The sequence below is a fragment of the Lithobates pipiens genome, unplaced genomic scaffold (genome assembly GCF_037356315.1).
Source record: "Lithobates pipiens isolate NorthernLeopardFrog02 unplaced genomic scaffold, aLitPip1_a1.2 Scaffold_8, whole genome shotgun sequence".
Taxonomy (NCBI): domain Eukaryota; kingdom Metazoa; phylum Chordata; class Amphibia; order Anura; family Ranidae; genus Lithobates; species Lithobates pipiens.
The window spans coordinates 589,415,364-589,559,542 of record NW_027507903.1 but is presented as its reverse complement, the minus strand read 5'-3'; the positions used below and the strand labels follow the sequence as shown (position 1 = coordinate 589,559,542).

General features: G+C 42.7%; 1 pseudogene; it reads right to left on the bottom strand.

Annotated features, from left to right (window-relative positions):
• Positions 1–53,171: 53,171 nt before the first annotated feature.
• LOC143962282 (uncharacterized) lies at positions 53,172–128,252 on the bottom strand (annotated as a pseudogene).
• Between the last annotated feature and the right edge of the window lie 15,927 nt (positions 128,253–144,179).

Genomic DNA, 144,179 nt, shown 5'->3' with positions numbered 1-144,179 from the left:
CTTACACTGAACTTCTGCTATGATCACTAACATCCAGTCAAAACCCAGAAAAGTCCCCACATGACTTCAGCCTGCCAAATCATGCTGAGGTGTGGAACAGCCAATCCTTGCAGAGCAGCAGAAGAAAGGAGTGGGAGGGAATTAAAAAATAATGCATATCTCTAAGGCCTCTTTCACGTGGCCGATCCGTTCAGGCCTCCATAGAGGTCTATGGAGCATCGGATGTTAGCGGTGACATGTCCGCTGACATCCGATCCGAAAAAGTGTGACGGTGGAAAAACCTACTTTTCCATTAGTCATCGGATCGGGTAATGACGGACACTGCAGTCCGTTATCATCCGATCTCCCATAGGGGAGAGCAGCGCTCTGTCAGAGCGTTGCTCTCAATGGAGCGATCCCCACTGAGCATGCGGATATCCACGGGCGGATCATCACTGATCCGCCCCATGTGAAAGATATGTAAATTACCTGTCACTCACAGCAAGGGGGAGGATCTGACAAAGTTTTTCTCTGTTTGTCAAGATTTATCTCACTGAACAATAAAAGAGGATTGCTCAAAGCTTGATTAACTCTTTGTGGCAAGACTGGGCACAAATGATAACAAATCTTATACTCTACATTATGACATAAAAATATTATTTTGGGTTTACATCCACTTTAAGCAAAGGCAAGCTGTATAGAGTCTAATCAAGAAAAAGATTATGTAATAGATAATAAAATATATATATTCACTTAATGAGAAAGTGTTGCATGAGCATACTGGAAACTATCAGGGACATGGGACAAACATGGTACTCACATTTTTATATCCCGATTACATTAGTGCACAAGCCAGATTGAAGAGCGACGGAGCCTCGAGTCTCCCAAATTATCACATAAGCAATATTGGATCAATGAGGAATAAACTAGACTGGGGAATAGCCAATGATATATTGTGGTCTCCGTGGTCTCAAATCTCGCAAGGAATGTCCATAAAGCCGAGAGAAAGGCCAATCTACCAAAAAACAAATATATAGTATAAAGACTAGAGTAAGAGAAAAAGAGAAAATTGCATGGATAATCTATATATGTATATATCTATCCCTTACCACTGGTAAGTCTGCCACACATGCCCAGAAAAAAGCATGAGGGATATCTTGAGTACGACAATAAATAAATAAAAAATCTATAAAGATCTCAGACCTTTCCATATAGGAAGGCATAGGAGAAACCTTTGATGTAAAGGGCAGGTATAACAGAATCACTATGAAAAGTGGACAAAAGGACTTTATCTATAAATCAATTTCTCACCTGGTTTAGCATACTAAGCCATTGTACACATGGTCAGAGATTCCAACAACCAAATCCGTCAGATATTGTCCATCGGATTTTGTCCGAAACTGTTGCATACATACACATGGTCGGACAAAGTTGTCGAAAAATCCGACATGATGATGTTATTTCATTACGACAGGACTATGTTCACGCTAGTAGCTAATAGCTTTGGTGTAGGAATTTGATCCGAGCATGTGTGGCATTTTGTCCGATCGGAATTCTCTACACATGATCGGAGTATGTCCGATCGGAGCATTTTGTGGGAAAATTTTACCAACAAGTTTGAAAACTTGGTCCAATGTAGACCACACACAGTCGCAATATCCAACAAAATGGTCCAATCGGACACATTCCGTCGGAATCTCCGACCGTGTGTACAACGGCTAAATGTATGACTCAGTCCTGGCTGTGCAGCAGAAAACTGCCAGGAAAACACGGGGGTAATTGATAGATCTATTATAATAAGCTGAGATCAAGCAAACATTCAGGCATAAATAAAGTGATCAGTTAATAAAATCAACTCATCAGCTGGATGTAGGGCGTGTGTAGCTCAACTCAAGGACACTCTCTCGGCCAGTGCAGCATCCGGTGTCACCAAGCAAAAGTGTGGTGACGTCGACATGGCCACCGGCACAGAAAAAGGGCATACAGGTACTGGCAAGATGGAAGAGCCAGACCACGCATGCACTGCAGGGACATCATCCAAGTGGCCAGATGGTGTACTGCAGCTGATTTGGATGGAGTTGAAGCAGATAGAAAAATGCATACTGAAAGACCTGCAGGAATGCAATGTACCGCAGCCCTTACAGAGAGGGCCTGATGAAGTGGTAGCTCCAGAGGGCCCCCCATGTGCCAGGGAGCCTCAATGAGCCACTGACAGCCAGCAGCCCACCACAATATATATGAAGTTACTGAAGCCATCCCTCATTGATCCAATATTGCTTATGTGATAAATTTGGAGACTCGAGGCTCCGTCGCTCTTCAATCTGGCTTGTGCACTAATGTAATTGGGATATAAAAATGTGAGTACCATGCTTGTCCCATGTCCCTGATGGTTTCCGCTATGCTTATGCAACACTTTCTCATTAAGTGAATATGTATATTTTATTATCTATTTACATAATCTTTTTCTTTATTAGACTCTATACAGCTTGCTTTTGCTTAAACCCCTAAGGAAGGAAGTGAATACTGTTACCCCCATTTTGCCGAACTATGTTGCGATTTTGTACAATCACATCAAGTATATGACCCCTTTTGGAGTCCATGAGCGATTCAACAAACAAAGCAAATGTAAAAGCAAGTGTATTTGTAATTTATATCCTATGTTTTTATGAACATTTAACACTGTAATCTGTATAACATGATGTTGTAATAATAAAACTTTTACTTTTACATACTCTGATACTTTTTTCCCTCAGCTATACCGTCACCCGTACAATCCCCCGCAGGGCATTCTTTTCTTTATGAATAAGAGTAGAAACTGCAAGCCTGGCCTCACAAATGCACTTCTGGACGAATGGTTAAACATTTCCATAGATGCACTAAACCTTGTGGACAGGCTTCCTGGAAGCGGTTTTAGCTGCAAAGTGTGGGCCAAATCAAATTTTAACCCTATGGACTAAGACTGGGCTGCCATTAAAGGTCATGTGTGTGTAAATGCAGGTGTCCCAATACTTTTGGCTAGATAATGTATCTGGCAAGATTTACAATGGTGGTGGAACCCTCCTACACATAAATACTACAGTTAGACATAGTTTTAGGAACTGGGAGATGAGACAACTTCTCTACATGAAGCAGCATGTTTGGGAATGGAACGCACACACTCAGGGATGCTAAGCAGAAGTTCTAACTTCTAAGGCCCCTTTCACACTGGTGCAATGTGTGTGTTGGTGGTAAAATGCTAGCGGTGCTTTATCGCTAATTTCACTGCACTATTCGGCCGCTAGCAGGGCACCTTTACCCCCCGCTAGTGGCCGAGGAAGGGTTAAAACCACCACAAAGCACTGCTGCAGCATTCCCGTTGATTTTAATGGGAAGGAGCGGTGTATACAACGCTCCAAAGATGCTGCTAGCAGGATTTTTTTTAGCATCCTGCCAGCGCACCGCTCCAGAGTAAGAGGCCTTGGACACAGCAGCGGCTCCTTCAGGGCACTTTGCAGGCACTATTTTTAGCATTGTAGCACCTGCAAAGCGCCCCAGTGTGAAAAGGGTCTAAGCCATGGAGCTGCCACATGTGAAAATCTCCTACACAAATACTGCTTTTTTTTGGACAGGTGATGAAATTACATTACACAAGAGTTATTTTTCTTGATTTATTCTGTGATATTTGGTGATTCTTTGTGGATGAGTGTGTAGTGAATATTGATATTAACCCTCAAATTTTGGGGAATTACATTTTGATTTCTGATTTTGGTACACATATCACATTTTTGGGCTCGAATTGTGAATATATGGAAATAATAAAAAAAGCCCAAAAAATTGTGGCTCATTTTAAATTTGCATCAGCAATGGTATTGTTTGTGCTTTGTGAAGACACCTTTGTGAGTTTGGGTAAAGATTGTTATGAGATGGAGAGTAGCAAGTGAAAGTGACAGAAAAAAAAATAATTTTATCAAAACATTCCACATTCTAGCATTCTTAAAAACAAAATATTTGAAGTAGAAGAAACAATGTTGCAAAGGAAAATGTATTTCAGAAAAAGATACATTTCATCTCAACATTAAAAGGATTTATTTATTGTTCCATTAGAATCAATGGCTGAAACTTGCATTGGATTATAATAACATTGATTTTCATTCTCAAACGCATTTTAGCCTAGCGCTAATTTTGGCATTTACTATATAGCGCCTGGTAAAAAAAAAAAAAAAAAGACACTGGAGCTAAAATGAGAGCTATTTGCAGGTCTGAGCGGGCTCAGTTGTGTTGGCACCTAGTTGTACAGAGAAAGGGAATTTATCTCTTTTGAGACTTTTAAAGATATTTCAGTGTAGAAATCACTTTTGCACACACTTTAAAAGCAGATTATCTTTAAATAATATACCGCCTATTTCAGTACCATTTAGGCCAGCCTTAGTTCTCCGGTCTCATGGAACCACTGCTAAAAATTAGAAATATACAACTCATGATACATTAGTGTGATGGTCAGTGGGAAAAATGGTCCTTACACTTGTGGTCATTGGGAAGAATTATCTCCTTACAGATAGCTAAAAAGATCAAATGGTGTCAGTGGGAACTTATCTGAGAGGCAGAAATTGCCCAATGCTGAAGGAACCCCTAGCAACCTATGGAAGAACCCTTGGGTTCCACAGAACCATGGTTGAGGATCACTGATTTAGGCAATTATATCATGCTCTAAATATTATTTCCATGTGCAATTCTCCAACTTCTGGCAGAGTAAGGATTTGGAAACTATTTCGTTTCAGGGAACTATAGTAAATTCTATTTTGGGAGTATTTTCTCACCAGCGCTATAGTGAATACCGTTTCAGTGCTAATTTGCAGAAATTAGTGCCGCTATAGTAAATGACCCCCTATATGCATGTGGGGGTAGAGACCTTCGACTGTGAAGCAGGGATTGGTATGATAGTACAATATACAGTATAAAGTACAATACTCTAAGCATGATATAAATACATGCAATAATAATTACAGGTAATTTGATGAATAGATTTGGGAATTAACGCCTGCTGGAAGCTTCATTTACCCTTAAGTTGTGCCCGCAAAGAACATTTTGAAAAATAAACAACTTCCTGTTAGTAATCCAAATTCAACATTTCTAATCTGGCCTCTCCCCAGCCCTCAATGGAGGAAGGTTGGTGTAAATTAATAAATAGAGTGTAGTTCAAAAGAGACTTTAAAGAATAGACAGACAATCTCTTACAGTAACATATCTGATACATTATAGAACACAGTTGCTTGGTTGACAGAACATTTCTCTAACCTTGATATAATAAATTGATACATTTATGGACCTCTATATTTTATATACAGTTCATATTGGCCACTGTTAATTTGCCATGTTCATCAGATATCATCCAATGTGGTTCAGTTATGGCTGCAAGCATAACTGAGCTTGCACAATATCAGAAGCGCACCCATTGGATATTACTGTTTTAAAAAGCAAACGTATAATTACATTATACACTTCACATAAAATAAAATTGTTTACATCAATAAAAGGAAATGGTCTTTTTTTTTTTTTTTCTTTAGATTTAACAAGTACTACTTTCTGGATAAAGAATCAGATTCTTAACTCAATCAAGTGATGTAAAGCTTCAGCAAAGATCCCATGATTTCAAGTTACCAACAACACAGATTTTGCTTTACATCATTAGACACTTCAAAAGTGCATACTGTTATCAATCTGACAGAGCTTGTCTTGTACACCTCCAAAAACAAAAGGATCAGCAAGGCATATCCTTTGTGCAGCACTAATAAGGAAGCAGAGTTTAGCTGTGTAATGCTTTATTATGACTGACAGTACACGTGTTGTTGCAAAGTATACATTAAAAAGAGGTATTTAAAATGTTACTACAAGCGGACACTATATAGTAAACAAGGGTGAATACTTCAAAAAACAAATCTATAGGTTTCTGAAGATTTTAACCACCTAATATTTCTTCGTGTAGACTGATGGAGAGATGTATGCATATCGTTCAAGGTGTATCATTCTATACACCTACTGTTCTTTGTATATAGCATTTCTTCTCTCCATATTGTTTTTTTAATTTTGTATTATGCAGAATACAACAAGAAATGTTGGCACACATAAAGGTTAGGGAGGATCTAACATTGCCAGAGTATCCAAGAAATTCAAATCAGGAAAATTCTTCAGCCCAAGATAAATTACAAGGATCAAAATTAAGACTTTTATACTAAGCTTAAAATCATGATTTATACATTTACGCTATTTATTTTGTAGACACTTTTGGGTACATTTACACAATTTAATCATGGTATTCTTTTTATTAATTTGCAATTTAATGGTTCTCTAAAACCTTATCAAGCAAATCCAATTGTTTTCATGGCTGCAATACTCAAAATTTTATGTGTAAAAGGAATATTAAAAATGTTTAATATGTGTATGAAAAGGAAATTCTTTAATTTAATACAGCAATAAGCAATCAGTTATATCTTTGAGACTATGATCCCCTAATGAGTCCTGTATGGCTTTTCCAGAGATCATTGCTTGTCTGCTATAGTCTCCTTTGTGCAATGGCTTATCTCCTCTGGTAAACCCTTTAAAGCTAGATAAATTTAGTTTTACGTGTAAAATATTCATCACATTCGAGAATATGGCTTCCATCTGCGTAGATAACTTCCTGTAGATTAGCATTTGGCTTCTATGAGAAATCCTTGTTACATTTTCCACATGGCTTCTCTTCTATGTGAATTTTCTGGTGCTGAGCAAGGTCTCCCCCTTGTCATATTTTGAACATCTAAATGGCTTTTTTCCTATATGGATCCTCTAGTGTTGTGTGAGGCAGGAACTGTGTGAGAAGCACTTGCCACATTTTGAACATTTAAATAATATCCTCTACTGTGAATCCTCTAATGTATATTAAAAGAAAATAACCTCATGAGAAGCACTTGACATATTCAAAACATTTAAATAGTTTTGGTGTTGAGTAAGACAAGCACACTTGCCACATCCTTAACATGTATATGGTTTCTCTTCTGTGTGAATCTTCTGGTGTTGAGTAAGATGAGCATTTCGCGAGAAGCATTTGTCACATTCTGAACATTTAAATGGCTTTGCTACTGTGTGAGTCTTCTGGTGGCGAGTTAGATTAGAAGGGTGTGTGAAACACTTGCCACATTCTGAACATTGAAGTGATTTCACTCCAATGTGAATCCTCCGATGAATTGAGAGTCGTGACTTTGATGGAAAAATCTTCTGGCACTCAGGGCATGGATATAAATTTTCTCCTATTTGACTCATCTCGTGTTATCAGAGATCTGTTTAGCTGTGTTATTTCTTTTTTCAGCAGTTGGTGTTGAGTTAACAACTGAGCTGATTGATTTACCTATATGAAATATAAAAATAGATGGTTATGCAAATTCATAATATACAGAATGACAAGTACAGATATATAACTTTATACACTTTAAATGTATTATCTAAAAATCAGTACTTATAATTTCTCATTATGGAGACCATTAGACATGTGCATGACAAAAAATGTTTTTTTGTTTAGATTTGTTAACCTAGTGATTTTGTTTCTTTTGGTTGATTTGTTCAAAAAAATTTCTGAATATGAATTGAATTTACCGATTTTTGTTTCGATTGAAGACATTCAAATCTATACATTTTGAATCAGTCAAAATTAAAATGTTATTTTTCTTTTCGATTTGAATGAGGCAAAGTGAACAAGATGGTAATCAAGCGATTACAATGACTCTTAAAATCACCTTTGTCTTAACAAAAACAGCATTTATTCTAAAATGATACTCTAATAACACACACACACAGTCTTTGATTTCAGAAATATGTTTACAGTTCAAATTCAAATGGAATTTGATGTAAAATTCTATTTGAAATTTCAATTTGAATTATGAAAATTCTGACGAATTTTGTTTAGTTTTTCAAAGCATTGGTAAACTTGTGTGTCTGAATATTAATTTGGAACGTAACTAACTGCACATGTCTAAAGATCATAGCAGGTTGTCTTTTAATAATAATTACTACTTTAACTCCAATTATTGTTCAATCCAAAAAATTCATTTCTTTCTATAGTGCAAAAGGTCAATAAATTCTTGGTGTCTGATCTGTTAACATCCAGTTACGTTTAAAGCTTGTTACAACTCAGTTTCAACTGGGAAGCTGAACAAAAAAGATGAACCGATTCCTTCCATCCACACAAATTGAGGTGGATAAAAGGAATTCTTCCCACTGCAACATTGCATTCTGATACCAAGGATTCTCCACTGTCAGAAAACATCAATCAGCACCTGCAACCAATTGGCTGAATGGTATGCTTGATGAACATTTTCCAGCATGGCAATTTGACAGAAGTCAATCTACGGATTGAATTTTGTCAAACAAGAAGTGTCAAACACAAGTTAAAATTTGTGAGGTCCCTGTTGAACCATCCGAGCTTCAATCTGTGTGTACTCTCCATTTTTCTTCTGAGGAATTGGAAGCCTCTCTAAACTCACTTACTGAATAATTTGTACAGTAAATTAGGTTTGAAAGGAAATAATGCGGCTGATTTTCTAAAGCATTTGAGAATTTTTACTTAAAAAAAATGTATGTATATACTCATTTTAAATACCCAATCAAGGAAAAAAGCAAAGTCATGCATATTTTGAATATCCAATGAAGTGTCAATAAAATAAGTAAACATGATAATTGAAGTGAATATTTATTTGATTTAACTACTTGCTAACCACCCACTACAGATATACTGTGGCAAGGTGGCTCAACTGCGTGAACCAACATCCCAGGAGGTCGGCCCATGCATGGGATCATGTGGGTGCACACAGGCCACCAGCAGCTTGATGTCCACGGCCACTCATGTTCGCTCCTCACAGAGGTAGAACAGGGATCTGCCAATGTAAACAAGGCAGATCCATGTTCTGACAGGGGAGGAGACGGAGAGATTTGCTGTTCCTATTGATCTGGAACAGCGATCTCCCTCTACTCCCTGTTAGTCCACTCCCCCCACAGTAAAAAAGCACCTCCCTAGGGAACACTTAACCCCTTGATCACCCCTTAGCGTTAACCCCTTCCCTGCCAGGGCCATTTATACAGTGATCAGTGCATTTTTATAGCACCAAAAAGTGTCACTTAGGGTTAGATTTGTCCACCGCAATGTCACAATCCTGCTAAAAATCACAAATTGCCGCCATTCCAGTAAAAACAAAAATTAAAAGTCCCTAAAATTGATGCCCTATTTTGTAGACGCAATAACTTTTGTGCATACCCTTCAATATATATGCTTAGTGTTTTTTTTGTTTTGTTTTACCAAAAACATTGCAGAATACATATTGGCCTAAATTGATGAATAAATGTGTTTAAAAAAAATGTAAAAAAACTTCTTTTTTTTTGCTCTTTTTTTCTGTTTTGTTTTGGACCTTTTTTTGTGGTCACGCTTTCTCACTGTTTGGAGAAAAGTTTTGGGAACAAGCTGCGTGCATAGGTTGTTTTGGTTTCTTAACCCTGCAGCAGGGAATTACATGGGACTTATTTTCAAGGAACGTGCAATGTTTCATACTGGGCCCTTGGTGACATATGAGCTCTGATACACTTGCAATATATGAAAAGCTCTTGGTCTCATTTACTCATACTGGCGGTATACAGTTATTTATATCTTCTGCTAATATAGGTTTATGGTGGGGTCAATTGTCAAAGTGGTGTCTCCGAACGTCTGAGGCTTAAACGATAAGTTCCGCCGAGCCTTGATGTTCCAATACTTTAAACTGATCAAGCCACAGGTGGTGTTTTTGCAGGAGACGCACTTGGATGGGAACAGAGTGCTGACCATGCGCAGATCCTGGATCCAGCGTGCATTGCATGCAACATACTCCACCTATGCCAGAGGAGTTGCTATTTTAATCAACAAGGTGGTTCCCTGTGCAATCCATCAGGTCATATCTGACCCTGGAGGTCGGTTCCTTATTGTTGTTGCTCCCCCTCCTGATAGCAGACGACTTCAACGCCATCTTGTGTGCCACCTTGGATTCGTCCAACGTGTCCAGGGCAACATCAGTGAATCTTGCCGCCTGGGCAGACACAGCTTCTTTGACAGAGCTGTGGAGATGGAAAAAATCCTACCACCAGGAGCTTCTCCTATCTATCTAAAACCCATAGATCTTCCTCACGAATAGATCTGGCATTTGCTAATGACCCCATGCTACAAATTATTTTGCTGATGTCCTGTCAGACCATACACCCTTATCTGTGCACGTTGGTCTCCCCCTGTTGCTTGGGGGGGGGGGAGCATGGACGTTGAATCCGGGTTGGTTGGAGGTAGAGTCAGTGTCCTCTCAGGTGGCACCACATTTTTCTGGCTACTGGGAGGACAATCTTGAGTCGGCTGACCTACCTGTTGTGTGGGATGCCTTCAAGGCATGTATGTGGGGACAGTATATAATCGGCCATTAAACAAGCACATAAAGTATACAATAGTAAAACCCAGGAATTACAAGATGAGGAAAGGGCGCGCAAACTAGCTCATGCAAATAAGTCCAATGTCACCTACATAGAGCTACTGGAGGCTTGCCGTCTTTTGGAGCTGCACTTCACAGAGCTGACGCATACTTCTTGGACAAAGAGGGCATCTTTTAACAAGGTGATAAAAATGGGAAGTTACTGGCTATTCTAGTGACAGAACAGAGAATGCAGACAAACATAACTCATTAAAAATGCCCAAGGGGTCCGACTTACGGATCCAACTGCTATCCTGGATACGTTTGTAGAATATTACAAAGCACTATATGCTCCTATCCTAGCTTATAATGCACAGGAATTGGAGGCACTGTTGTCTTCTCTAGATATTCCTGTTCTGTCGGAGACAGATAGGAACAATCTGGAGGCTGAGATAATGGAGAAGGAGATTGAAACGGCTATCAGATCCTTCCCCCCTCACAAATCCCCAGGCCCTATGGGTTTTGTATAAAGTGGTGTAGATCACATCTGGAGGCTCTGGTCCCATGGCATAGGTCTCTTTTCCTTTTTTGTTTAGAAAATAAGCTTCTCCCAGACTCGCTATTGGAGGCCCAGGTGATCTTTCTGCCCAAATCGGGTAAGGATCCGTTGTTCTGCTCCTCTTATAGACCTATAGGATTTTTGAATCAGGACCTTAAAATCTTAACAAAGATACTGGCCACAAGGCTGTCGAGGGTTATCACTACCCTGGGGGCCATAGATCAGACAGGCTTTATTCCTCAGAAGTCTACGGACACTAACCCTCGCCGACTGTCCGCACATCTACAGATTGACCATGCCAATCATGGGGCTGGGGGGGTGGTATCCCTTGACATAACTAAAGCTTTAGATTCCGTGGACTGGAATTGCATGTCTGTGGTTCTAAAACATAGGATATCTCTGCTCTACAATCAGACAATAAGCTAGGTATGTCAGTCTCCCCTCAGTTTGTGGTGGGTAGGGGTACGCGTCAGGGATGGCCATAGCTCTCAGGAAATCGGCTAATGTGAAGGCGTTAGAAATGGGAGGCATTCAAGAGTGTATCGATGTGTATGCAGATGACATGCTTCTCTTCCTACAAGACCCAGGACCATCTTTAGAGGCAGTCTTTGAGATCTTAGAGGAATTCTCCCGGTTCTCAGGGCTATGTGTGAACTGGGAGAAATCAAATGCAATGGCCATTGACATGGGTGTTCAGGCTCTGGCGACGAAAGTTGTCCCCACTGCCTGGGTATCTCAGTTTAAATAACTAGGTATTCATATATCTCCCAAAGTAAGCGATTTCATGTCATTGAATCTCCTCCCACTCCTGGCCAAGGTAAAAATACAGCTGGATGCTTGGAGACACCTGCCACTTTCTCTTATTGGAAGGGTAAACCTTTTGAAAATGAAAATTTTGCTGGTCTTCTTACAAAATTCCCCAATTTGGGCTCCCTTCTTGTTCTTTAGGTGTATGAACAGTCTGTTCGGTTCTTTCCTATGGTCCACAGCATACCCCAGGATTAGTCTCCGTACACTACAAGAACCCCTGGGACAGGGTTGACTAGCCCTTCCGGACCTATTCAAATATTTTATAGCGGGCAAATGGTGGTTGCTAGATGCTTGTTGTTACGAGATGACGGGGATGCAGCCAATGTGTTGGAAGCAGCTTGTATGGGGTCATACGAGAGTCTGATTTTTCGTATGTCCATGATATGTGGGATCACTCGTTTGGGGCTCTAGTGGCAAGGGACAGGCTCATTCAATTTCAATTGTGCACAGGGTATATTAAACCCCAGCAATGATAGCCAGCATATATGGCACTAGCGCAGCTGAGTGCTGGCGATGCATCACCAAGCCTGCAAACTTTGACCATATATTCTGGCATTGCCGGCCGATACAGGAGTTTTGGATGGGGGTCTCGTGTACCATTCAAGGTTTACTGACTATACCTATCCCACCTACAGTCTCAGTATGTTTACTGGGCCTGGTGGAGGAGGTATCACCACGTAGGGCCCAAAGGACTATGATCTCTCTTTCATTGTTCTACGCATGTAAGCCACCTTACTATGCTGGAAAAGCCCAAACCCCCTACAATGTCATACTGGAAACAAGGTGTGGCAGAGCTGGGTTAATGCCAATGACACTCTAATATAGGAACTGCAGTGGTTTAGACCCATTTGAAACCATAGTTAAACTGCAACTCAATTGTGACCTAGTAGAGGACTGTTTCCTTGAGAAGATGGTGTAATACATAAGATTCTAGAATAACAATTGTTTTTGTCAGCAAGGTTGTCGACTTCGATTATGCTCCTGCACTATATGGAATATTGCACAGATTACGGGGTGGGTGGGGTTAAAGGGGGCTTGGTATACAAGTTTTTTATGTCTTTATGTCGTATGCCGCATACACACGATCGGACTATCCGGCAGACTAAGTACGGTGGACCTAGTCTGGCGGAACGCCCGCCGGACTTTGCACCTGAGGTCTGCCGGACTTTCCGAATGAGTGGATCTGCCCACACACACACACACACACACACACACACACGACTGGACTTTTCCGGTGGACAAACCGGACTATGGCGGGAGTCCGCCGGACTTTTGAAATGAACGGACTTGCCCACACACGGAGAAAAACCAGAACATGTGATATGCGATTTGGACTGGAATACAGTGGCTATAGTTGGATAATTACTTATTATAATGGACTAAATGAAAAGAAGCATCAGTGTGGGATAGTTTACTTCCTCTTCAAGGAGAAGGATACGGCAGCCACCCACTTCTTAACAACCAACTACATTCACAATGTTATCAAATGTTGAATTCAAATGTTATCAACATATAAAAAAAAAAATGCATGTCATCTGAATGACACAAATAAAATGCATTTTTGAGATTCGTTGCCATTCATCAATGTCCATTCGTTAATGCTGATCTATCCAAATCTCATAAAATAAAATGTTCGTCCAAAAAACAAATGCCAATGAACTGAATCACACATGTCTAGTTCCACATCTCAGCTCTCATAATTCGGAGACCCCTTACAAAGTTTAAAAGTTGAACAGCTTCTACTCCAATTTTATTGAGTGGCTGTGTCTTCTTAAGCTCCCTGAACCTGAAACTCCATAACATTGCAAAAGTCAAATACATGCATTCACAACAAAAAAAAAATACAACAAACGAGGCATCACATAACTTGGCTGATAAATGCAAGTATGACAAGGTTCCGTGGACCCACAAAACACCAAATAACTGGCCAAAATGTATCTTGTCTATGCACCAGGTCAAGTCTTCCCTCCCTTTTAGGTATATGTACATGCAGAAGGGGGAATGTGTTGAACCCCAAGTCAGTAAGAGAAAGAAATGGGAAGTTGATATAAGGGGGGAAAGGGCAGGGGGGTGGGAAGGATAGAGGAGGGAGGAGGATAATTCGAGAGTACCTCCCACCCAACAGGCCCTGTACCTACACAATGAGGGTCCGCCAGAGCCAATAGGTCCCAGTTTATTACCGTTGGAAGGCAAGATGTGTTTGATCCTTATAAAGTAGTAAGGAGAGTTTTCAATATTTCTCCTCCTGTTCTTTTAGTATAATATTTAGATTCTCTATTTGCTGGATCTCTGATATCCAGGCAACCCATTGAGCTACAGGGTTAGGGCTGTTCCATAATGCAGGAATACATGCCTTTGCTGTGTTGAGAAGACGTTTACAGTAAGTAAAGAGTTTTTATAATGCTTAATAGAAAGTGGTGAGTCAGCCCATTACAGATCGGGATATGGGTGCTGTGATTTGCCCTCCCAATCACATCCAATCTTTAGAGAGACACATGTCTCTGTCTCCACAGTCAGAGAGGGGGGAGGGAAACGGGGGGGGGGGTCTGTACCATACATAAGTCACAATTTATGTGTCTCATCAACATCTGTACCAGTGCAAAAAAAAAACATCTGCAATATTATTCCATTGCAACATCAACATCTGCCATTGGCCACCGGTGGGCGTTCAACATCTGTCATATTGTACAAGTGCACAAAAACAAATGTAAAGTGCCCCCGTGCATGCGTGCAAAGGCGAACACACACGTTGGTCCCATACATATATGTAAATGGCAATCGCACCACACATTAGGTATAGTCCAAAAAAAAAAAATGTGGGGATTATATTGTCTTTGTGTGTACATTAAAATTCATCAAAGTGTATTTATGCATTAGCATGTAAAATTGCATTTGAAAAACTGCAGCGCAAAGAACTTGTGGCATAAAAATTTGCAAAACCACCATTTTATTCTCCAGGGCCTCTGCTACAAAAATATATAATGTTTGGGGGTTTTAAGTAATTTTCTAGTAAAAACACAGATTTTTTACTTGTAAACAAAAAGCGTCAGAAGAAGGCCTGGTTTTAGAGTTTATCATGGCTGTAGGTACTCCTTAGATGTTGCGCCTCTCTACTTGCCTAGGCTGTGAAAAAGTCTCACACATGTGGTATCGCCATAGTCAGGACTAGAGATGGGCTTGGGCATGTTGAAACCCCATATGCCAGATCCCTCCAGGAAGCTGACATTGCACACAGCTATTTACAGGCAGTGAGCCATTTCCCAGTCTCTGCAGCTACGGATCGGAAAATGTCTCACTGCCTGTGATTAGGCCTGTGCAGTGTTGGCTTCAAGGCAGGTTTAGGCATGTGGGGTTTCAAACACGCACAGACCCATCTCTACTCAGAAGTAGGGATGAGCCCGATGTTCGAGTCGAACGTAAGCTCAACCCGAACATCGGATGTTAGCCTGTTCACCGAATAGTGAACAATTTGTGCTGTGATCGTGGCAAATTCGAAAGCCGCGGAACACCAATTAAAAGTCAATGGGATTAACATGAAAAATCAAAAGTGCTAATTTGAAAGGCTTATATGTATGGTAGTGTCATAAAAAGTGTTTGGGGACCTGGGTCCTGCCCCAGTGGACATGTATCAATGCAAAAAAAGTTTTAAAAATGGCAGTTTTTTCAGGAGCAGTGATTTTAATAATTTTTAAGGTGAAACAATAAAAGTGAAATATTCCTTTAAATTTCGTACCTAGGTGGTGTCTATAGTATGCCTGTAAAATGGCAAATTTTCCCCGTGTTTAAAACAGTCCCACAGCAAAATTACATTTCTAAAGGAAAAAAGTCATTTAAAAATGATCGCGGCTGTAATGAATTGTCGTGTCTCGGCAATACAGATAAAACTCATTGAAAAAAAAAAAAAGAGGCAAGGGTTCCCCCACAGTCCATTACCAGGCCTTTTGGGGCTGGTATGAATATTAAGGGGAACCCCGAACCAAAATTTAAAAAAATTAATTGAGTGGGGGTCCCCCAAATTCCATACCAGGCCCTTCAGGTCTGGTATGGATATTAAGGGGAACCCAGTGGCAGATTAAAAAAAATAATTAAAAATGTCATAGGGGTCCCCCAAAAATCCATACTAGACCCTTATCCGAGTACACAACCTGGCTGGCTGCAGTAAGAGAGGGGGGGTCAAGAGAGTACCCCCTCCTGAACCATATCAGGCCACATGTCCTCAACATGGGGAGGATGCTTTGGGGGTCTGGACCCCAAAGCACCTTGTCCCCATGTTGATGGAGACAAGGGCCTCATCTCCACAACCCTTGCCGATGGTTGTGGGGGCCTGCGGGCAGGGGGCATATTGGAATCTGGAAGCCCCCTTTAACAAAGGGACCCCCAGATCTCTCCCCCCTTTGTGAATTGGTAACGGGGTACATTGTACCCCTACCATTTCACCCAAAAAGTGTCAAAAATGGTAAAAAAAAAAAAAACACACAAGAGACAGCTTGGGACAATCCTTTATTAAAAAAAGAAAAAAGTCCAGTGATGTAGAGCCATCTCGTGCCAATGATGAAAAATAATAATTAAAAAAAGCCACAACTGATGCGCCTCCATAGGAGACTGCTGCCGAATGACGCTTCTCTCGCTCTGACAGCTCTTATATAGCTATGGGGGCCACCTGGTGACATACAGGGGTGACCGCGCCCCCTCTGACACCACAGGGCTTTCCCACACCTCCGAGGCATCAGAGGGGGTGGGGTCACCCGTGTAAGTCACCAGGTGGCAATGCCCTCAGCTAAATAAGAGCTGTCAGAGAGTGAAGCATCATTTGGCAGGAGCCTCCTATCGAGGCACATCTGTTGTGGCCTTGTTTGTTTTTTCGGTTGTTGGTGCGAAATGGATCTACATCGCTGGACTTTTTCCTTTATTAATAAAGGACTTGTCCCTGTCTCATTTTTTTTTACCTATTTTGACACTTTTTTTTCATGAAATTATATGTACCCCATTACCAATTCACATGGGGGGACTGGAATCTGGGGGTCCCCTTGTTAAAGGGGGCTTCCATATTCCGATAAGCCCCCTGCCCGCAGACCCCCACAACCACTGATCAAGGGTTGTGGGAGAGAGGCCCTTGTGCCCATCAACATGAGGACAAGGTGCTTTGGGGTCCAGACCCCAAAGCATCCTCCCCATGTTGAGGGGAATGGGGTCTGGTATGGTTCGGGGGGCACTTTCTCACCCTCCCTCTTTTCCTGTGGCCTGCCAGGTTGTATGCTCAGATAAGGGTCTAGTATGAATTTGTGGAGGACCCCTAAGCCATTTTGTTTTTAAATTTTGGTGCAGGGTTCCCCTTAATATCCATACATGACCCAAAGGGCCTGGTATGAAATTTGGGGGGAACCCACACAATTTTATTTAAATTTTGGTTCGGGGTTCCCCTTAATATTATATAAAATACCAAGAAAAGAAAGCTCTATTTGTGGGGGGAAAAAGCCAGTGACAGTCTCCTGACTATGAATGAGCTCAAGCATGTTCGCATGGTCCACGCGCAGAGCCTGCCAGGAAGTCGGCGCAGCACTGTGCTAATCACAGGCAGAGAGACATTGCCCGATCTCTGCAGCAGCGCATCGGAGCAATGTCTCACTGCCTGTGATTAGAGCAGCGCTGCGCCAACTTCCTGGCAGGCTCTGCACATGGACCATGCGAACACACCTGAGCTCATCCTTACTCCTGACATGCAAATTGGACGTGAGGAAATCCACACTAGTGTTGCGCAATTACTTTTCATTTGTTTCAAAAATCATTAAGTATTCTGATTGACCAGATACTAAGGATTAGCTCCGGTGTGTTCGCACAGCCCACGCTGGACACTGCACTAATCACAGGCAGTGAGACATTTCCCGATCGGCGGCTGCAGAGATCAGGAAATGTCTCATTGCCTGTGATTAGCGCAGCACAGTACCGACATCCTGGTGGGCTCTGCGAATGCGCCGGAGCTCATCCTTACCAGATACTATCCCCACAAAACATATGTAGGTTTGCCAATCATTCCTCATGATCTCTGATATCTGTGTTTAAATACAAAAACAGCCTCTGGCTGTATGCTTAAATGCAAAAAAAATATATATATAGCCCTCTCTATATGCAATCTTTTTTTCAGCATACAGTAAGTGGCTACTGTCATTCAGTTGCAAAAATAAAGTCAGCATTAAAATATGGAACCATAAAAAAAGGAGAAAGTTTATCTCACAGCTTCTGCTTGTAGTTTGTTACTCCTGTGTCTCTCCTCTCATTCTGTCTCCCAATTATTTCCAGGTTGTTTCTCAGTGAAGGTGAAAACACCCTTTCCTGTCCAGATACTTTTTGTCTACTCTGAGTTCTCAACACTCCTCCACACTTTCTGTGATATGATTTTCAAAAAAGTCCATCCAGAGAGTTCAATAAAGCATATCTACATATAAAAAAAAGCAAAAAAAAGCTTAATTTTTAACAACACGGCACTGCAAATATTGCGCAGTTGTGTGGCACTGTACCCAAATAAAATGTATGGCCTTTTTTCCTACAAATAGAGCTTTCCTTTGGTGGTATTTGATCACCTCTGTGTGTGTTTTTTTTTTGTGCTCTGAACAAAAAAAGACAGACAATATTTTTTTAAATAAATATTTTTTACTTTCTGCTATAAAACATATCCAATAAAAAAATGTAAAATATCTAATTTCTTCATCAACTTAGGCCAATGTGTATTCTGCTACATATTTTTGGTTACAAAAAAATCCCAATAAGTATATATTGATTGGTTTGCATAATGCCGCGTACACACGATCAAACAATCCGGTGGAAAAGTCCGGCAAACTCAAGTCCGCCCCAAACAATCCCCCCGTGCGTAGCCTCCGGCATACTTTTTTGACCCGAAAGTACGGCGGACTTAGAATGCCGTGTTGCACACCAATCTTCCTGCCGGACTCGCATTTCGGCGGACAATCCGGCCGTGTGTATGCCAGTCCACCGTACTTTTGAAATGAGCGGACTTTTCCCGCCCGGAGAAAAGTCCACTCATTTCGAGTGGGTCTCCAGGTAGGCGGGGCCCGCGAAGGAGACGTCGCTGGCCCCGCCGCCTGGTATGGACTTAAAGGGGAAACCCAACGCCGAAAAAAATCGGGCATGGGGGTCCCCCCCAAGTCCACAACAGACCCTTGTCCGAGCACGCTACCTGGCCGGACAGGAAAGGGGGGGCGAGCGAGCGCCCCCCTCCTGAGCGCGGCCCCCTCACCTGAGCGTGGCCCCCCACCCCAAAGCACCTTGTCCCCATGGTGATGAGGACAAGGGCCTCTTCCCGACAACCCTGGCCGTTGGTTGTCAGGGTCTGCGGGCGGGGGGCTTATCGGAATCCGGGAGCCCCCTTTAATAATGGGGCCCCCGGATACCGGCCCCCCACCCTATGTGAATGAGTATGGGGTACAATGTACCCCTACCCATTCACCTGTAAAATAAAAGTACAAAAAAAACACAACACACGAGATAAAATACTTTATTGCACAGCTCCGGGGGTCTTCCGTCTTCGGAGGTCTTCTCGCCGGACTCCTCCGCTATCTTCTTGTAGCTCTTTTTCTAGCGGAGGAGTCCGGCTTTCTTCCTCGCCGCCAGCCTCTTCTTCTGACTTCGGGGGTCTTGTCCCCCTCTTCGGTTCTTCTGCCGGGCCACCGTGCCTTCTTATAGCTCTTTTACCGGTCTTCTGTCGCCGCCGCCGCCTTCCGTTCTTCTTCTTATTATTATTAAAGGGGGCTCCCGGATTCCGATAAGCCCCCCGCCCGCAGACCCTGACAACCAACGGCCAGGGTTGTCGGGAAGAGGCCCTTGTCCTCATCAACATGGGAACAAGGTGCTTTGGGGTGGGGGGGCCGCGTGGCCCCCCCTTTCCCCAAGGCACCCCCCATGTTGATGGCACACGGCCTGGTACGGCTCAGGAGGGGGGTAGCGTGCTCGGACAAGGGTCTGTTGTGGACTTGGGGGGGGGCCCCACGCCGATTTTTTTCGGCGTTGGGGTTCCCCTTTAAGTCCATACCAGGCGGCGGGGCCAGCGACGTCTCCTTCGCGGGCCCCGCCTACCTGGAGACCCGCTCGAAATGAGCGGACTTTCCTCCACGTGTGTGGGCGAGTCCGTTCATTTCAAAAGTAGGGCGGATAGTACGGCGGACTTAGTACGCCGTATTAGTCCTCTGAAAAAGTGCCGTGTGTGGGCAAGTAGCCCGTTCGGAAAGTCCGACGGACAGTCTGGCGGGAAGTCCGCCAGACTAAGTACGTCGGACATACCGCTACGTGTGTACGCGGCTTTAAGCTTATGGCTTCTACAAGCTATTGGATTTTTTTAATTTATCTATTTTACTAGCAATGGTGGTGATCAGCAACTTATAGCGGCACTGCGATATTGCAGCAGATATTTGGACACTAACTGACACTTTTGAAACTTTTTTGGGAACCAGTGACACTAATACAGTGTAGACATGTGCAAAAGGAAAAAATTTGTTTAGTTTTGTTTCGTTTTAATTCGTTAATTAATTAATTTCATTTAGTTATATTAGTTAAATTTGTTAAATTCGTTTTCGTATTTCATTTAGTTTTCTACCGAATTTGAAAAATTGGTCACATTCGAAAATATTTCTACCGAATTCGAAATGATTTCAACATGATTCGAAATTATTTCAACCGCATTCAAAACTATTTCTACCGGATTCGAAAATATTTTGCGACCCGAATTTAGGGCCATGTATCTCGGGGTTACTTGGCGCTAGAAACCCCAAATTTGTATATGTTATAGTGCTAGTTCTATTGTGTTTGCATACCAAATTTGATGTTTCTAGCTTTAAGTGACTCCGAGATATGTGGCCCCAAATTCGGGTCGCAAAATGTAATTCTCTGCTGCAGAAAAGTAATATAAATGAAATAGGATGTGTGTGTTGTTTTGCACTGGTACACTGCAAGTATGAGAAGTTGATGTGACAGATGTAACCATCTTCCAAAATTTCTAATTCAAATAGAAAAGATTAGAAAAAATATAATTTAATAGAATAAAATAGAAAGAATATACAACCATCTTCTGAAATTCAAATTTCAAATATAATAAATTTGAATTTCGAATAGTATGAATTCAAAATTTTTAATTAATTAATTTAAAATTTGGATAGAAAAGATTATAATAAAATAGAAAATAGACTAGAAAAATGATAGAACAGAACAGAATAGAATATATTATATTTTATTCTGTTCTGTTCTATTGTCTCTACAACATATCCAAATTTGGGGTTTCTAGCTCCAAGTGATCCCGAGTTATGGGGCCCCAAAGTCGGGTTGCAAAATATCAAGCACTTTTCTGCAGCAGAGAATGACATTTTGTGACCTGACTTTGGGGCCCCGTAACTCGGGGTCACTTGGTGCTAGAAACCCCAAACTGTGTTTGCATACCAAATTTGGGGTTCCTAGCTATAAGTGGCCCCGAGATACATGGCCCCAAAGTCGGGTCGCAAAATGTCATTTTTCAAATTTGATTAGAATTTGAATTCGTTAGCATTGTAATTCGGTTATTCGGATGCATCCGAATGTCCGAATAATGAAAATTCGTCCGAATTTCGTTTCGGAATGCACATGTCTAATACAGTGATCAGTGCTAAAAAATATGCACTGTTACTGTACTAATGACAAAGGTTGGGCAAGGGTTTAATATCGGGGATGATCAAATGGTCAACTGGGTGCCTAGCCTGTGTTTTTTTACTCTCTGGTAGGATATTTTACTAGGGGAAGATGAGAATCCTTGTCACTGCTTTGCAGAGACACAGGATCCAGGTCGGCCTTCCTGACAAATCGGCAATCTGTCTTATTTTGACCCAAAGTATCTTGGTGTTCCACTCAGGCTCAGTTTATGTGTGTGTATATGTAGGTTGTACCGCATCCACTACTGGAAGTGATAGAGCTCAGCTTTTGCTGTAGCTCAAGGAGAAGAAAGGAACTCTCCGTGATAGTTTTAAAACAAAAAGAATGTTGGCAAGTAAATTACAGCAATATTTTTTTATTGTAGTTTTTTAGTAAATCCTACAGCAAGAATGACAAAAAAGCTGAAAAAATTGCCCACCAGAAAATGAATAGAAGAATCCTAATTGTTAATTAAGCTTTGTTATGGATTCCAAGAGGGGATTCCTTTTAAGTAAAGAACAAAAATAGAGAAAAACGTTGTGGTGTCCCTCCAAAGTCCATTCCACACCCTTCAACACAAAAAATGAAGTACATGTACATCGCTCTATGGCTCCTTTCACACATGCGGACCGTATGTCCATATTTCATCCATCCATTTGCGGATGAAATATGGACATACATGCATCCCTATGGGATAGCGGTTGTCTGTGGATGAACATCCGCAGGCACCCGATATCATCCGCCTCCGCTATTGTCCGATTCTGCAGACGGAGGAAAATCCTATTTTTCTATCCATCTGCAGAGCGGATCGGATGAACACGGACTGACGGTCCGTGTTCATCCGATCCCCATAGAGGAGAGCGGAGAGTGTGCCGGGACCGCCCTGTTATCCGCCGGCTCAGCGGGGACAACGGAGCGATCACGGCTGAGCAAGCGGATCATTACTGATCCGTCCCGTGTGAAAGGGGCCTAAGGCAGTTTCTCTTACCCTGCTGCTCCAAAAAGCCTTTATCCCACATGGAGGATGCAAGTGCTGTATGCAAACAGATACTTACAAGAAAAGAAGGCTGGATGGCCACACTCCTGTGCAATTTCTTTATTCAAGTTCCCGGTTACAAAGGTGAACTACAGGTATCAGCTTATATGTTTCACACCAAGGTCGGGGGCTTACTCATAGCTCATAGCTCATGTAAGCCTTCTCCTCTTTGACTCATCTTGTGTTAAAGTCAATCAGCTTAGCTGTGATTTTTTTTTTCAACAATAGATGTTCGATTTAAAGCTGAGCTTAGTAATTTACCTATCTGAAAAATAAAAAGAGATTTTTTTTACTTTGGATTCTGCCACTTGCAAACTTTGCAAAGGTGAAAAAACTCCACACACTGTATCATATCTATAAATGTGCAGTGTTGTCCCCCTAGATTGTATACTTTTGATTTGGAATATTGCACACATTCCCCCCTGTTTATCTCTTTCTATAATATATGCATTATAAGATCAACGGAAAGTAAAAATGAAAAAAAACAAATTAACCACTTGAGATCCGCGCTATATTAAATTGTCGGCTACAGCGCGGATCTCCTTTTCCGGGACGACGTCTATTGACGTCGTCCCGTGTACGAGCGCGCGCCTCGCGCTCTGTGATCGGCGAGTCCATGAGACTCGCCTGATCACCGATCCGTGCAAGGGGTCGATCCCAACCCCTTATCACGTGATCAGCTGTCAGCCAATGACAGCTGATCATGTGATATAACGGAGCCGGTAATCGGCTATTATTCCTCCTCGCGCTGACAGCGCGAGGAGAAAAAAAAAAGCAGATCACCGGCGGCCGTGATCGGGACATCAGTCCCGATCACGGCCAGCCCTGCTAGCGACCACCTGCCCCCTGACAGTGCCCACCTGCCCCCTGCAGCGCCCCACTTAATAAAAGTAAGTGCCCCCCGTCAGTGCCACCCAGCAGTGCCCATAGTGCCACCCAGCAGTGCCCACAGTGCCACCCAGCAGTGCCACCCACAGTGCCACCCACAGTGCCACCCACAGTGCCCACAATCTGCCTCAAAGGTGCTGCACCCCAGTGCCGCCCATCAGTGCCCAGCAGTGCCGCCCATCAGTGCCCAGCAGTGCCGCCCATCAGTGCCCAGCAGTGCCACCTATCAGAGCCACCTATCAGTGCCACCTATCAGTGCCCATCAGTCCTGTCTATCAGTGGTGCCCATCCGTACCCATCCGTGCCACCCATCTGTGCCACCCATCCTTGCCACCCATCCATGCCATCTTATCTGTGCCCATCTTTGCCCATCAGTGCCGCCTTATCTGTGCCCATCGGTGCCACCTTATCTGTGCCTATTAGTGCCGCCTTAACTATGCCTATCAGTGCCCACCAGTGCAGCCTATCAGTGCCCACAAGTGCAGCCTATCAGTGCAGCCTATCCCCTATTAAAAAATGTAATTCTCCAGAGATACATTTTGAACATTAAATAACAAAACAAACAATAACCAAATTCAAATGCAAACGGTGAACAAAGTTAATGTACACAAGTTTTTTAATGAAGTTTTGGGCTATAGTAACCTTACAACCAATATAAAAAAAACTTTTATATTTATGAACATCCCTAATAGCATTTGTTCTTTTTTATTCATTTATATTGACTTTATCTGTTACAATACGTAAACATTCTGGCTCCCCTTATTGGACCGCTTAATTTATGACCTTTGTGAGTAATATATGAGTGAGGAAATATGCAGCTTCAATTGAATCTCTAGAATAGATAAGAATAGTATTAATAAATCAATGTTTATAGGATTTTATTTAGGCTGACATACAGTACATTCTCTGCAGTGCCCCACAAGCTATCCCATAGTTGTAGCAGGCTCATGGTGAAGCCTATTCCATTCTAGTGGCATTTCTTTGATGTGGATTTGGTTGTGGATGCTCTACATGTTGGTGGGTTTTTTATCTCTCCATCTGATGCATCTATTCCAATTAATAATGTTTTGTATTTTATATGTATAGCTTTGTGTTTTTTGTTAGTATCTCATATGCATACCTCCTGAAGAGGCCATGTAGTGAAACATGTAGAAGAAAATGCATAGATGGCTTTGTTAAAACCATCACAACATATACAGAGGATGTTAACCAAAATATTTTTGTAAAACTTACTATGCTTTGTTATGTCTGGCTAATTGAAGTCACATCCTGTGTGGTCATGTCCTTATTTGGTCATTTCCTATGATGTCATTTTGTATTTAGGAAGCGATTGGCTAATGCAGCCATCTCTTCCTGTTTGTCATAGCTTTTGTGATGTTGGAAATAAAAGCAAGTGGGACTGCTCCGGAAGGCAGTGATGCTGATGGAGCTGAGAATGTAAGCTATGGTGGTGATGTATGTTTACTGGGGAATAGGGGAGACATGGAGCAGAAGGCTGCATTATACCATTATGGTGAAGGGGGCGCAAATAGCACAGGGGAGATTGGTTATGTATAGCCAATCTCTCCATGACAATGTAACACCTAATTATAAAAGATAACCATTATTATTTTTAATTAAATGGTAATTAGACATGTGATTTTTCATGTAAATGTTGTATAGTGAAACAACAGAGCCTGCATCTACTATGGAGCTATACATCATTCATATATTTAAAAAATAAATATATCTTAAAAAGTAGGGATGAGCCAAACACCCCCTTGTTCGGTTCGCAGCAGAACATGCAAACAGACTGAAAGTTCATGCAAACCTTTGAACACCGTTAAAGTCTGCAGGACCCGAACATGAAAAATCAAAAGTGCCCATTTCAAAGGCTAATATGCAAGTTATTGTCCTAAAAATTGTTTGGGGACATGGGTCCTGTCCCAGGGGACATTTATCAATGCAAAAAAAGTTTTTAAAATTGCATTTTTTTCAGGAGCAGTGATTTTAATAATGCTTAAAGTGAAAAATTAAAAGTGAAATATTCCTTTAAATATCATACCTGGGGGGTGATTATAGCATACTATAGTATGCTTTTAAAGTGGTACGTGTTTCCCGTGTTTAGAAGTCCCTGCACAAAATGACATTTCTAAAGGAATAAAAGTAATTTAAAACTGCTTGCAGCTGTAATGTAATGTCTGGTCCCAGCAGTATTGATGACAATTATTGAGAAAAATGGCATGGGTACCCCCCAGCCCATTACCAGGCCCTTTGAGTCTTGTAGGATATTAACCAGTTGCCGACCGCCGCACGACGATGTACGTCGACAGAATGGCACGGGCAGGCATATGGTCGTGCCCCCCAGGTGCCAGCGGCGGTCGTAATCCGTTCAGGAGCGATGATGAGGAGGATGAGGGGGCGGCCATTCATTCATGGCCACCCCATCGCGATCGCTCCTGACGAATGGAAGTGCAGCATGACATCACTTCCTCTCCTGTAATGTAAACACAGGCAGAGGAAGTGATGTAATCTCTCCTCCGTGTCGGTATTTTTCGTTCCGGCACCGAGGAGAGAGGATCGGTGAGTTGCACCAACACTACACTACACAGTAGAACATGCCAGGCACACTCTCACCCCCCCCCCCCCCCTTCACCAATTGCATTTTTTTTTTATTGCATTGGTGTCATTTGTGACTGTAATAACTGTTAGGGCAGTTAGGGTTAGCCCCCTTTAGTTCTAGGGTACCCCCCTAACCCCCCCAATAAAGGTTTAACCCCGTGATCACCCCCCATCGCCAGTGTCACTAAGGCTGGGTTCACATTGCAGCGGTTTATGAGAACGGATGTGATTCACACCGCACTGCAGTGCAAATCACATACGGCGGCGACAGAAGACCGGGCCAACGCCTGTAAAAGAGCTATAAGAAGGCGTGGTGGCCCGGCAGAAGAACCGAAGAGGGGGACAAGACCCCCGAAGTCGGGAGAAGAGGCCGGCGGCGAGGAAGAAAGCCGGACTCCTCCGCTAGCAAAAGAGCTACAAGAAGATAGCGGAGGAGTCCGGCGAGAAGATCCTCGAAGACGGAAGACCCCCGGAGCTGTGCAATAAAGTATTTTATCTCGTGTGTTGTGTTTTTTTTTTTGTACTTTTATTTTACAGGTGAATGGGTAGGGGTACATTGTACCCCATACTCATTCACATAGGGTGGGGGGCCGGTATCCGGGGGCCCCCTTATTAAAGGGGGCTCCCGGATTCCGATAAGCCCCCCGACCAGGGTTGTCGGGAAGAGGCCCTTGTCCTCATCAACATGGGGACAAGGTGCTTTGGGGTGGGGGGGCCGCGCGGCCCCCCCTTCCCCAAGGCACCCCCCCATGTTGAGGGCACGCGGCCTGGTACGGCTCAGGAGGGGGGCGCTCGCTCGCCCCCCTTTCCTGGCCGGCCGGGTAGCGTGCTCGGACAAGGGTCTGTTGTGGACTTGGGGGGACCCCACGCTGATTTTTTTTGGCGTTGGGGTTCCCCTTTAAGTCCATACCAGGCGGCGGGGCCAGCGACGTCTCCTTCGCAGGCCCCGCCTACCTGGATACCCGCTCGAAATGAGCGGACTTTTCTCCGGGCGGGAAAAGTCCGCTCATTTCAAAAGTACGGCGGACTGGCATACACACGGCCGGATTGTCCGCCGAAATGCGAGTACGACAGACAGAATTTCGAAAAAAACGAAATTCTTAGTACGCCGGACTGCACGCTGAAAAAGTCCACTGAAGCCCACACACGAGCGGACTGTCCGCTGAAATATGTTTCGGCGGACTAAGTAGGCCATACAGTCCGCTCGTGTGTACGCGGCATTAGTTTGTAGATGTGACAACTTTTACGCAAACCAATAAATATACAGTTATTGACTTTTTTTTTTACCAAAGACATGTGGCTGAATACATTTTGGCCTAAATGTATGACTAAAATTGAGTTTATTGGATTTTTCTAATAACAAAAAGTAGAAAATATCATTTTTTTTTTTAAATTTGCGGTCTTTTTACGTTTATATCGCAAAAAATAAAAATCGCAGAGTCAGTCAAATACCTTTAAAAGAGAGCTCTATTTGTGGGAAAAAAAGGACGCAAATTTTGTTTGGGTACAACATTGCATGACCGCGCAATTACCAGTTAAAGCAGCGCAGTGCCAAATTGTAAAAAGACCTCTGGTCATTGACCAGCAAAATGGTCCGGTCTGAAAGTGGTTAAAGGGAACCCCCACACCCAAATTTAAAAAAGAAAAGGTGTGGGGCCCCCAGGCCCTATATACTGTGAACAGCAGTATACAGACAATTAAAACAAGACAGAGACTGTAGGTTTGTTCTTAAGTTGAATCTGTTTGTAATTTGGAACAAGAACATTTTGTAAGTGTAGCTCCAGCCAAAAAATCTATTTTTAGAACTGGTTCCCCCATATGCGGGGTTTTTAGGCAGCAAGAGACAGTAATAGAAGCCAAAAGAAGTAGTAGAAAAGGTATTTTAATAATAATTGGTAAAAACAAACATGAGCTTCACCTGAACACTTGGATAGCAGACAAAATCATGTATATAAAGTACATATAATGTCACATGGAAGTAAAATAACAGACACAACTATGTTACACTGTATGAGTAGATAGCAGTGAGAGCATAGAGCTAACGCGTTTCGACCCCAGAGGGGGTCTTCTTCAGAGATGGTGGTCTGTTAAAAGGAAAACAAGATTACACTGAATAAATAAATCCGGTGTTGTACATATTAGGGATTTCCCAATATCAATTTAAAAATGGTTTACCCAATAATGTACTTCCAGGTAGGTGAGATGGATTGTAGTGCTTCAGAAGAAAGGTTCTCCCATAAGGCAATATCTCAATTTCCTTTACACATCTTGAGTGGTGCTTGGTCCGTGTATATTGCCAAGATGCCAGACGGAAGAAGAGGCAGTGTCATACACCCACTGACGTGACTCACGGGAGGTCACACTATTGCCTTGCCCCCCAGAGGAGGAAACTCCGGGGGGGTAGGTGCGAGTAAGGGTACACCGAAGATATGGCGGGTCACACCTGCAGCACAATCCCAACAGTGGCAAAAAATTAATTAATTAAATAAAATAATTGAAAGCAAGGATTATTTAGTATTGGAGACATGGAGTGCATACATACTATGGGGATAATAGTATCATATCCCCGTTATGTATGCCAAGGGTTGTGCAAATGTGCACATATACATATACACACTTGCACCCCCAATTGTCCAAATGTCCACATAACATGCTTTCTAAAACCCAGATAGAGAGAGAAAGAAGAGGGGGGGGAAAAGAAAAACCACGCCTAGGAGTCCAAGAAGCCTAAGAAAGAGGGGAACAAAGGAAAAAAGGAAAAAATGGCCTGGGATGAGTGGGTGTGCAGATGTGTGTCAGTGTGTGAGCTCTAATATGCAGAAAAAGGGGGGACGGGGAAAAGGAGAAAATTAGAGAAGAAAAAGAAAAATAAAGGTGATGGGAAGTGGACTATGTGAGAACGGTATGAATATGCGCTTAAACAGAGAGAGAAAAAGTGCACAAAGGAGTGGTGAAAAAGTGAAAACATGTGTGAATGATGATATATGCGGGTCATACAACAAACAAACAAAAGGACACCGCATGTGAAAGTGTGCAAAAACAAGATGCGCTAAACTAGGTGACATTGGTGAGGGACATGGAAAAAAAAAAAAAAAAAAGGGCGGGTGGTGAGGTTATTACCTGAATTGTAAGGCCTAATAGGAAACTGTTCCAGAAGGTAAAGATGAGGGACGGCGACTTAGGCGTTAAACCACGAGTGGTAACTGGCGCAGCCCCTACAACGTATTTCCTGAAGTCCGATCTGTAAATTAGTTTAGATCAGTCCTCATATTAAACAGCCAATAAAAAGGGCTTGTTTTGGTGCAGTATATCACCAAATATAGGTCAAGTACAAAGGGGAAATAAGTGCTCACCTAACCACGGGTACAGGTTTCTCTCCTCCTGGATGAATATACACCTCCTATGGATGAAGGTTCGTATATAAAGCCTGGAGATTGGCTGCAGGTGCAAACGCCCACCAATCAGTCGGCGTATCCAAACGTGTTGGCTGCCTAAATAGGATCAGCCTCGTGTGGCCACCCCGGCGTCCTGGAAGGCCGGAAACCGGCCCCGAAATTTCGTCACTTCCGTCGCAAAAACGTGGTGTCACGGCATCGCGCACGTCCGTTCGATCGAACGGACGCGCGCGAAGTGTATATCACGCACGTTCGCCCAAACGAGCGGACGCGCCCGAGGTACGCGCCCGGAAGTGTCCGAGGATGCCACCGGCAAGGGAATGTGTTTCCACCATCCCTCCACAAGGGGGGAGGGGGAACCAATGGAGAGGCCTGTCCGTAGACTACAGGCAGAGACCCCTCCTGCCCTTGCCGGGGAGTCAGAGCAGGGGGCAGACACATTAGCCCCTCCCTCCCTCTGCAACCTGGCAAAGGACCATTGGAGATTTCGAGGGAAGAGAGACATATTCTCACCGGAAGAAAAAAAGTTGTTATAAAATAAAAGTTAATGTTAAGCGATGTCAAAAAGCCGAGACTAGCCAGGTACCCCCTAAGTACCCACCCAGGATCTTCTAGAGGATAAGAAAAAAAAAAAAATTATATAATACATGAAATTAAAAGGAGGTTGTGCTCGTGAAGGGGAAGAAGATCCAAGGGTGGGGAAGAAAGAGGTAGATGGCAGGTCGGGGCATACCATCACAACAAACCAAGTGGAATTCACCAATCAAGTTGTATAATTCCATAATACTCTTCAAAGTTTAATGGCATCTATTGTCATATAAATATAAGTCTCTATCAAGAGCCTGAACGGAGCAAGTATGCAAACTATAGTAAAATGTACATCAATTGAAACGCATGACAGTTAAACAAATGGTTTTTCTGGGTAATTATTGGTATAAGGATACATTGCATATACAAAACAATCCAGAATAGTCTGTTGACGGATACAGAAAAAGAGCCTGAGATGTAATGATGAAGGGAAAAAGGAGAGGCCCGGGTAGGGGAAAGGTAAGGCCCCCACTATATTTTTATTGTAGATAGATAAGTCATCCCGGAGTTTGGTCCGGGTTTCTACAGCTAGGGTATGTGACGCATAGGGTTGTACAGCCATTTCCAAGGTGTGAATCTCCTTGTCAAGGAGTTCAATCTGCCTGGTGCACTCCCCGACAAGGATAGTCATCATTTGCTGAGAGCAAGCATTTAGGTTGGCCTCCCATTCTGTTTTACATTCATTGCTAATTAGATCAATATTTGGAAAAATTTTGGACCCTGAGACCCAATGGGTTAATCTTTTCAATCTTATATCTTTCGAACGATTTGATATGCCAAAATAGTGCTGATTTTCTTTCAAGTGTTCTCATTAGTTTGAGAGTCAAAATAGTAATCTCAGTATCAACCCGATCATTTTTCTCAAATTCTGTTTCATACCCTAACATCAACAGATCCCAATCATTACCTTGAAACATATTCTTATTTACCATAACAATGTTTGCATAGAAATATACATATAAGGACAAATCAATTCCTCAATGTTAGTTATGCTAGGCCAAGCTCATGTTTAACCCTCCTGTGTTCAATTCGGGGGAGAGAAAAGGAAAGGGATCATAAGAAGAGAAAAGAAAAGAAAAAAAGAAAGAGAAAGGAGGAAAAGGAAAAGGGTGTTTATCCACCCAGTCTGATAAACAATCAAATAAGAACACAGTGCTATAAAAAGCTAGGAGGGTGCTGCTCACCCCAAGTAGATACAAATAGAACTGGTTCCCCCATATGCGGGGTTTTTAGGCAGCAAGAGACAGTAATAGAAGCCAAAAGAAGTAGTATAAAAGGTATTTTAATAATAATTGGTAAAAACAAACATGAGCTTCACCTGAACACTTGGATAGCAGACAAAATCATGTATATAAAGTACATATAATGTCACATGGAAGTAAAATAACAGACACAACTATGTTACACTGTATGAGTAGATAGCAGTGAGAGCATAGAGCTAACGCATTTCGACCCCAGAGGGGGTCTTCTTCAGAGATGGTGGTCTGTTAAAAGGAAAACAAGATTACACTGAATAAATAAATCCGGTGTTGTACATATTAGGGATTTCCCAATATCAATTTAAAAATGGTTTACCCAATAATGTACTTCCAGGTAGGTGAGATGGATTGTAGTGCTTCAGAAGAAAGATTCTCCCATAAGGCAATATCTCAATTTCCTTTACACATCTTGAGTGGTGCTTGGTCCGTGTATATTGCCAAGATGCCAGACGGAAGAAGAGGCAGTGTCATACACCCACTGACGTGACTCACGGGAGGTCACACTATTGCCTTGCCCCCCAGAGGAGGAAACTCCGGGGGGGTAGGTGCGAGTAAGGGTACACCGAAGATATGGCGGGTCACACCTGCAGCACAATCCCAACAGTGGCAAAAAATTAATTAATTAAATAAAATAATTGAAAGCAAGGATTATTTAGTATTGGAGACATGGAGTGCATACATACTATGGGGATAATAGTATCATATCCCCGTTATGTATGCCAAGGGTTGTGCAAATGTGCACATATACATATACACACTTGCACCCCCAATTGTCCAAATGTCCACATAACATGCTTTCTAAAACCCAGATAGAGAGAGAAAGAAGAGGGGGGGAAAAAAGAAAAACCACGCCTAGGAGTCCAAGAAGCCTAAGAAAGAGGGGAACAAAGGAAAAAAGGAAAAAATGGCCTGGGATGAGTGGGTGTGCAGATGTGTGTGAGTGTGTGAGCTCTAATATGCAGAAAAAGGGGGGACGGGGAAAAGGAGAAAAATAGAGAAGAAAAAGAAAAATAAAGGTGATGGGAAGTGGACTATGTGAGAACGGTATGAATATGCGCTTAAACAGAGAGAGAAAAAGTGCACAAAGGAGTGGTGAAAAAGTGAAAACATGTGTGAATGATGATATATGCGGGTCATACAACAAACAAACAAAAGGACACCGCATGTGAAAGTGTGCAAAAACAAGATGCGCTAAACTAGGTGACATTGGTGAGGGACATGGAAAAAAAAAAAAAAAAAAAAGGCGGGTGGTGAGGTTATTACCTGAATTGTAAGGCCTAATAGGAAACTGTTCCAGAAGGTAAAGATGAGGGACGGCGACTTAGGCGTTAAACCACGAGTGGTAACTGGCGCAGCCCCTACAACGTATTTCCTGAAGTCCGATCTGTAAATTAGTTTAGATCAGTCCTCATATTAAACAGCCAATAAAAAGGGCTTGTTTTGGTGCAGTATATCACCAAATATAGGTCAAGTACAAAGGGGAAATAAGTGCTCACCTAACCACGGGTACAGGTTTCTCTCCTCCTGGATGAATATACACCTCCTATGGATGAAGGTTCGTATATAAAGCCTGGAGATTGGCTGCAGGTGCAAACGCCCACCAATCAGTCGGCGTATCCAAACGTGTTGGCTGCCTAAATAGGATCAGCCTCGTGTGGCCACCCCGGCGTCCTGGAAGGCCGGAAACCGGCCCCGAAATTTCGTCACTTCCATCGCAAAAACGTGGCGTCACGGCGTCGCGCACGTCCGTTCGATCGAACGGACGCGCGCGAAGTGTATATCACGCACGTTCGCCCAAACGAGCGGACTCGCCCGAGGTACGCGCCCGGAAGTGTCCGAGGATGCCACCGGCAAGGGAATGTGTTTCCACCATCCCTCCACAAGGGGGGAGGGGGAACCAATGGAGAGGCCTGTCCATAGACTACAGGCAGAGACCCCTCCTGCCCTTGCCGGGGAGTCAGAGCAGGGGGCAGACACATTAGCCCCTCCCTCCCTCTGCAACCTGGCAAAGGACCATTGGAGATTTTGAGGGAAGAGAGACATATTCTCACCGGAAGAAAAAAAGTTGTTATAAAATAAAAGTTAATGTTAAGCGATGTCAAAAAGCCGAGACTAGCCAGGTACCCCCTAAGTACCCACCCAGGATCTTCTAGAGGATAAGAAAAAAAAAAAAATTATATAATACATGAAATTAAAAGGAGGTTGTGCTCGTGAAGGGGAAGAAGATCCAAGGGTGGGGAAGAAAGAGGTAGATGGCAGGTCGGGGCATACCATCACAACAAACCAAGTGGAATTCACCAATCAAGTTGTATAATTCCATAATACTCTTCAAAGTTTAATGGCATCTATTGTCATATAAATATAAGTCTCTATCAAGAGCCTGAACGGAGCAAGTATGCAAACTATAGTAAAATGTACATCAATTGAAACGCATGACAGTTAAACAAATGGTTTTTCTGGGTAATTATTGGTATAAGGATACATTGCATATACAAAACAATCCAGAATAGTCTGTTGACGGATACAGAAAAAGAGCCTGAGATGTAATGATGAAGGGAAAAAGGAGAGGCCCGGGTAGGGGAAAGGTAAGGCCCCCACTATATTTTTATTGTAGATAGATAAGTCATCCCGGAGTTTGGTCCGGGTTTCTACAGCTAGGGTATGTGACGCATAGGGTTGTACAGCCATTTCCAAGGTGTGAATCTCCTTGTCAAGGAGTTCAATCTGCCTGGTGCACTCCCCGACAAGGATAGTCATCATTTGCTGAGAGCAAGCATTTAGGTTGGCCTCCCATTCTGTTTTACATTCATTGCTAATTAGATCAATATTTTTAAAAATTTTGGACCCTGAGACCCAATGGGTTAATCTTTTCAATCTTATATCTTTCGAACGATTTGATATGCCAAAATAGTGCTGATTTTCTTTCAAGTGTTCTCATTAGTTTGAGAGTCAAAATAGTAATCTCAGTATTAACCCGATCATTTTTCTCAAATTCTGTTTCATACCCTAACATCAACAGATCCCAATCATTACCTTGAAACATATTCTTATTTACCATAACAATGTTTGCATAGAAATATACATATAAGGACAAATCAATTCCTCAATGTTAGTTATGCTAGGCCAAGCTCATGTTTAACCCTCCTGTGTTCAATTCGGGGGAGAGAAAAGGAAAGGGATCATAAGAAGAGAAAAGAAAAGAGAAAAAGAAAGAGAAAGGAGGAAAAGGAAAAGGGTGTTTATCCACCCAGTCTGATAAACAATCAAATAAGAACACAGTGCTATAAAAAGCTAGGAGGGTGCTGCTCACCCCAAGTAGATACAAATAGAACTGGTTCCCCCATATGCGGGGTTTTTAGGCAGCAAGAGACAGTAATAGAAGCCAAAAGAAGTAGTATAAAAGGTATTTTAATAATAATTGGTAAAAACAAACATGAGCTTCACCTGAACACTTGGATAGCAGACAAAATCATGTATATAAAGTACATATAATGTCACATGGAAGTAAAATAACAGACACAACTATGTTACACTGTATGAGTAGATAGCAGTGAGAGCATAGAGCTAACGCATTTCGACCCCAGAGGGGGTCTTCTTCAGAGATGGTGGTCTGTTAAAAGGAAAACAAGATTACACTGAATAAATAAATCCGGTGTTGTACATATTAGGGATTTCCCAATATCAATTTAAAAATGGTTTACCCAATAATGTACTTCCAGGTAGGTGAGATGGATTGTAGTGCTTCAGAAGAAAGGTTCTCCCATAAGGCAATATCTCAATTTCCTTTACACATCTTGAGTGGTGCTTGGTCCGTGTATATTGCCAAGATGCCAGACGGAAGAAGAGGCAGTGTCATACACCCACTGACGTGACTCACGGGAGGTCACACTATTGCCTTGCCCCCCAGAGGAGGAAACTCCGGGGGGGTAGGTGCGAGTAAGGGTACACCGAAGATATGGCGGGTCACACCTGCAGCACAATCCCAACAGTGGCAAAAAATTAATTAATTAAATAAAATAATTGAAAGCAAGGATTATTTAGTATTGGAGACATGGAGTGCATACATACTATGGGGATAATAGTATCATATCCCCGTTATGTATGCCAAGGGTTGTGCAAATGTGCACATATACATATACACACTTGCACCCCCAATTGTCCAAATGTCCACATAACATGCTTTCTAAAACCCAGATAGAGAGAGAAAGAAGAGGGGGGGAAAAAAGAAAAACCACGCCTAGGAGTCCAAGAAGCCTAAGAAAGAGGGGAACAAAGGAAAAAAGGAAAAAATGGCCTGGGATGAGTGGGTGTGCAGATGTGTGTCAGTGTGTGAGCTCTAATATGCAGAAAAAGGGGGGACGGGGAAAAGGAGAAAAATAGAGAAGAAAAAGAAAAATAAAGGTGATGGGAAGTGGACTATGTGAGAACGGTATGAATATGCGCTTAAACAGAGAGAGAAAAAGTGCACAAAGGAGTGGTGAAAAAGTGAAAACATGTGTGAATGATGATATATGCGGGTCATACAACAAACAAACAAAAGGACACCGCATGTGAAAGTGTGCAAAAACAAGATGCGCTAAACTAGGTGACATTGGTGAGGGACATGGAAAAAAAAAAAAAAAAAAAAGGCGGGTGGTGAGGTTATTACCTGAATTGTAAGGCCTAATAGGAAACTGTTCCAGAAGGTAAAGATGAGGGACGGCGACTTAGGCGTTAAACCACGAGTGGTAACTGGCGCAGCCCCTACAACGTATTTCCTGAAGTCCGATCTGTAAATTAGTTTAGATCAGTCCTCATATTAAACAGCCAATAAAAAGGGCTTGTTTTGGTGCAGTATATCACCAAATATAGGTCAAGTACAAAGGGGAAATAAGTGCTCACCTAACCACGGGTACAGGTTTCTCTCCTCCTGGATGAATATACACCTCCTATGGATGAAGGTTCGTATATAAAGCCTGGAGATTGGCTGCAGGTGCAAACGCCCACCAATCAGTCGGCGTGTCCAAACGTGTTGGCTGCCTAAATAGGATCAGCCTCGTGTGGCCACCCCGGCGTCCTGGAAGGCCGGAAACCGGCCCCGAAATTTCGTCACTTCCGTCGCAAAAACGTGGCGTCACGGCGTCGCGCACGTCCGTTCGATCGAACGGACGCGCGCGAAGTGTATATCACGCACGTTCGCCCAAACGAGCGGACGCGCCCGAGGTACGCGCCCGGAAGTGTCCGAGGATGCCACCGGCAAGGGAATGTGTTTCCACCATCCCTCCACAAGGGGGGAGGGGGAACCAATAGAGAGGCCTGTCCGTAGACTACAGGCAGAGACCCCTCCTGCCCTTGCCGGGGAGTCAGAGCAGGGGGCAGACACATTAGCCCCTCCCTCCCTCTGCAACCTGGCAAAGGACCATTGGAGATTTCGAGGGAAGAGAGACATATTCTCACCGGAAGAAAAAAAGTTGTTATAAAATAAAAGTTAATGTTAAGCGATGTCAAAAAGCCGAGACTAGCCAGGTACCCCCTAAGTACCCACCCAGGATCTTCTAGAGGATAAGAAAAAAAAAAAAAATTATATAATACATGAAATTAAAAGGAGGTTGTGCTCGTGAAGGGGAAGAAGATCCAAGGGTGGGGAAGAAAGAGGTAGATGGCAGGTCGGGGCATACCATCACAACAAACCAAGTGGAATTCACCAATCAAGTTGTATAATTCCATAATACTCTTCAAAGTTTAATGGCATCTATTGTCATATAAATATAAGTCTCTATCAAGAGCCTGAACGGAGCAAGTATGCAAACTATAGTAAAATGTACATCAATTGAAACGCATGACAGTTAAACAAATGGTTTTTCTGGGTAATTATTGGTATAAGGATACATTGCATATACAAAACAATCCAGAATAGTCTGTTGACGGATACAGAAAAAGAGCCTGAGATGTAATGATGAAGGGAAAAAGGAGAGGCCCGGGTAGGGGAAAGGTAAGGCCCCCAAGTAGATACATTTGTATCTACTTGGGGTGAGCAGCACCCTCCTAGCTTTTTATAGCACTGTGTTCTTATTTGATTAAAAATCTATTTTTAAGCTTTTTGGATAACATAGAGAAGGGTTATCATCAACCCTGTAACATTTGTTTTGCTGTCTGTTCACCTGTTCAGAAGATTTCACCTCACTTTCTTTCCCAATTACAATTGGATTTTGAAAATTTGGGTTTTTTAGGGAAACAAGGATTGGAGATAAAGCATCAATGGAGACACCTTTTTCCCATATTAACTCTTACAGGAGAGAATTTGCCTTCCTAGGCATAGATTTCCTCTCACTTCCTGTTTTCTCCCTCCATTTGTAAGTAGGAGTCGACTCGTTTGTAAGTTAGGTGTTTGAAAGTAGGGGACCACCTGTATATATTATATGGCCTGCCCTATATACTCTGCAGAAATGTGTGCCTTAGGTGCTGGTGGGGCCACAACACTGTAAGCCCTCCCAGTTACTCTTGGTGGGTGCAGGAATGGGCCCTGCTGTGAAATATTAGATCAAAAATTGTAATTACACGCCCTGTTAAATGGGGGCAAAAAAAATTGGTCTTGGCGGTGGCGGTGGTGCTACAACACTGTAACCCCTCACAGATTCTGTTGTTGAACACAGTAACAAGCTCCACTATGAAATATTACAGCAAAAATTGTAATTAAATGCCCCTGTTAAACAGGGGCAGAAAAATTGGGCCTTAGGCACTGGTGCTGGTGCCACAATACTACAACCCCTCACAGATACACTAGTTGAGTGCAGGAACGAGCCCTGATGTGAAATATTACAGAAAAAATTGTAATTACATGCCCCTCTTAAACAGGGGCAGAAAAATTGGGCTTCAGGCACTGTTGAAAGCAGTTACATCACCATCAGGTGTTTGGTGGCTGGTGATCCAAGACTGATTCATTTTTATGAAGATAAGCCAATCAACTGAGTCTGTGGACAGACGCACTCTGTGATCAGTTGCAAAGCACTGAATGTGTGTTCAGATAGAATGCTGGATGCAGGACAGTCCAGTAGCTCAATTGCATACTGTGCAAGCTCTGGCCAGTGAGCCATCCTCAAGATTAGGGATGAGCCGAACACCCCCCGGTTCGGTTTGCACCAGAACTTTCGAACGGACCCCAAATTCGTACGAACTTTAGAACCCCATTGAAGTCTATGGGACTCGAACGTTCAAAATTAAAAGTGCTAATTTTAACGGCTAATATGCAAGATGCTGTCCTAAAAAGGGTTTGGGAACCTGGCTCCTGCCCCAGGGGACATGGGTCAATGCCTAAAATCTTTTTAAAAATGGCCGTTTTGGTGGGAGCACTGATTTTAATGACGATTACAGTGAAAAAAAGTGAAATATTCCTTTAAATATTGTGCCTGGGGGGTGTCTGTAGTATGCCTGTGAAGTGCCACGTGTTTCCCGTGTTTAGAACAGTCCCTGCACAAAATGACATTTAACGGAAATAATATCATTTAAAACTGCTTGCGGTTTTAATGTTATATCTGGTTCCTGCAATATGGTTGAAAATTATTGAGACAAATGGCATGGCTTTGGGTCTTGTATGCATATTAAGGGGAACCCCGTACCCATATTAAAAAAAGGAAATATGTGTGGCCCCCCAGGCCCTATATACTCAGAACAGCAGTATACAGGCGGTGCAAACAAGACAGGGACTGTGTAGGTTTGTTGTGTTAAGTTGAATCTGTTTGTAATTTTCAACTGGTACATTTTTAAAGTGTAGCTCCAGTCAAAAAAACTATTTTTTAGCTTTTTGGAAAACATAGGGAAGGGTTATCACCCCTGTATAATTTGTTTTGCTGTCCGTCTTTTTTCATCTCACTTGCTGTTGTCTCTTTCCGTTTGCAAGTAGGAGATGTTTGTAAGTTGGATGTTTGAAAGTAGGGGCCTGCCCTATATGCTCTGCAGAAATTGCAGAACAAGGTGTTGGTTTTGACACAACATTGTAAGCCCTCAAAGTGACTCTTGGTGGGCGCTGGAGCGCCCTGCTGTGAACGATTATATCATGAATTGTAATTACATGCCATTGTTGAACAGTGGTAGAAAAATTGACCTTTGGTGGTTGTGGTGCTGGTGCCACAACACTATAAGTCCTCACAGTTACTCTGGGTGGGCACAGGAACGGGCCCTCCTGTGAAATATTATATCAAGAATTGTAATTACATGTCCCTGTTAAACAGGAGCAGAAAAATTGGGCTGATGGCATCACCCAGAACCAGAAATGTTCTTCCAACATATCAGCGGAGGAGGAAGAGGATAGACAATCAACATAACAGGACAGTCACTCAGCATCAGTATAGGCAGTTTTGAAGGGATGTGATAGGATGTGAAGGTCAGTCGATCAACTGATTCGGTGGACAGGCGCACCCTGTGATCAGTAACAAAGCCACCAGCAGCACTGAAGGTGCGTTCCGAAAGAACGCTGGATGCAGGACAGGCCAGTAGCTCAATTGCATACTTTGCTAGCTCTGGCCAGTGATCCATCCTCAAGACCCAGTAAGCCAGAGGATTTTCGGTGGGAAAGGTGTCCAAGTCTGACCTTGCCCCTAGGTATTCCTGCACCATGTAAATCAGACGCTGGCGATTAGTGATGGCCGAACGGTTCGCCCGGCGGTCGTTTCGCGGCGAATTTCCGACTTTCGCCGTCCGCGGGTTCGAACGCCTTTTTCCGTCGTTCGCCCCGGCGGACTTACGTGTTTAATGTATACAAGAACTTTAACCTTTCGTGACACGTTTATCATGTGTTACAGGACAACCAATTGAGACATGACAGCTCATGGACACTTGGACATTCCCCCTAACCTATAAATACACCCGATCCGGTGGCCATTTTACATTCTTTCTTCTGTCACTGTAGGGAAAGGATCCTGTGTGGAGTAGGGACAGAGAAAACGCTAGCTATTTGGTACACAAAAGTTCTTTTCAGGACTGGTATAGGTGTTAGGTCAGCAGCCTGAGTTTCTTTTGTCAGTTTAGATAAAGGGACAGAGCGCTGTATGCTGCTATTTTAGGGACAGCTCAGCCAGATTAGTCTTTCTTCATCATCATCATCATCATCATCATTAGCTGTTACTATCAGGTCCACAAAAGAGCTGTTCCAGCTAATCGTTCCAGCCTACTCTTTTTTGCCAATTTGTATAGGGACAGGCAGGAAGCAGTGTGTCAGGCAGTGAGGATAATTTTAAAGACTTGCTGTTACTATTAGTTCCACAAAGGTTCTTTTCAGGACTGGTATCAGTGGTACGGTAATAGGCTTGTACACGTATAATATTCTTTCTTCCAAATATAGAAAGAATATTATACTTGACTGCTGCCCTTCTGCTGCAGTCTGCTAATCATTCACAACTCACTTGTTCCACAAAGCTCTTTATCAGGACTGGTAACTTGGTCTGTCTAGGGTGCTACGGTACATAGGCTTGGGTGCGGTACAGTCTGCTGTTCTGTAAGGACCGCTATCGGTCCACAATAGATAGGGTTGCCGTGCACTACTGCTGACCGCTGCCCTATACTGCAGCAGTCCTTCAGCGGTATAGGGACTGACGCACAGTCTGCTAAACACTAATACACAACCTGCTTGGTCCACAAAAGTTCTTATAAGGACTGGTAACTTGGTATAGGGTGCTACGGTACATAGGCCTGAGTGCGTTACAGTCTGCTGTTCTGTAAGGACCGCTATCGGTCCACAATACATAGGGTTGCCGTGCACTACTGCTGACCGCTGCCCTATACTGCAGCAGTCCTTCATTGGTATAGGGACTGACGTACAGTCTGCTAATCACTAACACACAACCTGCTTGGTCCACAAAAGTTCTTATAAGGACTGGTAACTTGGTATAGGGTGCTACGGTACATAGGCCTGAGTGCAGTACAGTCTGCTGTTCTGTAAGGACCGCTATCGGTCCACAATACATAGGGTTGCCGTGCACTACTGCTGACCGCTGCCCTATACTGCAGCAGTCCTTCAGCGGTATAGGGACTGACGCACAGTCTGCTAAACACTAATACACAACCTGCTTGGTCCACAAAAGTTCTTATAAGGACTGGTAACTTGGTATAGGGTGCTACGGTACATAGGCCTGAGTGCAGTACAGTCTGCTGTTCTGTAAGGACCGCTATCGGTCCACAATACATAGGGTTGCCGTGCACTACTGCTGACCGCTGCCCTATACTGCAGCAGTCCTTCATTGGTATAGGGACTGACGTACAGTCTGCTAATCACTAACACACAACCTGCTTGGTCCACAAAAGTTCTTATAAGGACTGGTAACTTGGTATAGGGTGCTACGGTACATAGGCCTGAGTGCGTTACAGTCTGCTGTTCTGTAAGGACCGCTATCGGTCCACAATACATAGGGTTGCCGTGCACTACTGCTGACCGCTGCCCTATACTGCAGCAGTCCTTCATTGGTATAGGGACTGACGTACAGTCTGCTAATCACTAACACACAACCTGCTTGGTCCACAAAAGTTCTTATAAGGACTGGTAACTTGGTATAGGGTGCTACGGTACATAGGCCTGAGTGCAGTACAGTCTGCTGTTCTGTAAGGACCGCTATCGGTCCACAATACATAGGGTTGCCGTGCACTACTGCTGACCGCTGCCCTATACTGCAGCAGTCCTTCATTGGTATAGGGACTGACGTACAGTCTGCTAATCACTAACACACAACCTGCTTGGTCCACAAAAGTTCTTATAAGGACTGGTAACTTGGTATAGGGTGCTACGGTACATAGGCCTGAGTGCAGTACAGTCTGCTGTTCTGTAAGGACCGCTATCGGTCCACAATACATAGGGTTGCCGTGCACTACTGCTGACCGCTGCCCTATACTGCAGCAGTCCTTCAGCGGTATAGGGACTGACGCACAGTCTGCTAAACACTAATACACAACCTGCTTGGTCCACAAAAGTTCTTATAAGGACTGGTAACTTGGTATAGGGTGCTACGGTACATAGGCCTGAGTGCAGTACAGTCTGCTGTTCTGTAAGGACCGCTATCGGTCCACAATACATAGGGTTGCCGTGCACTACTGCTGACCGCTGCCCTATACTGCAGCAGTCCTTCATTGGTATAGGGACTGACGTACAGTCTGCTAATCACTAACACACAACCTGCTTGGTCCACAAAAGTTCTTATAAGGACTGGTAACTTGGTATAGGGTGCTACGGTACATAGGCCTGAGTGCAGTACAGTCTGCTGTTCTGTAAGGACCGCTATCGGTCCACAATACATAGGGTTGCCGTGCACTACTGCTGACCGCTGCCCTATACTGCAGCAGTCCTTCATTGGTATAGGGACTGACGTACAGTCTGCTAATCACTAACACACAACCTGCTTGGTCCACAAAAGTTCTTATAAGGACTGGTAACTTGGTATAGGGTGCTACGGTACATAGGCCTGAGTGCAGTACAGTCTGCTGTTCTGTAAGGACCGCTATCGGTCCACAATACATAGGGTTGCCGTGCACTACTGCTGACCGCTGCCCTATACTGCAGCAGTCCTTCAGCGGTATAGGGACTGACGCACAGTCTGCTAAACACTAACACACAACCTGCTTGGTCCACAAAAGTTCTTATAAGGACTGGTAACTTGGTATAGGGTGCTACGGTACATAGGCCTGAGTGCAGTACAGTCTGCTGTTCTGTAAGGACCGCTATCGGTCCACAATACATAGGGTTGCCGTGCACTACTGCTGACCGCTGCCCTATACTGCAGCAGTCCTTCATTGGTATAGGGACTGACGTACAGTCTGCTAATCACTAACACACAACCTGCTTGGTCCACAAAAGTTTTTATAAGGACTGGTAACTTGGTATAGGGTGCTACGGTACATAGGCCTGAGTGCAGTACAGTCTGCTGTTCTGTAAGGACCGCTATCGGTCCACAATACATAGGGTTGCCGTGCACTACTGCTGACCGCTGCCCTATACTGCAGCAGTCCTTCATTGGTATAGGGACTGACGTACAGTCTGCTAATCACTAACACACAACCTGCTTGGTCCACAAAAGTTCTTATAAGGACTGGTAACTTGGTATAGGGTGCTACGGTACATAGGCCTGAGTGCGTTACAGTCTGCTGTTCTGTAAGGACCGCTATCGGTCCACAATACATAGGGTTGACGTGCACTACTGCTGACCGCTGCCCTATACTGCAGCAGTCCTTCAGCGGTATAGGGACTAAGAGTTTTGTCACAGGGTGATTTAAAAAATGACAGGCAGAGGAAGAGGCAGGCCCTTCCGCAGGGGTGGTAGGGGTAGGGCAGGAGCAACAGCCTTGAGCCAAAGTGGGAAGTTGCAGAAGGTGCGTTCAATTACTTTAAAGGACGCACCAGACTTGGTTGAGTGGCTCACTCAGCCTTATTCTTCTGCACCCTCCTCATCCTCTCGATCTGCACCCTCTTCTTCACTCTCTGCTATGTGCACCCCCAAAGACACTACCACCAACAACACCACCACCACCACATACCTTCCGCTTGAGTGCAAATGGGGGCCTTCATGCTCCAGTGTTTTAATAGGGACCCCCGTATAAAAAGCATGAGGGTCAAGGACCAGTACTGGGTGGCAACGTACTTAGATCCCCGGTACAAACACAAAATGGCGGAAATGTTACCGCCGTCGCAGAGGGCTGTCAGAATGCAGCACTTCCAGGCCTTGCTTCGAGAAATGCTGCATTCTGCTTTTGCGTGCGCTGGCAGAGGAGCAATTCCCACTCCCAGAGAAGGATTTGCGGGTACCAATCCAACAGCGCCTGCAAGAAGAGGCCGGTTTGAAGATGTGTTGGTGACTTCGGATATGAGGTCATTCTTTCAGCCGACCCATCGACAGGTGTCATCCGGATCCAGCATCAGGGAACGCCTAGACCGTCAGGTGTCCGACTACATTGGGTTAACGGCCGATGTGGACGCTCTGAGGAGTGATGAACCCCTAGACTACTGGGTGGGCAGGCTTGACCTCTGGCCAGAGCTTGCCCAATTTGCAATCGAACTGTTGGCTTGCCCCTCATCCAGTGTCCTGTCCGAAAGGACGTTCAGCGCAGCAGGGGGGATTGTGACCGATAAGCGTACTCGCCTAGCTCACGACAGTGTTAACTACCTCACATTTCTAAAAATGAATGAGGCATGGATCTCGGAGGAATTCAACACATGTGATCAGTAGACCATGTATATGTCTATAAACAATTTTTGGAATCAAGCACACAGACCTTCTTAATTCATTTGGCTCACTTCCCTGACCCAAAAAAGCACACCGTACTATATGCCCCTACCCTCCTCTTTGAAGAGGTTGAGCGGTGTCATATTTCTACTGGGGCTGCTTATTATGAGGGGTTCCCACCATCCCTGTGCTGTGCTGACTTCCTCCTGGGTGTTCTTATTATGAGGGGCTCCCACCATCCCTGTGCTGTGCTGACTTCCTCCTGGGGGTTCTTATTATGAGGGGCTCCCACCATCCCTGTGCTGTGCTGACTTCCTCCTGGGGGTTCTTATTATGAGGGGATCACACCATCCCTGTGCTGTGCTGACTTCCTCCTGGGGCTGCTTACGGTGCTGCTGTCAGCGCTGTATGTCACGGAGCTGCTGTCAGCGCTGTATGTCACGGAGCTGCTGTCAGCGCTGTATGTCACGGAGCTGCTGTCAGCGCTGTATGTCACGGAGCTGCTGTCAGCGCTGTATGTCACGGAGCTGCTGTCAGCGCTGTATGTCACGGAGCTGCTGTCAGCGCTGTATGTCACGGAGCTGCTGTCAGCGCTGTATGTCACGGAGCTGCTGTCAGCGCTGTATGTCACGGAGCTGCTGTCAGCGCTGTATGTCACGGTGCTGCTGTCAGCGCTGTATGTCACGGAGCTGCTGTCAGCGCTGTATGTCACGGAGCTGCTGTCAGTGCTGTATGTCACGGAGCTGCTGTCAGCGCTGTATGTCACGGAGCTGCTGTCAGCGCTGTATGTCACGGAGCTGCTGTCAGCGCTGTATGTCACGGTGCTGCTGTCAGCGCTGTATGTCACGGAGCTGCTGTCAGCGCTGTATGTCACGGAGCTGCTGTCAGTGCTGTATGTCACGGAGCTGCTGTCAGCGCTGTATGTCACGGAGCTGCTGTCAGCGCTGTATGTCACGGAGCTGCTGTCAGCGCTGTATGTCACGGTGCTGCTGTCAGCGCTGTATGTCACGGAGCTGCTGTCAGCGCTGTATGTCACGGAGCTGCTGTCAGCGCTGTATGTCACGGAGCTGCTGTCAGCGCTGTATGTCACGGAGCTGCTGTCAGCGCTGTATGTCACGGAGCTGCTGTCAGCGCTGTATGTCACGGTGCTGATGTCAGTGCTCTGTATTACGGTGCTGCTGTCAGTGCTCTGTATCTCCTGCACCCTCTTGTTTGCCTACCCTGGTCCCTGACCTTCCCTCTCCTCCATTGCCTTCATTAGCTCCATAGTCCTGAATTGTCAGAACAATTTCCCAAATAAAAAAAAAATGCTTGTAGTTATCGATCCCAAATTCACCTCATACATGTATTATGCTATTGTCCAGGTGGTGGGACTACGTGCTACCCCCTAATAATTACCCCGTGGCCGCAAATTCGACCTAAAGGTTTGCGAAATTCGCCTCCCATTGAAGTCAATGGAGCCCGCGGCGAACGGTCGTTTTCGCGAACGTTTGTGTCCGTTCGCGTTTCGCGTTCGCGAAACGTCCCGTCGGAAGTTCGTCCATCACTACTGGCGATGGTTGCTGGAACCGATCATACCTTGGGGCTGCGGACTAAAAAATTGTCTGAAAGCATCAGTCAGACGGCCACCTTCTTCACCGCTCCTTCTGACCGATGCATCAGAAACACGTTGTCCAGGACCAGGAGTTTGTAACCTCCCGGTCTCTGGGAACGCGTTGCACAGACCTTTCTGCAAGGCCTCCCGGAGATGTCTCATGCTCTGCTCCCGCTGCGATGGCAAGATAAGGTCGGCAACCTTACCCTTGTACCGTGGATCAAGGAGAGTGGCCAGCCAGTAATGGTCCCTCTCCTTGATCCGAAGAATACGAGGATCCTTCCGCAGGCTTTGCAGGATCAGGGAGGCCATGCAGCGTAGGTTAGCTGAGGCATTCGGTCCGGAGTCCTCTGGGTCACTAAGGACAACATGATCCGCAGCTACCTCCTCCCAGCCACGTACAAGTCCACGGGTTTCTTGGGACTGTAAATCATCCCTACAAGACTGCTGCTGCTGCTGATGCTGAGTGCCAACCTCCACCTCCATGCTGACACAATCATCCTCCTCCTCCTCCTCCTCATCCTCTTCCTGTGTGATGGGTGGCACAGCAGGAACACTGTCTGGATAAAGGGGGCCTTGAGAGGCAAGGAAGTCCTCCTCTTCCTGCCTCTGTTCTGCCTCAAGTGCCCTGTCCATTATTCCACACAGCGTATGCTCCAAGAGGTGGACAAGAGGTACAGTGACACTGATGCATGCACTGTCACTGCTCACCATCCTTGTGGCCTCCTCAAATGGTGACAGGACAGTGCATGCATCCCTGATCATGCCCCACTGGCGTGGTGAGAAAAAAACGAGCTCCCCTGACCCTGTCCTGGTGCCGTAGTCGCACAGGTACTCATTGATGTCCCTCTACTGCGTGTGCAGCCGCTGCAGCATGGCCAATGTTGAGTTCCACCTGGTGGGCATGTCACATATAAGGCAGTTCTTGGGCAGGTTCAACTCCTTTTGGAGCTCAGCCAGCCGAGCACAGGCATTAAATGATTGGTGGAAATGCACACAGACTTTCCTGGCCTGCTTCAGGACATCCTGTATGCCCGGGTACCTGCCCAAGAACCGCTGCACCACCAGGTTAAGGACGTGAGCTACACAGGGCACATGGGTCAGTTGTCCCTGTCGGAGGGCGGAGAGGAGGTTGGTGCCATTGTCACAAACCACCATTCCTGGCTTAAGCTGGTGTGGTGTCAACCATCTCTCGGTCTGCCCCGCAGAGCTGACAAAACATCCACTCCAGTGTGGCTCCTGTCCCCCAAACAAACCAGCGCAAGCACGGCATGCATAATTTTGCCTGCATATTTGCGTAGCCCCTGGAACGCCTACGGAGCACCGCTGGTTCTGAGGACAGAGCACTGGAAGAGGCCATGGAGGAAGAAGAAGAGGAGGGGGTGGAGGAGAGACGTGTTTCACAACCAATAGTAGCATTTTGGAGGCGTGGTGGTGGAACAACCTCCAACATTACTGCACCTTGTCCTGCATCCTTCCCAGCTGCCAGAAGAGTGACCCAATGGGCGGTGAAAGACAGGTAACATCCCTGTCCATGCCTGCCGGACCATGAGTCAGCGGTAATATGCACCTTACCGCTGACCGCCCTGTCCAGCGAGGCAAGGACATTGCCTTCCACATGCCGGTAGAGAGCCGGAAGCGCCTTCCGTGAGAAAAAGTGGCGTTTGGGGACCTGCCACTGAGGAACCGTACAAACTCACGGAAGGGGGCCGAGTCTACCAACTGCAAAGGCAGCAGTTGAAGTGCTAGCAATTTAGCCAAGCTAGCATTCAACCGCTGGGCATGTGCATGGGTGGGAGTGAAATTCTTTTGCCGGTCCAGCAGCTGGGGCAGAGACATTTGCCTGCTATAATCGGACGTGGGTGCACTGCTAGCAGAGTGCCCGGAAGCACTTGGCTGTGACACACCTAATTCTACACCTTCATTCCTCTCAGAGCAGGTTTCAGAGAGGACTGAAGGTCTAGTGGGGTTGGAGATCCCAGCTGATGAGGAGCAAGGAGAGGTCCGCTCTGTTCTTTGGTGTGGGTCTTTGAGGTACGCTTGCCAACGAGCTGCATGGCAGGTCAACATATGTCTGGTCATGGTGTGGCATGTCTGGTGTGATGCCCAAGCGGCTGATGTTTTGGCTACGCGAGATACGCTTGAGACATATGTTGCAAATAGCAGTGGTGCGATCTGATGCACTCATCTCAAAAAAGGCCCACACCAAAGAACTTTTAGAATAACGGGCCTTGTTGGCCTTACAGACATGGTAATGGCCTGAAGGGAGATGGGAAAACCAGCAATTGGGTAGTGTATATTGTGCTGGAGGCACACAACACCCACTAACTCCTGAAGATGCCTTTATTATAGAAAAACAGGAATTAAAGGGTAGATACCAGTGTATACTGTGCTGTGCTGGAGGCACACAACACCAACTAACTCCTGCAGATGGCAGATGGCTCAATTAGAGAAGAGCTATATAGGTGGATAATAGTGTATACTGCGTTCAGGGCACACAGACAACACCCACAATCTCCGACAGCTGACTGAAAGCTCAATTACAGAAGAGCAATATAGCTAGCTATATAGGTGGATAATGGTGGATAATGGTGTATACTGCGGTCAGGGCACGCAGACAACACCCACAATCTCCGACAGCTGACTGAAAGCTCAATTACAGAAGAGCAATATAGCTAGCTATATAGGTGGATAATGGTGGATAATGGTGTATACTGCGGTCAGGGCACGCAGACAACACCCACAATCTCCGACAGCTGACTGAAAGCTCAATTACAGAAGAGCAATATAGCTAGCTATATAGGTGGATATAATGGTGTATACTGCAGTCAGGGCACGCAGACAACACCCACAATCTCCTACAAACTGACTGAAAGCTCTATTACAGAAGAGCAATATAGCTAGCTATATAGGTAGATATAATGGTGTATACTGCAGTCAGGGCACGTAAACAACACCCACAATCTCCTACAGCTGACTGAAAGCTCTATTACAGAAGAGCAATATAGCTAGCTATATAGGTGGATATAATGGTGTATACTGCGGTCAGGGCACGCAGACAACACCCACAATCTCCTACAGCTGTTTTCTGTATGGCTTTCTATATTTCTAATTAATATTGGCCACTGTTAATGTTCTATGTTCTTCAAAGATGATCCAATGTAGTTTAGTCAAGACAACAAGCATAATTAGACTTGCAACATTTCAGGATTTCAAGTTCCCGGACTTACTTTGTTTAAAAGCAAGCCTATAATTACATTTCACACTTCACATAAAGTAAAATGGCTTGCACCATTAAAACTAAAGCTGGATATATAGGGGTATCTCAGAATCCTTCATCAACACAACAATGTTTGATTCAGGGTTCTCCTCCGCTATGTTATTGTATACTGTTGTTTTTGTTTATTTTGTATTATGGACAACAAAATGGCGGAACACACCAAGGTTAGGGAGGCTCTAACATTGCCAGAGCATCCAAGAAATATAACATAAGGGCTCCACTTGTAACTAAAATATCACTGTTATGACTTGATTAACAATTTATTGGATCTCCTAATGACATTTCTCCTTTAGTTTGTAATATAGTGGGGAAGAGTTAAAATCTTCAGTCCAAGATGAATCACATGGATCAAAATTCAGTCTTTTTATGCTAATCTAATACTAAAATTATTATTTTCATTTAAATTAATGAAACTAAGGCATGAATGATTTGTACAGATGCACAATTTATTTTTCAGACACATTTGACACAATTTAAACATATTTTTATACATTTGCAATTTAGTCACCCTCTAAAACTTTATTAAGCAAAACAAATTATTTTCATGGCATCCTCGACATTCTGCGTATAAAGTAAAAAAAATGGTATATTAACCACTTGTTGACCATAAAACACACATATGCGGAAGCAAGGAGGCTCTCTGTGCTGGATCACGTACTAGGCACTTGATCCAGCCCATCTGGGTACCCGAGTACCTGAGTACCTGTCCCAGCCCTTCTGAGTACCCAAGTACCTGAGTACCTGTCCCAGCCCATCTGAGTACCTGAGTACCTGTCACAGCCCATCCGAGTACCTGCCACCACCCATCAAAGGACCTGAGTACCTGTCACAGCCCATCCAAGTACCTGTCACCACCCATCAAAGTACCTGAGTACCTGTCACAACCCATCTGAGTACCCTAGTACCTGAGTACCTGTCACAACCCATCTGACTACCCGAGTACCTGTCACTGCCCATCTGAATACCACTCACCAGCCCATCAGAGTATCCGAATACCTATCTGTAGCCCATCAGAGTACCTGAGTACCTATCATCAGGCCATCGGTGTGCCTGAGTACCAGTCACAGTTCATCTGAGTACCTGAGTACCCGTCACAGTCCATCTGAGTACCCGAATATCTGTCACAGTCCATCTGAGTACCCAAATACCTGTCACAGTCCATCTGAGTACCAAAGTACCCAGGTTTCCTGCCACAGTCCATCTGATTACCCGAGTACCTGTCACAGTTCATCTGAGTACCCAAGTACCTGGCACAGCCCATCTGAGTACCACTCACCAGCCTATCAGAGTACCTGAATACCTATCTGTAGCCCATCAGAGTACCTGAGTACCTGTCACCAGGCCATCGGTGTGCCCGAGTACCTGTCACCAGGCCATCAGAGTGCCCGAATACCTGTCACCAGGCCATCAGAGTACCCGAGTACCTGTCACCAGGCCATCAGAGTGCCAGAGTACCTGTCACCAGACCATCAGAGTACCCAAGTACCTGTCACCAGACCATCAGTGTACCCGAGTATCTAGCTTCGGCTGATCAGAGTACCCAAGTACCTGTCACCAGCCCATCAGAGTACTCGAGTACTTGTCTCCAGCACAACAGAGTTCCTGAGTACCTACCTGCAGCCCATGCCTCATAGAATATATGTTGAGGTGTTTGCTTTCCAAAATTGGGTCATTTTGTGGGTAATTCCACTGTTCTGGTGCTCCTAGACCTTCAAAAGTGTGATAGGTAGGAATGAAATGAGATGTGTAATTTATGCTCCTAGAACGGCTGAAGGTACTACTTCAATGTTGGGCCTCTGTATGTGGACTGGCTGCGTAAAAGTCTCACACATATGGTATTGCTATACTCAGGAAGAGTAGCAGAATGTGTTTTGGGATGTCATTTTTGCTATATACATGCTATGTGTTATAAATATCTTATAAATTGACAACTTTGTGTAAACAAAAAAAAAAGATTTTCATTTTCTTTCCACGTTTTCTGAAGACTTGTCTAAAAAAATGAACAGTTCAAAAGACTCATTATGCCTCATATAATATATGCTGGGGTGTCTGCTTTCCAAAATGGGGTCATTTGTGGGTAATTCCACTGTCCTGGTGCTCCAGGGCCTTCAAAAGTGTAATAGGTTGTTAGGAAATTAGAGGTGTAATTTATGCTCCTAGAAGACCTGATGGTGCTCCCTGCATGCTGGGCCTCTGTATGTGGCCAGGCTGTGTAAAAGTCACACACATGGGGCATTGTCATACTCGGGAGGAGTAGCAGAATGTATTTTGAGGTGTCATTTTTGCTATATACATGCCTTGAGTTAGACATATCTTATAAACTGACCACTTTGTGTAAAAAAATAGACTTTTGGAAAAAAATGAACCATTCAAAAGACTCATTATGCCTCATACAATAGACATTGGGGTGTCTGCTTTCTAAAATGGGGTCATTATGTGGGTAATTACATTGTCCTGGGGCTCCAGGGCCTTCACAAATGTAATAGGTGGTTAGGAAATCCCTGCATGTTGGACCTCTCTGTGGGCAGGCTGTGTAAAAGTCACACACATGTGGTATCGCCATACTCGGGAGGTGTAGGAGAATGTATTTTGGGATGCAATTGGAAGTATGCATATGCTATGTGTGAGAAATAACTTGTTATTATGACAATTTTGTGAAAAAATTAAAATTCTTTATTTTCCCAAGAATTGTGGGTACAAAAAAGTACAACTTCAAAAAAACTCGCCATGCCTCTTGCTAAATACATTGGACTGTCTACTTTTCAAAAAGGGGTCATTTGGGGGGTATTTGTACTTTACTGACATTTCAGGGCCTCAAGAAATGAGATAAGCCGTCAGTGCGAGGTCCGCATCAGGTGTGATCAGGTGTGATCAATTTTCAATTTGATTTGCACCATAGGTTGCTCTATAACTTTCACAGAGACTAAATAATATTCACTAATTTGGGTTATTTTTACCAAAGAGATGTAGCCGTATAAATTTTGGCCCAAATTTATGAACAAAATTACTTATTTGAAAATTTTTATCATAGAAACTAAAAAAAGTGTGTTTTTTTCAAAATGTTCGCTCTTTTTTCACTAATGTCGCAAAAAATAAAAAACCCAGTGGTGATTAAATACCACCAAAAGAAAGCTCTATTTGTATGGAAAAAAAAGATAAAAATTTTGTTTGGATACAGTGTTGCATGACTGAGTAATTGGCATTCAAAATGTGAGCACGCTGAAAGCTAAAAATTGGTCTGGGAAGGAAGGGTGTATAAATGTCCTGCATTGAAGTGGTTAAAGCAAAGGTCCACCCTAAAGTGGACCTTCCGCTCATTGGAATCCTCCCCCCCTCCGGCGCCACAATTGGCACCTTTCAGGGGGGAGGGGGGTGCAGGTACCTGTACAGTACAGGTATCTGCACCCACTTCCGGGATAGCTCTCTGCGGAAAGGGGCGTAGATTATGCCCCTTTCCGAAAGTCCCCCGCTGCCTGCTGGGAAACACACAGATCCCAGAGGCAGCGGGTCCATCCTTATTGCGCAGCACGACTCACGCATGCGCAGTAGGGAACCGGGAAATGAAGCCGAAAGACTCCACTTCCTGATTCCCATACCCAAGATGGCGGCGGCAGCACCCGAGAGACGACTGAGAGATCGGCTTTGGGTGCCGACATCGCGGGCGCGCTGGACAGGTAAGTGTCACTATTTTAAAGGTCAGCAGCTGCAGTATTTGTAGCTGCTGGCTTTTAAAAAAAAAAAACGCGGACTCCCGCTTTAAATGTTTTTACTCCAGTGTGAATTCTCTGATGTGTAACAAGGTTTTGTTTCAAAGTGAAGCACTAGTCACATTCTGAACATTTAAATGTTATTTCTCTTGTGTGAATCTTCTTCTAAATATTAATTTTAGAACCTTCTGAGAAGCACTTTAAACATTATTTTTCTCCTGTGTGACTCCTTTTATGAATATTAAGATAAGAATTTTTTGAAAAGCACTTGCCACATTCTGAACATTGAAATGGTTTTTCTCCTGTGTGAATTCTCTTATGTATAGTAAGACTAAAACTTTGTGAGAAGCACTTGCCACATTCCAAACATTTAAACGGTTTCTCTCCTGTGTGAATTCTCTGGTGTTGAGTAAGATCAAAACGATATGAGAAGCACTTGCCACATTCGGAACACTTAAATGGTTTCTCCCCTGTGTGAGTCTTCTGGTGTCCAGTGAGAGTACTATTTTGTGAGAAGCACTTGCCACATTCTGAACATTTAAATGGTTTCTCTCCTGTGTGAATCTTCTGGTGTTCAGTACGTTTAGAACGATCTGAGAAGCACTTGCCACATTCTGAACATTTAAATGGTTTCTCCCCTGTGTGAGTCTTATGGTGTTCAGTGAGATGGATATTTTGTGAGAAGCACTTGCCACATTCTGAACATTTAAATGGTTTCTCCCCTGTGTGAGTCTTCTGGTGTTCAGTGAGATTACTATTTTGTGAGAAGCACTTGCCACATTCTGAACATTTAAACGGTTTCTCTCCTGTGTGAGTATTCTGGTGTCGAGTAAGATTACTATATTGTGAGAAGCACTTTCCACATTCTGAACATTTATATGGCTTCTCTCCGGTGTGAATCCTCAGATGAACATTGAGTTTGAACTTAGAAGTAAATATCTTCTGGCACTCAGAGCACGGATACAAATTTTCTCCTCTTTGACTCATCTTGTGTTAATGTCAATCAGTTTAGTTGTGATTTTTTTTCAACAATAGATGTTCGATTTACAGCTGAGCTTAGTAATTTACCTATATGAAAAATAAAAATAAATGTTTACACAAATGTTGTTATTACCAACAGACTGTTAAGTATAGCTATACAACTTTACTGATTTTTAGAATTATAATTAAAAGTGTACACTATAGTCCAAAATCTATTCCAGATCCTTCAACAAAATATATACCAAAACATCATATACACATGCATCCTGGCTGAACAGGAAAGGGGGTACTAGTTTTCACCCCCTCCTGAACCTTCTTCCCTCTAGAGGGCTGAAAAATTCTGCAGAATTTTTACAATTTACTTTAGAGAGCTTATGAATCAATATCTCTCAAATCCAGAACATTTTGGCCATTTAGGCCTACATGACTCATCTTGTGTTAATGACAATTGGTTTAGCTGTGATTTAGTCAACAATAGGTGTTCAGTTTACAACAGAGCTTAGTAATTTACCTATATGAAAAATAAAAATATATGTTTAAACCAACTTTAATATTACTAACAGACTGAGCAGCATAGAAATACAACTTCACAGATTTTCTGAATAATAATTAAAAGGTTAAACTATAGTTCATCATTATGGTAAACATAGTGGATTGTATTTTATAGTAAGGACTAGACATGATGAGTACTTCTGATTCAATTATTATGAAATCATAAAAATGTATTTCTTATTTAAAGTATAACGAAAAGCAAAACTTCTTTTTGAGTTTTGGATAGAGGGATGTGGATTAGAACACTGTTTTTAGTGCAGTCTGCGCACCTGTTAGGGAAATTCCCACTCTTTAACCACTTAAGCCCCGAACCATTTGACTGGCAAAAGACCAGAGCATTTTTTTGTGATTCGGCACTGCATCTCTTTAACTGACAATTGTGCGGTCCTGCAACGTGGCTCCCAAACAAAGTTGACATCCTTTTTCCCCACAAATAGAGCTTTCTTTTGGTGGTATTTGATCACCTGTTTTATTTTGTGCGCTATAAACAAAAAAATAGCAACAATACTGAAAAAAAATATTTTTTTACTTTTTGCTATAATAAATATCCCCAAAAAATATATAAAAAAAAAATTTTTCATCAGTTTAGGCCGATACGTATTCTTCTACATATTTTTGGTAAAAAATCACAATAAGCCTTTATTGATTGGTTAAAGCATCTACAAAATAGGGGATAGTTTTATGGCATTTTTATTTTTAATTTTTTCTTACTAGTAATGGCAGTGATCTGTGATTTTTATCAGGACTGCAACATTATGGCGGACGCATCGGATATTTTTGACACTTTTTTGGGACCATTGTCATTTATTCAGCAATCAGTGCTATACAAATGCGCTGATTCCTGTGTAAATGACACTGGCAGTGAAGGGGTTATGTGTGTCCTAGGGAGTGAGTGATTTTAGCTGTGGGGGGCATGGCTATGTGTGACATGACACTAATCATTGCTCCCAATTACAGGGAGCTGTGATCAGTGTCCTGTCACTATGCTTTAGCATTTCCCCGCTCTTTCTCTCCGTGAGGCGATCGCAGGTATCCCCACGGACATCGAGTCCGCAGGACCGGCGATCACACTCACAGAGTAAAATAAACCCCAAATTTTGGGTTATCCGAAGAAAAGTAATAGAGGGGACGTTTTCCAATGGAGACACTAGTTCTGGTGAGTTCTCTTAATTAGCAGGGATTTCCTCTCACTTCCTGTTTTGGCTATTGGACAGGAAATTAAGGTAAATCTTCCCAGTGGGACATAAATGACAAAAAAAACTGACAGGTGTTATAATCCTCCCTTACTTTATCCAAAATGGAAAAAAGTTACGCCTATTGTTCTACCTTAATGCACCGGTTGAACTGAATTATTTAGGCTGATTTGCTAAATTAGATAGAGAATTTTTACTTAAAAATGTATGTCAATATTCACTTCAAATATTCCAACAAAAATAAAACAAATTCATGTCCATTCTGAATATCCAGTGGAAATAAAATAAGTAAACATGAATTTGCTTTTCAAATGATTGTATAATTGAAGTGAATATTCATGCAATTTATAGAGTAAAGATTCTCAGCTACTTTAGCAAAATAATTCTAAGGCTGGACATAAAAGGTTCAAATCACTGCTGCTATAGCCACTAGCGATATTCAATGTCTTGGTGGGGATGGCTTCCCCCTCTGGGAGCAGACAATTGCTTAGCAGTAGGGATTCCCTTGTCAGCACAGTTTGTATTGTTAGGGAAATCATGCAAATTTCTTTCCTGCAACTTGTGGTTGCAAGAAAGAAATTTGTACCGTGTACAGCAGGCCTAAATGTCTTTCCACAAATAATTTGCAATCACAGAGAGTTAGTCAGAATAGATCTTAACAAAACATACAGCTGCTAAAATATGTATTGAACATGTCACCATTTTTCTAGGTAAATATATTTCTAACGGTGCCATTGATATGAAATGTTCACCGCATGTCTATAACAACCCATGCAATACATGCATACAAAGAAACCAAAACAAATACATTCAGAAATTAAGTTATGTGTAATTAAATGGAAAGTCACAAGCAAAAGGTATTGAACACAAGAAGAAAGGGAAGTGCAAAAAGGCATGGAAAATCAGGACACCAGCTGAAATCTGTCAGTAATTAGAAAGCAATCCTGCCCCTTGTCAGTGCAAATTAACCACTTAAGGACCACCGCATGGAGATGTACGTTGGCACAATGGCACCGACAGGCACAAGCATGTACGTGTACGTGCTTGCCGTCCAGCAGGTGGGGGGTCCGATCGGACCCTCTCCCGCTGGCTGCGGCGGTCCGTTTCGCTTCAGGAGCGATCCGGGATGAGAAGATACCCATTGGTTTCTGGCCATCCCTCTTGATCGCTCCTGGTGAATAAGAAGCTTCCCCCGCCTGTGTAGTGTAAACACAGGCAGGGAGGAAGTGATGTCACTCTCCTCGGGGCGGCCTTTTTGACCGGACTGCAAGGAGAGCAGAGATAGTAAGTGCACCAACACTACACTGACACGTAGGTACACATAGGCACACAAATCACCTCCCGATCACCCCCACAATCGCCCCCCGATCCCCCCAGCGTCACTGATTGCAGTGATCATTTATTTACTGATAACTGCATTTAGTGTCAATTGTGACAGTAAAAACTGTCAGGGCAGTTAGTGTTAGGTCCAGGGTAGCCCCCTACCCCCACTAATAAAGGTTAACCCCCTGATTTCCCCCAGGTAACCCTTTCACCCCCTTTTGCCAGTGTCACTAAGCGATTGTTTTTCTGATCGCTGCATTAGTGTCACTGGTGCCGCTAGGTAGCTAGTTATTTTTTATGTTAACTGCCAGGTTTTTATAGCGTTAGGTACCCCCAGATACTACCTAATAAAGATTTTAACCCCCTGATTGCCTCTAGAGTTAACCCTTTCACCAGCGATCACCGTATAAGTGTCACTGGTGACGCTGGTTAGCCAGTTAGTTATTTAGGTTCCCGGTCAGGTTTTTATATAGTGCCAGGAACAACCATATACTACCTAATAAAGATTTTAACCCCCTGATAGCCTCTAGTTAACCCTTTCACCAGTGATCACTGTATAAGTGTTACGGGTGACTCTGGTTAGTTAGTTTGCTTTTTATAGCATCAGGGCACCCACCATTTATTACCCAATAAAGGTTTAACCCCCTGATCACCCGGTGGGTGATATCAATTAGGTTTTAGGGTCAGGGTCTGCGTCGCACCAGGCAGCGCTAGGTTAGTGCCAGTACCGCTAACCCTCATGCGCAAAGCATACACCTCCCATAGTGGTATAGAATCTGAACACATCAATATCTGATCAGATCTATACTAGCGTCTCCAGCAGTTTAGGGTTCCAAAAAAACACATTGTTAGCGGGATCAGCCCAGATACCTGCTAGCACCTGCGTTTTGCCCCTCCGCCCAGCCCACCCAAGTGCAGTATCGATCGATCACTGTCACTTACAAAACACTAAACACATAACTGCAGCGTTCACAGAGTCAGGCCTGATCCCTGCGATCGCTAATAATTTTTTTTGGTAGCGTTTTATATTTAAATCCTGAAGGCGGTGCTTGGTTTTCGGGGTCCCGTACGTGGCTAGGTTCCCAAAAAGTCCCCCACATATGCCCATAGCATGTGTGAGCAATATATCATTTAGTGACAACTTTGTGCAAAAAAAAAAGGTTTGTAATATTCCTGCAACTTGTGGCAAAATATAAAATATTTCATGGACTCAACATGCCTCTCAATAAATAGCTTGGGGTGTCTACTTTCCAAAATGGGGTCATTTGGGGGGGGTTTGTGCTATTTTGGCATTTTATGGCCTTCGAAACTGTGATAGGTAGTGAGGAGTGAAATCAAAAATTTGCACCCTTAGAAATCCTGAAGGCAGTGCTTGGTTTTCAGGGTCCCGTACGTGTCTAGGCTCCCAAAAAGTCCCCCATATGTGGTATCCCTGTACTCGGGAGAAGTAGCAGAATTTATTTTGGGGTGTAATTTCACTTATGCCCATAGCATGTGTGAGCAATATATCATTTAGTGACAACTTTGTGCAAAAAAAAAGTTTGTAATATTCCCGCAACTTGTGGCAAAATATAAAATATTCCATGGACTCAACATGCCTCTCAGTAAATAGCTTGGGGTGTCTACTTTCCAAAATGGGGTCATTTGGGGGGGGTTTGTGCTATTTTGGCATTTTATGGCCTTCGAAACTGTGATAGGTAGTGAGGAGTGAAATCAAAAATTTGCACCCTTAGAAATCCTAAAGGCAGTGATTGGTTTTCGGGGTGCCGTACGCAGCTAGGCTCCCAAAAAGTCCCACACATGTGGTATCCCCGTACTCAGGAGAAGCGGCAAAATATATTTTGGGGTGCAATTCCACATATAACTATGGCATGTGTGAGCAATATATAATTTAGTGACAGCTTTTTGTAAACTTTTTTTTTTGTGTCATTATTCAATCACTTGGGACAAAAAAAATATTCAATAGGCTCAACATGCCCCTCAGCAATTTCCTTAGGGTGTCTACTTTCCAAAATGGGGTCATTTGGGGGGGTTTGTACTGCCCTGCCATTTTAGCACCTCAAGAAATGAGATGGCAGAAATGGCAGTCATAAATTAAAAGCTGTGTAAATTCCAGAAAATGTACTCTAGTTTATAGACGCTATAACATTTGTGCAAACCAATAAATATACACTTATTGACATTTTTTTTACTAAAGACATGTGGCTGAATACATTTTGGCCTAAATGTATGACTAAAATTTAGTTAATTCGATTTTTCTTATAACAAAAAGTAGAAAATATCTTTTTTTTTCAAAATTTTCAGTATTTTTCCTTTTATATCGTAAAAAATAAAAATCGCAGAGGCAATCAAATACCATCAAAAGAAAGCTCTATTTGTAGGAAGAAAAGGACGCAAATTTCGTTTGGGCACAACATTGCATGACCGCGCAACTACCAGTTAAAACAGTGCAGTACGAAATTGTAAAAAGACCTCTGGTCCTTAGGCTGACAATTGGTCCGGGGCTTAAGTGGTAAATATCCTATATGGCCCATAAAAAGGTGTCTCATTACCAAGGTATCACACAAGAAAAATCCTATGATGGGTATAAACAAAGAGCTCTCTCAAAACCTTGGCAAGCTTATTGTTGCAAAACATACTGATGGCATTGGGTACATAAGGATTTTAAAACTTCTGAATGATCCATTGAGCACTGTTGGGGCCATAATCCAGGAGAATAAAGAACATAATTTCACCATAAACCAGTCAAGACCAGGTGCTTCTGATAGAGAAGTGAAAAGAAATATCAGAAAAGTTGTCCAAGTACCAAGGACCACTTGTGGAGAGCTTCAGAAAGACCTGGAATTAGCAGGTACAATTGTTTAAAAAACAATAAGTAATGCACTCAACCACCATGGCCTGTATGCACGCTCACCACGCAAGACTCCATTGCTAAAGAAAAAGCATGCTGAAGCTCATTTAAAGTTTGCTGCACTACATTTATACAAGCCTGTGAAACACTGAGAGAATATAGTCTGCTCAGATGAGACCAAAATGGAACTCTTTGGATGCAATAATACGCACCATGTTTGGAGGTCAAATGGCACTGCACATCACCCCAAAAATACCCGTTATACCAACAGTGAAGTTTGGAGGTGGGAACATCATGGTGTGGGGCTGTTTTTCAGCATACAGTAGTGGCAAACTTCATATTGTTGAAGGAAGGATGAATGGAAAAATGTACCAGTACATTCTTGATAAAAATCTGCTGTCATCTACCAGGGTGATGAAGATGAAATGAGGGTGGACTTTTCAGCAAGACAATGACCCCAAACACAAAGCCAAGGAAACACTCAAATGGTTTCAAAGAAAGAAAATAAACCTTCCAGAATGGCCCAGCCAGTCACCTGACTTGAATCCAATAGAAATTCTATGGAAAGAACTAAAGATCAGAGTTCATAGAAGAGGCCCATGTAACCTTCAAGATTTGAAGACTGCTTGTGTGGAAGAATGAGCAAAAATTACACCTGAGCAATGCCTACGACTAGTTTCTCCATACAGGAGGCATATTGAAGCTGTCATTACCAACAAAAAAGATTTGTATGAAGTATGAAATAAATTTCAGTTAGTGTGTTCAATACTTTATTGCTGTGTTATTCAATTTTTTTACACAAAACTTAACACACTATTACTAAATTAACTACTATTACTACATAATATACTATTTCTGAACTTGTTTGTTTTGGTTTCTTTCTATGTGTGGATTTCAGGTCAATAGCACCTTTAGAAATATATTTACCTAGAAAAATGGTGATGTGTTCAATACTTATTTTACATGCTGTATATATCTAATGACAACCTATAAAATGTAAAATGCTCTTAATAAAAAAAATAACTTTGTCTATAATTTCTGTTTCACTTTCATTTAGACTAAAGTGTATCTAAACCCCATATAGTATATGTTGCTGCTAACAAGTCTTTCAAGTAATTCTTGCATTATTTTTCCAGGCTGTTTTTTTTTTTTTCTTTTGTTACTTTGTGATTCTGCCACTTGCAAACTTTGTATGCAAGGATAAAAAAAAACTGCTCACTGTGTCATATCTACAAAAGAGCAGTGTTGTCCCCATATATTGTGTATTTTTTATTTGGAATATTGCACACATTCTGCACAAATTAAAAAAGAAAACAAAACAAATACTTTGTTAAACAGAATATATTATAATAATCCAAAAAGAAAAAGAAAACCAGTGACACCTTTCACCAGGTCAGTAAATGAAAATATAACTCCTCAGCAGTGCCACACAGAGCAAAAAAGTTACAGAGACTTTCACCCTACCTCCCCTATTTAAAAAATAAATAAAAAATAATCCAGAGATAAATTTTGAACATTAAATATCAAAACAAAATAAGCAAACTCAAATGGTGAACAAAGTTAGTGTATACGATTAGTGCAAAGTTTGCTTGGAAAAAAAAGTCTGAAACACATTTTAGTGAAATACATTTGTCAAAGTAAACAAAACATGTGAACAAGTAAATTAATTGCACCATCCAACAATGTATAGATACCTGGGATAGTATAGTATAGTAAAAATATCTCAACAGCTCCCTCTTCTCCCGACCAGTCTGTAATACTAGTAACTCACTGAGCTCTACCTCCTACCTCCTCCCACTCACCAACATGAAGTTATATTAGGTGGCTAATACGTCTAATTTACCTAACAAAAAGGTATGTTTCCTACTTCTTATAGAACAATGCAACTACCCTTTGTTTTCATTGATAATCCCAGTCATTAGCATTTTAAAACTGGGAGGGGATATACAGTATCAGGAAGGATCTTTAAACTTAACAGTATGATAATTGGTTCGATATACCAACAACAAATAAAACAATGATTTCATTATCAATGGAATTGCAATGGAATTGCAATGGAACTGACACTATGAGGTCTTTTCCAAAAATAGCTCATTGTTCTATTTGAATACTGTTACATACAATTTGTATTGCTTGATAAATAACCATTCACATGTAGGACCCATCCTGTACCCAATTCAATTGCCCTATGTAAAATGCGGAGAAAGAATAGATTTAGTATGGTGGCATATGGAGAAAAATCTTTGTTGCAAACAACACAGAGCTCACTATTGCAAACCTTATGAATATTCACTTGCCTGGTCATTTTGCTGACCCTTTGGCTTAAGTCTACGTTAGCAGCATGCAGAATTGAAGACAGAGGGTCACAATGAAAATCAAGTGACATATATTTGCAGCAATGAAGATTAAGTAATGGCAACTTTGATGTTTCTCACAACAAATAATTCCTCTAGGAAACAGTTATGTCCATAATAAATACTGATTGTTATCACACAGGAAAGAAAATCTCAGTTAGATGGGCCAATACATGCAAATACTAAATATCTCATTGACTTAGAGCAGACCCACAAGTCACAAACTACATGTATCTAAATACATTCTATAAACATATTCAAGATAAAAACATGATGGACATTCTTGATACCACACTAAGATGCCATTTCCTATAAAACTTATGAAAATATTCTATTCATCAGTAGCATGGCTGTTTGTATTCAGACACTCTCTCAAAATTACAGTAAAGTACAAGATTTAATTCAAGAATGGTTAAAACAATTGTGATAATGATGGGAACAACCTAGAAAAATGGTGATGTGTTCAATACTTCTTTTACATGCTGTATATATATCTAATGACAGAAGTCATTGGTAAATGGCATATTAGGAGGATATTCCCTAATGTCCTGGGCCTCCACAGCAGAAAATTCAGAGCTGGATGGCTTGGCTTTAGGTAAACAAGCACATGGTGAGTTCCACCAATTAAAGAAATGAATAAGTATATAAAAAAATAACTTCACAAATAAATGGATACATAAAACTATTGACGCACTTTATATTTTTAGCTTTGTTTAAATTGTCATCAACTTCAAGAACCTTCTGCCTCTGATCTGAGTTATGTCTCTTTGTTCAAAAATACCCCCTCTGCGGGACTCCTGCCTCCATACCAGGTCCATGCTACAAGACCAAAATGGCTGATTATATTTCACCATGTCAAAATGAATTAAAATACATCACTATAGGGAAGGTTTTTTCTAATCACATTACCTTTCCTGGTGGAAACAGAAATGCCCCTGCTATCCATTGCAGCTCCACTACTCATTGTGGACAAATTAACAGCAACAGTAGCACCATCACCAGCAGGAGAAATCAACAGAGACATTGCAAACTTTCTTCAGGCAATATTGGGCCAACCTGCCCAAGGTAGCACTTATAGGCATGGCTTGTGCAGAATGGTCAGTCAGTATTTCAGCTCCAATTCAGACACCAACAATCTCAGATGTACATACAGATCCTAAGGACTACTGGGCATCTAAGATAGACCAGTGATCAGAACTAGCAGAGCACAAACTAGATTCTGCATGCATGCAACAAGGTCCCTTTATCTGTGATGAAGTATATGTTAACAAAATTAAGAGCACATACTTCCTACTAGGTAGTGCTGCTATTTCTGCTGCTCCAGTTATGTCTAATGCTGAGGATACACACTTAGAATCCTCTCCACTGTGACACAGTATTCTGACAGTGGGTCTCTACACTGTGGAAATAAACTGATGAGCATCTGCAGCCATCTGGCTGCAGGCATTGACAGTGAAAGTTTCCCACATTCAACAAAAGTTGGTCTACTGATCACTTTTTGTCAAACAGGAAGGGGCACAAACATTTCATTTCGACCAGTCCCTGCCATTGGGATTTCAATGTGTTTGCACCCACCTTTACAATGGCATGCTGAGGAATTGGAAGTTAGAGAAGCTGCTGTAAACTTACGCACTGACTAATTGTAAATTAGGTTAGATTTGAAGTGCATTAATAAGGCTGATTTTCTAAAGTAGTTGAGAATCTTCACTTAAAAATGTATGTGAATATTCATTTCAAAATCCAATCCAGTAAAAAGAAAATTGATGCTAATTTTAAATTCTCTAATCATGTGCTGATAAAAAAAAATAAACACGAATTTGCTTTTCACATGATGGGATATTTGAAGAGGATATTTATGAAATTTATAAGTAAGATTCTCAGCTCTTTTATAAAACGAGTCTGAATGTCTTTTCACCCTTAATCATGGAGTTAGTCAGAGCAGATCTTATAAAAAACATTTATATCTAATAAACAATAAATAACATGTAATATAATCTTAATAATAAAATGTAACCTTGTCTCTTATTTCAGTTTTACTTTTTTACATTCAGGTTGAAGTGTATCTAAGCCCCAAATTGTGTATGTTGCTGCTAACAAGTCTTTGATGTCATTCATGCTTTCATTTTCTCCAGGCTTGTTTCCCTTTTTTATTTGGCGATTCTGCAACTTACAAAATTTCTATGCAAGGGTGAAAAAGACCATTTTCTTTATCATATCTATGGTATGAGCAATGTTGTCTCCCAGATTGTGTGCTTTTAATTTGGAATACTGGACACCTCTATATAATGTATGCATTATAAAAAGCAATGGAAAGAAAAAATGAAATAAAAATAATTATTTTGCTGGACAGAATATATAATAATAAAATTTCTAAAATAGAAAACTAGTGACGCCTATTTGCCAGGCCAATAAATGAAAATACAACTCCTCAGCAGGACCACAGAGAGCAATAAGAATTCACAAAGACTTTCACCCTTCACCCATTTTAAAAATGAAATTCTCCAGAGAATTTAAACAAATAACTCAATTGCGCCATCATACCATGTATACATACCTGGAATGAAGAAGCATAGATAGAGAAATCTCAGCAGCTCCTCCTTCTCCCGACCTATTCAGAATTTTAGTAGTTTACTGAGCTCTAACTCCTTGTTAAATCCAATTTACCACCATTTCCCAACATGAGGTGATGTTAGACTTGCTAATAGTTTTAATTTATGTAGCAAAAGGCATGCTTCATACATTCATATTGAGCAGTTTAATATGGCAAAATATGGAGAAAACCTTTGTTAAAAACAACACAGAGCTTAATATTGCAAACCTTCAGAAAAACGATTCGACTGGCCATTTTGCTGACCCTCTGACTTCAATATTTTTTAAATCACTTACCTAGAATAAATACTCTATCATTAAAGTCAGAATTCCTAATCTGTATACTTATTCTAGGTTAGTGACATGAAGTATTGAAGCCAGAGGATCACAAGAGGATGGGTAATTGTAGAAGTGATTATTCAGTAATGGCAGCCTTCATGTCTCTCACAAGATAGATGTCTTTTAGTAAATAGTTCTGACCATAAAACACATGGATAGTTTCCACACAAGTAGGAAATTCTCTGTGAGATGTGTTCAGATAACTGTGAGACGTTCTCCAAATTATGCAGACTTGATTCAATATTGGTTAAAACAAAAATTGTGATATTGGTGGGAAACTTTCCCAGGATATTCCATAATGACCTTATATCTATGAATGAGCAATGTGGCACCCCCCCCCCCAATTGTGTGCTTTTGATTTGGAATACTGGACACCTCTCCAAAATTAATGCAATAAAAGAGCAATGGAAAGCAAAAATGAAAAAAAAAATATTTTGCTGGACAGAATATATAATAATAATATTAATAAAACAATAGAAAAATAAATCTAGTGACAACTATGCACCAGGCCAGTAAATTAGAATATAACTACTCAACAAGGCCACAGAGAGCAATAAGAATTCACAGAAACTTTCAAACTTCACCACTTTTAAAAATAAAATTCTCCAGAGACAGGTGTTGAACCTTGAATATCAAAACAATATGCACAATCATCAAAAGCAAAAGGTGAAAACAGTTAACGTATTGTACACAATTAGTGAAGAGTTTGCTTAAAAAGGAAATAAAAAGAATTTAATATATTCAAACTGACACACATTTGTCAAGGTAAAAACATATTCGAACAAATAACACAATTGCACCATCATACAATGTATACATACCTGGAATGAAGTAGCATACACAAACATATCTCAGCAACTCCTTCTCTTCACCTGATCGTGATTCTAGTAACTGACTGAGCTCCACCTCTTGTTAAAATCAATTTACTACAACTCACCAACATGAGGTGATGTTAGATATGCTAAAAGCTTTAATTTGCCTAACAAAAGGCTTGTTTCATACATTCATACTGAACAGTGTAACTATCCTTTGTTTTCATTGATCATCCTAGTCATTAGCATTTTAATACAGGGAGGGGATATATCAGGAAGGATCCTTAAATTAAACAGTATGATAATTGGATCAATAGGTACAAATAAAACAATGATTTCATTATCAATGGAATTGTCTAACTGCTACTCTGAAGAGTTTTCCAAAGATAGCACATTGTTTTTTCTGAATACTGTTACATACAATTTGAATGACTTCTTAAATAACCATTCACATGTAGGACCCATCCTGTACCCTATGTGATTTTTTTTTTTAGATATGTGATATTTGGAGATATAATATATGTAGTATGGAAAAAAAACTATGTTGAAAACAACACAGAGCTTATTATTGCAAACCTGTTTAACCCTTTCATGACTAAGCTTATTTTTGGAATTTGGTGTTTACAAGTTAAAATCCATATTTTCTACTAGAAAATTACTTGGAACCCCCAAACATTATATATATATGTTTTTTTAACAGAGACTCTAGAGAATAAAACGGCGATTGTTGCAATATTTTATGTCACACGGTATTTGCGCAGCGGTGTTTTAAATGCAACTTTTTGGGAAAAGGGACACTTTCATGAATTAAAAAAAAACAAAACAGTAAAATTATCCCATATTTTTTGCATAATGTGAAAGATAATGTTACGCCGAGTAAATAGATACCAAACATGTCACACTTTATAATTGCACGCACTTGTGGATTGACGACAAATTACGGTACCTAAAAATCTCAATAGGCGACACTTTAAACATTTTTTACGGTTACCAGGTTAGCGTTACAGAGGAGGTCTAGTGCTAGAATTATTGCTCTCGCTCTGACGATCACGGCGATACCTCACATGTGTGATTTGAACACCGTTTACATACGCGGGCGCGACTTCCGTATGCGTTTTCTTTGCTTTGCGAGCTCGCGGGGACGGCGGGCGCTTTAAAAAAAATGTTTTTATTTTTTTATTTATTTTAAAATGACTAAATTGTTTAAAAAAAAAAATTTTGATCACTTTTATTGCTGTCACAAGGAATGTAAACATCCCTTGTGACAGTAATAGGCGGTGACAGGTACTCTTTATGGAGGGATCGGGGGTCTAAAAGACCCCCTACCCCTCCTTTACACTTCAGTGTATTCAGATCGCTGAAAACGGCGATTCTGAATACCGGATATTTTTTTAAAACCGGCGCCATTGGCAGCCGAGTAAATGGGAAGTGACGTCATGACGTTGCTTCTGTGTTTACTATGAAGAGACTGGAACGAAGCCGATTACGGCTTCGTTCCAGTTCCTCCCCAGCGGCCGGAGGCATAGCAGCAGGAATCGGTGCTCTCGATCGAGCGGGAGCACCGGTAACAGCGGCGGGAGGCCGCGGGAGGGGGGGACGTCCCCTCCCGCTCCTCCGGCATAACAGCCGAGCGGCTTTTAGCCGCATCGGTTGTTATAGCTGGATAGCCAATCGCCTGCTGCAAAAAACGGTACCGGGATGATGCCTGCAGATGCAGGCATCATCCCGGTATACCCCCCGGTAGCCGAGTACGCAGATCTGCGTACGCTCGGTGGGAAGGGGTTAAAATCCATTTGCCTGGCCATTTTGCTGACCCTCTGGCCTCAATATATTTGAAATCACTTGCTTAGCATAAATACCCTAATATGAAAGTCAAAATTCCTAATCTCTATACCTTTTCTAGAATAGTGGCGTGAAGAATTGAAGCCAGAGGTTCACAATGGACGGGTACTTAGTAGTAACAGTGAATAGTGAGTCATGTCTGAAAGGTTACAAGATAGAATTATTTTGGTAAATAGTTCTAATCATAAAACGTACTGATTATTACCACACAGATAGAAAAATCTCTGTGACATGGGCCAATATGTAATACTAAATACTTTTCACTGAAATGGAGCAGACTCCACAAATTACGTATTTACTGGTCTCTATATACTTTATAAAAACAACCACAAGCTGAAAAACATGTTGGACTTTAGTGATACCACACTAAGATGCAATTTCTGATAAAACTTGCACACCTATTTTACTCTCATTAGTAGTATTGCTGTTTGTGTTCAGATAAATCTGAAACTCTCTCCACATATTTGATTAAAAAACAGCTGAAACTAAAAATTGCGATATTGGTGTGAACATTTCTCAGGATATTCCTTAATGCCCAGGGCCTCCACAGCAGCAAATTCACAATTGGCTGGCTTGGCCTTAGGTAAACGCAAACATGGTGAGTTTCAGCATTTCAAAAAATAAATGAATGTCGGCTTCCTGAGTATCTACTTAGATTGATGGCAAACTGTGGTCTATGCTTGTGAAGCATGGACAGTAGTACAGGCTTGGATACTATTGTAATAGCAATTGAAAACTGTTATTCTTGTAATATCACATTTTGGTGAAAAGGAGGGAGAATGTTTCTTCCAGGTAATGTTAATCCTTGCCATACTCCTAACTGAGGTGGGTCTGAGCACTGTGTGGTTAGAGTTATAAGATAAGTTGTGAGTTGCACTCTGTTCTGCACATGGTTATGTGCAATAATTAACCCAATGGCTATGTTTTGTACCTTAAACATATAATTTCTAATAAAGAGAGTTGTCAAAAAATCGATGAAACCAAGGCATGAATGATTTGTATAGATACGCTTTTTATTTTTCAGACACATTTTGAGTACATCTACACAATTTAAACGTCTTTTCTATATATATTTAAAATGTAGTCATCCTCTGAAGCTTTATTAAGCAAACCAAAAACAATTATTTTCATGGCATCCTCAACATTCTGTGTGTAAAGTAAAAAAAGGTATATTAACCGCTTGCTGACTGTATAACACAGATATACGGTAGTAAAGGCACCTCTTGGATCCCGTACTAGGCACTTAATCGAGTACTTTCGGGTACAGGGTGTGCATGCTGACGACACAGCTCTGCTGTGATTAGACACAGCAGATGCTGATCAGCAGGTGCCGGCCAATGGATGACCACCAGCACCCACCAATCATCCGGAAGACACACAGGACAGAACTTTGTCAATGTAAACAAAGCAGAGTTTTGAACCAGTGGGGGGATGATGGATTTTCTTTCCCTGCAAAATAGGGAATAAAATCCACCATTTAAATATTCCAAAAAATCCACGCTAAAGGAAGTGAATTGCAGTGTCCCTGAAAAAACTCCAACAGAGTGGAGGCAGTGAATAAAGCGAAGGTCTACAAAGGGATGATGGCGCTGTTCTCTAAACGATATACAAATAGCATACGATAGGTGCACTCATAAACAAACCACACTTATTTATATTTATTTTTATTGGTGTGGTTTGTTTATGAGTGCTCCTACCGTATGCATTTATATATAGTTTAGAGAACAGTGCCACCCTCCCTTTGTAGACCTTCGCAAAATCCACCATTTCCCTTAGTAAAAGCAGTACACAGTTTATACCACAACCCTGGCTTGGCACACATTTAACGCTGATCACTGTATTAGTGTCACTGTTTCTGAAAAATTGTGAAAAGTGTCAGAATGTCTGCTGCAATATCGCAGTCCTGCTGTAAGTTGCCGATCACCGGCATTACTAGTAAAAAGATATTAAAATGAGAATTCCGGTATATATAACCCAAAGTTTGTAGATTCTATAAATTTTGTGCAAACCAATTGATATACACTTATTGGGATTTTTTTACCAAAAATATGTAGCAGAATACATATTGGTCTAAATTTATGAAGAAATGTAATTTTTTTTTATATGTTTTATAGCAGAACGTACAAATATTGTTTTTTTTTTAATTGTCAGTTTTTTTGTTTATAGCACAAAGAATTAAAAAACATAGTAGTGATCAAATACCACCAAAAGAAAGCTCTATTTGTGGGTAAAAAAAGACAAATTTTATTTGGGTATAGCGTTGCATGACCGCACAATTGTCACAATAAGCAGTGCCGTATCGCAAAAAATGGCCTGGTCATTAAAGTGATTGTAAACCCCATTCATGAAAGTTGAACTAAGTACATATGTCTGTAGTGCGTACATCTCTCTCTCTCTAAAGCTCTAAGGGGTTGATTTACTAAAGGCAAATCCACTTTGGAAGTGCAGGTGCTGTAGATCTGAGGGGAAGATCTGAAATGAAGGTAAGCTCAGATGATTTTATCCTCCAATTATGTACAAACAAAAATGCTGTTTTTTATTTTCCTTGTATGCCCCCCTCCTCAAATCTATAGTGGCTGCACTTCCCATAGGAGTTAATTCACTAAAGGCAAATCCACTGTGCACTGCAAGTGCACTTGGAATTGCAGTCGCTGAAGATCTGAGGGGACATGCAAGGAAAATAAAAAAGCATTTTTGCTTGGATTGGATGATAGAAATCAGCATAGCTTCCCCTCATTTCAGATCTTCCCCTCAGATCTACAGCAACTGCACTTCCAAGTGCACTTGCAGTGCACACTGGATATGCCTTAGTAAATCTGCCCCATTTAGTAGTTTCTCTCTGGTGCTCCGTTCCTCTATCATCAGCATGATTCACTTCTGACAAGTTCTCCTACACATGAGATAACATGAGCTAATAATTTGTGTCGGGAGGTTAGAGTGAGTTTAACAAGGATTTTGTCTGTTCAGACTACACCTCTGCATGTTCCTTTGTTCCTCTGCCTATGTGAAGGGGGGTGTCCCTTTTCACCCATCAGCTCTCACGCAGTGTAAGCCCAGTATCCCCACCCACCCCTATGTGCTGCTGAAAGAGGAAGAATTAGTTTTAACATGATCTGCACTTTTCCAAGAGTGTAGAAAGCTGATGACAACAGATATACAAGTAAAACTTATGTACTTTAGGGGGATTTGTTTAATCTCTGTGTATCTTCTGAGGTTGTTCACTTCACCGGGTATAAATGAAGGTTTACATCCACTTTAAGGGGGGTAAATATTCCGGAGATCAAGTGGTTAAAAAATTTTTTTGCTTGTACAAGTGCATTAGAATGACATGCTTGTAATTAATACAACATTAAGGAGTCAGTTATATCATTGAAATTATGAGTCCCTAACATGAGTCCTGTATGGATCTGTACTTGTTTCTTATAGTCTAATTTGCTCCATATATCACCCCCCCCCCCCCCAAAAAAAAAAAAAACTTTTTATGTGATTGCAGGTAGTTCAGTTTCAAAAAAACATTTGTTACAGTTTTGGATATGGCTTATCTTCTGTGTAAAGCATTAAAGCTGGATCAAAGATTATTTGCATTTAAAATATATTTATTAATAAGGCTTCTTTCCAATATCAACAGCTTTATGTATCTTAGCATTTGGCTTCTATGAAAAATCCTTGTCACATTTTTCACATGGCTTCTCTGCTGTGTGAATTTTCTAGTGTTGAGTAAGATGTTCTGTTTGCACTAAGAATTTGTCACATTTTGAAGATCTAAATGGTTTTTTCTCCCATGTGAATCCTCTGGTATGCAGTAAGATTAGAACTATGTAAGAAGTACTTTCTACAATCTGATCATTTAAATGATTTCTCTCTTGTGTGAATCTTTTTATGTGCATTAAGATTAGAACCATCTGAGAACCACTTGCCACATTCTGAACATTGAAATGTTTTCTCTCCGGTGTGAATCCGTTTATGAATAGTAAGATAAGAATTGTGTGAAAAGCACTTGCCACATTCTGAACATTGAAATGGTTTTTCTCCTGTGTGAATTCTCTGGTGTGAAACAAGATATTGCTTATAAGAGAAGCACATGTCACATTCTGAACATTTGAATGGTCTTTCTCCTGTGTGAATTCTCTTATGCATATTGAGTGTAGAATCTTCAGAGAAGCACATTTCACATTCTGAACATTGAAATGTTTTTTCTCCAGTGTGAATTCTCTGATGTCTAGTAAAATGAGAACCTTGTGAGAAGCACTTGCCACATTCCAAACATTTAAACGGTTTCTCTCCTGTGTGAGTCTTCTGGTGTGCAGTGAGATTATTAATTTGTGAGAAGCATTTGCCACATTCTGAACATTTAAATGGTTTCTCTCCTGTGTGAGTCTTCTGGTGTTGAGTAAGATGACTACTTTGTGAGAAGCACTTTCCACATTCTGAACATTTATATGGTTTCTCCCCTGTGTGAATTCTCAGGTGTTTAGCAAGATGAGTACTTTGTAAAAAGGACTTGCCACATTCTGAACATTTAAACGGTTTCTCTCCTGTGTGAGTCTTCTGGTGTCGAGTAAGTAGATCCTTTTGTGAAAAGCACTTTTCACATTCTGAACATTTAAATGGTTTCTCTCCTGTGTGAATTCTCAGGTGTTGAGCAAGAAGATTACAACTTAAGAAGGACTTGTCACATTCTGAACATTTATATGGCTTCTCTCCGGTGTGAATCCTCAGATGAACATTGAGTTTGGATTTATAAGTAAATATCTTCTGGCACTCAGAGCACGGATACAAATTTTCTCCTCTTTGACTCATCTTGTGTTAATGTCAGTCAGTTTAGTTGTGATTTCTTTTTCAACAATAGATGTTCGATTTACAGCTGAGCTTGGTAATTTACCTATATGAAAAATAAAAAGAGATGTTTACAGAGATGTTATTATTACCAACAGACTGAGAAGTATAGCTATACAACGTTTTTGATTTTTAGAATAATAATTAAAAGTCTACACATTATTCCAAAATCTATTCCAGATCCTTCAACACAAAAAATTATGTGTTGATCATCCCAAAATATATACCAAACCCTCAAATACACATGCATCCTGGCTGAACAGCAAAGGAGGGTACAAGTTTGAACCTTCTTACTTCCAGAGGTCTGAAAAAATTCTGCAGAAATTTTACTATTGACTTTAGTGAGATATAGATTCAATATCTCTCAAATCCAGAACATTTTGGCCTTTTAGGCCTACGTGACTCATTTTGTGTTAATGACAATCAGTTAGCTAAGATTTATTCAACAATAGGTGTTTGGTTTACAACAGAATTTAGTAAGTTACTTATTTGAAAAATAACAATAGATGTTTACACCGACTTTAATATTACCAACAGACTGAACAGTATAGAAATACAACTTCACAGATTTTTTGATTAATTATTAAAAGGTTACACTATAGTATATCATTTTGGTAAACCTAGTGGATTGTTTTTTATGGTAATGACTAGACGTGATGAGCACTTCTGATTCAATTATCATTAAATCATAAAAATGTATTTCTTATTTAAAGTATAACTAAAAGCAAAACTTTTTTGAGTTTTGGAGAGAGGGAATGTGGTTTGGAACACTGTTTTTAGTGCAGTCTATGCACCTGTTAGGGAAAGTCACGCTCTCTATTTGTGCTATTTACCATTATCATTGAAAGTAAAAGTAAAATAAATCCCAAATTTTGGGATGTCCCCAGAAAAGTAATAGAGGGGACATTTTTCATTTGAGACACGAGTTCTGGTGACTTATCTTAATTAGCAGGGATTTCTTCTCACTTCCTGTTTTGGCTTTGGGACAGGAAATGAAGGTAAATCTTCCCAATGGGACATAGTTATAAAAAAAAAAAAAAAAAACTGATAGGGGTTATAATCCTCCCTTATTCTATCCAAAATGGAAAAAACTTTTGCCTATTGTTCTACTTTAATGTAGCAGGTCAATCAGATTTCAGTTACCTTGATATTTTACAGTGTTACAACAAAAAAAACTGGGGGAATGATCTGAAAACATCCAGTTATGTCTGAAGCTGAGTAAACACTGTTAGTTTTTTTTTCATCTTGTGGGTTAAATGAAAAAAGAATGAATGGATTCACCCTTCCACATAAGCGAGGTGAAAGAATTAACCCACTTCACTGCAACATTGTATTCTGATAGTGGGGCTCTGCACTGTGAGAATAACTGATCAGCACCTGCAGCTGATTGCCACTGATCACTAAAAGTTTTACAGCTTGGCCGTTCAACAAAAGTCAATCTGCCAATTGACTTCTGTTGAACAGGAAGGGCTACACACACATCAAGATTCAACCGCTGCCTGCTAAACTGTCTATATTTTGATCTGTGTGCACCCACCTTTACAATGGCCTGCCGAGAAAATGGAAGTTAGAGAAGCTGCTGTAAACCTAGTCACTGACCAATTTGTAGATTCACCTCCCTGGTGGTGATCCTGAGTCTGGCTCGGGTTGGGATTTTACTATCATAAGCGGTAACCCCAAGCCAGACTCGGGATCGCATCGCTGGATACAGGGAGGACACAGGGAGAAGTTACTTACCTGTCCCCTGGATCCAGCGATGTCCTCCACGCTGTGTGATTGAGCTGTCCTCCACTCGATTCACACAGTGCCCGAGTGCCGCCGAGCTCCGCTCCTTGCAACGTTATGGCGCATGGGAGCAGAGAACGGCGCCAAATTCAAAAAAGTAAAAACACAGAAAACACACAGTACTGTAATCTTACAGATTACAGTACTGTATAAAAATGACACACCCCCTTTGTCCCTAGTGGTCTGTGCAGTGCCCTGCATGCACTTTTATATTATAAACACAGTTTATTCTGCCTGGAATTTGGAGATTGTCCATAGCAACCAAAAAGTGTCCCTTTATGTCAAAAGTGATTTTAGACCAACTAGAAAACAGCGATAATAATTTATAATCACTTGCAGAACTGAGCGATAGCGATTTGTGGGGAAATTCATCATCAAACACTAAATCTAATGACAGCGACAATTCTGCAAATGAGCAAATTTCTGTGTTTTTGGATTTGATTACATTATTGAATAATTTTTATTATTATTTATTATATTATAAACTTTATCATACCCAGGATGTCTGCTAGACTCTGGTTTGAACAGATTTAAGAGAGTTATTCCTAAGAATTACAGGACTACAATATAAAATGCCAAATTTCCATGCAAAATAATTGTACCGCTTTCAGCACCTAAAACCAGAACTAATCATACCGCCAGGGAGGTTAAGTTAGGTTTCAACTGAATTAATTAGGCTGATTTGCTAAAGTAGTTAGAGAATTTTTAGTTAAAAATGTATGTCAATATTCACTTCAAATATCCCAACCAATATAAAACAAATGCATGCCCATTCTGAATATCCAGTGCCAATAAAATAAGTAAACATGAATTTTCTTTTCAAATGATTGAATAATTGAAGTGAATATTCATCCAATTTATAAAGTAAAGATTCTCAGCTCCTTTAGCAAATACAGGCATACCCCACTTTTAACTACACAATGGGGTTTATTTACTAAAGCTGGAAAGTGCAAAATCAGGCTTACTTCTGCATAGAAATCAATGAGCTTCCAGGTTTTAAGGCCAATGATTAATTGAACAAGCTGGGGTTAGAAGCTCATTGGTTTCTAAACAGAAGTGAGCCTGATTTTGCACTTTTCAGCTTTAGTAAATAAACCCCATTGTGTACTTAAAATTGGGGTATGCCTGTAATCCTAAGGCCGGACATAAAAGGTCCAAATCACTGCTGCTATAGCCACTAGCGATATTCACTCTCTCAGGGGGGCGGCTTCCCCTGTTGGGAGCAGACAATTGCTTGGCAGGGGGATTCCCTTGTCAGCACGGTTTGTATTGATAGGGGAATCATGAACATTTCTTTCCTGCAACTTGCGGTTGCAAGAAAGAAATTTGCACCGTGTACAACTGGCCTAAATGTCTTTTCACACATAATTTGTAATCACAGGGAGTTAGTCAGAGTAGTTCTTAGAAAAATATACAGCTGGTAAAATAAGTATTGGACATGTCACCATTTTTCTAGGTAAATATATTTCTAACGGTGCTATTGACATGAAATTTTCACCACATGTCTATAACAACACATGCAATCCACACATACAAAAAACCAAATGTAATACCTTCAGAAATTAAGTTATGTGTAATAAAGTGGAATGACACAGGGAAAAAGTATTGAACACATGAAAAAAGAAAAGTACAAAAAGGCATGGAAAGCCAAGACACCACCTGAAATCTGTCAGTAATTAGAAAGCAATCATGCACCTTATTGTTGCAAAACATCCTCATGGCATTGGTTACAGAAGGATTTTTAAACTTCTGAATGCTCACGTGAGCACTGTTAGGGCCATAATCCAGAAGAAGAAAGAACATAAACCATTTCACCATAAACCAGCCAGGGCCAGGTGCTTCTGGCAAGATTTCTGACAGAGGAGTGAAAAGAATTATCAGAAGAGTTGTTCAACTACCAAGGACCACTTCACCGCTTCAGAAAGACCTGGAATTAGCAGGCACAATTGTAATGCACTCAACCACCATGGCCTGCATGCCCACTCACCATGCAAGACTCCATTGCTAAAGAAGAAGCATGTTGAAGCTTATTTAAAGTTTGCTGCACTACATTTAGATAAGCCTGTGAAATACTGGGAGAATATAGTCTGATCAGATGAGACCAAAATTGAACTCTTTGAATGCAATAATATACTCACCATGTTTGGATGTCAAATGGCACTGCACATAACCCCAAAAAACACCCCCATACCAACAGTGAAGTTTGGAGGTGGGAACATCATGGTGTGGGGCTGTTTTTCAGTATACGGCAGTGGCAAATGTCATATTATTGAAGGAAGGATGAATGGAAAAATGTACCAATACATTCTTTATAAAAAATCTGCTGCCATCTACCAGGTCTGCAACACATTTAAGCTGAAATAGATGTGACAAAGTAAACAAAACATATGAACAAATTAATTGCACCATCAAACAATGTATATATACCTGGGATAGTATAGTTAAGATATCTCAGCAGCTCCCTCTTCTCCTGACCAGTCTGTAATACTAGTAACTCACTGAGATCTACCTCCTAAATACAGTTTACCACCACTCACCAACATGAAGTTATATTAGGTTGCTAAAAGGTCTAATTTACCCAACAAAAAGGTAAGTTTCCTACTTCTTATAGAACAGTGCAACTATCCTTTGTTTTCATTGATAATCCCAGTCATTAGCATTTTAACACTGGGAGGGGATGTACAGTATCAGGAAGGCTCTTTAAACTTAATAGTATGATAATTGGTTTGATATACCAACAACAAATAAAACAATGATTTCATTATCATTATGCCTAACTGATACTATGAGGTCTTTTCCAAAAATAGTTCATTGTTCTATCTGAATACTGTTACAAACAATTTGTATTGCTTGTTAAATAACCATTCACATGTAGGACCCATTCTGTACCCAATTCAATTGCCCTATATAAAATGTGGAGAAAGAATAGATTTAGTATGGTGGCATATGGAGAAAAATCTTTGTTGAAAACAACAGAGCTTACTATTGCAAACTTTGTGAAGATTCACTTGCCTGGTCATTTTGCTAACCCTTTGGCTTAAGTCTACATTAGCAGCATGCAGAATTGAAGACAGAGGGTCACAATGAAAATCAGGTGACATATATTTGCAGCAATGAAGATTAAGTAATGGCAACCTTCATGTTTCTCACAACATAGAATTCCTCTAGGAAACAGTTATGTCCATAATAAATACTGATTGTTATCACACAGGAAAGAAAATCTCAGTTAGATGGGCCAATACATACAAATACTAAATATCTCATTGACTTAGAGGAGACCCACCAGTCACAAACTACATGTATATAAATCTAAATGCATTCTATATACAGTATACAAGCTAAAAACATGATGGACATTCTTGATACCACACTAAGATGCCATTTCTTATAAAACTTATGAAAATATTCTATTCATCAGTAGCATGGCTGTCTCTGTTCAGACACTCTCTCCAGATTATAGTAAAGTACAGTATTTGATTCAAGAACGGTTGAAACAACAATTGTGATAATGATGGGAACAACCTAGAAAAATGGTGATGTGTTCAATACTTCTTTTACATGCTGTATATATCTAATGACAGAAGTCATTGGTAAATGGCATATTAGGAGGATATTCCCTAATGTCCTGGGCCTCCACAGCAGAAAATTCAGAGCTGGATGGCTTGGTTTTAGGTAAACAAGCACATGATGAGATCCACCAATTAAAGAAATGAATAAGTATATAAAAAGATAACTTCACAAATAAATGGATACATAAAACTATTGACGCATTTTATATTTTTAACTTTGTTTAAATTGTCATCAACTACAAGAACCTTCTGCCTCTGATCTGAGTTATGTCTTTTTGTTTGTTTAAAAATACCCCCTCTGCGGGACTCCTGCCTCCATACCAGGTCCATGCTACAAGACCAAAATGGCTGATTATATTTCACCATGTCAAAATGAATCAAAATGCATCACTATAGGGAAGGTTTTTCTAATCACATTACCTTTCCTGGTGGAAACAGAAATGCCCCTGCTATCCATTGCCGCTCCACTACTCATTGTGGACAAGTCAACAGCAACAGTAGCACCATCACCAGCAGGAGAAATCAACAGAAACATTGCAAACTTTCTTCAGGCAATATTGGCCTAACCGGCCCAAGGTAGTACTTATAGGCATGGCTTGTTCAGAATGGTCAGTGAGTATCTCAGCTCCAATTCAGACACCAACAATCTCAGATGTACATAAAGATCCTAAGGACTACTGGGCATCTAAGATAGACCAGTGATCAGATCTAGCACAGCACAAACTAGTTTCTGCATGCATGCAAACAGGTCTCTTTATCTGTGATGAAGTATATGTTAACAAAATTAAGAGCACACACTTCCTACTAGGTAGTGCTGCTATTTCTGCTGCTCCAGATATGTCTAAAGCTGGGGATACACACTTAGAATCCTCTCTACTGTGACACAGTATTCTGACAGTGGGTCTCTACACTGTGGAAATAAACTGATCAGCATCTGCAGCCATCTGGTTGCAGGCATTGACAATGAAAGTTTCCCACATTCAACAAAAGTTGGTCTACTGATCAGGGGTACAAACATTTCATTTCAACCAATCCCTGCAAGACTATTGGGATTTCAATGTGTTTGCACCCACCTTTACAATGGCATGCTGAGGAATTGGAAGTTAGAGAAGCTGCTGTAAACTTACGCACTGACTAATTGTGAATTAGGTTAGATTTGAAGTGCATAAATAAGGCTGATTTTCTAAAGTAGTTGAGAATCTTCACTTAAAAATGTATGTGAATATTCATTTCAAAATCCAATCCAGTAAAAAGAAAATTGATGCTAATTTTAAATTCTCTAATCATGTGCTGATAAAAAAAAATAAACATGAATTTGCTTTTCACGTGATGGGATATTTGAAGAGAATATTCATGCAATTATAAGTAAGATTCTCAGCTCTTTTAGCAAATAAATCTGAATGTCTTTTCACACTTTATTTGTAATCATGGAATTAGAGCAGATCTTATAAAAAAAACATTTATATCTAATAAACAATAAATAAAATGTAATATAATCTTAATAATAAAATGTAACCTTGTCTCTTATTTCAGTTTTACTTTCATTCAGGTTGAAGTGTATCTAAGCCCCAAATTGTGTATGTTGCTGCTAACAAGTCTTTGATGTCATTTTTGCTTTCATTTTCTCCAGGCTTGTTTGCCTTTTCTATTTGGTGATTCTGCAACTTACAAACTTTCTATGCAAGGGTGAAAAAGACAACTTTTTTATCATATCTATGGTATAAGCAATGTTGTCTCCCAGATTGTGTGCTTTTAATTTGGAATACTGGACACCTCTATATAATGTATGCACTATAAAAGCAATGGAAAGAAAAAATGAAATAAAAACAATTATTTTGCTGGACAGAATATATAATAATAAAATTTCTAAAATAGAAAACTAGTGACACCCATTTGCCAGGCCAATAAATGAGAATACAACTCCTCAGCAGGACCACAGAGAGCAATAAGAATTCACAAAGACTTTCGCCCTTCACCCATTTTAAAAATGAAATTCTCCAGAGAATTTAAACAAATAACTCAATTGCACCATCATACCATGTATACATACCTGGAATGAAGAAGCATAGATAGAGAAATCTCAGCAGCTCCTCCTTCTCCCGACCTATTCGGAATTTTAGTCATTTACTGAGCTCTAACTCCCTGTTAAATACAATTTACCACCATTCCCCAACATGAGGTGATATTAGACTTGCTAATAGTTTTAATTTATGTGGCAAAAGGCATGTTTCATCCATTTATATTGAAGAGTGTACATATCCTTTGTTTTCATTGATCATCCTAGTCATTAGCATTTTAATACTGGGAGGGGATATATCAGGAAGGATCCTTAAATTAAGCAGTATGATAATTGGATCAATATATACAAATAAAACAATGATTTCATTATCAATGGACTTGCCTAACTGACAGTAAAGAAACTAAAGATAGCACATTGTTTTATTTGAATACTGTTACATACAAGTTTTATGGCTTATTAAATAACCATTCACATGTAGGACCCATTGTGTACCCAATTCAGTTGCCCTTTGTGATATTAGGATAAATATTTAAATTTAATATGGTAAAATATGGAGAAAACCTTTGTTAAAAGCAACACAGAGCTTAATATTGCAAACCTTCAGAAAAACGATTCGACTGGCCATTTTGCTGACCCTCTGACTTCAATATTTTTTAAATCACTTACCTAGAATAAATACTCTATCATTAAAGTCAGAATTCCTAATCTGTATACTTATTCTAGGTTAGTGACATGAAGTATCGAAGCCAGCGGATCACAAAAGGATGGGTAATTGTAGCAGTGATTATTCAGTAATGGCAGCCTTCATGTCTCTCACAAGATAGATATCTTTTAGTAAATAGTTCTGACCATAAAACATATGGATAGTTTCCACACAAGTAGGGAAATCTCTGTGAGATATTCCCATATGTAATACTAAATATCTTTCATTGAACTGGAGCAGACTGACCAGTCACAAATTGCATATTTATTGGTATCTATATACTTTATATAAACAACCACAAGTTGAGAAACATGTTGGATTTTCCTGATACCACACTAAGATGCCATCTATGATAAAGCTTGAACATCTGTTTTATTCATTATTAGCATTGCTCTTTGTGTTTAGATAACTGTGAGACGTTCTCCAAATTATGCATACTTGATTCAATAATGGTTAAAACAAAAATTGTGATATTGGTGGGAAACTTTCCCAGGATATTCCATAATGACCTTATATCTATGAATGAGCAATGTGGCACCACCCCCAATTGTGTGCTTTTGATTTGGAATACTGGACACCTCTCCAAAATTAATGCAATACAAGAGCAATGGAAAGCAAAATGAAAGCAAAAATGAAAAAAAAATATTTTGCTGGACAGAAAATATAATAATAATATTAATAAAACAATAGAAAAATAAAACTAGTGACAACTATGCACCAGGCCAGTAAATGAGAATATAACTACTCAACAGGGCCACAGAGAGCAATAAGAATTCACAGAAACTTTCACACTTCACTCCTTTTAAAAATGAAATTCTCCAGAGACACGTGTTGAACCTTAAATATCAAAACAATCGGCACAATCAAAAGCAAAAGGTGAACATAGTTAACGTATTGTACACAATTAGTGAAGAGTTTGCTTTAAAAGGAAATAAAAAGAATTTAATACATTCAAGCTGACACACATTTGTCAAGGTAAAAAAATATTTCAACAAATAACACAATTGTACCATCATACAATGTATACATACCTGGAATGAAGTAGCATACACAAAGATATCTCAGCAATTCCTTCTTCTCCTCACCTGATCGTGATTCTAGTAACTGACTGAGCTCCACCTCTTGTTAAAATCAATTTACTACAACTCACCAACATGAGGTGATGTTAGATTTGCTGAAAGCTTTAATTTGCCTAACAAAAGGCTTGTTTCATACATTCATACTGAACAGTGTAACTATCCTTTGTTTTCATTGATCATCCTAGTCATTAGCATTTTAATACTGGGAGGGGAAACAATTAAACAGTATGATAATTGGATCAATAGGTACAAATAAAACAATGATTTCATTATCAATGAAATTTTCTAACTGCTACTCTGAAGAGTTTTCCAAAGATAGCACATTGTTTTTCCCGAATATTGTTACATACAATTTGAATGGCTTCTTAAATAACCATTCACATTTAGGACCCATCCTGTACCCTATGTGAATTTTTTTAAGATATGTGATTATAATATATGTAGTATGGAAAAAAACAATGAAACAACATAGAGCTTATTATTGCAAACCTGTTTAAAATCCATTTGCCTGGCCATTTGGCCATCCCCTATTTTATGGATGCTATAACTTTTGCGCAAAGCAATCAATATACACTTATTGTGTATATAGAATGTAGAAGAATATGTATCAGCCTAAACTGAGGAAAAAATTGGATATTTATTATAGCAAAAAGTAAAAAATATTGTGTTTTTTTCAAACTTGTCCCTCTTCTTTTGTTTATAGTGCAAGAAATAAAAACCGCAGAGGTGATCAGATACCACCAAAAGAAAGCTCTATTTGTGGAGAAAAAAATATAAAACATTTTATTCATGTACAGCATTGTATTACCGCGCAATTGTCATTCAAAATGCGACAGCGCTGAAAGCTGAAAAATGGCTTGGGCAGGAAGGGGGTGTTCGTGCCTGGTAAGCAAGTGGTTAAAGGCATACTATAGACACCCCCCAGGCACAAAATTTAAAGGATTAGTTAACTTTTATTGTTTCACTTTAAGCATTATGAAAATCACTGCTCTTGAAAAAACATCTGTTTTTAAAACTTTTTTTGCATTGATACATGTCCCCTGGGGCAGGACCCAGGTCCCCAAACACTTTCTATGATAATACCATGCATATAAGCCTTTAAAATGATCACTTTTGGTTATTCATGTTCGTGTCCCATAGACATTAACAGTGTTTGCGTGTTCAAACAAATTTTTTGCCTGTTTGCAAGTTCTGGTGTGAACCAAAGGGTGTTCGGCTCATCCTTAGCTGTAATTGATGGCACAGTGGCTGCATTTGATGGGCACGGTGAGGCTGCAATTGATGGGTTTTTTTCAGAATTTTTCAGTTTGCTTGCTCCCCCACAAAAATATAATTGATTAAGAAAAAAACTGAAATAATGAACCTTAATCTGAACCCTATTGATGTCTGTCTGGATTAATTTTGCAAATCAGTGTTGGTAATTTTCAAGGCTAATAGGCAAGGGATTGACAATAATAGGTATAGAGAACTGGACAAAGGGGAACATGTACCAATGTAAAAAAAAAAATGTCAGTTACAGTTCTGATCCCCAGCCTTATTGGTTAAAGTTGTCAGTAACCAAGACTAAAAAAAAAGTGAATCTACCCCCAACAAAAGGAAATCATATCAGACCCTTGTCTAAGCATGTAGCCTGGCTGGTAAGGCATGAGCGGCAGTACTGTGTATGCTAGTATGTGTATATATACATGTGGGATAGGGATCTTGGATTGTAAATTACATAAAGGGCAGGGATTCATGTCAATTTACAATATATAAAGTGCTGCATTTATCAGCACTAGGGGTGAGCTTCGTGTTCGAGTCGAACATACGTTCGACTCGAACATCGGCTGTTTGCCCGTTCGGCGAATACCGAACGTTATAGGCCGTTCACGCCAAATTCATGTGGCGCTCACAGCCCACAATGCACTGCGCCACTCCCCCTATTGGATCGTTTAATTTATGATCTTTTGTGAGTAATATATGAGTGAGGAAATATGCAGCTTCAATTGCCTCTCTAGAATAGATAAGAATAGCATTAATAAATCAATGTGAATTATGTTTATATGATGTTATTTAGGCTGACTTACAGTACCTTTTCTGCATTGACCCACAAGCTATCCCATACTTGTGGCAGGCTCATGGTGAAGCCTATTCCATTCTAGTGGCATTTCTTTGATGTGGATCTGTTTGTGGATGCTCTATGTGTGGGTGGGTTTTCTATCTCTCCATCTGATGTATCAATTCCAATTAATAGTGTTTAGTAACTTATATGTATTACCTTTGTGTTTTTTGTTAGCATATCATATGCATACCTCCTGAAGAAGCCATGTGGCAAAACATGTAGAAGAAAATGCATATATGGCCTTGTTAAAACCATCACAACATATATAGAGGATGTTAACCAAAAAATTTTTGTAAAACTTACTATGGTCTTTAATATGGATTTGTAATAAATGTTACTGAATTTCAACTGTTATGTCTGGCTAATTGATGTAAGACCTAATTATAAAATCATATAATCATTATTATTTATAATTAAATGGTAATCAGAAATGTTATTTTTCATGTAAATGGTGTATAGTGAAACAATTGAACCTGCATCTACTATGGAGCTATACATCATTCATATATTTTAAAAATAAATATATCTTAACCACTTGACCACTGGGCACTTAAACACCCTTAATAACCAGACCAATTTTCAGCTTTCGGTGCTCTCACATTTTGAATGTCAATTACTCAGTCATGCAACACTGTACCCATATGACATTTTTGTCCTTTATTCACACAAATAGAGCTTTCTTTTGGTGGTATTTAATCACCGCTGGGTTTTTATTTTTTGTGCTATAAAAGAAAAAAGACCGAAAATTCTGTAAAAAAAATAATTTTTATTTTTTTCTGTTATAAAATTTAGCAGATTAGTAATTTTTCTTCATAAATTTTGGCCAAAATTTATACTACTACATATCTTTGGTAAAAATAAGTACAAATTGGTGGATATTATTTGGTCTTTGTGAAAGTTATAGAGTCCACAAGCTATGGTGCCAATATCTGAAAATTGATCATACCTGAAGTACTGACGGCCTATTTCAATTCTTGAGACCCTAACATGCCAGAAAAGTACAAGTAGCCCCCAAATGACCCCTTTTTGGAAAGAAGACATTCCAAGGTATTTAGTAAGAGGAATGATGAGTTTTTTGAAGTTGTCATTTTTTTCCCACAATTCTTTGCAAAATCAAGATTTTTTTCCTTTTTTTTTTCACAAAATTGTCATAATATCAGTTTATTTCTCACATGCAGCATATGCATACCACAAATTACACCCCAAAACACATTCTGCTATTACTCCTGAGTATGGCGATATCACATGTGTGAAACTTTTACACAGCGTGTCCACACCACATACAGAGGCCCAACATGCAGGGAGCACCATCAGGCGTTCTGGAGCACCCAGGCCAATTCTGACATTTCTCTCCTACATGTAAAAATCATCATTTATTGGCTAGAAAATGACATAGAACCCCAAAATATTATATATGTTTTTTTAGCAAAGACCCTAGGAGAATACATTGGTGATCATTGCAACTTTTTATCTTGCACGGTATTTGCGCAGCAATTTTTCAAACGCTTTTCTTGGGGAAAAAAACAGTTTTGTGCTTAAAAAAAACAAAACAGTAAAGTTAGCCCAATTCTTTCATAATATGAAAGATGAAGTGATGCTGAGTAAATAGATACCTAACATGTCACTCTTTAAAATTGCACACGCTCGTGGAATGGCGCCAAACGTCGCTACTTAAAAATCCCCATAGGCGACGCTTTACATTTTTTTACTGGTTACAGGTTTCGAGTTACAGAGGAGGTCTAGGGCTAAAATTATTACTCTCACTCTAACATTCACAGCAATACCTCACATGTGTGACTTGAACACCATTTTCATATGTGGGCGGCACTTACATATGCGTTCGCTTCTGCATGCGAGCACATGGGGACAGGGGCGCTTTAAAATTTATTAATTTTTTTATTGATTATTTTACTTGACATTTTTTTCCCCAAAAATAAATTTTTTGATCACTTTTATTCCTACTACAAGGAATGTAAACATCCCTTGTAATAGGAATATGGCATGACCGGCCATCTTTACAGTGAGGTATGGGGTCAATAAGACCCTGTATCTCACCTCTAGGCTGGGAAGCCTGAAATAAAAAATAAAAAAATAAATAAATAAATAAAGATTCTGGCTTTGATCATATTAGCGAGTCGATAGAAGCACCGTAGGGCAGCGGGAGGGGAGGGGCGTCTATGGCTGGGTATTGCAGGGCATCACAGAGTATGGCTGAGTATTGCAGAGTATGGCTGGGTATTGCAGAGTAGGGCTGGGTATTGCAGGGTATCTCCGTGTATGGCTGGGTATTGCAGGGTATCTCCGAGCATGGCTGGGTATGACAATTTATGGCAGAGTATTGGCAGGGTATTGCAGTGTATTGGCGGATATTGCAGAGTATTGGCGGGTATTACAGAGTATTGGCTGGTATTGCAGAGTATTGGCTGGGTATTGCAGAGTATTGGCAGGGTATTGCAGAGTATTGGCAGGGTATTGCAGAGTACTGGTGGGTATTGCAGAGTATTGGCAGGGTATTGCAGAGTATTGGCTGGTATTGCAGAGAATTGGTGGGTATTGCAGAGTATTGGCAGGGTATTGCAGGGAATTGAGGGGTTAAATTTGCTGAGCAGCGATGTGGGCACTGCAGATGCAGCCCACAGCACTGCTGACACGATCTCTTCCCCCTCTGCTGTACCGATCGGTACAGAGAGTGGAGGGAGGAACCGGCATCATAACATGACGCCGGTTTGTTTACAAGTGATCACTCCGTCATTTGACGGAGCGTTCACGTGGTAAAGGCCACGATGAGCGTGATCCGTGATGCGCCGGGTCCTATGGACCCGGTGGTCATGGATACTCTCGAGTGCGCGATCCAGGGGGCGCGCAAGAGCGGAGTTCTGGGAGGATGTCATATGACGGCCTCTCAGAGTTAAGAAACTTCCCTGTAGCCATCATTCGGCTATGGGGCGGTTGTTAAGTGGTTAATAAGTCATTCACATAACAGCTTTAAAATTAAGGCCCCTTTCACATGTGGTGTTTTGGAACCCCTGGTAGAATCAACACGTCACATTCTGCTCATAATTTCAAGTCATTTTGATCACGGCAAACGATTTATTTGGAATGCCACCCAAATGCCATGTGATTTTGCCACAATTTCTATAGAACACACATGAAGAAGTGCTAAAATCACGACGCAAGAGCATCACTCAGATGTGACTGGAGCCTAAAATCAAGTACACATTCCACATATACCACATGCCTGGACCACTACTTAATTTACACATTTAATCATTTTTTTCCTTCTGGGAGTATTTTAACGCCTTTCTTATGTGGTATTTACTGAGCTTTTTCAGCGTTTCTCTGTAAGTACTGCAAAACGGTCTAGTCAATTGACAGTTTCAGGATTGCATGCGATATTTAGGCAAAATGTGTTCTGACTCCTAAATATCTCATGCAAGTTAATTTTGTGAATGGAGCCCAATATCTCTCAAATCCAGAACATTTTGACCTGTTGGACCAAGCTGCTCAGAAATCAAACAGGTATATAAGAGCAAAACGTTTCATTGGTCATAACAAATTCTTTAAAAATAATGTTAGTGACATGTGGACATGAATAATTATAGAATGTAAGAGAAGTTAGTACAAATAAATCATAACTGTTTATATAGTCATCACAGGTTTCACTTTACAATTTAATACCTTTCATGGATCAGGGCCCTCATCATCAATAATTCTGACAATAATAAATACCCAGGATTTATAGTGATATGCTCATACTTATTTTATTTACCATATATCTTAGTGCCAAAACATGATTAACCACCTCAATACAGTGCAGTTACACCCCCTTCCTGACCAGACCAATTTTCAGCTTTCAGCACTCTCACAGTTTGAATGACAATTACTCAGTCATCCAACACTGTATCCATATGAAACTTGCATCCTTTTTTCCACACAAATAGAACTTTCTTTTAGTGGTATTTAATCACTAGTGGGTTTTTTCTTTTTTGTGCTATAAATAAAATAAAACGTAAGTTTCTTCATAAATTTTGGCCAAAATTTATACTGCTACATATCCTTGGTAAAAATAACCCACATTAGTATATATTATTTGGTCTTTGTGAAAGTTATAGAGTCTACAAACTATGGTGCCAATTGCTGAAAATTGATCACTTCTGGTCAGGCCTTCAGTACATCAGGTGTATCTCATTTCTTGAGACACTAACAAGACACTAACAAGTCAGGAAAGTACAAATACCCCCCAAATGACCCCTTTTTACAAAGTAGACATCCCAAGGTATTAAGTAGCATGGTGAGTTTTTTTAAGTTGTCATTTTTTCCCACAATTCTTTGCAAAATGAAGATTTTTTTTTTACTAAATTGTCATATTATCAGGTTATTTCTCACACACAGCATATGCATACAACAAATTACACCCCAAAATACATTCTGCTACTCTTCCCGAGTATGGCGATACCACATGTGTGAGACTTTTACACAGCCTGGCCACATACAGAGCACCAACATTGATGTAGTACCTTCAGATGTTCTACGAGCAAAAATGACGCATCTCATGTCCCTGGAGTAGTGATGGACGAACTTCCGACGGGACGTTTCGCGAACGCGAAACGCGAACGGACACAAACGTTCGCGAAAACGACCGTTCGCCGCGGGCTCCATTGACTTCAATGGGAGGCGAATTTCGCAAACCTTTAGGTCGAATTTGCGGCCACGGGGTAATTATTAGGGGGTAGCACGTAGTCCCACCACCTGGACAATAGCATAATACATGTATGAGGTGAATTTGGGATCGATAACTACAAGCATTTTTTTTTTATTTGGGAAATTGTTCTGACAATTCAGGACTATGGAGCTAATGAAGGCAATGGAGGAGAGGGAAGGTCAGGGACCAGGGTAGGCAAACAAGAGGGTGCAGGAGATACAGAGCACTGACAGCAGCACCGTAATACAGAGCACTGACATCAGCACCGTGACATACAGCGCTGACAGCAGCTCCGTGACATACAGCGCTGACAGCAGCTCCGTGACATACAGCGCTGACAGCAGCTCCGTGACATACAGCGCTGACAGCAGCTCCGTGACATACAGCGCTGACAGCAGCTCCGTGACATACAGCGCTGACAGCAGCACCGTGACATACAGCGCTGACAGCAGCTCCGTGACATACAGCGCTGACAGCAGCTCCGTGACATACAGCGCTGACAGCAGCTCCGTGACATACAGCGCTGACAGCAGCTCCGTGACATACAGCGCTGACAGCAGCTCCGTGACATACAGCGCTGACAGCAGCACCGTGACATACAGCGCTGACAGCAGCTCCGTGACATACAGCGCTGACAGCAGCTCCGTGACATACAGCGCTGACAGCAGCTCCGTGACATACAGCGCTGACAGCAGCTCCGTGACATACAGCGCTGACAGCAGCTCCGTGACATACAGCGCTGACAGCAGCTCCGTGACATACAGCGCTGACAGCAGCTCCGTGACATACAGCGCTGACAGCAGCTCCGTGACATACAGCGCTGACAGCAGCTCCGTGACATACAGCGCTGACAGCAGCTCCGTGACATACAGCGCTGACAGCAGCTCCGTGACATACAGCGCTGACAGCAGCACCGTAAGCAGCCCCAGGAGGAAGTCAGCACAGCACAGGGATGGTGTGATCCCCTCATAATAAGAACCCCCAGGAGGAAGTCAGCACAGCACAGGGATGGTGGGAGCCCCTCATAATAAGAACACCCAGGAGGAAGTCAGCACAGCACAGGGATGGTGGGAACCCCTCATAATAAGCAGCCCCAGTAGAAATATGACACCGCTCAACCTCTTCAAAGAGGAGGGTAGGGGCATATAGTACGGTGTGCTTTTTTGGGTCAGGGAAGTGAGCCAAATGAATTAAGAAGGTCTGTGTGCTTGATTCCAAAAATTGTTTATAGACATATACATGGTCTACTGATCACATGTGTTGAATTCCTCCGAGATCCATGCCTCATTCATTTTTAGAAATGTGAGGTAGTTAACACTGTGGTGAGCTAGGCGAGTACGCTTATCGGTCACAATCCCCCCTGCTGCGCTGAACGTCCTTTCGGACAGGACACTGGATGAGGGGCAAGCCAACAGTTCGATTGCAAATTGGGCAAGCTCTGGCCAGAGGTCAAGCCTGCCCACCCAGTAGTCTAGGGGTTCATCACTCCTCAGAGCGTCCACATCGGCCGTTAACCCAATGTAGTCGGACACCTGACGGTCTAGGCGTTCCCTGATGCTGGATCCGGATGACACCTGTCGATGGGTCGGCTGAAAGAATGACCTCATATCCGAAGTCACCAACACATCTTCAAACCGGCCTCTTCTTGCAGGCGCTGTTGGATTGGTACCCGCAAATCCTTCTCTGGGAGTGGGAATTGCTCCTCTGCCAGCGCACGCAAAAGCAGAATGCAGCATTTCTCGAAGCAAGGCCTGGAAGTGCTGCATTCTGACAGCCCTCTGCGACGGCGGTAACATTTCCGCCATTTTGTGTTTGTACCGGGGGTCTAAGTACGTTGCCACCCAGTACTGGTCCTTGACCCTCATGCTTTTTATACGGGGGTCCCTATTAAAACACTGGAGCATGAAGGCCCCCATTTGCACTAAAGTGGAAGCGGTGTGGTGGCCTGGCTCCTGCTCATCATCCAGGATAATGTCGTCCTCTTCATTCTCCTCTCCCCATCCTCGCACAACAGGGATCCCAGAAAGGTTTAAAGCATGCTCTTCTTGCTCCTGCTCATCCGCCCCGGCACCATCCTCCTCTGACTCCTCATCAGACTCCTGTTGTTGACTTGTCTCAGATAGAGTAGCCCCCCCTGGGAATTCATCCAGCATTGCGACTTCCTCATCTTCCCGCTCCTGCTCCTCCACAGCCTGATCAATGACACGACGCAATGCACGCTCCAGAAAGAAGGCATAAGGTACCATGTCACTGATGGCGCCATGGCTGCGACTGACCAGTTTGGTGATCTCCTCAAATGGCCGCAGAAGTCTGCATGTGTCGCGCATGAGCAGCCACTGGCGCGGTGAAAAAAAACCCAGCTCCCCAGAACCGTTTCTTTCGCAGAGTTCATACAGGTAGACGTTAACTGCACGTTTCTGCTGGAGCAGCCTATCAAGCATATAGAAGGTTGAGTTCCATCGCGTCGGGCAATCGCAAATAAGACGTCTGACCGGCAGATGGTGTCGCCGCTGAATGTCAGCAAGGCGAGCCATGGCCGTGTAAGATCTTCTGAAATGGGCCGAGATTTTCCTTGCCTGCCGCAAGATGTCCTGGACCCCAGGGTATTTGACAAGGAATCGCTGCACGACCAAGTTTAAGACGTGTGCCATGCACGGCACGTGCGTGATTTTGCCCTGTTTCAATGCGCTAAGCAGATTGGCACCGTTGTCACACACCACTTTACCAACTGTCAAATTGAGCGGTGTTAGCCACTCATCTGCCTGTGAACGCAAAGCTGAAAGGAGTGCCGGGCCAGTGTGGCTCTTTGCTTCCAGGCACAACAGACGCAGCACGGCATGGCAACGTCTCACCTGGCATGTGGAATAGGTTCTGGGGAGCTTGGGCGGTGCAGTGGAAGAGACGCTAGCAGCGGAAAAGGAGGAGGCAGCTGAGGAGGAGAGGGAGGAGGATGGAGTAGGAGGAGGAGAAGAAGAGTCAGGCCTGCATGCAATCCGTGGCGGTAAAACCAAATCTACACGGGTGCCACGGGTTACATGCTTGACGGCCGTCAGAAGGTTCACCCAGTGGGCAGTAAAACTGATATACCTTCCCTGCCCGTGTTTGCTAGACCACGTGTCTGTGGTCAGATGTATCTTGGCACCGACACTGTGTGCCAGAGATACATTCACTTGCCGCTGAACATGGCCATATAGCTCTGGGATGCCCTTCTCTGAGAAATACTTCCTTCCTGGGACCTTCCATTGTGGTGTTCCAATGGCCACAAATTTGCGAAAGGCCTCCGAGTCCACCAGTTTATATGGCAGTAGTTGGCGGGCTATGAGTTCTGACAAGCCAGCCGCCAACCGTTGGGCAAGAGGGTTATCCGGCGTCATCATTTTTTTACGCTCAAACATTAGGCCCACGGAAGCCTGCCTTTTTGCAGAAAAATGTGAGCTTGGCGTGATGGAAGGTGGAGTGGAGGACAATTGTGAGGAGAGAGGAGAAGGAGAAGTAGAAGACGAGGCTGGACGGTGAGAGCCTGCAGTGTGGCTTTGTGTGTTCCGTTGCTCCCACTGGGCTCGGTGATGGCTGCTCATGTGCCTTCTTAAGGCGGTCGTCCCTAGGTGAGTATTGGGCTTACCGCGACTAACGCGTTGACTGCAAAGATTGCAGATGGCAACGCTATTGTCAGCAGCGGACACGTTAAAAAAAGCCCACACTGCGGAGCCATGTGCCGGTGTCCTGGGAGCGCCAGATGTGACCGTACATGGTCGATGACTCGCTCCTGATACATTTGCAGTCTGCTTTGTCCCTGCTGTGCAATGTAAGTCATTGCTGCTTCTCCTCCCTATCTGCTGGTCCATATCTCCCTCTGAACTCCCCTCCTCTTCCTCTCTTGTGGGCACCCACGTGACATCACTAGACACGTCATCATCAACGTCACCTTCCCCACCGCTATAAGTAGAGTAGGCAGCAACACCGGGGACCAACCTCCTCCTTGGGCTGATCTGGGTACTGGCGTCAGACTGCTGAGTAGCGCTTGTTGCTACCTCCTCTTCCTGATCCAATACCAAGAGTGGCTGCGCATCAGAAATGTCCTCTTGATATGGATCGGAAAATAATTCCAGTGACTCAAGCGGAAGGTATGTGGTGGTGGTGGTGGTGGTCGTGTTGTTGGTGGTAGTGTCTTTGGGGGTGCACATAGCAGAGAGTGAAGAAGAGGGTGCAGATCGAGAGGATGAGGAGGGTGCAGAAGAGTAAGGCTGAGCGAGCCACTCAACCAAGTCTGGTGCATCCTTTAAAGTAATTGAACGCACCTTCTGCAACTTCCCACTTTGGCTCAAGCCTGTTGCTCCTGCCCTACCCCTACCACCCCTGCGGAAGGGCCTGCCTCTTCCTCTGCATGTCATTTTTTAAATGACCCTGTGACAAAACTCTTAGTCCCTATACCGCTGAAGGACTGCTGCAGTATAGGTGAGCGGTCAGCAGTGGTGCACGTCAACCCTATCTATTGTGGACCTATAGCGGTCCTTACAGAACAGCAGACTGTACCGCACTCAAGCCTATGTACCGTAGCACCCTATACCAAGTTACCAGTCCTTATAAGAACTTTTGTGGACCAAGCAGGTTGTGTATTAGTGTTTAGCAGACTGTACGTCAGTCCCTATACCGCTGAAGGACTGCTGCAGTATAGGGCAGCGGTCAGCAGTGGTGCACGTCAACCCTATCTATTGTGGACCGATAGCGGTCCTTACAGAACAGCAGACTGTACCGCACTCAAGCCTATGTACCGTAGCACCCTATACCAAGTTACCAGTCCTTATAAGAACTTTTGTGGACCAAGCAGGTTGTGTATTAGTGTTTAGCAGACTGTACGTCAGTCCCTATACCGCTGAAGGACTGCTGCAGTATAGGGCAGCGGTCAGCAGTGGTGCACGTCAACCCTATCTATTGTGGACCGATAGCGGTCCTTACAGAACAGCAGACTGTACCGCACTCAAGCCTATGTACCGTAGCACCCTATACCAAGTTACCAGTCCTTATAAGAACTTTTGTGGAACAAGCAGGTTGTGTGTTAGTGATTAGCAGACTGTACGTCAGTCCCTATACCGCTGAAGGACTGCTGCAGTATAGGTGAGCGGTCAGCAGTGGTGCACGTCAACCCTATCTATTGTGGACCGATAGCGGTCCTTACAGAACAGCAGACTGTACCGCACTCAAGCCTATGTACCGTAGCACCCTATACCAAGTTACCAGTCCTTATAAGAACTTTTGTGGAACAAGCAGGTTGTGTGTTAGTGATTAGCAGACTGTACGTCAGTCCCTATACCGCTGAAGGACTGCTGCAGTATAGGTGAGCGGTCAGCAGTGGTGCACGTCAACCCTATCTATTGTGGACCGATAGCGGTCCTTACAGAACAGCAGACTGTACCGCACTCAAGCCTATGTACCGTAGCACCCTATACCAAGTTACCAGTCCTTATAAGAACTTTTGTGGACCAAGCAGGTTGTGTATTAGTGTTTAGCAGACTGTACGTCAGTCCCTATACCGCTGAAGGACTGCTGCAGTATAGGGCAGCGGTCAGCAGTGGTGCACGTCAACCCTATCTATTGTGGACCGATAGCGGTCCTTACAGAACAGCAGACTGTACCGCACTCAAGCCTATGTACCGTAGCACCCTATACCAAGTTACCAGTCCTTATAAGAACTTTTGTGGAACAAGCAGGTTGTGTGTTAGTGATTAGCAGACTGTACGTCAGTCCCTATACCGCTGAAGGACTGCTGCAGTATAGGGCAGCGGTCAGCAGTGGTGCACGTCAACCCTATCTATTGTGGACCGATAGCGGTCCTTACAGAACAGCAGACTGTACCGCACTCAAGCCTATGTACCGTAGCACCCTATACCAAGTTACCAGTCCTTATAAGAACTTTTGTGGAACAAGCAGGTTGTGTGTTAGTGATTAGCAGACTGTACGTCAGTCCCTATACCGCTGAAGGACTGCTGCAGTATAGGTGAGCGGTCAGCAGTGGTGCACGTCAACCCTATCTATTGTGGACCGATAGCGGTCCTTACAGAACAGCAGACTGTACCGCACTCAAGCCTATGTACCGTAGCACCCTATACCAAGTTACCAGTCCTTATAAGAACTTTTGTGGACCAAGCAGGTTGTGTATTAGTGTTTAGCAGACTGTACGTCAGTCCCTATACCGCTGAAGGACTGCTGCAGTATAGGGCAGCGGTCAGCAGTGGTGCACGTCAACCCTATCTATTGTGGACCGATAGCGGTCCTTACAGAACAGCAGACTGTACCGCACTCAAGCCTATGTACCGTAGCACCCTATACCAAGTTACCAGTCCTTATAAGAACTTTTGTGGAACAAGCAGGTTGTGTGTTAGTGATTAGCAGACTGTACGTCAGTCCCTATACCGCTGAAGGACTGCTGCAGTATAGGGCAGCGGTCAGCAGTGGTGCACGTCAACCCTATCTATTGTGGACCGATAGCGGTCCTTACAGAACAGCAGACTGTACCGCACTCAAGCCTATGTACCGTAGCACCCTATACCAAGTTACCAGTCCTTATAAGAACTTTTGTGGAACAAGCAGGTTGTGTGTTAGTGATTAGCAGACTGTACGTCAGTCCCTATACCGCTGAAGGACTGCTGCAGTATAGGTGAGCGGTCAGCAGTGGTGCACGTCAACCCTATCTATTGTGGACCGATAGCGGTCCTTACAGAACAGCAGACTGTACCGCACTCAAGCCTATGTACCGTAGCACCCTATACCAAGTTACCAGTCCTTATAAGAACTTTTGTGGACCAAGCAGGTTGTGTATTAGTGTTTAGCAGACTGTACGTCAGTCCCTATACCGCTGAAGGACTGCTGCAGTATAGGGCAGCGGTCAGCAGTGGTGCACGTCAACCCTATCTATTGTGGACCGATAGCGGTCCTTACAGAACAGCAGACTGTACCGCACTCAAGCCTATGTACCGTAGCACCCTATACCAAGTTACCAGTCCTTATAAGAACTTTTGTGGAACAAGCAGGTTGTGTGTTAGTGATTAGCAGACTGTACGTCAGTCCCTATACCGCTGAAGGACTGCTGCAGTATAGGGCAGCGGTCAGCAGTGGTGCACGTCAACCCTATCTATTGTGGACCGATAGCGGTCCTTACAGAACAGCAGACTGTACCGCACTCAAGCCTATGTACCGTAGCACCCTATACCAAGTTACCAGTCCTTATAAGAACTTTTGTGGAACAAGCAGGTTGTGTGTTAGTGATTAGCAGACTGTACGTCAGTCCCTATACCGCTGAAGGACTGCTGCAGTATAGGTGAGCGGTCAGCAGTGGTGCACGTCAACCCTATCTATTGTGGACCGATAGCGGTCCTTACAGAACAGCAGACTGTACCGCACTCAAGCCTATGTACCGTAGCACCCTATACCAAGTTACCAGTCCTTATAAGAACTTTTGTGGACCAAGCAGGTTGTGTATTAGTGTTTAGCAGACTGTACGTCAGTCCCTATACCGCTGAAGGACTGCTGCAGTATAGGGCAGCGGTCAGCAGTGGTGCACGTCAACCCTATCTATTGTGGACCGATAGCGGTCCTTACAGAACAGCAGACTGTACCGCACTCAAGCCTATGTACCGTAGCACCCTATACCAAGTTACCAGTCCTTATAAGAACTTTTGTGGACCAAGCAGGTTGTGTATTAGTGTTTAGCAGACTGTACGTCAGTCCCTATACCGCTGAAGGACTGCTGCAGTATAGGGCAGCGGTCAGCAGTGGTGCACGTCAACCCTATCTATTGTGGACCGATAGCGGTCCTTACAGAACAGCAGACTGTACCGCACTCAAGCCTATGTACCGTAGCACCCTATACCAAGTTACCAGTCCTTATAAGAACTTTTGTGGAACAAGCAGGTTGTGTGTTAGTGATTAGCAGACTGTACGTCAGTCCCTATACCGCTGAAGGACTGCTGCAGTATAGGGCAGCGGTCAGCAGTGGTGCACGTCAACCCTATCTATTGTGGACCGATAGCGGTCCTTACAGAACAGCAGACTGTACCGCACTCAAGCCTATGTACCGTAGCACCCTATACCAAGTTACCAGTCCTTATAAGAACTTTTGTGGAACAAGTGAGTTGTGAATGTTTAGCAGACTGCAGCAGAAGGGCAGCAGTCAAGTATAATATCCTTTCTATATTTGGAAGAAAGAATATTATACATGTACAAGCCTATTACTGTACCACTGATACCAGTCCTGAAAAGAACCTTTGTGGAACTAATAATAACAGCAAGTCTTTAAAATTACCCTCACTGCCTGACAACACTGCTTCCTTCCTGTCCCTATACAAATTGGCAAAAAAAGAGAACGATTAGTGGTTACTGGAACAGCTCTTTTGTGGACCTTGATAGTAACAGCTAATGATGATGATGATGATGATGATGATGAAAGACTAATCTGGCTGTCCCTGTAGCATACACCGTCCTTTCCCTTTCTCTAAACTAACAAAAGACACTCAGGCTGCTGCAAGAATCAGCAGCACAGCAAACCTATCAACACCTAACACCTATACCAGTCCTGAAAAGAACTTTTGTGTACCAAATAGCTAGTGGTTTATCTCTCCCTACTCCACACAGGAACCTGTCCCTATCTTAACAGAAGAAAGAATGTAAAATGGCCACCGGATCGGGTGTATTTATAGGTTAGGGGGAATGTACAAGTGTCCATGTGCTGTCATGTCTCAATTGGCTGTCCTGTATCACATGATAAACGTGTCACCAAAGGTTAAAGTTCTTGTATACATTAAACACGTAAGTCCGCCGCGGCGAACGACGGAAAAAGGCGTTCGAACGTGCGGACCGCGAATGTCGGAAATTTGCCGCGAAACGACCGCCGGGCGAACCGTTCGGCCATCACTACCCTGGAGTACCAGGACAATGGAATTTCCCATAAAATGACCCCATTTTGGAAAGAAAACACCCCAACGTATAATCTGTGAGGCATAATGAGTCTTTTGAAAGGATAATTTTTTTCCAGAAGTTTTTGGAATATGTGGAAAAAAATTAAAGTGCATTTTTTTTTTTTACACAAAATTGTCAATTTATAAGATATTTCTAAGACATAGCATGTATATAGCAAAAAATACACCCCAAAATACATTTTGCTACTCTTCCCGAGTACGGCGATACCACATGTGTGAGACTTTTACACAGCCTGGCCACATACAGAGCACTAACATTGATGTAGTACCTTCAGACGTTCTACGAGCAAAAATGACGCATCTCATTTCTCAACCACCTATACACTTTTGAAGGCCCTGGAGTACCAGGACAATGGAATTTCCCATAAAATGACCCCATTTTGGAAAGAAAACACCCCAACGTATAATCTGTGAGGCATAATGAGTCTTTTTAATGGTTAATTTTTTTCCAAAAGTTTTTGGAATATGTGGAAAAAAATTAAAACGCATTTTTTTTACACAAAATTGTTAATTTATAAGATATTTCTAACACATAGCATGTATATAGCAAAAATTACACCCCAAAATACATTCTGCTACTCCTCCCGAGTATGGCGATACCACATGTGTAGGACTTTTACACAGCCTGGCCACATAGAGAGGCTGAACATTGAAGTAGTATGTTCAGGCGTTCTAGGAGCATAAATGACACATCTCATTTCATTCCTACCCATCACACTTTTGAAGGTCCTGGACCACCAGGACAGTGAAATTACCCACAAAATAACCCCATTTTGGAAAGCTCTGATGTGCTGTGACAGGTACTCGGGTACTCTGATGTGCCGTGACAGGTACTCGGGTACTCTGATGGGCTGGGACAGGTACTCGGGTACTCAGATTGGCTGGGACAGGTACTCGGGTACTCTGATGGGCTGTGACAGGTACTCGGGTACTCTGATGGGCTGGGACAGGTACTCGGGTACTCTGATGGGCTGTGACAGGTACTCGGGTACTCTGATGGGCTGTGACAGGTACTCGGGTACTCTGATGGGCTGGGACAGGTACTCGGGTACTCTGATGGGCTGTGACAGGTACTCAAATACTCTGATGGACTGTGAAAGGTACTCTGATGGACTGTGATTGACAGGTACTATGAGGGGTAGTGACAGGTCCTCTTTATTGGGGGGGGGGCAGGCAGGCAATCAGTGTGATTGGTGAACACTAGGCGGTAACGAGATGTTACCGCAAACTCCTCCTCACACACGATCGGAGGAGAACAACAAACATCTCGTTACCGCGGTTTGTTTACATTTTAGTGATTGGCTGTGAAAGGATCACAGCCGATCACGTGGGTAAACAGCCAGCCAATGGCTGTTTACCAGCGTCGGTGATGAGCAGTGTTCCCGGGGAACACGCCGCCACCGACGTGCATGCGCAGCGCGCTCACGATCGCGCGCATGCGCCGTGCACAGTGGGGGTGTTACCTTCTGTGATTGGCCGTGACTTCATCATAACCAATGGCTGTTCACCCCCTTCGGTGGTGAGCGGTGTCTCCGAGACACGCCGCCACCGAAGAAACAGGGATGTGCACGCATGATCGCGCGCATTCCCTGTTTAAATGTGACGGCCTCCCGCCACAATAGGTGCGCCGCCTGGCCGTCATTTGAGGGCCGGCGGTCGGCATCTAGTTAAACCAAAAAAAAGTGGATAAATGCTTTGTTGCTGTGTTAGCTAGTCTCTGAACCTGCAGGTTATAAAACATATACTGTACTTAATGTTAACTTCAAACTAACACCTGTATTTCCTGGGTGCCGGTGACTAGAGATGGACGAACTTCCGACGGGACATTTCGCGAAACGTGAACCGCGAACGCAGCCAAAAGTTTGCGAACCACAAAGTTCACGGCGGGCCCCATTGACTTTAATGGCAGGTGAACCTTAAAAACCTACAGGTCATATTTTTAGCCACAAAATACTTACTAGCTGTGCACACATAGTCCCACCACATGGACATAACAAAAGCATGAAGTGAATCTGGGATCGACAACGACAAGCATTCATTTTTCATCTGTGAAATTTTGACAATTCAGGACTCAGGAGCGCATGAAGGCCATGGAGGAGAGGAAAGGTCAGGGCAGGCTATGAAGAGGGTGCAGGAGATGATCACCAGCACCGTGATAGAGAGCACTTACACCAGCACCGTGATAGAGAGCACTGACACTAGCACCGAGATAGAGAGCACTGACACCAAAACATGATAGAGTGCACTGACACCAGCACCGTGATATAAAGCACTGACACCAGCACCGTGATATAGAGCACTGACACCAGCACCGAGATAGAGAGCACTGACACCAGCACTGTGATAGAGAGCACTGACACCAGCACCGAGATAGAGAGCACTGACACCAGCACCGTGATAGAGAGCATTAACACAAGCACCGAGATAGAGAGCACTGACACCAGCACTGTGATAGAGAGCACTGACACCAGCACTGTGATATAGAGCACTGACACCAGCACCGAGATAGAGAGCACTGACACCAGCACTATGATAGAGAGCACTGACACCAGCACTGAGATAGAGAGCACTGACACCAGCACCGTGATAGAGAACATTAACACCAGCACCGAGATAGAGAGCACTGACACCAGCACCGTGATAGAGAGCACTGAAACCAGCACCGTGATAGAGAGCACTGACACCAGCACTGTGATAGAGAGCACTGACACCAGCACCATGATAGAGAGCACTGACACCAGCACCGAGAGCACTGAGCGGAGGGTGCAGAAGAGTAAGGCTGAGTGAGCCGCTCAACCAAGTCTGGTGCGTCCTTTGACTTAATCGTACACACCTTTTGCAATTTGCCACTTTGGCTCAAGCCTGTTGCTCCTGCCCTACCCCTACCACCCCTGCGGAAGGGCCTGCCTCTTCCTCTGCCTGTCATTTTTTAAATGACCCTGTGACAAAAGTCTCTAGAGAAGTGCAGTATGTATGTGGAAGAAGGTATATAACACCCCGCTTCAATCTGTCGTTTTGGGGGTCACTGGTCTATCATACCAGTTATAATACTTTTTTTATTGCGTTTGTCACTCTTTGTAGTATTGTTGCAGAACCGCTCAGCAGTCACAATGCTGCACAGTGGAAATGAACTATACTATCCTTTCTATATGTGCAAGTATTTTATACATGTATTACACCCCTATATACTGCACATCAAATAGTACACCTATACCAGTCCTTAAAAGGACCTTTGTGGACCTAGTAGCTAGTGATTTGTCCCTACACTGATAAAAGACAGCTGCAGAATCGGGCAGCAATCTGCAGCACAGCCGTGCACCACAACTCTATATATTCAACACCTATACCAGTCCTTAAAAGGACCTTTGTGGACCTAGTAGCTAGTGATTTGCAGACTGTCCCTCAGTCCCTACACTGATAAAAGACAGCTGCAGAATCAGGCAGAAGTAAAGTATAATATTCTTTCCATATTTGGAAGAAAGTATATTATACATGTACAACCCTATGTACTTTACACCTATACCAGTCCTTATACCAGCCCCGGACCAATTGTCAGCCTAAGGACCAGAGGTCTTTTTACAATTTCGCACTGCACTGCTTTAACTGGTAATTGCACGGTCATGCAATGTTGTACCCAAACAAAATTTGAGTCCTTTTCTTCCCACAAATAGAGCTTTCTTTTGATGGTATTTGATTGCCTCTGCAATTTTTATTTTTTACGATATAAAAGGAAAAAGACTGAAAATTTTGAAAAAAAAATATATTTTCTACATTTTGTTATAAGAAAAATCGAATAAACTAAATTTTAGTGATACATTTAGGCCAAAATGTATTCAGCCACATGTCTTTAGTATAAAAAATGTCAATAAGTGTATATTTATTTGTTTGCGCAAAAGTTATAGCATCTACAAACTAGAGTACATTTTCTGGAATTTACACAGCTTTTAATTTATGACTGCCTATCTCATTTCTTGAGGTGCTAAAATGGCAGGGCAGTACAAACCCCCCCCCCCCCAAATGACCCCATTTTGGAAAGTAGACACCCCAAGAATATTCCTGAGGGGCATGTTGAGCCCATTGAATATTTTTTTTTTGTCCCAAGTGATTGAATAATGACACAAAAAAGTTTACAAAAAGTTGTCACTTAATGATATATTGCTCACACATGCCATAGTTATATGTGGAATTGCACCCCAAAACATATTCTGCTGCTTCTCCTGAGTACGGGGATATCACATATGTGGGACGTTTTGGGAGTCTAGCCGCGTACGGCACCCTGAAAACCAATGACTGCCTTCAGGATTTCTAAGGGTGCAAATTTTTAATTTCACTCCTCAATACCTATCACAGTTTCGAAGGCCTTAAAATGTCAAAATAGCACAAACTCTCCCCCCCAAATGACCCCATTTTGGAAAGTAGACACCCCAAGCTATTTACTGAGAGGCATTTTTTTTTTTTGCACAAAATTGTCACTAAATGATATATTGCTCACACATGCTATCGGCATAAGTGAAATTACTTCCCAAAATAAATTCTGTGCTTCTCCTGAGTACGGGGATACCACATGTGGGGGATTTTTTGGGAGCCTAGCCGCGTACGGGACCCCGAAAACCAAGCACCGCCTTTAGGATTTAAATATAAAACGCTATCAAAAAAAACTGTTAGCGATCTCAGGGATCAGGCCTGACTCTGCAAATGCTGCAGTTATGTGTTTAGTGTTCTGTAAGTGACAGTGATCGATTGATACTGCACTTGGGTGGGCTGGGCGGAGGGGCAAAACGCAGGTGCTATCAGGTATCTGGGCTGATCCCGCTAACAATGCGTTTTTTTGGAACCCTAAACTGCTGGGGACGCTAGTATAGATCTGATCAGATCAGATATTGATCTGTTCAGATTCTATACCACTACAGGAGGTGTATGCTTTGCGTGTGGGTGTTAGCGGTACTTGCACTAGCCTAGCGCTGCCTGGGGCTACGCAGACCATGACCCTAAAACCTAATTGATATCACCCGCCGGGTAATCAGGGGATTAAACCGTTATTGGGTAATAAATGGTGGGTGCCCTGGTGCTGTAAAAAGCAAACTAACTAACCAGAGTCACCCGTAACACTTATACGGTGATCACTGGTGAAAGGGTTAACTAGGGGCAATCAGGGGGTTAAAATCTTTATTAGGTAGTATATGGGGGTCCCTGACGCTATATAAAAACCTGACGGGGAACCTAAATAACTAACTGGCTAACCAGTGTCAACAGTGACACTTATACGGTGATCGCTGGTGAAAGGGTTAACTCTAGGGGCAATCAGGGGGTTAAAATCTCCATTAGGTAGTATATGGGGGTACCTAACACTATAAAAACCTGGCAGTGAACATAAAAATTAACTAGCTACCTAGCAGCACCAGTGACACTAATGCAGCGATCAGAAAAACGATTGCTTAGTGACACTGGCAAAAGGGGGTGAAAGGGTTACCTGGGGGCAATCCAGGGGCTAAAACCTTTATTAAGTAGTATATGTGGATCTCAGGCGCTATATAAAAACCTGACGGGGAACCTAAATAACGAAATAACTAACTGGCTATCCAGCATCACCAGTGACCTTATGCGGTGATCGCTGGTGAAAGGGTTAACTCTAGGGGCAATCAGGGGGTTAAAACCTTTATTAGGTTGTATATGGGGGTACCTGACGCTATAAAAACCTGGCGGTGAACCTACAAAAATAACTAGCTACCTAGCGGCACCAGTGACACTAATGCAGCGATCAGAAAAACTATCGCTTAGTGGCTCTGGCAAAAGGGGGTGAAAGGGTTAACTCTAGGGGCAATCAGGGGGTTAAACCTTTATTGGGGGGTAGGGGGCTACCCTGGACCTAACACTAACTGCCCTGACACTTTTTACTGTCACAACTGACACTAAATGCAGTGATCAGTAAATAAATGATCACTGCAATCAGTAACACTGTGACTGGGAGGGGGAGGGCGGGGGGCGATCGGGGGGGTGATCGGGGGGGGCTGATTTGTGTGCCTATGTGTACCTACATGTCAGTGTAGTGATTGGTGCACTTACTATGTGTTCTCCTCGCAGTCCGGTCAAAAAGACCGCCCCGAGGAGCGTGACATCATGTCACGAAGATCCTGCCAGCAGCAATCAGCCCGGACCTTCCGCCGTGCGTTCGCGGGTGCGCGCGTCCGCTCCTACGCATTTATGCGTAGGAGCATAAATGACACATCTCATTTCATTCCTACCCATCACACTTTTGAAGGTCCTGGACCACCAGGACAGTGAAATTACCCACAAAATAACCCCATTTTGGAAAGCTCTGATGTGCTGTGACAGGTACTCGGGTACTCTGATGTGCCGTGACAGGTACTCGGGTACTCTGATGGGCTGGGACAGGTACTCGGGTACTCTGATGAACTGTGACAGGTACTCGGGTACTCAGATTGGCTGGGACAGGTACTCGGGTACTCTGATGGGCTGTGACAGGTACTCGGGTACTCTGATGGGCTGGGACAGGTACTCGGGTACTCTGATGGGCTGTGACAGGTACTCGGGTACTCTGATGGGCTGTGACAGGTACTCGGGTACTCTGATGGGCTGGGACAGGTACTCGGGTACTCTGATGGGCTGTGACAGGTACTCAAATACTCTGATGGACTGTGAAAGGTACTCTGATGGACTGTGATTGACAGGTACTATGAGGGGTAGTGACAGGTCCTCTTTATTGGGGGGGGGGCAGGCAGGCAATCAGTGTGATTGGTGAACACTAGGCGGTAACGAGATGTTACCGCAAACTCCTCCTCACACACGATCGGAGGAGAACAACAAACATCTCGTTACCGCGGTTTGTTTACATTTTAGTGATTGGCTGTGAAAGGATCACAGCCGATCACGTGGGTAAACAGCCAGCCAATGGCTGTTTACCAGCGTCGGTGATGAGCAGTGTTCCCGGGGAACACGCCGCCACCGACGTGCATGCGCAGCGCGCTCACGATCGCGCGCATGCGCCGTGCACAGTGGGGGTGTTACCATCTGTGATTGGCCGTGACTTCATCATAACCAATGGCTGTTCACCCCCTTCGGTGGTGAGCGGTGTCTCCGAGACACGCCGCCACCGAAGAAACAGGGATGTGCACGCATGATCGCGCGCATTCCCTGTTTAAATGTGACGGCCTCCCGCCACAATAGGTGCGCCGCCTGGCCGTCATTTGAGGGCCGGCGGTCGGCATCTAGTTAAACCAAAAAAAAGTGGATAAATGCTTTGTTGCTGTGTTAGCTAGTCTCTGAACCTGCAGGTTATAAAACATATACTGTACTTAATGTTAACTTCAAACTAACACCTGTATTTCCTGGGTGCCGGTGACTAGAGATGGACGAACTTCCGACGGGACATTTCGCGAAACGTGAACCGCGAACGCAGCCAAAAGTTTGCGAACCACAAAGTTCACGGCGGGCCCCATTGACTTTAATGGCAGGTGAACCTTAAAAACCTACAGGTCATATTTTTAGCCACAAAATACTTACTAGCTGTGCACACATAGTCCCACCACATGGACATAACAAAAGCATGAAGTGAATCTGGGATCGACAACGACAAGCATTCATTTTTCATCTGTGAAATTTTGACAATTCAGGACTCAGGAGCGCATGAAGGCCATGGAGGAGAGGAAAGGTCAGGGCAGGCTATGAAGAGGGTGCAGGAGATGATCACCAGCACCGTGATAGAGAGCACTTACACCAGCACCGTGATAGAGAGCACTGACACTAGCACCGAGATAGAGAGCACTGACACCAAAACATGATAGAGTGCACTGACACCAGCACCGTGATATAAAGCACTGACACCAGCACCGTGATATAGAGCACTGACACCAGCACCGAGATAGAGAGCACTGACACCAGCACTGTGATAGAGAGCACTGACACCAGCACCGAGATAGAGAGCACTGACACCAGCACCGTGATAGAGAGCATTAACACAAGCACCGAGATAGAGAGCACTGACACCAGCACTGTGATAGAGAGCACTGACACCAGCACTGTGATATAGAGCACTGACACCAGCACCGAGATAGAGAGCACTGACACCAGCACTATGATAGAGAGCACTGACACCAGCACTGAGATAGAGAGCACTGACACCAGCACCGTGATAGAGAACATTAACACCAGCACCGAGATAGAGAGCACTGACACCAGCACCGTGATAGAGAGCACTGAAACCAGCACCGTGATAGAGAGCACTGACACCAGCACTGTGATAGAGAGCACTGACACCAGCACCATGATAGAGAGCACTGACACCAGCACCGAGAGCACTGAGCGGAGGGTGCAGAAGAGTAAGGCTGAGTGAGCCGCTCAACCAAGTCTGGTGCGTCCTTTGACTTAATCGTACACACCTTTTGCAATTTGCCACTTTGGCTCAAGCCTGTTGCTCCTGCCCTACCCCTACCACCCCTGCGGAAGGGCCTGCCTCTTCCTCTGCCTGTCATTTTTTAAATGACCCTGTGACAAAAGTCTCTAGAGAAGTGCAGTATGTATGTGGAAGAAGGTATATAACACCCCGCTTCAATCTGTCGTTTTGGGGGTCACTGGTCTATCATACCAGTTATAATACTTTTTTTATTGCGTTTGTCACTCTTTGTAGTATTGTTGCAGAACCGCTCAGCAGTCACAATGCTGCACAGTGGAAATGAACTATACTATCCTTTCTATATGTGCAAGTATTTTATACATGTATTACACCCCTATATACTGCACATCAAATAGTACACCTATACCAGTCCTTAAAAGGACCTTTGTGGACCTAGTAGCTAGTGATTTGTCCCTACACTGATAAAAGACAGCTGCAGAATCGGGCAGCAATCTGCAGCACAGCCGTGCACCACAACTCTATATATTCAACACCTATACCAGTCCTTAAAAGGACCTTTGTGGACCTAGTAGCTAGTGATTTGCAGACTGTCCCTCAGTCCCTACACTGATAAAAGACAGCTGCAGAATCAGGCAGAAGTAAAGTATAATATTCTTTCCATATTTGGAAGAAAGTATATTATACATGTACAACCCTATGTACTTTACACCTATACCAGTCCTTATACCAGCCCCGGACCAATTGTCAGCCTAAGGACCAGAGGTCTTTTTACAATTTCGCACTGCACTGCTTTAACTGGTAATTGCACGGTCATGCAATGTTGTACCCAAACAAAATTTGAGTCCTTTTCTTCCCACAAATAGAGCTTTCTTTTGATGGTATTTGATTGCCTCTGCAATTTTTATTTTTTACGATATAAAAGGAAAAAGACTGAAAATTTTGAAAAAAAAATATATTTTCTACATTTTGTTATAAGAAAAATCGAATAAACTAAATTTTAGTGATACATTTAGGCCAAAATGTATTCAGCCACATGTCTTTAGTATAAAAAATGTCAATAAGTGTATATTTATTTGTTTGCGCAAAAGTTATAGCATCTACAAACTAGAGTACATTTTCTGGAATTTACACAGCTTTTAATTTATGACTGCCTATCTCATTTCTTGAGGTGCTAAAATGGCAGGGCAGTACAAACCCCCCCCCCCCCAAATGACCCCATTTTGGAAAGTAGACACCCCAAGAATATTCCTGAGGGGCATGTTGAGCCCATTGAATATTTTTTTTTTGTCCCAAGTGATTGAATAATGACACAAAAAAGTTTACAAAAAGTTGTCACTTAATGATATATTGCTCACACATGCCATAGTTATATGTGGAATTGCACCCCAAAACATATTCTGCTGCTTCTCCTGAGTACGGGGATATCACATATGTGGGACGTTTTGGGAGTCTAGCCGCGTACGGCACCCTGAAAACCAATGACTGCCTTCAGGATTTCTAAGGGTGCAAATTTTTAATTTCACTCCTCAATACCTATCACAGTTTCGAAGGCCTTAAAATGTCAAAATAGCACAAACTCTCCCCCCCAAATGACCCCATTTTGGAAAGTAGACACCCCAAGCTATTTACTGAGAGGCATTTTTTTTTTTTGCACAAAATTGTCACTAAATGATATATTGCTCACACATGCTATCGGCATAAGTGAAATTACTTCCCAAAATAAATTCTGTGCTTCTCCTGAGTACGGGGATACCACATGTGGGGGATTTTTTGGGAGCCTAGCCGCGTACGGGACCCCGAAAACCAAGCACCGCCTTTAGGATTTAAATATAAAACGCTATCAAAAAAAACTGTTAGCGATCTCAGGGATCAGGCCTGACTCTGCAAATGCTGCAGTTATGTGTTTAGTGTTCTGTAAGTGACAGTGATCGATTGATACTGCACTTGGGTGGGCTGGGCGGAGGGGCAAAACGCAGGTGCTATCAGGTATCTGGGCTGATCCCGCTAACAATGCGTTTTTTTGGAACCCTAAACTGCTGGGGACGCTAGTATAGATCTGATCAGATCAGATATTGATCTGTTCAGATTCTATACCACTACAGGAGGTGTATGCTTTGCGTGTGGGTGTTAGCGGTACTTGCACTAGCCTAGCGCTGCCTGGGGCTACGCAGACCATGACCCTAAAACCTAATTGATATCACCCGCCGGGTAATCAGGGGATTAAACCGTTATTGGGTAATAAATGGTGGGTGCCCTGGTGCTGTAAAAAGCAAACTAACTAACCAGAGTCACCCGTAACACTTATACGGTGATCACTGGTGAAAGGGTTAACTAGGGGCAATCAGGGGGTTAAAATCTTTATTAGGTAGTATATGGGGGTCCCTGACGCTATATAAAAACCTGACGGGGAACCTAAATAACTAACTGGCTAACCAGTGTCAACAGTGACACTTATACGGTGATCGCTGGTGAAAGGGTTAACTCTAGGGGCAATCAGGGGGTTAAAATCTCCATTAGGTAGTATATGGGGGTACCTAACACTATAAAAACCTGGCAGTGAACATAAAAATTAACTAGCTACCTAGCAGCACCAGTGACACTAATGCAGCGATCAGAAAAACGATTGCTTAGTGACACTGGCAAAAGGGGGTGAAAGGGTTACCTGGGGGCAATCCAGGGGCTAAAACCTTTATTAAGTAGTATATGTGGATCTCAGGCGCTATATAAAAACCTGACGGGGAACCTAAATAACGAAATAACTAACTGGCTATCCAGCATCACCAGTGACCTTATGTGGTGATCGCTGGTGAAAGGGTTAACTCTAGGGGCAATCAGGGGGTTAAAACCTTTATTAGGTTGTATATGGGGGTACCTGACGCTATAAAAACCTGGCGGTGAACCTACAAAAATAACTAGCTACCTAGCGGCACCAGTGACACTAATGCAGCGATCAGAAAAACTATCGCTTAGTGGCTCTGGCAAAAGGGGGTGAAAGGGTTAACTCTAGGGGCAATCAGGGGGTTAAACCTTTATTGGGGGGTAGGGGGCTACCCTGGACCTAACACTAACTGCCCTGACACTTTTTACTGTCACAACTGACACTAAATGCAGTGATCAGTAAATAAATGATCACTGCAATCAGTAACACTGTGACTGGGAGGGGGAGGGCGGGGGGCGATCGGGGGGGTGATCGGGGGGGGCTGATTTGTGTGCCTATGTGTACCTACATGTCAGTGTAGTGATTGGTGCACTTACTATGTGTTCTCCTCGCAGTCCGGTCAAAAAGACCGCCCCGAGGAGCGTGACATCATGTCACGAAGATCCTGCCAGCAGCAATCAGCCCGGACCTTCCGCCGTGCGTTCGCGGGTGCGCGCGTCCGCGGGTGCGCGCGTGCGCGTCCGTGCGCGTGCGTGCGCGTGCGGGTGCGCGGGTGCGCGCGCGCGGTCGTGCGCGCGTGTGTGCGCTCGTTGGCGCCGGGCGGGCTATTTAGTCCTGTTGGTCACATCCAGTTCTTGCTGTCTGATCTACAGCGTGCTAGTACCCTGATCCTGAGAACCTGCTTCCTGTGACCTGTTGACCCGGCTTGTTTACCTACTGCTCCTGCTATCCGCCTGCATCTGACCTCGGCCTGCCTGACCTCCCTTCTGTTTATCCCTTTGGTACCTTGCTGCCTGTCTGCCTACTGACCCGGCTCGTCCGACCATCCACCTGCCTGATCCTCGGTACTTCTGCTGTCCGCCTGACCTCTGACCCGGCTCGCCTGACGACTCTGCTTCCAGCCTTCTGTTCCGGTGCAATCCGCTGCCCATCTCCTGTATTGGTTCCAGCATCTGCCTGAAGTCCTACCTCTGCCAGCACTCCTGCACTTGTGTCCGGCTACAACCTCTCTGCCTGCTGTCCTGCTTCAGCTTCCTGCACCTGCCGGCTTTCCAGCTCCCCTCCGATCCAGCATTCCTTACCCAGCTGTTGATCCTGCCAGACACTCGTGCTCCTCTTGACTCCCGAGTCACCTGTATACACTACCAGGGCTCTCGAGTCGGAGCTGCAAGAGAGGTCTCCTCCTGCAAGTCGGGCTCTACCACCAGGTACGTGACAGTATCAGACAGCCATGTCCGAGCCCGCGCAGGGAGCCTCTCCCATGGACGAACTTTGTCTGCATCTGGCTGGCCTCACCCAGGCTGTTAAGAGTCTCCAGGAGGGTTACACGCGTTTGGAGGAAAGGGTCCAAGCTCTCACTTCGCCCACAACCGCTCAGGGGTCTCTTCCGTCTACTGCCGGCTCAAGCACCCCTTCTCCGACGGTGGTAATGCTGCCTCCCGAACCAAGGGTTCCCATGCCTGAAAAGTTTTCCGGGGAACGAAGTAAATTCAGAGCGTTCCGGAACTCTTGTGAACTGTACTTTGCCCTCCAGCCTCGCACCTTCTCACTTGAAGCCACCAAGGTGGGATTCGTGGTATCCTTACTCCTGGGAGATCCTCAAGCTTGGGCTCATCGTTTACTGGAACAGAAAGCAGAGGTCCTAACCAACCTGACCACCTTCTTCGATACGATGGCCCAGCTCTACGAGGACCCTCAACTCTCCGCCACGGCGGAAGCCGCCTTGCATACCCTTCAGCAAGGGCGTAGGGCCGTAGAGGACTATGTCGCTGAGTTCCGCCGTTGGAGTACTGATACGGACTGGAACGATGCGGCCCTTCGCTACCAGTTTCGGATGGGGCTCTCAGACCCACTGAAAGATGAACTGGCCCGTGTGGGAATCCCACAAACTCTGGATGCCTTGATTAATCTGGCCATCCAAATTGATCGACGGCTGAGGGAGCGAAGAGCTGAAAGAGGTCCTGGGCTCACTCGCCCCACCTGGATGCTGCCTCGGGTACCTAACTACTCTCATCCGGCTCCCATTCCTGGTCCTGTTCCAGCACCTGATACCTCTGAACCTATGCAGCTCGGAGTCCTTCGCCCTGCTCTTACGGTGGAGGAGCGCCAACGTCGTCGGGTCAACAATTTGTGCCTCTACTGCGGAGAGCCTGGGCACTACGTCAGGAACTGTCCGGCCAAGCTTCGTAAGTGCATGTCTGTCTCGTCTGGCTCTACTATTGCTTGGCCTAAGACCTCTTCTCACCTCGCCCTTTCTGTCTCGTTGCAGCTCCCAGGAAAGACTCTGCAGGTCCCCGCTATCATTGATTCGGGGGCTTGTAGTTGTTTCATGGACTCTTCTTTTGCCAGTAAACACCAAATCCCCTTGCTGTACAAGGCTCAAGGACTCTCCATCTACCTGGCCGATGGCTCCACGATAAGATCTGGACCAGTTACGCAAGAGACTACCCCCATTTCAGTTTCTGTCTCTAACCTGCATCAGGAACTGCTCCGCTTGGACATCATTCCATCTCCTTTGTTTCCAATCATCCTTGGCATGCCATGGTTGCAGGCCCATAACCCTGCTATTAACTGGGTCACTGGGGAGATCACGTTCTTCTCTCCTTACTGCCAGCAGTACTGTCTCCTGAAAAATTCTGGCGAATCTTCTACCCTACTATGTCTGGATTCCGATTCCGAGCTTCGCCAATCCGTTCCCGAAGTATACCACGACTACCTAGATGTCTTCAGTAAGAAGGGGGCAGAATCTCTGCCGCCCCATCGGGCATATGACTGTCCCATTGAACTTCTTCCCGGGGCTGAAATTCCCTTTGGCAGGATCTTCCCACTGACCGAACTGGAACAGGAAACCCTAAAGACATACATAGACGAAAACCTGAAGAAAGGTTTCATTCAACCCTCCACTTCTCCAGCGGGCGCAGGCATCTTCTTTGTGGAAAAAAAGACCATACCCTCCGACCCTGTGTCGATTACAGAGAGTTAAATAAGATAACTATAAAGAATCGATACCCGCTTCCTCTGGTACCGGAATTATTTCAGAGACTGGGAACCGCCTCTATCTTCACTAAGCTGGATCTCAGAGGGGCCTACAATCTGGTTCGTATCAGAAGTGGGGATGAGTGGAAGACAGCCTTTCGAACCCGCTTTGGGCATTTCGAATATCGGGTGATGCCCTTCGGACTGTGCAACGCCCCCGCTACCTTTCAGTATTTTATTAATGATGTCTTCCGGGACTATTTAGACTTGTTTGTCATTGTTTACCTTGACGATATCCTCATTTTTTCCCCTTCTCTAGATTCCCATCGCAAACACGTTAAATGTGTCCTGAACCGGCTCCGGCAACACGGGCTGTACGCCAAGGCTGAAAAGTGTGCGTTTGAACAAGAGAGTATCTCATTTCTGGGCCTAGTTATTTCCATTGAAGGAATAAGGATGGATCCACAAAAGATTTCTGCAATCCTTGATTGGCCAGCTCCCACTGACAAGAAAGGGGTCCAACGTTTTGTTGGCTTTGCCAATTTCTATAGAAAATTTATCAAGGGGTTCTCCGCTATCATCTGCCCAATCACGCAGCTAACCAAGCAAGGGGTGCGTTTTCACTGGTCCCCGGAAGCTCAAGTCGCTTTCGAGTCCCTCAAGAGACTGTTTACCTCCGCGGATGTCTTAAAACACCCCGATTCTTCCCTACCATTTGTCCTGGAAGTAGACGCCTCTGAAATCGCTGTTGGAGCTGTCCTCTCCCAACGACAAGGTACCCAAGCTTCACTTTTTCCTATTGCCTTCTTTTCCCGAAAGCTGTCCCCCGCGGAGAGAAATTACGACGTAGGCGATCGGGAATTACTGGCCATTAAATCTGCCCTGGAAGAATGGCGATACCTGTTAGAAGGAGCTGCTCATCCTATCCTGATCTACACAGATCACAAGAACTTGGAGTACCTGAAATCCGCAAAGAGGCTGAGACCGCGACAAGCTAGGTGGGCCTTGTTCTTTTCCAGGTTCTCTTTTCATGTTACTTACCGGCCCGGCTCCAAGAACACGAAACCCGATGCCCTCTCTAGGATGTTCCACAAATCCGAAGAAACTCCACCCCCTGACACTATCCTGGCCCCTGGGAACTTTCTCCTGTTACAGGAAGATCTGCTCTCGCGGTTGAAACAAGCTTCCATGGGACCAACACCCACCGTTGGAACTGAGTTACAGGTCAGGGATGGACTGTTTTGGTACGGCAGCAAGATCTTTGTACCCGAATGCTTGCGAGTGAGCATTCTCGAACTTTGCCATGACCATGCTCTTGCGGGGCACTTTGGTGCCTATAAGACCGCTGATCTTGTTCAACGTACCTTCTGGTGGCCCCAAGTACTTAAGGACTGTAGGAGTTACGTGGAGTCCTGCACCACCTGTGCCCGGAGCAAGACCTGTAGGTCCAGAGCTTGGGGGTTACTGAAACCTCTGCCCATCCCAGATAGGCCGTGGAAGATGTTGTCTATGGACTTCATTGTCGACCTGCCCCCTGCAGCTGGGCATACTGCCATCTTTGTGGTGGTAGATCGGCTGTCTAAAATGGCCCACTTCATCCCGATGAAGGGTACCCCCTCTGCATCCGAAACGGCCCAGACGTTTATCAGGGAAATAATTAGACTCCATGGAATCCCGACTAATATAGTGTCTGACCGCGGAGTGCAATTTACCTCACGGTTTTGGAAAGCGCTGTGTAGAGTCCTGGGAATTACGCTGTCATTTTCCACCGCTTACCACCCTCAGACGAATGGTCAGACCGAGAGGACCAATCAGACTCTCGAGCAATACCTCCGTTGTTTTTCATCCTATTCCCAAGATGACTGGATCACACTGCTCCCGTTGGCCGAATTTGCCTATAATAATTCCGTGCATTCTGCTACCAAGCAAAGTCCGTTTTTTGCTAACTATGGGTTTCATCCAGCTTTCCTTCCTAATTCCATCCCCGAATGTTCTGTGCCAGCAGTCTTGGAGACTATAAATTTTTTCTCTTCAAACAACCAACTACTACAGAAGACCATGGCAAGATCCCAGGAACAGAATAAGGAAGTGTTCGATAGGAAGAAGCGGGGTGAATTACTGCTCGAACCAGGTGACCGCGTATGGTTATCCTCCGCAAATCTTCGATTGTCGTGTCCTTCCAGGAAATTGGGCCCCAAATTCCTGGGCCCTTTCACTGTAAGGAGGAGGATCAACGAGGTGGCCTATGAGCTGGAGCTCCCGGATTCACTCAAGATCCACCCTGTCTTTCACGTCTCCCTGTTGAAACCCTTTGTCCCCAATCCTTTTCCCGACCGGAATGTGAACCCCCCAGACCCTGTAATGGTGAACGGGGAGGAAGAATTTGAAATTGAAGCTATCCTGGATTGTAGGAAAAGGAATAACCAAGCTCAATTTTTAATTAAATGGAGAGGTTACGGCCCGGAGGAGAATTCTTGGGAGCCTGTGGAAAATATCCATGCAAAGACCCTAATCCAAGCTTTCAGAAGATTGCACCCGGAAAAATGGGCCCGGTTGGGCATCCGGAGGCTGCCCCTTGAGGGGGGGCAATGTCACGAAGATCCTGCCAGCAGCAATCAGCCCGGACCTTCCGCCGTGCGTTCGCGGGTGCGCGCGTCCGCGGGTGCGCGCGTGCGCGTCCGTGCGCGTGCGGGTGCGCGCGCGCGGTCGTGCGCGCGTGTGTGCGCTCGTTGGCGCCGGGCGGGCTATTTAGTCCTGTTGGTCACATCCAGTTCTTGCTGTCTGATCTACAGCGTGCTAGTACCCTGATCCTGAGAACCTGCTTCCTGTGACCTGTTGACCCGGCTTGTTTACCTACTGCTCCTGCTATCCGCCTGCATCTGACCTCGGCCTGCCTGACCTCCCTTCTGTTTATCCCTTTGGTACCTTGCTGCCTGTCTGCCTACTGACCCGGCTCGTCCGACCATCCACCTGCCTGATCCTCGGTACTTCTGCTGTCCGCCTGACCTCTGACCCGGCTCGCCTGACGACTCTGCTTCCAGCCTTCTGTTCCGGTGCAATCCGCTGCCCATCTCCTGTATTGGTTCCAGCATCTGCCTGAAGTCCTACCTCTGCCAGCACTCCTGCACTTGTGTCCGGCTACAACCTCTCTGCCTGCCGTCCTGCTTCAGCTTCCTGCACCTGCCGGCTTTCCAGCTCCCCTCCGATCCAGCATTCCTTACCCAGCTGTTGATCCTGCCAGACACTCGTGCTCCTCTTGACTCCCGAGTCACCTGTATACACTACCAGGGCTCTCGAGTCGGAGCTGCAAGAGAGGTCTCCTCCTGCAAGTCGGGCTCTACCACCAGGTACGTGACACATCACTTCCTCCCTGCCTGTGTTTACACTACACAGGCAGGGGAAGCTTCTCATTCGCCAGGAGCGATCGAGAGGGGATGGCCAGAAACCAACGGCCATACCCTCATCCCGGATCGCTCCTGAAGCGAAACGGACCGCAGCAGCCAGCCATTGTGCCGAGGTATTATTACATGCTGCGGTCCTTAAGTGGTTAAAAGGACCTTTGATGACCTACTAGCTAGTGATTTGCAGACTGTCCCTCAATCCCTACACTGATAAAAGAAAGCTGCAGAATCGGGCAGCAGTCAGCAGCAGTGTACCAGCACCCTATATATTGTACACCTATACCAGTCCTTAAAAGGACCTAGTAGCTAGTGATTTGCAGACTGTTCCTCAGTCCCTACACTGATAAAAGACAGCTGCAGAATTGGGCAGCAGTCAGTAGCAGTGCACCAGCACCCTATATACTGTACACCTATACAAGTCCTTAAAAGGACCTTTGTGGATCTAATAGTAATAGCTAGTGATTAAACTGACTGTCCCTGCTCCACACAGCGTCCTGTCCCTACACTGACAAAAGACAGCTGCAGAATCAGTCAGCAGTGCACTCAGCAATCACCAGTACAGCAGTGCACCGAGCCCTATATACTGTACTACACCTATACCAGTCCTTAAAAGGACTTTTGTGGACCTGATAGATAGTGATTTGTGTCACTACAGTCTCTCCCTGCTCCACACAGCGTCCTGTCCCTACACTGACATAAGACAGAATGTAAAATGGCCGCCAGATTAGGTCTATTTATAAGGTAGGGGGTATGTCCAATTGTCCATGTGCTGAAATGTCTCAATTGGCTGTCCTGTACCTCATGATGGATGTGTCATCATGGGTCAAAGTTCTTTCACAATGTAAACGCATATGTCCGCCGGGAGAACAGCGACAAAAGTCTGCCAGTTTGGCGAATCGCGAACACGCAAAATTTGCCGCCAACCAACCGCTGGGCGAACCGTAAGGCCATCTCTACCGGTGACCTCTTTGATGGCTGTTAGGATGGAGGGAGGTGAGAGATCAGCAAGTATGTATAAAAATGAGTATCACCAAACACACCCCAGTGATAAGTGTTTTTATAAGGAGTTTGCCAAATTGATTAAAAAAATTTAAATTATGAACATTAATCTGAACCCTATTGATATCTGTCAGGGATGCGTTAATTTTTCAAACGAGCGTTGGCCATTTTCAAGGCTAATAAGCACGAGATTGACAACAATAGGTATAGAGAACTGGGCAAAGGGTACCAATGCCACAAAAATGCCATTCAGCAGGTAGCAGCTCTTTAATTAAGGCTTAAAATAAAACCCTAAATATGTCCAGTTCCTTTAACCACTTGCAATAAATAAATTTGGAGCACAAAGCTCTGGAATATCTACAATTGTGTTAACATTTTGTACCAAATATGTATTAATTCTAAAAAAGATGGACTTTATATGGTTCAAAAATCTCAGCCCTTCACTGAAACAATCTACTTAAATAATATTCATAAAATGTGAAATCTAGTGAAACTAAAAATTCTTTATATAATAATCTAAATAAAGTGCAAGTGCTTATTCACTGAATGAATGTCTGTGATAACTCAACATTCAATGTGCTGAAAACAATACTGTCAAATCCATAGACAATAGTGTTAATTAACATGTGGCAAACCAAAAATATATAAAACTAAAGAAAAATTACTGAATTTATTCACTTTCAGACCAGACCATTTTGCTGGCAAAAGACCAGACAACTTTTTTGCGATTCGGCACTTCGTGGCTTTAACTGACAATTGTGCAGTCGTGCAACGTGGCTCCCAAATAAAATTGGCATCCTTTTTTTTCCTACAAATAGAGCTTCTTTTGGTGGTATTTGATCCCCCCTGCAGTTTTTATTTTTTGAGCTATAAACAAAAAAAAGCGACAATTTTGAAAAAAAACATATTTTTTACTTTTTGCTATAATAAATATCCCCCAAAAATGTATAACCCTTTCCCGCCGAGCGCACGCAGATATGCGGCCCCAAATACCTGGGCTTTTTTCCGGGGGGCCGCATATCTGAGTAAATGTGCTCTGGCCGGGATCGCGCCGGTTCCCGTGCACGCAGCGAGGAGAACCGAGTGTCCGTTACACCTTCGGATCTCGGACTAATGATTGACAGGTGGGAGAACCCACCCCCAGTCATGTGATCGCTGTGACAGCCAATCACAGCGAGCACATGAATGGGAAGCCTGTCAAACAGCTTCATAGTATCTCTTTCTCCTCAGATCGTCTGTGAGGAGAAATTGATACAGTTCTTTCAGAGTGAAAAAAAAAAAAAAAGTAAAATAAGTTCTAATCAGTCCACAGGTCTCAGAGTAGGCTCTGATCACCCCTGTTAGCATTAGTTAGGTTAGTGCAGTGACAGCTTCAGTTCAGTAATAGTGACAGTTTCAGTTTAGAGTATTTTGTATTGTCACCACTAGTGTCAGTGTCAGTAGTCTCAGCGTCAGCGATTGTCGCAGTTCATCTCAGCGTCAGCGATTGTCGCAGTTCATCTCAGCGTCAGCGATTGTCGCAGTACATCTCAGCGTCAGCGATTGTCGCAGTTCATCTCAGCGTCAGTGATTGTCGCAGTTCATCTCAGCGCCAGCGATTGTTGCAGTTCATCTCAGTGTCAGCGATTGTCACAGTTCATCTCAGCGTCAGCGATTGTCACAGTTCATCTCAGCGTCAGCAATTGTCACAGTTCATCTCAGCGTCAGCGATTGTCACAGTTCATCTCAGCGTCAGCGATTGTCGCAGTTCATCTCAGCGTAGCGTTTCGGTCAGCAGTGTTTTATTTAAAAAAAAAAATTATATATATATATATATATATATATATATATATATATAGAGAGAGTTTTACATTTATTACTGTTTTAGTGTGTGGGGTGTAGTTTTTGCCCACACTGCCATTTGTGTCTGCGCAAGTGTGAGTTAGTGCCTCGGCCAGTATCAGTGCTCCTGTCAGTGTCATTGATAAGGTCAGTGTTTTAGGAACAAAGTTTTAGATTTTAGTAACAAAAAGGTTTACTTTTGCATAGTTTGGGGTCTGTAGAGTGCCTAAAAAAAATGGCAAGTAGGCGATATACTGTTGAAGAGGCATATGCCCTACTGTGCTCGGACAGTGAAACTGAGTTGGGCTCAGCAGATGAGGATTTCATCTGTGACAGTGAAAGTGTCAATTCAGGCAGCTCTTCCGAACCATGAAAGGCCTGTTACGAGCAGGCAGCAAGATGACGTACAGGGTAGCACCCCATCAATTGCACAGCAGTACACCTCTCAGTGGATACCAGCAAACTCTTTCACCCCTCAAATACCAACATTTACAGCTTCACCGGGCATAAATATCAATGTTGAAAATTTTGGCCCTGTGGATTTCTTCAAGATATTTGTGGATGATGAGCTCCTACAGCACATGGTTGATCAAACTAACCTTAATGCCACCCAGTTTATAGCAAAAAACCCAACATCTTCTCACAGGAGGAGATGGGTGCCAACACACCTTACAGAAATCAAAATTGTACTGGGTGTTTTACTCAACATGGGCCTAGTCCGAAAGCCTGCAATTCGGCTGTATTGGACCTCTAGTCCCGTCCATGCCACGCCAGCTTTTCCTGCAGTTATTTCAAGAGACCGCTTTGAAGCATTGCTGCGCTTTTTGCATTTTAACGATAATTTGCAGTGTCCCCCAAGCAGTGATGCCAAATATGACCGCCTGTTCAAATTGCGGCCCCTAATTTCTTCTCTGTCTAATAAATTTTCAACGGTTTATACCCCGGATCAAAATATCTCTATTGATGAATCCCTGATAAATTTTAAAGACCGACTACATTTTAAGCAGTTCATACCATCCAAACGTGCCCGGTGTGGCATAACATTTTACAAACTGTGCGAAAGCACAACAGAATATACATTTGGATTTCTGATCTATGAAGGACGAGACAGACAACTCAACCCCCAGGGCTGTCCAGACAATCTTGGAGTCAGTGGGAAACTTGTCTGGTACCTGATCCAACCTCTGCTCCACCAAGGCTACCATCTCTACGTCGACAATTACTACAGCAGTGTGCCACTTTTTAGATCTCTACATGCTGCTGGCACAGGAGCATGTGGGACCATGCGGAAAAACCGAAAAGTGTTTCCACAGCAGCTAGTGAGACAACGTTTGCAGAGAGGCACATCACTCAGTTACCAACAGGAGGAAATGATGGCTGTCAAATTCTCAGACAGAAAAGACGTCTATATGCTAACAACAATCCACCCAGAGGGCACAATGACCGTAAAAGAACGGGGGTCAGCTACACAGAAAGAAAAGCCACTGTGCATTACGGCATACAACAAATACATGGGTGGAGTCGACCTCTCTGACCAGATCTTGCAGCCCTACCTGGTGCTGAGGAAATCTAAAACCTGGTTTAAAAAAGTTTCAATATACCTTATCCAGGTGGCTATCCACAATTCATTTGTCCTTTATAAAAAATCTGGTGGTACTGACACCTTCCTACAGTACCAGGAAAAAATTATAGAACACCTGATGCTTCAAGCAGACCCCAGACAACCTGCAGAATCAGAGGATGTTAGAAGACTAACAGAAAGACACTTTTTGTGTCCTATCCCAATCACAGCAAGCACCAAATTCCCCAGGAAGAAGTGTCGTGTGTGTGGCAAAAATGGCAAAAGATGCGATACTCGTTACCACTGCCCCACGTGCCCTTCCAATCCAGGCCTGTGCATCCACCCTTGTTATGAAATTTACCATACCATCCCGCATTATTAGAAACCAGAAATATTGTGAGGGAGGAGGTTAACATTTGCCTTATTTCTTTCCTTTCATAAAATGTCAGTAATTTATGCAGCATTTTACGCAGGGGTTCGGGTTAGCCTTAAAAGGAGAAATTCACCTTCACTAAAAAAAATGCACATTTTTTGCAGGTAAAAAAAATGAATTTTTTTTTTGTTTTTGTTAGGAGCCTGTAAAGCATTGCACCCACAGTCAGCAGATCGTGGGTGTAATTACACGTTTAGGTGGACTGCCTGTGTAGCTGTCTGCCCGAACCTCCGATATGGCCAGACAGTTACACAATGACAGGAAGCATCAATGAACTACCTAGAGATCTCAACATCGCCCTGGTAGTTCATTGAGAACTACAAGCCAACAGCCACAAAGGCTGCCGGTACTTGTAGTTTTCACATTCGATCACATTAGATTGTGACAGTGAGCAGGGGATTTTCTCCCCCTGCTCACGGTCACAAAAAGGGGGGATCGGGGGGGGTATGGGGGCAGATGTAACATATTACACCCATATTGAGGGTGTAACATGTTACAAAAGGTGAACTTATCCTTTTAAAAAGTAGCATCACACTGAAGAGTGCCTGTAATGTATACATTGATGAATTGCCCTCTCTGAATGCAACATATTTTGCACATGTATATAGTATCCCCATGCACATCAGAAGTTGGAGAATATATTTTGGGTTGATTTTTGGTGGTGGGTCAAAGTAATGGCACAAAATTTATAGCTAAATTGAAACATTTGTGAAAAAAAATGCAATTTATGTTTTTGCCTACCAAATTCAAAATTATTCCCATAAAAATTGAGAGGCTAAAAACCCAAGATTTACACCTAGATAGATACCTTAGGGTATACCTTGATTGCAAAATGGAGGGATTTGAGGGGTAATTCCATTATTTGGATACCACAAAGTGTCTGTAATGAATTCATAGTACCTGAAATGTTAACTTGGATTAATTGCCCTCCTAAAGGCAAAATGTGCACTATGGTTTCTGGGCCCAATTATGGGTACAAACAACATATGACACACACATATGTGGCATATTTATTCACAGAAGTAATAGAAGAAGTTATTTTGGGTTGTTTTGTTTTCTTCCTCAGTTTAGGTCGATATGTATTCTTCTACATATTTTTGGTAAAGAAAATTGTATTAAGCGAATATTGAGTGGTTTGCGCAAAAGTTATAGCATTTGCAAAATAGGTGATAGTTTGATGGCATTTTTATTAATATTTTTTTTTAATAGCAATGGTGGCGATCAGCGATTTTGTTTTGTGACTGCGACATTATGACGGACACATCAGGCATTTTTGACACATTTTTGGGACCATTGTCATTTATACAGCAATCAGTGCTATACAAATGCACTGATTCCTGTGTAAATGACACTGGCAGTGAAGGGGTTAACAAGGAGATGGCAGTGTAGGGGTTAAGTGTGTCCTAGGGGCGTGTTGCTAACTGTGTGGGGCGTGGCACATCACTGATCTCTGCTCCAATCACAGGGAGCAGAGATCAGTGTCACTGTTGCTTGGCAGAATGGGGAGATGATTGTTTACTTCAGCACCTCCCCATTCTTCCTCCCCATGAGACGATCACAGGTATCCCGCAGCGATCAAGTCTGCGGGAGCCACGATCGGACTCACGGAGGTCCCGACCGGTGCGCGCATGTGATGGTACAGTGGCAAATTCAAAGGGACGTACCTGTACGCCCTTATGCCTGTCCGTGCCATTCTGCCGACGTACATCGTCGTGCGCCGCTCAGGAAGTGGTTAAAGCAGAGTTCTGCCAAAATTTTTTTTTTTTTAAGTCAGCAGCTACATATACTGCAGTTGTTGAGTTTTAAAATAATGTCCAGGGTGCCCGATCTGTCCCTTGGCTCTCGGATGGAGGTGCCTCCATCTTCACTAAGGGAATCAGGAAGTTAAGCCTGGCGGTTTCACAACCTGGTTCCCTACTGCACATGCATGAGTCATGCTGCATGATCCCACTGGTCCTTGCTGTCTTCTGTGACCTGTATGTCTCCCAGAAGACAGCGAGGGGGGTGGAGGAGGTGCCGGACATGGCGTAGATATCCATGGATATTGCAGCTATCTATGCCCAGAAGTGGGGAGAAAATACCTGGATTAGACAGGTATCTGTTCCCCCCACCCCCTGAAAGGTGCCAAATGTGACACCGGAGGGGGGAGGATCCCGAATAGCTTAAGTTACATTTTTGGATGGAACTCTGCTTTAAGAAGAAACTGCTGCTTCTAAACTCAATCAATTGATGTAAAGCATAGGCACCACTTAATTTTGAATTACCCAATTTGTATTTTACATCATTAGAGACAGAATACTGTTATAATCTCACTGTTATAATCCCTGCCAGATAAACTTCTATAAACATAAAAGGATCCACAAAGCACAACCTTAGTGCAGCACTAATAAAGTAGGATCTGTCTAATATGTTATTATGGTTGACCTATATAGTATGTTATTACAATGTATGCAATAAAAATAGGTATTTAAAACATTAGAACAAAACTGATGTTATATAAAAATGGGGTGTATATATGTCCTTTTGAAGATTTACCCATCCCATATTTTTTCTTGGACCTTATTTGAGGTTTATATGTATATTGCTTAGGGTTAGAGAGTATTATACTCTCCGTACTGTTGTTTTTGTTTATTTTGTATTATGGAGAATATAACTACAAAATGGTGGAACGCACAAAGGTTAGGGAGGCTCTAACATTTCCAGAGCATCCAAGAGATATAACATAGTGGCTACACTTGTAACTAAAATATCACTATTTTGACTAGCAATTTAACTCGTACTACCATTTCCCCTTTAGTTTGGAATATAGTGGGGAAGAGTTAAAATATTCAGTCCAAGATAAATTACATGGATTGAAATTAAAAAAATGTATGCTAATCTAACACTAAAATTATTATTTACATTTAAATTCATTAAACCAATCTGCTGTTGGAGATGCTCTAGTGCTCCTTCAGGCTTTGTGCATATCTTTTGGGAGTGTCCACAGATTCAGGTTTATTGGCAAGAGATGACTCAATTTCTCTATAGGTTGGCCACCATACCTATCCCCCTGACAGTCAGCATTTGCCTCCTTGGACTGGTAGATTTGCCAGCTTTTGTTAGAGCGACCCATACTCTAATGGGTATTCTCCTATTTTATGGTAGGAAGGTTAAAGGAACTCAAGTGGAAGTCAGCTAGGCCCCCAACCTTGTCCTCCTGGAAGCAATTAGTGAATTCTGTGGCATCCCTCTACAAAGCAACAGATTTATCCCAAGAATGTCCCAATATATTACAAGGTTTGGCACCTGTGGACAGGCTAGATTAAGTCGGCTTGATGAGTATCTACTTGGATTGATGGCGAACTGAGGTCTCTGCTTGAGAAGCATGGGCAGCAGTACAGGCTTGGATACTATTGTAATAGCAATTGAAAACTGTTATTCTTGTAATATCACATTTTGGTGAAAAGGAGGGAGAATGTTTCTTCCAGGTAATGTTAATCCTTGCCATACTTCTAACTAAGGTGGGTCTGAGCACTGTGTGGTTAGAGTTATAAGATAAGTTGTGAGTTGCACTCTGTTCTGCACATGGTTATGTGCAATAATTAGACCAATGGCTATGTTTTGTACCTTAAACATATAATTTCTAATAAAGAGAGTTGTCAAAAAAAATTGATCAAACCAAGGCATGAATGATTTGTACAGATACACTTTTTATTTTTCAGACACATTTTGAGTACATCTACACAATTTAAACATATTTTTTATATATATTTAAAATGTAGTCATCCTCTTAAGCTTTATTAAGCAAACCAAAACCAATTATTTTCATGGCATCCTTAACATTCTGTGTGTAAAGTAAAAATAGGTATATTGACAGCTTGCTGACCTTATAACACAGATATACAGCAGCAAAGGCGCCTCTTGGATCCCATACTAGGCACTTGATCGAGTACTTTCGGGTAGGGGGTGTGCATGCCGACGACCCAGCTCTGCTGTGATTAGACACAGCAGATGCCAATCAGCGGGTGCCGGCCAATGGATGATCACCGGCATCCGCCAATCATCCGGAAGACACACAGGACAGAACTCTGTCAATGTAAACAAAGCAGAGTTTTGAACTGGCAGTGGGGGGATGATGGATTTTCTTTCCCTGCAAAATAGGGAATAAAATCCACCATTTAAATATTTCAAAAAATCCACGCTAAAGGAAGTGAACTGCAGCCTCCCTGAAAAAACTCCAACAGAGTGGAGCCAGTGAATAAAGCGAAGGTATGATGGCGCTGTTCTCTAAACTATATACAAATAGCATACGGTAGGTGCACTCATAAACAAACCACACTTATTTATATTTATTTTTATTGGTGTGGTTTGTTTACCGTATGCATTTGTATATAGTTTAGAGAACAGTGCCATCCTCCCTTTGTAGACCTTCGCAAAATCCACCATTTCCCTTAGTAAAAGCAGTACACAGTTTATACCACAACCCTGGCTAGGCACACATTTAACGCTGATCACTGTATTAGTATCACTGTTTCTCAAAAAGTGTCAAAAGTGTCAAAATGTCTGCTGCAATATTGCAGTCCCACTGTAAGTTGCTGATCAACGACATTACTAGTAAAAAAAATACTAAAATGAGAATTCCAGTATATATAGCCCAAAGTTTGTAGACACTATAACTTTTGTGCAAACCAATCAATATACACTTATTGGGATTTTTTTTACCAAAAATATGTAGCAGAATACATATTGGTCTAAATTTATGAAAAAAACATTTTTTTTTTATATGTTTTATAGCAGAACGTACAAATATTGTTTTTTGTTTCTTGTCAGTATTTTTGTTTATAGCACAAAGAATTAAAAAAACACAGTGGTGATTAAATAACACCAAAAGAAAGCTCTATTTGTGGGTAAAAAAAAAAAAAATGTATTTGGGTTCAGCGCTGCATGACCGCACAATTGTCAGGTATAGATAAGCAGTGCCATATCGCAAAAAATGGCCTGGTCATTAAAGTGATTGTAAACCCCATTCATGAAAGTTGAACTAAGTACATATATCTGTAGTGCTTACATGTCTCTATCTCTCTAAAGCTCTAAGGCCGCGTACACACGCGGGGACTGTTCGCTCAACTTTGTTCGTCAAACAGTTTCAGCGGACAGTCCGCTCAAACTTAGCATAGACGGACTTGGCCACACACGACGAACGAAGAGTCCGCTGAAACTTGCGCGATGACGTGAACGGCACGTACGACGGGACGAAAAATACGACGTCCTATACACTGCAATACAACTTTCGGCGTGTAAATCCTTTCTGAGCATGCGTGGAACTTAGTTTGACGAACAAGCCTACACACGCGGGGACTGTTCGCTGAAACAAAGTTTCAGCGGACAGTTTTTCGGAAATTCCGAAAAACTTTGTTCAGCAGACTGTTCGCTGAAACTGTCCGCTGAAGCCCACACACGAGCGGACTGTCCGCCGAAACACTGTTCAGCGGACAAAGTTGAGCGAACAGTCCCCGCGTGTGTACGCGGCCTTAGGGGTTGATTTACTAAAGGCAAATCCACTTTGGAAGTGCAGGTGCTGTAGATCTGAGGGGAAGATCTGAAATGAAGGTAAGCTCTGATGATTTTATCTTCCAATCATGTACAAACAAAAATGCTGTTTTTTATTTTCCTTGTATGCCCCCCCCTCTCAAATCTACAGTGACTGCACTTCCCATAGGAGTTAATTCACTAAAGGCAAATCCACTGTGCACTGCAAGTGCACTTGGAATTGCAGTCGCTGAAGATCTGAGGGGACATGCAAGGAAAATAAAAAACAGCATTTTTGCTTGGATTGGATGATAGAAATCAGCACAGCTTCCCCTCATTTCAGCTCTTCCCCTCAGATCTACAGCAACTGCACTTCCAAGTGCACTTGTAGTGCACACTGGATTTGCCTTAGTAAATCGGCCCTATTGTGTTGTTTCTCTCTGGTGCTCCGTTCCTCTGTCATCAGCATGATTCACTTCTGACAAGTTCTCCTACACATGAGATAACATGAGCTAATAATTTGTGTCGGGGAGGTTAGAGTGAGTTTAACAAGGTTTCTGTCTGTTCAGACTACACCTCTGCATGTTCCTTTGTTCCTCTGCCTATGTGAAGGGGGTGTCCCTTTTCACCCATCAGCTCTCACACAGTGTAAGCCCAGTATCCCCACCCACCCCTATGTGCTGCTGAAAGAGGAAGAATTATTTTTAACATGATCTGCACTTTCCCAAGAGTGTAGAAAGCTGATGACAACAGATATACAAGTAAAACGTATGTACTTTAGGGGGATTTGTTTAATCTCTGTGTATCTTCTGAGGCTGTTCACTTCACCGGGTATAAATGAAGGTTTACATCCACTTTAAGGGGGGTTAAATATTCCGGAGGTCAAGTGGTTAAAAATGTTTTATGCTTGTACATGTGCATTAAAATTACATGCTTTTAATTAATACAACATTAAGGAGTCAGTTATATCTTTGAAATTATGAGTCCCTAACATGAGTCCTGTATGCATCTGTACTTGTTTCTTATAGTCTAATTTGCTCTATATATCACCCCCCCCCCCCCCCCCCCAAAAAAAAAACTTTTGATGTGATTGCAGGTAGTTCAGTTTCAAAAGACATTTGTTACAGATTTGGATATGGCTTATCTTCTGTGTAAAGCATTAAAGCTGCATCAAAGATTATTTTCATTTAAAATATATTTATTAATAAGGCTTCTTTCCAATATCAACAGATTTATGTATCTTAGCATTTGGCTTCTATGAAAAAATAATTGTCACATTTTTCACGGCTTCTCTGCTGTGTGAATTTTCTAGTGTTCAGTAAGATGTTCCGTTTGCACTAAGAATTTGTCACATTTTGAAGATCTAAATGGCTTTTTCTCCCATGTGAATCCTCTGGTATGCAGTAAGATTAGAACTATGTAAGAAGAACTTTCTACAATCTGATCATTTAAATGATTTCTCTCTTGTGTGAATCATTTTATGTGCATTAAGGCTAGAAGATTGTGAGAAGCACTTGCCACATTCTGAACATTGAAATGGTTTTTCTCCAGTGTGAATTCTCTGGTGTCTAACAAGATCTGGTTTGAAAGTGAAGCACATGTCACATTCTGAACATATAAATGTTTTTTCTCCTGTGTGAATCTTCTTATGCTTATTAAATGCAGAACAATCTGAGAAGCACTTTCCACATTCTAAACATTTAAATGATTTCTCTCCCGTGTGAATCCTTTTATGAATAGTAAGATAAGAATTGTGTGAAAAGCACTTGCCACATTCTGAACATTTAAATGGTTTTTCTCCTGTGTGAATTCTCTGGTGTGAAACAAGATATTGCTTAAAAGAGAAGCACATGTCACATTCTGAACATTGAAATGGTTTTTCTCCTGTGTGAATTCTCTGGTGTGAAACAAGATATTGCTTATAAGAGAAGCACATGTCACATTCTGAACATTTGAATGGTCTTTCTCCCGTGTGAATGCTCTTATGCATATTAAGTGCAGAACCTTCAGAGAAGCACATTTCACATTCTGAACATTGAAATGTTTTTTCTCCAGTGTGAATTCTCTGATGTCTAGTAAAATTATGACCTTGTGAGAAGCACTTGCCACATTCCAAACATTTAAACGGTTTCTCTCCTGTGTGAGTCTTCTGGTGTGCAGTGAGAGTAGTATTTTGTGAGAAGCATTTGCCACATTCTGAACATTTAAACGGTTTCTCTCCTGTGTGAGTCTTCTGGTGTCGAGTAAGATTACTACTTTGTGAGAAGCACTTTCCACATTCTGAACATTTATATGGTTTCTCCCCTGTGTGAATTCTCAGGTGTTTAGCAAGATGATTACTTTGTAAGAAGGACTTGCCACATTCTGAACATTTAAATGTTTTTTCTTCTGTGTGGGTCTTCTGGTGTCGAGTAAGTAGATCCTTTTGTGAGAAGCATTTGCCACATTCTGAACATTTAAATAGTTTCTCTCGTGTGTGAGTCTTTTGGTGTTGAGTAAGATTACTACTTTGTGAGAAGCACTTTCCACATTCTGAACATTTAAATGGTTTCTCCCCTGTGTGAATTCTCAGGTGTTGAGCAAGAAGATTACTTCTTAAGAAGGACTTGTCACATTCTGAACATTTATATGGCTTCTCTCCGGTGTGAATCCTCAGATGAACATTGAGTTTGGACTTAGAAGTAAATATCTTCTGGCACTCAGAGCACGGATACAAATTTTCTCCTCTTTGACTCATCTTGTGTTAATGTCAGTCAGTTTAGTTGTGATTTCTTTTTCAACAATAGGTGTTCGATTTACACCTGAGCTTGGTAATCTACCTATATGAAAAATAAAAACAGATGTTTACACAGATGTTATTATTACCAACAGACTGAGAAGTATAGCTATACAACTTTATTGATTTTTAGAATAATAATTACAAGTCTACATGATAGTTCAAAATCTATTCCAGATCCTTCAACACAAAAAATGATGTGTTGATCATCCCAAAATATATACCAAACCCTCAAATACACATGCATTCTGGCTGAACAGGAAAGGAGGGCACAAGTTTTCACCCCCTCCTGAACCTTCTTCCCTCCAGATGTCTGAAAAAAGTCTGCAGAAATTTTACTATTGACTTTAGTGAGATTAGGATTCAATATCTCTCAAATCCAGAAGATTTTGCCTTTTAGGCCTACGTGACTAATTTTGTGTTAATGACAATCAGTTAGCTGTGATTTATTCAACAATAGGTGTTTAGTTTACAACAGAATTTAGTAAGTTACCTATTTGAAAAATAACAATAGTTGTTTACACCGACTTTAATATTACCAACAGACTGAGCAATATAGAAATACAACTTCACAGATTTTTAGATTAATTATTAAAAGTTTACACTATAGTATATCATTATGGTAAACCTAGTGGATTATTTTTATAGTAATGACTAGACATGATGAGCACTTCTGATTCAATTATCATTAAATCATAAAAATGTATTTCTTATTTAAAGTATAACTAAAAGCAAAACTTTTTTTGAGTTTTGGATAGAGGGAATGTGGTTTAGAACACTGTTTTTAGTGCAGTCTATGCAGCTGTTAGGGAAATTCACGCTCTCTATTTGTGCTATTTACCATTATCATTGAAAGTAAAAGTAAAATAAATCCCAAATATTGGGTTGTCGCCAGAAAAGTAATAGAGGGGACATTTTTCATTTGAGACACGAGTTCTGGTGACTTATCTTAATTAGCAGGGATTTCCTCTCACTTCCTGTTTTGGCTTTGGGACAGGAAATGAAGGTAAATCTTCCCAATGGGACATAGATAAAAAAAAATGATGGGGTTATAATCCTCCCTTATTCTATCCAAAATGGAAAAAAGTTATGCCTATTGTTCTACCTTAATGTAGCAGGTCAATCAGAATTCAGTTACCTTGATATTTTACAGTGCTACAACAAAAAAAAACTGGGGGGGCTGATCTGAAAACATCCAGTTATATCTGAAGCTGAGTATACACTGTTAGTTTTTTTCATCTTGTGGGTTAAATGAAAAAAAGAATGAATGGATTCACCCTTCCACATAAGTGAGATGAAAGAAGGAATCCATTCCACTGCAAGATTGTATTCTGATAGTGGGGCTCTGCACTGTGAGAATACACTGATCAGCACCTGCAGCTGATTGCCACTGATCACTAAAAGTATTACAGCTTGGCCGTTCAACAAAAGTCAATCTGCCAATCGACTTCTGTTGAACAGGAAGGGCTACACACACACATCAAGATTCATCTGCTGCCTGCTAAACTGTCTATATTTCGATCTGTGTGCACCCACCTTTACAATGGCCTGCTGAGAAAATGGAGTTAGAGAAGCTGCTGTAAACCTAGTCACTGACCAATTTGTAGATTAAGTTAGGTTTGAACTGAATTAATTAGGCTGATTTGCTAAAGTAGTTAGAGAATTTTTACTTAAAAATGTATATCAATATTCACTTCAAATATCCCAACAAATATAAAACAAATGCATGCCCATTCTGAATATCCGGTGGCAATAAAATAAGTAAACGTGAATTTGCTTTTCAAATGATTGGATAATTGAAGTGAATATTCATCCAATTTATAAAGTAAAGATTCTCAGCTCCTTTAGCAAATACAGGCATACCCCACTTTTAAGTACACAATGGGGTTTATTTAATAAAGCTGGAAAGTGCAAAATCAGGCTTACTTCTGCATAGAAATCAACGAGCTTCCAGGTTTTAAGACCAATACTTAATTGAACAAACTGGGGTTAGAAGATCATTGGTTTCTATGCAGAAGTGTGCCTGATTTTGCACTTTCCGGCTTTAGTAAATAAACCCCATTGTGTACTTAAAAGTGGGGTATGCCTGTAATCCTAAGGCCGGACATAAAAGGTCCAAATCACTGCTGCTATAGCCACTATCGATATTCACTCTCTCGGAGGGGTGGCTTCCCCCGCTGGGAGCAGACAATTGCTTGGCAGGAGGGATTCCCTTGTCAGCACGGTTTGTATTGATAGGGGAATCATGCACATTTCTTTCCTGCAATTGGTGGTTGCAAGAAAGACATTTGCACCATGTACAACTGGCCTAAATGTCTTTTCACACATAATTTGTAATCACAGGGAGTTAGTCGGAGTAGTTCTTAGAAAAGTATACAGCTGGTAAAATAAGTATTGGACATGTCACCATTTTTCTAGGTAAATATATTTCTAAATATAAATATAATAATATTTCTAAATATATTTCTAAAGGTGCTATTGACATGAAATTTTCACTACATGTCTATAACAACACATGCAATCCACACATACAAAGAAACCAAATCAAATACCTTCAGAAATTAAGTTTGTGTAATAAAGTGGAATGACACAGGGAAAAAGTATTGAACACATGAAGAAAGGGAAGTACAAAAAGGCATGGAAAGCCAAGACACCAACTGAAATCTGTCAGTAATTAGAAATCAATCATGCCCCTTGTCAGTGCAAATTAATATCAGCTGGTTAAGTCTCAGCTAATGGCCTATAAAAAAAGGTGTCTCATTACCAAGGTGTCACACAAGAAAAATCTCATGATGGGTATAAACCTCTCTCAAAACTTTTGCAGCATGGGGTCCTTTGAAGTGAGTAGGTGTAGAACAATGGAATTGGCTCTCCATGGTTGGTATATACAAGTCTCGGCCCCGCATTGTCTGCTCTTAAAAAGCGCCTGGGGGAAGCCATTTTACCTTTCTTTCATAGATACAAGCCAAATGAGATATATACAGCTGTTGCCTTATGAGTTTATGTGAAATCTTCATTAATATCTGTAAAATATTGTAATTATGAATATATCTCATTTGGCTTGCATCTATGAAAGACAGGAAAAATTTCTTCCCCCAGGCTTTCTAAAAGCAGACAATGTGGGACCAAGACTTGTATATACCAACCATGGAGAGCCAATTTCATTGTTCTACACCTACTCACATCAAAGGACCCCATGCTGGGGTATGCAATGAAGGGAGCCCAACCCATAATTAATACCTAAGTTCCTGGGGAAATCCAATTAAATCTTCTGCCCAGAATAGTCACAAGGATTTGCATGAAAGGGGGGCAACTTATGTCTTATGAAATATAGATTTTAGAGGTTAACACTACAATTTTGGGTGATTGAGTTACTGATCACTTGATTGGACTATTCATTGTGTGGGATCTTCGGTTATATCACCACAACTTTGGGCAATTGAATCACAGATCACTTGATTGGACTATTCACTGTGTGGGACTTTTTATTTCAATATCATTGTGGGTTATCCCCTATACAATTTATGCATATATATCTGTTTATATACACCGATTGCTGATTTGGGATAAGCATTGCATATATACTGCTGCTATTTACACATTGTCACTGTCTGAGCACATTGATATTTTTTTCTTTGCAGGATTTACCATTTTATCACATCATCACTGTTTGAGTACATTGATATATTGTTTGCAGTAATTAACGCTACACTTTTTTTTTTTTTTTGTATATAGCTAATGACAATACGTAAAATGTAAAATGCTTTTAATAAAAAAAAAAATAACTTTGTCTATAATTTCTGTTTCACTTTCATTCAGACTAAAGTGTATCTAAACCCCATATTGTATATGTTGCTGCTAACAAGTCTTTCAAGTAGATCTTGCAATCATTTTTTCCAGGCTGTTTTTTTTATTTCCTTTTTTACTTTGTGATTCTGCCACATGCAAACTTTGTATGCAAGGGTAAAAAAAACCTACTCACTGTGTCATATCTACAAAAGAGCAGTGTTGTCTCCATATATTGTGTATTTTTTATTTGGAATATTGCACACATTCTCCTCTGCTCATAATATATGCATTATATGATCAATAGGAAGCACAAATTAAAAAAGAAAACAAAACAAATACTTTGCTGGACAGAATATATTATAATAATCCAAACAAATTGAAAAAGAAAACCAGTGACACCTATTCACCAGGTCAGTAAATGAAAATATAACTCCTCAACAGTGCCACAAAGAGCAAAAATGTCACAGAGACTTTCACCCTACCTCCCCTATTAAAAAACGAAATTCTCCAGAGATACATTTTGAACATTAAATATCAGAACAATAAGCAAATTAAAATGGGGAACAAAGTTAGTTTACACAATTACTGCAAAGTTTGCTTGAAAAAAAATCTGCAACAGATTTAAGCGGAAATAGATTTGTCAAAACAAAACATATGAACAAGTAAATGAATTGCACCATCAAACAATGTATAGATACCTGGGATAGGATAGTTAAGATATCTCAGCAGCTCCCTCTTCTCCTGACCAGTCTGTAATACTAGTAACTCACTGAGATCTACCTCCTAAATACAATTTACCCCCACTCATCAACATGAAGTTATATTAGGTTACTAATAGGTCTAATTTACCTAACAAAAAGGTACGTTTCCTACTTCTTATAGAACAGTGCAACTATCCTTTGTTTTCATTGATAATCCCAGTCATTCGCATTTTAAAACTGGGAGGGGATATACAGTATCAGGAAGGCTCTTTAAACTTAACAGTATGATAATTGGTTCGATATACCAACAACAAATAAAACAATGATTTCATTATCAATGGAATTGCCTAACTGATACTATGAGGTAGTTTCCAAAAATAGCTCATTGTTCTATCTAAATTACTGTTACAAACAGTTTGTATTGCTTGATAAATAACCATTCACATGTAGGACCCATCCTGTACCCAATTCAATTGCCCTATATAAAATGTGGAGAAAAAATAGATTTAGTATGGTGGCATATGGAGAAAAAATTTTGTTGAAAACAACACAGAGCTTACTACGGACCTTATGAAGATTCACTTGCCTGCTCATTTTGCTGACCCTTTGGCTTAAGTCTACGTTAGCAGCATGCAGAATTGAAGACAGAGGGTCACAATGAAAATCAGGTGACCTATATTTGCAGTAATGAAGATTAATTAATGGCAACCTTCATGTTTCTCACAACATAGAATTCCTCTAGGAAACAGTTGTGTCCATAATAAATACTGATTGTTATCACACAGGAAAGAAAATCTCTGTTAGATGGGCTTACAATACATACAAATACTAAATATCTCATTGACTTAGAGGAGACCCACCAGTCACAAACTACATGTATATAACATATCTAAATGCATTCTATATACATATTCAAGCTAAAAACATGATGGACATTCTTGATACCACACTAAGATGTAATTTCTTATAAAACTTATGAAAATATTCTATTCATCAGTAGCATGGCTGTCTGTGTTCAGACACTCTCTCCAGATTACAGTAAAGTACAGCATTTGATTCAAGAACGGTTGAAACAACAATTGCGATAATGATGGGAACAACCTAGAAAAATGGTGATGTGTTCAATACTTCTTTTACATGCTGTATATCTAATGACAGAAGTCATTGGTAAATGGCATATTAGGAGGATATTCCCTAATGTCCTGGGTCTCCACAGCAGAAAATTCAGAGCTGGATGGCTTGGCTTTAGGTAAACAAGCACATGGTGAGTTCCCCCAATTAAAGAAATGAATAAGTATATAAAAAGATAACTTCACAAATAAATGGATACAGAAAACTATTGACGCATTTTATATTTTTAACTTTGTTTAAATTGTCATCAACTTCAAGAACCTTCTGCCTCTGATCTGAGTTATTTCTCTTTGTTCAAAAATACCCCCTCTGCGGTATTCCTGCCTTCATATCAGGTCCATGCTACAAGACCAAAATGGCCGATTATATTTCACCATGTCAAAATGAATTAAAATGCATCACTATAGGGAAGGTTTTTCTAATCACATTACCTTTCCTGGTGGAAACAGAAATGCCCCTGCTATCCATTGCAGCTCCACTACTCATTGTGGACAAGTCAACAGCAACAGTAGAACCATCACCAGCAGTAGAAATCAACAGAGACATTGCAAATTTTCTTCAGGCAATATTGGGCCAACCTGCCCAGGGTAGCACTCATAGGCATGGCTTGTGCAGAATGGTCAGTGAGTATTTCACCTCCAATTCAGACACCAATAATCTCAGATGTACATAAAGATCCTAAGGAAGCATCTAAGATAGACCAGTGATCAGATCTAGCAGAGCACAAACTAGTTTCTGCATGCATGCAAGCAGGTCCCTTTATCTGTGATGAAGTATATGTTAACAAAATTAAGAGCACACACTTCCTACTAGGTAGTGCTGCTATTTCTGCTGCTGCAGATATGTCTAAAGCTGGGGATACACACTTAGAATCCTCTCTACTGTGACACAGTATTCTGACAGTGGGTCTCTACACTGTGGAAATAAACTGATCAGCATCTGCAGCCATCTGGCTGCAGGCATTGACAGTGAAAGTTTCCCACATTCAACAAAAGTTGGTCTACTGATCACTTTTTGTCAAACAGGAAGGGGCACAAACATTTCATTTCGACCAGTCCCTGCCATTGGGATTTCAATGTGTTTGCACCCACCTTTACAATGGCATGCTGAGGAATTGGAAGTTAGAGAAGCTGCTGTAAACTTACGCACTGACTAATTGTAAATTAGGTTAGATTTGAAGTGCATTAATAAGGCTGATTTTCTAAAGTAGTTGAGAATCTTCACTTAACAATGTATGTGAATATTCATTTCAAAATCCAATCCGGTAAAAAGAAAATGTATGCTAATTTTTAATTCTCTAATCATGTGCTGATAAAAAAAAATAAACATGAATTTGCTTTTCACATGATGGGATATTCTTCTACTCTTATTTCAGTTTTACTTTCATTCAGGTTTAAGTGTATCTAAGCCCCAAATTGTGTATGTTGCTGCTAACAAGTCTTTGATGTCATTTTTGCTTTCATTTTCTCCAGGCTTGTTTGCCTTTTCTATTTGGTGATTCTGCAACTTACAAACTTTCTATGCAAGGGTGAAAAAGACAACTTTCTTTATCATATCTATGGTATAAGCAATGTTGTCTCCCAGATTGTGTGCTTTTAATTTGGAATACTGGACACCTCTATATAATGTATGCACTATAAAAGCAATGGAAAGAAAAAATGAAATAAAAACAATTATTTTGCTGGACAGAATATATAATAATAACATTTCTAAAATAGAAAACTAGTGACACCCATTTGCCAGGCCAATAAATGAGAATACAACTCCTCAGCAGGACCACAGAGAGCAATAAGAATTCACAAAGACTTTCGCCCTTCACCCATTTTAAAAATGGAATTCTCCAGAGAATTTAAACGAATAAATCAATTGTACCATCATACCATGTATACATACCTGGTATGAAGCATAGATAGAGAAATCTCAGCAGCTACTCCTTCTCCCGACCTATTCAGAATTTTAGTCATTTACTGAGCTCTAACTCCCTGTTAAATACAATTAAGCACCATTCCCCAACATGAGGTGATGTTAGACTTGCTAATAGTTTTAATTTATGTAGCAAAAGGCATGTTTCATACATTCATATTGAACAGTGTACATATCCTTTGTTTTCATTGATCATCCTAGTCATTAGCATTTTAATACTGGGAGGGGATATATCAGGAAGGATCCTTAAATTAAGCAGTATGATAATTGGATCAACATATACAAATAAAATAATGATTTCATTATCAATGGACTTGCCTAACTGACAGTAAAGAAACTAAAGATAGCACATTGTTTTATTTGAATACTGTTACATACAAGTTGTATGGCTTATTAAATAACCATTCACATGTAGGACCCATCCTCTACCCAATTCAGTTGCCCTTTGTGATATTAGGATAAATATTTAAATTTAATATGGTAAAACGTGGAGAAAACCTTTGTTAAAAGCAACACAGAGCTTAATATTGCAAACCTTCAGAAAAACGATTCGACTGGCCATTTTGCTGACCCTCTGACTTCAATATTTTTTAAATCACTTACCTAGAATAAATACTCTATCATTAAAGTCAGAGTTCCTAATCTGTATACTTATTCTAGGTTAGTGACATGAAGTATTGAAGCCAGAGGATCACAAGAGGATGGGTAATTGTAGCAGTGATTATTCAGTAATGGCAGCCTTCATGTCTCTCACAAGATAGATATCTTTTAGTAAATAGTTCTGACCATAAAACATATGGATAGTTTCCACACAAGTAGGAAAATCTCTGTGAGATAGTCCAATATGTAATACTAAATATCTTTCATTGCACTAGAGCAGACTGACCAGTCACAATTGCATATTTATTGGTATCTATATACTTTATATAAACGACCACAAGTTGAGAAACATGTTGGATTTTCCTGATACCACACTAAGATGCCATCTATGATAAAGCTAGAACATCTGTTTTATTCATTATTAGCATTGCTCTTTGTGTTTAGATAACTTTGAGACATTCTCCAAATTATGCATTCCTGATTCAATAATGGTTAAAACAAAAATTGTGATATTGGTGGGAAACTTTCCCAGGATATTCCATAATGACCTTATATATATGGATGAGCAATGTGGCACCGCCCAATTGTGTGCTTTTAATTTGGAATACTGGACACCTCTCCAAAATGAATGCAATACAAGAGCAATGGAAAGCAAAAATGAAAAAAAAATATTTTGCTGGACAGAATATATAATAATAATATTAATAAAACAATAGAAAAATAAAACTAGTGACAACTATGCACCAGGCCAGTAAATGAGAATATAACTACTCAACAAGGCCACAGAGAGCAATAAGAATTCACAGAAACTTTCACACTTCACTCCTTTTAAAAATGAAATTCTCCAGAGACACGTGTTGAACCTTAAATATCAAAACAATCGGCACAATCAAAAGCAAAAGGTGAACACAGTTAACGTATTGTACACAATTAGTGAAGAGTTTGCTTTAAAAGGAAATAAAAAGAATTTAATACATTCAAGCTGAGACACATTTGTCAAGGTAAAAAAATATTTCAACAAATAACACAATTGCACCATCATACAATGTATACATACCTGGAATGAAGTAGCATACACAAAGATATCTCAGCAACTCCTTTTTCTCCTCACTTGATCGTGATTCTAGTAACTGACTGAGCTCCACCTCTTGTCAAAATCTATTTACTACAACTCACCAACATGAGGTGATGCTAGATTTGCTGAAAGCTTTAATTTGCCTAACAAAAGGCTTGTTTCATACATTCATACTGAACAGTGTAACTATCCTTTGTTTTCATTGATCATCCTAGTCATTAGCATTTTAATACAGGGAGGGGATATATCAGGAAAGATCCCTAAATTAAAGCGGGAGTCCACCGGGACTCCGCGTTTTTTGTTTTTTTTTTAAAAGCCAGCAGCTACAAATACTGCAGCTGCTGACTTTTAAATAGTGACACTTACCTGTCCAGCGCGCCCGCTATGTCGGCACCCGAAGCCGATCGCTCGCTCGGCTGCCGGGTCCAGCCGCCATCTCGGGTATGGGAATCAGGAAATGGAGCCTTTCGGCTTCATTTCCCGGTTCCCTACTGCGCATGCGCGAGCCGCGCGGCGCAATCCGGACGGTCCCCGCTGCCTCTGGGAGCTGTGTGTTTCCCAGCAGGCAGCGGGGCACTTGCTGAAGGGGGCGGGCGCTTGCGGAACGGGGGCGTAACGTACGCCCCGTTCCGCAGAGAGCTAGCCCGGAAGTGGGTGCAGTTACCTGGATTATCCAGGTAACTGCACCCCCCTCCCCCCTGAAAGGTGCCGATTGTGGCGCCGGAGGGGGGGGGATTCCGATGAGCGGAGGTCCATTTTAGGGTGGACCTCCGCTTTAAACAGTATGATATTTGGATCAATAGGTACAAATAAAACAATGATTTCATTATCAATGGAATTGTCTAACTGCTACTCTGAAGAGTTTTCTAAAGATAGCACATTGTTTTTTTCTGAATACTGTTACTTACAATTTGAATGGCTTCTTAACCAGTTGCCGACCGCCGCACGACGATGTACGTCGACAGAATGGCACAGGCAGGCATATGGGCGTACCTGTACGTCCCTGCCTTCCCGCGGGTGGGGGGCCCGATCGGGCCCACCCCCGGTGCCAGCGGCGGTCGGAATCCGTTCAGGAGCGATCCGAGATGAGGGGGCGGCCATTCATTCATGGCCACCCCCTCGCGATCGCTCCTGACGAATGGAAGTACAGCATGACATCACTTCCTCTCCTGTAATGTAAACACAGGCAGAGGAAGTGATGTAATCTCTCCTCCGTGTCGGTATTTTTCGTTCCGGCACCGAGGAGAGAGGATCGGTGAGTTGCACCAACACTACACTATACAGTAGAACATGCCGGGCACACTCTCACCTCCCCTTCACCCCCCGATCACCCCCCCAATCACCCCTGCACCCCCAGTCACAGTGACACCAATTGCATTTTTTTTTTTTTATTGCATTGGTGTCATTTGTGACTGTAATAACTGTTAGGGCAGTTAGGGTTAGCCCCCTTTAGTTCTAGGGTACCCCCCTAACCCCCCCAATAAAGGTTTAACCCCGTGATCACCCCCCGTCGCCAGTGTCACTAAGGCTGGGTTCACATTGCAGCGGTTTATGAGAACGGATGTGATTCGCACTGCACTGCAGTGCAAATCACATCCGATCTCTGTGCGATGCGAGTTCAGCCATACAGATAGTATGGCTGAATTCGTATCGCACCCGCCGCACCCGCCGCAAACTCGCACGGGACCCTTTTTTTGATCCACAGCAGAATCGGATCGCATAGGTGTTCACACCATGCGATCCGATTCCTGTCCGAGTTTGCAGATTGCACTGCGATATGCGAACTGATCTGGGGGTGTCATTAACATTTCACTGACACTCCCAGCAGTTCGCATAGGGCAGTGTGATGCGGGAACCCGCCGCGGATTCGTGGCATTCCCGCATCGCTCCAGTGTGAACCAAGCCTAATAAGCGATCGTTTTTCTGATCGCTGTATTAGTGTCACAGGTGACGCTAGTTAGGCAGGTAGGTATTTAGGTTCGCCGCAGCTTTTTATAGCGCCAGGGACCCCCATATACTACCGCATAAAGCCCCCTGATTGCCCCCTAGTTAACCCTTTCACCAGTGATCACCATATAACTGTTACAGGTGACGCTGGTTGGTTAGTTATTTTTTTATAGTTTCAGGGCCCCCGCCATTTATTACCTAATAAAGGTTTAACCCCCTGATCACCCGGCGGGTGATATAAGTTTGAGGGTCAGATAGGGTCTGCGTCGCCCCAGGCAGCGTCAGGTTAGTGCCAGTAGCGCTAACACCCACGCGCAAAGCATACACCTCCCTTAGTAATATAGTATCTGATCAGATCTATATTAGCGTCGCCAGCAGTTTAGGTTTCCCAAAATGCATTGTTAGCGGGATCAGCCCAGATACCTGATAGCACCTGCGTTTAGCCCCTCCGCCAAGCCCAGCCCACCCAAGTGCAGTATCGATCGATCACTGTCACTTACAAAACACAACACACATAACTGCAGCGTTCGCAGAGTCAGGCCTGATCCCTGCGATCGCTAACAGTTTTTTTGTAGCGTTTTGATACAGTCGCTGACAGCCTAGGTGCTTTTTTACCTGTGAGTCTCACTAGTGTACCCCTAAATTTAGGGGTGTCTACTTTCCAAAATGGGGTCATTTGGGGGGGGGGTTTGTGCCATCTTGGCATTTTATGGCCTTCAAAACTGCGATAGGTAGTGAGGAGTGAAATCAAAAATTTACACCCTTAGAAATCCTGAAGGCAGTGCTTGGTTTTCGGGGCCCCAAAAAATCCGACACATGTGGTATCCCCGTACTCAGGAGAAGCAGCAGAATTTATTTTGGGGTGTCATTTCACATATGCCCATGGCATGTGTGAGCAATATATAATTTAGTGACAACTTTGTGGAAAAAATAAAAAAATAAAAAAATAAAAAAAATAAAAAATAAAATAAAAGTTTGTAATATTCCCGCAACTTGTGACAAAATATAAAAATATTCCATGGACTCAACATGCCTCTCAGTAAATAGCTTGGGGTGTCTACTTTCTAAAATGGGGTAATTTGGGGGGGTTTGTGCCATCTTGGCATTTTATGGCCTTCAAAACTGCGATAGGTAGTGAGGAGTTAATTATTGTATAAAATACCTCTGCGCCAACCAACCAGACAGGTGGAATGAAAAGATGCTGCAAAAACACGGGAGAGGAGCTTAACCTACTCCCTAAACGATATGAATAAAGTGATATTAGTGTTGCGCAATATGAAAATAAAGAGGGGGGAGGAGAGGGAGAGAGGGGGGGGGAGAAGGGGAGGGGGGAGAGAAGGGGGAGAAAAAAAATAAAATGTATATAGGTAGGGGACAGAGAAGTAAGAATAGAGGGATGATAGTGAGAGGTTAAAAGTATAGGTGATGTCTAAATGTACAAAGTGCTTGATAAGTTAATATAGTGCGTTATGGACTCAAGTATAAATACCATTAAATTACCATAGAAATCAATCTTGAATGAATGCCTAAGCTCATAGATATTAAAAATCAAAAAACAAAAAATCAAAAAATGTGCAAAACTGCAGTATGATGTGCCAAATGTAAAAAATAAAGTGATAATCCAAAATATATAACCAGAAGTGTACAATTTAAAAATATTCACATAGACGTACCCATGTGGTGCTCCGCCGAGGCCCAACGGTATCCGTGCCCATCCTCGCCTGCCGCACGGCTTTGCTGCCTACCGACCCATCCATCCTGCCGGGGGGCCCTCCACGCTCCGGACGGAGCCATTATTTGGGGCAGATTTGCGGCTATAACCGCTCCCGCGGCCGCGGGCAGCGCACCAGGCCGGACACCGCCGCCATCTTGCGGCCTATACCGCTCTGCAGAGCCTCGGGACGGCAGATCCTGAGTCCCATCTCGGCCGGGACCACCGGAGCGGCACATCGCGGACCCCCCGAAGCGTCCTCCACCTACACCGGAGTCCCGCTGGCTGTTATCTGGATCTTGGTGGAGATGCCTGGGATTTCACTGGAGAGGTGAGCTCCGGCGGCCATCTTGCTACACCCACGGCCTTCCGCAGCATAGCTGCTCTCCCTCTCCTGTAGCTGGCTTGCTGCATCCCCCTGCAAAGGCATTAACCCCTGCCTCAACAGAGCCTGCCTCCCCCTGAGTGACTGTTTGCCCTCGTCAGCCGTACCCTCTTGCCCTACAACTGCACTAGGCCTGGTCAGTGGCCATCTTGGTCCACCCATCATCTCCTCCTTTTACCATCTGAGGCCTACACCTGCCTGCTGCCTGCTCTGGTTTCTTTTTTGCCCTGCCTTGTTTCCTCATACAGCCTAGTGGTGCAGTGGTATCTGGACTTCCCACCCCTGTTTGTTAGAGAGTGCTGCAGCCTGCTCTCCAGCATCGGCCCCCCTCCCAGTTGGTCTGTGTTCTCTGATCGACGACGCACTATTTTGGGGTCACATCTCGGGCCCCCCCTGTTTGACAAACATGTGATCGTTCTCCGTGGGCCCTAGCCGCCTTCCAATGCTCCTGTGCAACTCACAGTCGCTACTTCTCTATGGGAAGCACCCCATGTAACTGAATATATGCCTAGTCCCAACGCCTCATGGTGAAATACGGGCCGAAACACCTTCCTCAGTCTTTGTCCCCGGATCTGCGGCCCTCACAGACTCTGGATAGATTTCTGAGCAGGCAAGCCTCCCCAGCTCCTTCTCCAGGTTCCTTTACATATGCACAAGTGGCCTCCCAAGTGTCGGCGCACGACGTTCCAAGCTCCCAGTCGCATAGCCACTCCATTACGATGTCCGCCCCGGTCACAGTTGACGTACTTGATGATAAATTGCGAGCTCTCCTGCAAGATCTAACGAGCAATGTTTCTAAGGAAATGGGTAAGCTGGCCCATGAATTACGGGGGGAGCTTGCTCAAATTGGAGAACGGACTGATGTACTGGAAACCAAATTCGATGACCTACTACAGTATGTTCACGCTTTAGAAGAAGACAATGCCGGTCTGAAGCAATCTGTCTCCCAGCTCCAATCCCAACAGGAAGACCTAGAGAATAGGGAACGTCGCCAAAACCTCCGTATTAGAGGCATCCCTGAGGCCGTCAGTGAGGGAGAGATCAAACCATACCTACTCAGTCTCTTTAATGTTGTCGTCCCTAAAATCCCGGACATAGACTGGAGATTGGATAGGGCTCACAGATCCTTAGCCCCAAAGCCCCCTGCCGGGGCCAACCCAAGAGACATTATCGTACGCTTTCACTACAACGACAGCAAAGAAGCTTTGACCATGGCCACCCGGAACAAATCCCGCTTGGAGTTTAAGGGGGCCAAGATACAAATTTTTAGTGACTTATCCCCTATCACGCTTGCCAAACGTCGTAGTTTTCGCCCTGTGACTGCACATCTGCAGAACCATCAGTTCCCGTATCGCTGGGGATTCCCCTTCCGTCTTTCAGCCACTAAAGATGGGACTCAATACTCCATGAGAGATCTTCAGGAAAGTGAAGCTTTCATATGCAACCTGGGTCTACCACCACTACCAGACGAGGATCCCGTGCCGCTTCCGACGACACCTAGACCCTCCTCCGTTCCTGCTCGGATCTGGACCCCTGCATGTCAGAAGTCGCAGAAGCCCTTTTCTACTCCTCAGCGTAACCTACACCCTAGACTCCCCCCTTTATGGTGACTTCCATATGTGTTATTTGGCTGACCTAGGCCTTGGCCCCTATCTCACCATGTTTTCTCCTTACTTAGGGGTGTTTGCAATTTTAGTTACAGGTTATATTTTTTTTTTCTACTGCCCCTGTTGTTGGTTGTTGGGACTACAGTACACTGTGCATATTCCCTGTAACTTTTGCTGGAAGGTGGCGGGGTCTCTCCAGATGAGCTGGAACCCCTGATGTGCCTCCTCTTGTTCCGCGGCTACGGCTGTGGACTCCTGGGTGGTTTTTACCCCCCAGGCCTTTTTTCTACTATTAATGTTTTTTTCTCTTTTTTAGGCCTTTTTTTTGGCCTTTTTTTCACTTTTTGTGTGAATTTGATGCTCTTTTTTATGCTATATGGATGCATTGTTATTATATGCCTTCACTTGCTTTTCATTCCTAGGACACACCACGGGTCCCAATATCTTCTTGGTTTGTATGGTTATATCAGTTTTTTACATGTGTTTTATGGGTACTTTAAGCTTCCACTGTTTTTTCTATCATGGCTTTGAGGGTGCTCACTTACAATGTTAAGGGCTTGAACTCGATCCATAAGCGCTGGTTAGCTTTGAAGGAGTTCAAATCCTCAAACGCAGATGTGGTCCTGGTCCAGGAGACTCATTTTCGCCCAGGGGGATCTCTTAAATTTGCAGCTAAACACTTCCCGGTCTCTTTTATGGCCTCTGACCCCTCTGGTAAGGCTGGAGTGGCGATACTGATTAAAAAGACATGCCCGCTACGGGTTAAGTCTTCATTTCTCGACCCGCAGGGTAGATATATTCTTCTGGACTGCGACTACTTATCTCGCTCTCTTTCAATTATTAATGTTTATGCTCCCAACTCTGGCCAGCTTCAATTCCTTACTAAGGTCTTGGACAACCTGGGCGCATTTGCCCAACCATTCATGATCATTGGTGGGGACTTTAATATGGCCATGTCTGCTAGGAAGGATAGACAGACCCTGTTTTCAGACAACCCCTCCTCCAAAACGGAGCGTCAA